The 143,547-nt window shown below is 39.5% G+C and overlaps 7 protein-coding genes and 2 long non-coding RNA genes across 19 annotated transcripts; 4 read left to right on the top strand and 5 right to left on the bottom strand.

The window, feature by feature from the left end:
- Positions 1 to 16,604: 16,604 nt before the first annotated feature.
- Positions 16,605 to 17,341, bottom strand: LOC117530630 (Na(+)/H(+) exchange regulatory cofactor NHE-RF1-like). Its single transcript, XM_034193512.1, has 2 exons — positions 16,796 to 17,341; positions 16,605 to 16,735 (listed from the first exon to the last, which is right to left on the bottom strand). The coding sequence occupies exons 1-2, from the start codon at positions 17,175 to 17,177 to the stop codon at positions 16,605 to 16,607; spliced, it is 513 nt and encodes a 170-aa protein (XP_034049403.1). The 5' UTR covers positions 17,178 to 17,341.
- Positions 17,342 to 37,320: 19,979 nt separating this feature from the next.
- LOC117531357 (ras-related protein Rab-37-like) lies at positions 37,321 to 52,217 on the bottom strand. The gene is made up of 9 exons (XM_034194435.1): positions 51,981 to 52,217; positions 42,647 to 42,757; positions 42,163 to 42,204; positions 41,981 to 42,047; positions 40,564 to 40,616; positions 40,319 to 40,384; positions 40,047 to 40,103; positions 39,875 to 39,951; positions 37,321 to 37,721 (listed from the first exon to the last, which is right to left on the bottom strand). Exons 1-9 carry the CDS (start codon positions 52,134 to 52,136, stop codon positions 37,619 to 37,621), a joined length of 732 nt encoding a protein of 243 aa, XP_034050326.1. The 5' UTR covers positions 52,137 to 52,217; the 3' UTR covers positions 37,321 to 37,618.
- A 912-nt stretch (positions 52,218 to 53,129) lies between these two features.
- On the top strand, positions 53,130 to 71,297 carry tdrkh (tudor and KH domain containing). Of its 3 annotated transcripts, none has more exons than XM_034193886.1 (14): positions 53,130 to 53,214; positions 55,556 to 55,716; positions 57,685 to 57,776; positions 58,036 to 58,237; positions 59,657 to 59,796; positions 61,087 to 61,399; positions 61,474 to 61,640; positions 63,050 to 63,225; positions 63,517 to 63,581; positions 68,354 to 68,505; positions 68,590 to 68,700; positions 70,021 to 70,075; positions 70,582 to 70,645; positions 70,810 to 71,297. In XM_034193886.1, the coding sequence occupies exons 2-13, from the start codon at positions 55,587 to 55,589 to the stop codon at positions 70,635 to 70,637; spliced, it is 1,659 nt and encodes a 552-aa protein (XP_034049777.1). In that variant the 5' UTR covers positions 53,130 to 53,214; positions 55,556 to 55,586; the 3' UTR covers positions 70,638 to 70,645; positions 70,810 to 71,297. The 3 variants fall into 3 exon arrangements, with proteins under 3 accessions (XP_034049777.1, XP_034049775.1, XP_034049776.1); XM_034193885.1 differs by lacking the exon at positions 53,130 to 53,214 and having other exon boundaries at positions 54,759 to 55,716; positions 61,087 to 61,307; positions 61,341 to 61,399; XM_034193884.1 differs by lacking the exon at positions 53,130 to 53,214 and having other exon boundaries at positions 54,757 to 55,716.
- Positions 64,341 to 67,837, top strand: LOC117531538 (cytoplasmic dynein 1 light intermediate chain 1-like; the record flags this gene model as incomplete). Its single annotated transcript, XM_034194657.1, has 2 exons — positions 64,341 to 65,011; positions 67,810 to 67,837. Coding segments are annotated over 2 exons (699 nt in total), but the record flags the coding sequence as incomplete, so codon positions are not given.
- A 3,072-nt stretch (positions 71,298 to 74,369) lies between the features above and the next one.
- On the top strand, positions 74,370 to 95,535 carry mbtd1 (mbt domain containing 1). 6 transcript variants are annotated; one of them, XM_034193654.1, is made up of 17 exons: positions 74,377 to 74,609; positions 76,029 to 76,233; positions 76,307 to 76,440; positions 76,530 to 76,641; positions 76,727 to 76,809; positions 78,776 to 78,893; positions 80,072 to 80,206; positions 80,292 to 80,380; positions 80,601 to 80,835; positions 80,973 to 81,028; positions 81,129 to 81,233; positions 82,003 to 82,150; positions 82,350 to 82,432; positions 84,173 to 84,407; positions 84,705 to 84,776; positions 88,715 to 88,852; positions 89,709 to 95,535. In XM_034193654.1, the coding sequence occupies exons 1-17, from the start codon at positions 74,589 to 74,591 to the stop codon at positions 89,825 to 89,827; spliced, it is 2,088 nt and encodes a 695-aa protein (XP_034049545.1). In that variant the 5' UTR covers positions 74,377 to 74,588; the 3' UTR covers positions 89,828 to 95,535. The 6 variants fall into 6 exon arrangements, 4 of the variants coding, with proteins under 4 accessions (XP_034049544.1, XP_034049543.1, XP_034049545.1 ...); XM_034193653.1 differs by lacking the exon at positions 89,709 to 95,535 and having other exon boundaries at positions 74,370 to 74,609; positions 76,536 to 76,641; positions 88,715 to 89,671; XM_034193652.1 differs by lacking the exon at positions 89,709 to 95,535 and having other exon boundaries at positions 74,372 to 74,609; positions 88,715 to 89,614.
- A 3,397-nt stretch (positions 95,536 to 98,932) lies between these two features.
- LOC117531306 (nucleoside diphosphate kinase-like) lies at positions 98,933 to 108,454 on the bottom strand. Its single transcript, XM_034194338.1, has 5 exons — positions 108,352 to 108,454; positions 102,770 to 102,902; positions 99,839 to 99,940; positions 99,541 to 99,653; positions 98,933 to 99,315 (listed from the first exon to the last, which is right to left on the bottom strand). Exons 2-5 carry the CDS (start codon positions 102,896 to 102,898, stop codon positions 99,201 to 99,203), a joined length of 459 nt encoding a protein of 152 aa, XP_034050229.1. The 5' UTR covers positions 102,899 to 102,902; positions 108,352 to 108,454; the 3' UTR covers positions 98,933 to 99,200.
- A 3,567-nt stretch (positions 108,455 to 112,021) lies between these two features.
- Positions 112,022 to 134,220, top strand: LOC117530725 (pleckstrin homology domain-containing family A member 1-like). Of its 4 annotated transcripts, none has more exons than XM_034193626.1 (13): positions 112,044 to 112,220; positions 115,429 to 115,614; positions 115,964 to 116,020; positions 119,580 to 119,625; positions 120,826 to 120,923; positions 121,353 to 121,478; positions 123,572 to 123,709; positions 125,156 to 125,224; positions 126,305 to 126,369; positions 126,462 to 126,525; positions 128,234 to 128,317; positions 130,902 to 130,963; positions 133,100 to 134,220. In XM_034193626.1, exons 2-13 carry the CDS (start codon positions 115,474 to 115,476, stop codon positions 133,356 to 133,358), a joined length of 1,209 nt encoding a protein of 402 aa, XP_034049517.1. In that variant the 5' UTR covers positions 112,044 to 112,220; positions 115,429 to 115,473; the 3' UTR covers positions 133,359 to 134,220. The 4 variants fall into 4 exon arrangements, 3 of the variants coding, with proteins under 3 accessions (XP_034049516.1, XP_034049517.1, XP_034049515.1); XR_004566436.1 differs by lacking the exon at positions 130,902 to 130,963 and adding an exon at positions 131,780 to 131,952 and having other exon boundaries at positions 112,045 to 112,220; positions 133,100 to 133,228; XM_034193625.1 differs by lacking the exon at positions 130,902 to 130,963 and having other exon boundaries at positions 112,022 to 112,157.
- Positions 113,101 to 137,062, bottom strand: LOC117530727. Its single transcript, XR_004566438.1, has 4 exons — positions 135,828 to 137,062; positions 125,544 to 125,550; positions 122,758 to 122,765; positions 113,101 to 113,111 (listed from the first exon to the last, which is right to left on the bottom strand). It is a non-coding gene; the product is annotated as an uncharacterized LOC117530727 (long non-coding RNA).
- LOC117530726 lies at positions 128,504 to 130,962 on the bottom strand. The gene is made up of 2 exons (XR_004566437.1): positions 129,761 to 130,962; positions 128,504 to 129,245 (listed from the first exon to the last, which is right to left on the bottom strand). It is a non-coding gene; the product is annotated as an uncharacterized LOC117530726 (long non-coding RNA).
- Positions 137,063 to 143,547: the final 6,485 nt, after the last annotated feature.

Genomic DNA, 143,547 nt, shown 5'->3' with positions numbered 1-143,547 from the left:
TACTTATTACTGATTACTCAATTGTAAAAGTAACTAAGTTACTTTACTGATTACTCAATTGTAAAAGTAACTAAGTTAGATTACTAGTTACTTTTTTAGTTACTTTCCCCAGCTGCCGACAACAACCCACCTCAACATGACAATACCTGTTTTGCCAAAACTTACTTTATAGTCACCCTTTCTTAACTTCAATGAAAATAAATACTTGTTTTATAAAAAGTAAAATAAAGACCTCTTTCTTGACCTCATATTAACTGTTGACAGCACTGTAACAGTAAACTTGCAATTTCGAACCTACATTGTTTATAAATGTAACTATTAAATTTATTCTAGCATTTTTCTAACATTTAAATTCTCTCTAAATATTTTACTTGTCGAAATTAATATTATTTTAAGTAGTATTAGTAGTTGTAGTAAAAAAAGGCTTCAAAACTGGACCTTTAATCCAGGGGTGTTGTGGGCAGGGGGGCAAATCCCACCCCCACGCCCCCATTCCATCTGGATTCGCCCCTGCTTTGGCGTTTGAGCACAAAGAATAGATAACATTTATTTATGCAGAAAACATGACCAGATTTACAGGTAAGAAAGTTTTATTGCGTTTTCACATCATGTGGTCCTCAGAAAGAGACTTTAGGTGCATTTGAGTGGAAAATAGTGTTAGTCGTTGACGCGTCGCGGAGGATCAGCTGTTTTAACGACCAGATTGTTGTGTGGGCCACTGAAGAGGAGGTACTGCTGGCCCACCACCACAAGATGGCGCCCTGCTTGAAGTGCGGGCTTCAAGCACGAGAGGGCGTCGGAGCGACCAGGAGTGACAGCTGTCACTCATCATCCGTACCAGCTGTCACTCATCCACTACTCATCACCACCACCATAAAGGCCGGACTGCAACTCCACCTCCCCGCCGAGAAATCAGCTACCATTCAGGTAACCTTCTCTGCTGACTTAACACTGACTAATAGTCTGAACTTCTTTGCAGCCGTTTTCCTGTGGGTGTTGCCTTATCTGTGGATTGGTGTTTTGTGTGATCAGCGACGGCTTCGCTTCACACCCCAAACCAGATAAGTGGTTAAACAGGAGCTGCACGAGTGTGTGATTGGAGGTGGAGGTGCTCCCTCCAACACTGACTGTGGGATTACCGAGTGTGCGAACTCACCTCATCAGGACTGTTTCTGTTCTCTGCCAGCAGTACCGGGTCTGACTGCTGAAGACAGCGGCCACCTGGGGCGCAGGGCTTGACGGCTCCGGTGTTCTTCAGCTCCGTTGGTGGTGGAAGCTGTGTGGGATCCGGCTCTTCTCTTGCCAGGCGTCTTCTATCGTCGAGCCTGCCCATACGTCACCTGGTGTATGATTGACAGTCACCATATTGTTATTGTCTGTACGTCGTTGTGCGATTCACAACATTAATTGTTACTTTTGGCTTATCCATTGTCCGTTCATTAACGCCCCCTGTTGTGGTCCGTGTCACAACACTTTCACAACACAGATGCGGAGCGGCTCAGCTCAGAATTCTAAATAAAGGAAGAAAAAAAGTATAAAAATGTCTTGTAAAGCTCAGTGCAGGTGTGTTGATCACCGCGCTTTAAGAGGTGAGGACGAGTCGAGCAGCTGCAAAAAAACCGTGATGAAAAGCTCACGCTCGCTTAAAGTGGGCAGTTCAGTTGAACCCCGACCTCCTGCCCACGGACCAAGTTTAATGCTGCTATCGACCCACAATGAAAAATAATAGTACCCGCACAGTGACATGGAGAAGTACTTTAATCTGATTACTGATTGGAAAGATTAACGCGTTAGATTACTCGTACTAAAAAAGTGGTCAGATTAGAGTAACGCGTTAAGTAACGCGGTTACCGGCATCACTGATAACTGGTACTCATGGTGCGCGTGTGCACTAAACATCATTGATGCAAAGCAGAGGGAAACCACTTTTCCTACAATCTGTCATTGCTTTCCTTGTGTTTTCTGCTGCACATCATTTATTTTTAGCACACACACGCACCATGAGTAGAGTTATGTGTGATGTTGTTATCTACTATCCATACAAAGTGTTCTGAGTTAAAAATGTGTTTATTTATTTTATTTGTTGCAGCAAAGTAATCAAAAACACATTTGGCAGTGGTGTGTACAATATATTCAGGCCACAATATGAATTCTTTATATTACAAACTATATCAAACCTGCAATTCTGAGTCAGTGCAATAAACGATCAATATGAAACAGTGAAAATGCTTATAAGTCATTGCATAAAGTTTCTTTATGTGACAGTTAAACCTGATTCTGGAGCTGCTGCACACACCATTATAAACTGGTGGTTGAATGACCACACAGGTTTACACCATATATATTAAATTTTCAAAGCTAAATTTAACCCTGAGCACTGAGTTTCAATTTCTTTAGATAGCCACTCCTGATGATGTTCACATGGATGTAAATATAAATACAGTTGATTTGTTTTGGTGGTGAATTTGCTGCATGCAGTCCAAAAAACATACAACCATTCTTGAAAAACACAGCTTATAGTTAGACCATGAAAGTCAAAGTAAAACAACCAATGCAATAAAATACAGTCAGGTTCTGACAAAACACACAGACTAAGCAAGAAATAAATAAAAATTTCTCTGGATCCCTTCAGCACATCATGATAAACATAAACATTTTCATTGGAAAATAATATGCATACAGAAACCACCCATCTACAACCCCTGGCAAAAATTATGGAATCACCGGCCTCGGAGGATGTTCATTCAGTTGTTTAATTTTGTAGAAAAAAAGCAGATCACAGACATGACACAAAACTAAAGTCATTTCAAATGGCAACTTTCTGGCTTTAAGAAACACTATAAGAAATCAAGAAAAAAGATTGTGTCAGTCAGTAACGGTTACTTTTTTAGACCAAGCAGAGGGAAAAAATATGGAATCACTCAATTCTGAGGAAAAAATTATGGAATCACCCTGTAAATTTTCATCCCCAAACTAACACCTGCATCAAATCACATCTGCTCGTTGATATTGACCCTATGTGTCTTTTTGCAAGGAATGTTTTCACAGTTTTTGCTCTATGGCAAGATGCATTATCATCTTGAAAAATGATTTCATCATCCCCAAACATCCTTTCAATTGATGGGATAAGAAAAGTGTCCAAATATCAATGTAGACTTGTGCATTATTGATGATGTAATGACAGCCATCTCCCCAGTGCCTTTACCTGACATGCAGCCCCATATTATCAATGACTGTGGAAATTTACATGTTTTCTTCAAGCAGTCATCTTTATAAATCTCATTGGAACGGCACCAAACAAAAGTTCCAGCATCATCACCTTGCCCAATGCAGATTTGAGATTCATCACTGAATATGACTTTCATCCAGTCATCCATAGTCCCACGATTGCTTTTCCTTAGCCCATTGTAACCTTGTTTTTTTCTGTTTAGGTGTTAATGATGGCTTTCATTTAGCTTTCTGTATGTAAATCCCATTTCCTTTAGGCAGTTTCTACAGTTCAGTGACAGACGTTGACTCCAGTTCCTCCCATTCGTTCCTCATTTGTTTTGTTGTGCATTTTTCGATTTTTGAGACATATTGCTTAAGTTTTCTGTCTTGACGCTTTGATGTCTTCTTTGGTCTACCAGTATGTTTGCCTTTTCCCATGTTGTTTGTATTTGGTCCAGAGTTTAGACACAGCTGACTGAACAACCAACATCTTTTGCAACATTGCGTGATGATTTACCCTCTTTTAAGAGTTTGATAATCCTCTCCTTTGTTTCAATTGACATCTCTCGTGTTGGAGCCATGATTCATGTCAGTCCACTTGGTGCAACAGCTCTCCAAGGTGTGATCACTCCTTTTTAGATGCAGACTAACGAGCAGATCTGATTTGATGCAGGTGTTAGTTTTGGGGATGAAAATTTACAGGGTGATTCCATAATTTTTTCCTCAGAATTTAGTGAGTCCATATTTTTTTCCCTCTGCTTGGTCTAAAAAAGTAACCGTTACTGACTGCCACAATTATTTTTCTTCATTTCTTACAGTGTTTCTTAAGCCAGAAAGTTGCCATTTGAAATTACTTTAGTTTTGTGTCATGTCTGTGATCTGCTTTTTTTTTCTACAAAATTAAACAACTGAATGAACATCCTCCGAGGCTGGTGATTCCATAATTTTTGCCAGGGGTTGTATCTATCTATCTATATCTATATATATATATATATATATATATAGATATATACTTCTGATTTCCAGTTGTAGTTATGCACCTGTCTAAATTAAGTTACTGAGTTCTGCAGCTTATAGTCCTGACTTTTTTTTTACACAGTCTATTAAACCTACAAATTAATTTGTTTATTATATAGTCACTGTTATTCACTTTACCTCATTTTGCCAAACCATACTATAATGATCAAAGTGTATGCATGTGGTGATCTCACACACACAACGCCCACACACATACACACACAACAACAACAACAACACTCACATAAACTCAATGCATACCCAAATATACACAGATCTTTAACAAGGCTTAAGGCCTTTGTCCTTTGTGACATCAGTGAGGGGTTGCAGTGCATCCAGAAAGTATTCACAGCACTTCACCTTTTCCACATTTTGTTATGTTGCAGCCTTATTCCAAAAATGGAGTAATGTTTTCCCCAAAAGTTTTTACTCACAACACCCCATAACAACAACATTTTCCTTTTTTGGGGGGGAATTTTTGCAAATTTGTTAAAAATATAAAAACAAAAGTCACACTCTTTGTTCAATACCTTGTTGATGCACCTTTGGCAGCAGTTACAGCCTCAAGTCTTCTTGAATATGATGCCACAAGCTTGGTGCACCTATCTTTGGGCAGTTTGGGTCCATTCCTCTTTGCAGCTCCATCAGGTTGGATGGGGAGCGTCAGTGCACAGACATTTCAGATCTCTCCAGAGATGTTCAATCAGATTCAGGTCTGGACTCAAGGACATTCACAGAGTTGTCCTGAAGCCACTCCTTGATATCTTGGCTGTATATTTAGGGTCATTGTCCTGCTGAAAGATGAACCGTCACCCCAGTCTGAGGTCAAGAGCACTCTGGAGCAGGTTTTAATCCACGATGTTTCTGTACATTGCTGCATGCATCTTTCCCTCAATCCTGACTAGTCTCCCAGTTCCTGCTGCTGAAAAACATCCCCACAGCATGATGCTGCCACCACCATGCTTCACTGTAGGGATGGTGCCTGGTTTCCTGCAAACATAACACCTGCCATCTTGTCCGGTCTGACAAGACAAAGGGTTCAATCTTTGTCTCTTCATGGCAAACACTGTGAATACTTATGTACATGTGATTTCTTACTTTTTAAAATTTTTAATACATTTGCAAAAATATAAAAACAAAAAACTTTCACATTGTCATTATGGGGTATTGTGTGTAGAATTTTGAGAGAGAGAAAAAAAAGAATTTCATCCATTTCAGAATAAGGCTGTAACATAACAAATGTGAAAAACGTGAAGCGCTGTGAATACTTAAATAATACCTAAATAATAATAAACTAGATGCCAATACTTTTCCAACAAGGTATTACTTGATAGAAGTTTTACTTTTGACCTGAGGCCAGCTTTGACCTTTGGTGCGAACCTTAAAGGTCAAGGTTGATCATATAATAAATGGCTCCTGCACCCTGAAGCTTCCTGCATATTTAGATGTTAGATATGTTCAGTTTCTTCACATGCAGCAGTCGTCCTCTATGTCCACATGTCATTTTGCTGACTTGGTTTGTTTACAGTTTTTTGTAAAGCCGTTTATTTATGTTCTGAGAGTTCAGAAACAGACTTTAGATTTGATATTTTATCTTTGCAGACTGATTCTCAGCTCAGCCTTTCTGTGGCTCAGGACCTTTTTTTGCAGAAATATCAGGGCTTTTGTGGCTTTTCTTAAATCGTGTCAGCACAGTTTGTTCTGGTTCTGTGGACTGAACGTTACATAAGGCTGCATGCAGCCTGTCACACTCATCTACATGATATACAACATCTGCCTTCAGGACGTTTCACAAAATGAGGAGCACTTCAACAGAACGTGTTCCCCTTCAGGCTGATGTCAGTCTGCATGTTGCAGCATCTCTTTTTAAAGCGGCTTACAATTCCATCCAGAGTGCATCATCAGAGATGATTCGATTAAATCTGAGGCTTTGGTAAAATCCAGAGAGCTGCAGGTGCAGGAAAGAACAAAGGATCAACTATGTCTAATTTATCCTGTTTGTGGTGATAAGTTTTTCTTATATGAGAATTAAATGGAATTAAGTCAGAACATTTGGATTTGATGCATTCTGGTTTTAAACAGCATATCACAACAACAAAAAAACCACATTTAGCCACCTGTAGCAAAAACATAAATGCCGTCTTTAAATACTTTTCAAATGACTTGTAATTACATATAATTTAAATAATTTATACTACTTGATATGAATGGGGTCAAATTGTGTGACATCATTTTATGGTTACATACGATTGATGCTTCATATGAAACATCTCCACAACAATTTTGTGTGTGTGTGCATGTGTGGTGCAGAAATAACACTGCTGCAAGTCATAGGCCGAAAAAGCTCATTTTAGACTTTTGTGACATGTTCATGACGTCCATATGTGAACATCTGCATGCTGTGGAGCTACGTACGCCCACTGAGATGATATGCATTGATGTTCACACCCAAAGGGCGCGTGGCAAGCAGCAGATCATTTCCATTTAAGCGGCAGGCACAGAAGACAGATATTTTGCAGATACCTGAATATAATTTTATATTTAGGAAAGTATCACCTCTTTGTCTACAGGATAAGTTTTGTTCTAAAGTTTAATATCTCTTCTTCTTCTTCTACTGGCTGTTCCCATTAGGGGTCGCACAGCAGATCAATCGTTTCCTTCTCACCCTGTCCTCTGTATCTTCCTCTGTCACAAAACCACCCCTGACATGTCCTCTCTCAGCACATCCATGGAAACCTCCTCTTTGGTCTCCCTCTTCTCCTCCTGCCTGGTGGCTCCATCCTCAGCATCCTTCTCCCTATATACCCTAGTCCTCCTCTGCACATGTCCAAACCATCTCAGTCTCACCTCTCTGACTTGTCTCCAAACCGTCCCACCTGAGCTGTCCCTCTGACATCTTCATTCCTAATCTTGTCCATTCTCATCACTCCCAAAGAGAATCTTGACATCTTCAGCTTTGCCACCTCCAGCTCTGTCTCCTGTCTTTTTTTTAGTGTCACTGTCTCTAAGCCGTACAACATAGTTGGTCTCACTACTGTCTTGAAAACTTTACACTTCCCTCTTGCAGATATTCTTCGGTCACAAATCACTCCTGTCACCTTTCTCCATCCACTCCACCCTGCCTGCACTGTCTTCTTCACCTCTTTACCACACTCTCCATTACTTTGAACAGTTAACCCCAAATATTTAAACTCATCTACTTTCACCACTTCTACTCCTTGTAACTGCACTATTCCACTGGGCTCCCTCTTATTCACACACATGTACTCACGGTCTTGTGCCTACTGACTTTCATGCCCCTTCTCTCCAGAGTTTATCTCCACATTACCAGGCTAGACCAAACTTGCTCTCTACTCTCACTACAGATCACACTGTCATCTGCAAATATCATAGTCCATGGAGACTCCTGTCTGATCTCATCCGTCAACCTGTCCATCACAACTGCAAACAAGAAAGGACTCAGAGGTGATCCTTGGTGTAATCCCACCTCCACCTTGAATGAGTCTGTCATTCCGACTGCGCATCTCATTACTGCCACACTGTCCATGTACATGTCCTGCACTATCCTGACATACTTCTCTGCCACTCCAGACTTCCTCATACAATACCACAACTCTTCTGTTGGCACCCTGTCATAAGCTTTCTCTCAATCCACAAACATGTAATGTAACTCCTTCTGTCTGTCTCTATACTTCTCCATCAGTATTCTTAGAGCAAACATTGCATCTGTAGTGCTCTTTCTCAGCATGAAAACATATTGCTGCTCACAGATGTTCACTGTTTTCTAATCCTAGCTTTTATTACTCTTTCCCATAACTTCATGCTGTGGCTGATCAACTTTATGCCTCTGTAGTTACTGCAGCTCTGCACATCACCCTTGTTCTTAAAAATAGGAACCAGCACACGTAGTCTCTACTCCTCTGTTTCAGTTTCAGTTTCCTCACTTGTCAGCACATTACCATCTGCAACTTTTACCACCCTAACTTGCTGCACATCCTTTCCAGCTCTGTCCCTTTGTCTGGCCAATTAGTACAAGTCCTTTTCTCCTTTGTTACTATTCAACTTCTTGTACAGCTCCCTAAATACCTTTTCCTTAGCTTTTGCCACTTCTCTTTTCACCTTACGCTGCATCTCCTTGTACTCCACTCTACTTTTTTCATCTCTCCAACTATGTCATGCAAATTTGGAAAGAACTTGTCCCAGTGTATCCAAAAATGCATAAATGAGCAAGGCTTATTCAGGACGCAGGCCCTGTCAGGATCTTTGGATTAAAGAAAAAAAAAAAATTTTCATTTTTGTCCCCTAAAAAAAAAAAAAAAAAAAAAAAAAAAAAAAAAAAAAAAAAAACTTCAGTGGCCTACTGAAACATGATATATCACCCATTTGAAAGTTACAGATTTCGGCTCTTAAGCGTTACTGACGTGCAATGGCAATAAATAATAACCTTATGGTGACGCAACAGTTTTTTGAAATGTAACTATTATGATAAATGAGTCATCTTTAGCATCTAATATCGAAATTCTCCAATTTCAGCTTCTTAAATGTACATAGTTTCTGGATTATTTTACTAGTTTCTTTAAGCCTTTCTGACAGTAAACTATCTTAAGTTGTGGACAAGACGAGACATCTGAAAATGTAATTTTGGACTCTGTAAAAAAAAAACAAATAAACAAAAAAAAAAAAACACTGATCAACATCTTTCCCCATTATTACATATTATGAATCTAAAACTAATTGAATGCTTAATAAATCATGAAAATAATTGTTAGTTAAAGACCTAGATGCAGACAGATAAAATGTATCCCTTGTGATATTTGCATTTACTAAGAAAACACATTTTATTCAATTAAAAATGAGACTTTACATTAAAACGCAGATGCATGAAAATGAAACTTGACTTACGCATACAACCAAAGGTTCACGTGAAGGACGTTTTTGTTTAAAGCATGACCAGTTTGAGCTCAGGTGATCATCATCAGCGATCAGAGTCTATCAAACTCTGCCAAGTCTCCCATCAAGAAAGAATGTCGCGGCTAATTCCCAACCTGAGCTTCTTAGTGAAGGTGAAGGGCCAGGAGCCAATCACGTGGAAAAACAGAGACATGGACAAAAAGAACGGGAAAAGTGAAAGTCCAGCAAACCGTCTACGTGCAGCAGAAACAACTTCCAAACAGTTCCACGTTGTATCCGTGGAACCTAGCAAATCAAACCAAAACAGTCATTTCCAAAAAAACAACCAAGATGATGTCACAGACTCCAACATCAAGTCCTTCCATTTACACAATAAGAACAAACCAGACTGAGCTCAAACCACCCGGGAAGAAATGCAGCCTGAAGACCGGTGATACATTAAGTTTGAGCCCACTTATGATTCTAACACCAAAAAGCATTCCGTGTGCACACAAACTGTCAGAAATGTTTTCCATCCAACAAGTTCCAGCTGCGTAAAGTTCAAATTAACACACACCCCAATTCTCAGAGTTTAGAAACGATTGGTGCCAACTTTGTAAAACCTGATCCATGCAGGGTTGGTGATCTCCGGGAGGAGGGTTGGTGACCCTCACCAAGATGAAACAGGCTATTTGGTCATTGTGTCATGGTCTAGTTTTAACCGTGGTGGGAACTGAGATGTTCAAAAATTGCAACCTTTGACATACTTTGGTAATACAACACTTTGGAAATCTCTTGTATTTTCATATTTTCTGGAATGTTGTCCAGCATGTCCTAACATCACCTGAAGGCTTTCTGGAAATACCCATGTCCAGGTTAATAACAGCCACATTCAAGAGATGAATATTTATTGATGTGTAATCAGCTGTTAATTGTGGAACAGTTTCGACAGGAGCCGTTTGACTGGTACATGCATAGCCCCGCCCAGTTAATCTGGAGAAGTCACCACTAGTTCCCAAACAACTACTTTGCAGACGACCCAGAATTTATCCAAATCTGACATTTATTCTGAAAATCCTAAACACAAACAAATTTGCATGCTGAGATTTGACCCACAGGAAGGTTATTTTTGCACTTGCTGTTACACAACATATAAACCTGGATCCAGATTTTGCACAAAAACCTACAAAACCTTGTTTGCAGGGATTATGAGTTCTTGACCCATAGTCTCAAGAAAGTGTTTCATAACCTACAACAAATGTCTCTTCAACAAGGTGCAGGAGCAAATCACAGAAAGCACAGTGCGTGAAAATATTTCACAGTTTAATAAGTTTGGAACGCATGTGCAGGTGTTTGGTGTATGAGTCAGGAACATTCACACCCAAACCAACTGCAAATAACCACTTTCATTCTTGATTATTCCGTCCAATTATTATTATTATTATTATTTTTTTTTTTACAATTACTCAGTTTAGTTGACAAAATGATAACAAAAAATACTAAAAATAAATAAACTCGATCCTAATCTTACCAGGTTCAAATTCAACATTGCCCAACAATAGTTCAAAGTTTCCTGGGCGTGTGCGAACAGAAAACTTTGATGTCTTATCAAATGTCTGACAATCATCGCAGGTGGGTTTTTCCATGTGATTCGTGGAACATTTTTTGGTCACTTTTCACGTTATTTTTTTGTGTACCTCCCACACATATGCATTTTTAAACACCTTTCCTGCATGCACGTGCCAGTTGACACAAGTTGTGACATGACAAACAAAAAATAAAGATAAATATTTAATTGGTCTTTTAATTACAGCGTGACTCGCGTTACACACAAAGGGAAGGGCGAAAAACTGATGAAAAAAAATAATTAAAGCAGTTGCAATATTGAAACGATTAAATTTTCGTGAACATGTAGGCCAGGGGTGGGCAACTTGTTCCAGAAAAGGCCAAGAGGGTGCAGGTTTTCTTTGCAGCCACTGATTCCACCAGGTGATTTCACTGATTAATATCACTTTGAGCAGATGGAATCAGTTAATCAGTGAAATCACCTGGTGGAATCAGTGGCTGCAAAGAAAACCTGCACCCTCTTGGCCCTTTCTGGAACATGTTGCCCAATACTGATGTAGGCTAACCACCAAAAGTATTTTCTTTCCTGAAAAACCAACTTTTTTAAAATCAAAAATACTGAAAATGCAAGAGAAACCCTGTAAGAAAAAGTCTTGCTTAATATTCCCCATTCAGCATGGAAATGCCCTGGTGAAGATAATAATTTAAAAAGTTCCATCTCACTGATATCCAAGTACAACAAAGTGACAAAGCTTCTGCTTGAACAAGACAAACCTGACTGGGAATACCAGACAAGAAAAACATGACAAAGGCTCCGTTCATGCGGAGCGCATTTCACCGTGCAGCATCTCCTCTCTGTAAAAGCTTTTAGCATCTCATCGCCCCCCCACACTTAAGCCCTTTCACACTGGTGCAAACATAGAGCTGCGTTTCATTTCATTTGTTTCCTTTAAGTATGATTTTGGATGTGTAAAGGAGCACGGTGTTGCACAGACTTGCATGCAGTAACGCCGTGTTGCGCAGACCTGCTAAAAACTGCGTATTTTCTGCGTCCAGTATCCTACGCTGAAAAAATTAAACATGTTTAATTTCTTCTGTCCTACGCACGTAACCCGTCAACATACTGCTGTGTAGGGAGTAAAACCTTGTGTAGAACTGCTTAAAGTGGGTGCAGAGCTGCTCAGCTCGGTGTAGACGGTAATACGCAGCTCTACGTCTGCGACAGTGTGAAAGGGGCTTTAAACTTTGCAAAGCACCAATACAACTGTCAACATAATCACACGAAATATGTCAAGTTACACTTTTATTCTGAAGAGCTGCCAACATTGTGGCTAAAGAAACTTCCTCATAGTTTAAGTGGGTGCAATTACAATCTCATATTCCTAAAAGTCAGTAATATGATATCCATTCATCAATTTAAATTCATCAATTTAAGATCAATTTTAGACCTAAAACTGATGATTTCCTAATTGATTTATTAAGTAACAGTTTACGACCTGTTTATTTTTGGTAAAATGTTTTTTGAAGACATCTCCTTAACTTTAAATATGTTTTAAAGAAATAAAACAGCTCTAAATTGTAGGTAACAGATTTAAACTTCTTGACTTCTACATTACTGTGATGACACGCGAAGCCTCCGCTCCTCTTTCCATGACAAAAACTCCTGTAACAGTGGAATGTGCCGTTCATTTCCAAACTGGACGCTGTGTTTTATCCGGGACGTCGTCTGACTAGCACAGGAATTGTGAAAAGACATGGACATCAGCACTTTTTCGGCACATTGAGACAGACGTGTGGAGGAATTCCACGCGTCGCGGCAGCGCCGCATTGCGCACAGCAACGCCGTGATGAAGCCTCACGGGACATGTTCTGGCATGTCCAGGCACATCCACAATTTCTCAGATAATCACTCGATGGAAAAACCACCGACAGCTGTCTGAACGCCATCTCAAAGCCGTCCTGTGAGACCAAAACGGAGGTGTTCCTTTGTCTCGCTCCATCAGCAAATCGGTCGTGACGCGCGAAACCTCCGCTCAGCTTTCCATGACAAAATCTCTTGTTAAAAGTGAAATCTGCCAGAAAATGGCTGATGTCCAGCTCTTGTGATAACCAGAGAAAGTGCACACAACGGTCTCGGATCCACAGAGCCATCCGTTTAGAAATGATCCGGTGGTTTGTTGCTCTCGATGGCGGCACGGAGCGTGGCGTGCCGAGCGTCCTTAAAGCCGTCCTTAAAGCTGTAGTAACACTCCTTATTCTCTGTGAAGCCCGTAAAATTTTCACCGAAAGCCAGATAAATTTTTCAAATGGTTTCCAGCTGCCAGTCTCTAACAGTTTCTGAAAAAATTCTGATGGAAAAAAGCCCAAATCATTCCGCCATTTCCTGACAATGAAAATCCGCCGAGGAGGTGGACCACTCCTCACTCAAAGCTTGGTCACAGGCGAATGACGCAACCAACAGGTGTGGAAAAACTCACGCATGCGCACGAGGGTTCAAGCTTGTCTGACACAATCACACGTGATTCAAATCCATATGGTTTTTGAAAAAATAATAAGGTCGGATACTTTTCTAATAGACCTTGTATTCATTAAATGGGGTTTTCAATGACAAATTTAAGTGGCCACAAAATCTGTAATCTGGATCAGATCTGGATCAAACTCAGTAGATAAAAGGATACCATCCTACATAATGCTTTCAATTATGAAAGAAAGTTGATCTTTTCTGACAGAGTTCTACATTTTTGAAAATTCATTCAATGTTAAAGACAGGGATTTTTCCATTATTCCAAGATTTTTCCTGACTTTGCCCTTTGACCTATGACCTTGACAACTGAACCAGTTCTTGCCTATCAGGATATGAATCTTTAGTAAAACTGTCATAACAATATATGAAAAATTGTGGGCTCCAGGCTGTTCACAATCAAACAAACAGAGGTGGAGGTAATAAAGCAGAGTCATCTGCAAACGTGTTGACACTGAAGTAATTTCTGCCTGATTGAAATTTTGGCTGATTTTTGTGGGTTTTTTTCCACAAAAAATCCTTCCTTTGAAAGGGAATTATGCAAATATGGGTCAGATTGGCTTAAAGCTCTTTTTGATCATGTCTGAAACAGAATTAAGCAGTTACCTGATTTTGGACCATTTGAAACAGCTCTTCAATAATTTTAAACTTAAAAATGCTTTAATGCTGTTAAATTAGAACTAATCAAGTATTTTGTCCGTTCTGTGTCAAAGAGACCAATTAAACTGTTTTAAACTATAGGCTTTTAAACTGGTCTTAAGCATGTCTCAAACAAAAACAAATTGGACTCAATCCATATATACTCGGCATACAATAAAACTTCACATCAGTAAAAGTTAGTGGCTGCTTTTATGTGACTACATGAACACGCTCTGGTTGTACCTGCACATCTCAATAATTCCAAACTTACAATTTTTTACTTGTCAAAAACTTTTGGTTAAAAAAAAGGATGAAATGATTGTTAGAGTTAATATTAAGTTTGATGAACTTGATTACTCGTGTATTTATAGAGAGAGGGCATTAAAGTGTTGAAATGACAATTCTGCAGATGCGCACACTCGCCCCGACGTCACGTAAAAAATAACCTGCACTGTTGACAGTCGAGTAAAAATAGTCACAGCCTTATTAATTACAACTTAATTCAACTGTAGGCTGCAAGTAAAACATGTTCTGTTGTAGCAGTGGTGGATCTTTGGGGGGGGGGGGGTGGGGGGTGGAGGGTTGCAACCCTGTCCCCAGGGTCGCAAACTAAATAAATAACAAAATATGGGAAAGGTTTTGCATAATGGACGCTGCTGCATGCAGAATTAGTTCCTGCAGTGCTCAGCTCATCTGACTGATGCCACTGTCCTAAAAAGATTTCCAGATTAAAATAATAATTGTGTATTTAAAACAATGACTAGCAAATCAGCATTGCCTTAGGATATAAAAAAAAGGCTGCAGGTTTTTAAAATTTTCTAGTTGTTGTTGTGGGTTTGGCTGCTCCTGTGTGTTCAGGGTCGCCACAGCGACTCCTGTACAGATCCATATTGGGATTTGGCGCAAGTTTTACGCTGGATTCCCTTCCTGGGAATCCCTCCAGTTTTATCAGGAGAAAGACGTGGAAGGCTCCCATCCAAATACTAACCAGGAGCCACTCTGCTTAGCGTCTGGGATCTGACAGGATCAGGATTACACAGAGCAGACTGGCTGCCCCCAGACTCCCCCCAACTGAAGCTAGATGCGCCCAGGTAATAAGCCATCTGCTACATTTTTATGTAAAAATAACAAATTAGTCTCATAAAATCCCATACAGAGATTTAATTGGGTGGAGGGGGTGTCGATTATAGAAATACAAGGGCGCAATTTAGAACTAGAAATTGGGGGGGACAAAGTGCGAGGCCCGCAGCCCACAGGCTGGGGGTCTGGGGGCCGCTTTAGGCCCCTAGAAGCCAACGGTTTCTAGATAAGCTCAGATACATTCTGAGCATCCAGAACAGTAATTTTAATGTTTGAGAAGACCATAAAGTGGACACCATTTGACTTATGCAATTTGAAACTGTGGATATAAGTACTTTATTCTGAGAATAGCCAGCATTGAGTTTATTAACATCCTGGTGTAAATAAGGTGTCACCACATGTGTAGAACTCAAAAAGAATGATAGGTTGAGTTCTCATTAAAAAAAACAACTGCAATGTGGTAAAATGTATTCATAAATATGAAAGAACAGGCTCTTAATAATTATTAACTATCACATACTGTATTTTTTTCTCAAGATTTGTTTTTGCATAAGTTTGAAAAAACAACAGATCATAAGTTTAGGATAAATTACTTATCATGAATTTAAGTTTCAAAGTGGCACTAATGACAACACTCATACTGAACATAATTTCACTCGCAAAGACTGATTTTGGAGATCAAGCAGTAATTGCAGAGGGGCTTTCTGAGGTCCCAGATAGCTTTTCTGATTTCCTTTTCTAACTTTCAGAATTTAGTAAATTAGCATATGGTCCATTGATACTTATGTGTAGACACTAGTCGCTAGAGGCAACTATTTTTGGTTTCAAATCTGGGCAAATGCAGTCCCAGAAAATTCCGAATGTAACAAACAAGAAACAGGTGTTGTTAACAAGTCAATGCTGCTAAAAATACAAACTTGCAGAAACAAAGATACTATTCTGACATGGTTTTGCAAATAAGACTGGCATAGCATGTTTCAAGTACCACACATATATGCAGTGGTAGGGCACAGATAACTAAAACATATATCTGATATTTTCACTTTATAAAACTTCAGACATGACAGTAATTTTAAATAACTTGTCCAAAATTAGTTTGGTAAAATTTGAACCATAATTTAAAAATGTATGCCTCTGGATGACTTAGGTGATATTGCCTGCATATCGGTATGGTGTTAAAGGAAATGGTTTTTTTTTTTTACCACTTCTCCTTTGTCTGCAGAGGATAGAGACGCTTTTCATAGAAACAGCTCTCTTCTGTTTGCAGAGGGTATAACTGTACATCTGTTATAAAACTTTTAACAGGTAGATGCTGAACTGATTTTAAATTTTAGAAATGCTTGTCGCTGTTAAGCTTTGTTTATCGGTCTAAAAGTTATTGGACAAAAGTTAATCGGAAGATAATTGGTCCGATAATGGTTTTTAATGTTATCTAAAAAGATAATCCGATAATGAAAACATTATCTTCGATAATTATCTGTTATTGGATTATCTGAACTGTGCCCACCACTGCATATATGTCAGAAGGTGGGGGGGGACATACCATATTCTGTACCCCTGGTTGAAAAGGTGGAGGGGGGGACATGTCTCCCCTATCCCCCACCAAATTGTGCCCATGTAAAATATAACATTTAATTTATTTTACCAACGAATTAATGGATGAAACCCATCACTGGTCTGTTTAAATGGCGTTTTTGTTTGTTTGTTTTACCTTGGAAGTGACGCTCAGCCTCTCGGATCTCACCGACGAAGCGTCTCCATTCTCGGCCGGGACCGGGCTGCCTCCCCTCGGGCTGCTCCCCCCCGGGCTGCTCCCCCCCGGGCTGCTCCTCCCCGGGCTGCTCCTCCCCGGGCTGCTCCCCCTCGGTGTGCCGCTGCCGCTGTGGGCCTCCCCGCGGTCTGAGTCACCGTCGCCGCCCGGCAGCGGGATTCCCTCCGTGACGAACTCTTTCCGGCACGGCAGGTCGTGTTTCTTCAGCAGCTCCGAAGTCTCCGGGTCCACAACAATCAGCTCCAGAGTCCCGCTGGTGGCCCGGATCCTGGCCACCACCTGCTGGTGACCTTCGCCCTCCACGCTCTGCCCGTTGACGAACGCCAGGCGGTCTCCGGCCAGCAGCCCGGCGGAAGCGGCCGGAGTGTCGGGCTCGACGAGCCGGATGAACTGGCCGCTTTTCCCCTTCTCCCCGTGCAGGTGGAACCCGTAACCGCCGGGTCCTTTCTCCAGCACGCACAGTCTGGGTCTGAACTTCGACATGGTCCTTCCGTCTGGTGAAAAACTTTTCAAACCCGCTGTCCAAACCTTTTCCACGACTTTTACAAACTTCTCCCCCGGCGGCGGTGACTCACGCGGACAGACAGACACCTGTAAAAGGCCGAGCGTTCAGGACGTAAGTGTCACAATCTTCTTCTTCACATCCTCGACCCGCAGCCACAGTTTACCAACAACTTACCGCAACAACTTCCGCCAACACACTTTCAAAATAAAGCCAAATATAAAACTTAGCCAAAGTTAGTGTGTAAAAAATACTTTACCCAAGTGAATATAATAGAGAGGAATATAAAAGCGAATATGAAAATGCAATATAAGGAATATATAAAATACAAAGTGAAACACATTCAATACTCAAATATATGAATTCAAAGCATTTTAATACATAATAGTTCAGATCAAAATACAAGAGATATAAAGATATGCTCCAGAATCCTATTAATATAAAATAGAAGCATTATAAAAATCGATATAAAACACAACATCTATAAACTACAACACAAGCTGTGTTAGCATTTACTGTACTGTACATCTGCATGCCTTTGCACAGCCCCATTACACTATGTTATATTTATTTGACAGTGAACACAGTTTTGTCAATTTGTCTATCCGACTCCCTAACGTTTCAATTCAATCAATCAATCAATTTTTTTTTTTATATAGCGCCAAATCACAACAAACAGTTGCCCCAAGGCGCTTTATATTGTAAGGCAAGGCCATACAATAATGATGTAAAACCCCAACAGTCAAAACGACCCCCTGTGAGCAAGCACTTGGCTACAGTGGGAAGGAAAAACTCCCTTTTAACAGGAAGAAACCTCCAGCAGAACCAGGCTCAGGGAGGGGCAGTCTTCTGCTGGGACTGGTTGGGGCTGAGGGAGAGAACCAGGAAAAAGACATGCTGTGGAGGGGAGCAGAGATCGATCACTAATGATTAAATGCAGAGTGGTGCATACAGAGCAAAAAGAGAAAGAAACAGTGCATCATGGGAACCCCCCAGCAGTCTACGTCTATAGCAGCATAACTAAGGGATGGTTCAGGGTCACCTGATCCAGCCCTAACTATAAGCTTTAGCAAAAAGGAAAGTTTTAAGCCTAATCTTAAAAGTAGAGAGGGTGTCTGTCTCCCTGATCTGAATTGGGAGCTGGTTCCACAGGAGAGGAGCCTGAAAGCTGAAGGCTCTGCCTCCCATTCTACTCTTACAAACCCTAGGAACTACAAGTAAGCCTGCAGTCTGAGAGCGAAGCGCTCTATTGGGGTGATATGGTACTACGAGGTCCCTAAGATAAGATGGGACCTGATTATTCAAAACCTTATAAGTAAGAAGAAGAATTTTAAATTCTATTCTAGAATTAACAGGAAGCCAATGAAGAGAGGCCAATATGGGTGAGATATGCTCTCTCCTTCTAGTCCCCGTCAGCACTCTAGCTGCAGCATTTTGAATTAACTGAAGGCTTTTTAGGGAACTTTTAGGACAACCTGATAATAATGAATTACAATAGTCCAGCCTAGAGGAAATAAATGCATGAATTAGTTTTTCAGCATCACTCTGAGACAAGACCTTTCTGATTTAGAGATATTGCGTAAATGCAAAAAAGCAGTCCTACATATTTGTTTAATATGCGCTTTGAATGACATATCCTGATCAAAATGACTCCAAGATTTCTCACAGTATTACTAGAGGTCAGGGTAATGCCATCCAGAGTAAGGATCTGGTTAGACACCATGTTCTAAGATTTGTGGGGCCAAGAACAATAACTTCAGTTTTATCTGAGTTTAAAAGCAGGAAATTAGAGGTCATCCATGTCTTTATGTCTGTAAGACAATCCTGCAGTTTAGCTAATTGGTGTGTGTCCTCTGGCTTCATGGATAGATAAAGCTGGGTATCATCTGCGTAACAATGAAAATTTAAGCAATACCGTCTAATAATACTGCCTAAGGGAAGCATATATAAAGTGAATAAAATTGGTCCTAGCACAGAACCTTGTGGAACTCCATAATTAACTTTAGTCTGTGAAGAAGATTCCCCATTTACATGAACAAATTGTAATCTATTAGACAAATATGATTCAAACCACCGCAGCGCGGTGCCTTTAATACCTATGGCATGCTCTAATCCCTGTAATAAAATTTTATGGTCAACAGTATCAAAAGCAGCACTGAGGTCTAACAGAACAAGCACAGAGATGAGTCCACTGTCCGAGGCCATAAGAAGATCATTTGTAACCTTCACTAATGCTGTTTCTGTACTATGATGAATTCTAAAACCTGACTGAAACTCTTCAAATAGACCATTCCTCTGCAGATGATCAGTTAGCTGTTTTACAACTACCCTTTCAAGAATTTTTGAGAGAAAAGGAAGGTTGGAGATTGGCCTATAATTAGCTAAGATAGCTGGGTCAAGTGATGGCTTTTTAAGTAAGGTTAATTACTGCCACCTTAAAAGCCTGTGGTACATAGCCAACTAACAAAGATAGATTGATCATATTTAAGATCGAAGCATTAAATAATGGTAGGGCTTCCTTGAGCAGCCTGGTAGGAATGGGGTCTAATAAACATGTTGATGGTTTGGATGAAGTAACTAATGAAAATAACTCAGACAGAACAATCGGAGAGAAAGAGTCTAACCAAATACCGGCATCACTGAAAGCAGCCAAAGATAACGATACGTCTTTGGGATGGTTATGAGTAATTTTTTCTCTAATAGTTAAAATTTTGTTAGCAAAGAAAGTCATGAACTCATTACTAGTTAAAGATAATGGAATACTCAGCTCAATAGAGCTCTGACTCTTTGTCAGCCTGGCTACAGTGCTGAAAAGAAACCTGGGGTTGTTCTTATTTTCTTCAATTAGTGATGAGTAGAAAGATGTCCTAGCTTTACGGAGGGCTTTTTTATAGAGCAACAGACTCTTTTTCCAGGCTAAGTGAAGATCTTCTAAATTAGTGAGACGCCATTTCCTCTCCAACTTACGGGTTATCTGCTTTAAGCTACGAGTTTGAGAGTTATACCATGGAGTCAGACACTTCTGATTTAAAGCTCTCTTTTTCAGAGGAGCTACAGCATCCAAAGTTGTCTTCAATGAGGATGTAAAACTATTGACGAGATACTCTATCTCCCTTACAGAGTTTAGGTAGCTACTCTGCACTGTGTTGTTATATGGCATTAGAGAACATAAAGAAGGAATCATATCCTTAAACCTAGTTACAGCGCTTTCTGAAAGACTTCTAGTGTAATGAAACTTATTCCCTACTGCTGGGTAGTCCATCAGAGTAAATGTAAATGTTATTAAAAAATGATCAGACAGAAGGGAGTTTTCAGGGATACTGTTAAGTCTTCTATTTCCATACCATAAGTCAGAACAAGATCTAAGATATGATTAAAGTGGTGGGTGGACTCATTTACTTTTTGAGCAAAGCCAATAGAGTCTAATAATAGATTAAATGCAGTGTTGAGGCTGTCATTCTCAGCATCTGTGTGGATGTTAAAATCGCCCACTATAATTATCTTATCTGAGCTAAGCACTAAGTCAGACAAAAGGTCTGAAAATTCACAGAGAAACTCACAGTAACGACCAGGTGGACGATAGATAATAACAAATAAAACTGGTTTTTGGGACTTCCAATTTGGATGGACAAGACTAAGAGACAAGCTTTCAAATGAATTAAAGCTCTGTCTGGGTTTTGATTAATTAATAAGCTGGAATGGAAGATTGCTGCTAATCCACCGCCCCGGCCCGTGCTACGAGCATTCTGACAGTTAGTGTGGACTCGGGGGTGTTGACTCATTTAAACTAACATATTCATCCTGCTGTAACCAGGTTTCTGTAAGGCAGAATAAATCAATATGTTGATCAATTATTATATCATTTACCAACAGGGACTTAGAAGAGAGAGACCTAATGTTTAATAGACCACATTTAACTGTTTTAGTCTGTGGTGCAGTAGAAGGTGCTATATTATTTTTTTCTTTTTGAATTTTTATGCTTAAATAGATTTTGCTGGTTATTGGTAGTCTGGGAGCAGGCACCGTCTCTACGGGGATGGGGTAATGAGGGGATGGCAGGGGGAGAGAAGCTGCAGAGAGGTGTGTAAGACTACAACTCTGCTTCCTGGTCCCAACCCTGGATAGTCACGGTTTGGAGGATTTAAGAAAATTAGCCAGATTTCTAGAAATGAGAGCTGCTCCATCCAAAGTGGGATGGATGCCGTCTCTCCTAACAAGACCAGGTTTTCCCCAGAAGCTTTGCCAATTATCTATGAAGCCCACCTCATTTTTTGGACACCACTCAGACAGCCAGCAATTCAAGGAGAACATGCGGCTACACATGTCACTCCGGTCTGAGTGACATGTTTAGCCGTTTGACACAAGCATTTTTTTTTTTCCTTTTCTTTTTATTGTTGTTTATGCACCAATTACTTCTTACAGAAGAATTTTTTTCCTTGTATTTTTGTTGTTACCAGATCAAATTCCTTGTATGTTACTTGGCAATAAAAAAATTTGATTTTAATTCCAATTCTGATTTTATCAAGAGCAGCAGAAGCAGTCAGAGAGAGGGTGCCCATTCTGCCAGGTTTGAAAATGGGGGACTAAAACACACTTCACTTATTATTTTCAGAAACTATTTGAATAGTGAACATCATGTGATCAAATGACATAACAGCATACATCTTAAAATATTATTCAAAGTATATGAATTAAGTCAACTAAAAAAAAAAAAAAATCAAATCAAATCAATGCATTTGAGGTTGAAAACATGTTCACAAAAACACAATTTACAAAAAAAAAAAAAAAAAAAAACATGTTTAACAATGACAAAATATTTCTCCCAGACTCCTCGTTTACTATCTCATCGCACTGGTAACATATAGTGGCACATCAGAGCACTTGATTAAACCCACCACCCGATAACATTTGCTAACACCGCCTATGCTTAAAATATGAGTTTGCTCTATAAAGATGGTAGAAATATAGGATGTATTAAAGTACATATAAATAAGATATAAAATATGTAAAATAAAATACAAAATACACAAATGATATAATATATAGCATGACTCACATAAACACAAAAATATACAAATATATTACAATATAAAATAAAGTTGTAAAATATTAGCTACGTAAATAAAATTAAGATTCAAGTGTTTTCAAGCACACACCTGAAAACATTTACTGCACATTAGAAAACTGTAAAACAACAATATAACATGGATGCATTCACATAAAGTCTATACAAACAAAAAAGGCATGCAAGTGGCCTCTTTGTGCATGCGTGTGTATGGCGTGGATCACAGTGAAACCGGGAGAGCTGACATTTGCCATTTGGTATGCTTATGTATTTTGGGACACGGATGAATGCTGCGAAAACAGAACGTTGATAGGACAAATATTTTTGGAAAAATTAGCACATTTAGCTAACCAGTAAACAATGGACATTGAGGTGCAATGCACCATGGGAATTCGGGTTTTGGGGTTTTAAATTTTGTTATTGTGGTTTATGTTAGTTTAACAGTGTTGCTAATGTTATTAATATATTGTGTTTTGTAGTTAAATGTGTTTAGTCAGTTTAGTTACGTGTTATGTTGTGTGTTACCATGAGTGACTTAAGTGTCATGCTCACGGTACCATAAGTGAAACGTAGTGCATTTAATGTCTTCTGCCACAATCTCTGTTTGTCAAATTAAAAGCACCTGCTTCCAGCAGAATCCAGAAAAGACAAAAGTGTGTGTGTGTGTGTGTGTGTGTGTGTGTGTGTGTGTGTGTGTGTGTGTGTGTGTGTGTGTGTGTGTGTGTGTGTGTGTGTGTGTGGTGTGTGTGTGTGTGTGTGGTGTGTGTGTGGGGGGGGGCACTTTTTAACACACACAAACTGGGGACAGCTGACATTTACGGGTGATTCTTAGACTACAGGCACTTATTACGTCCTTTGATCATATTGTATGAAAAACAGAAAAAAGGGGAAATTTCACACGTTTATAGTTATCTTTACAATGAAAGTGTGTTAAGAACTTTGTTCTAGTAGTCTATGATGACTTTTTCACCTTTTTTCAGCATCATTATATGCAAATATTGCCATTTTGTGCTTGTCCCACAGCCAGACTTTTGATCTTCAATGATAAAAATGAATGGTAAAGAAACGTTTTTTCTAATGTTTTAAAATATCTCTGAATAAAATATCAGTAAAATAATCAAAACATAATTGGGGTATTCAATGTCATACAACTGTTGTGATTTTTTTAAAACAAAATGTAGTTGTCCCACACTATTGCCGTAATTTCCACCACAACACATAATGTCCCTTTAAACAGTTTGTATGAAAGATTGTTTGGGTAGTTTCTATGGAGATAAACAGTGACATCAGAGCACATGTATATAGCGCCAAATCACAACAAACAGTTGCCCCAAGGCGCTTTATATTGTAAGGCAATGGTGTGGTGGAAATTACATTTACAAGGCCAATAGTGCCCATAGTTAAAGAATCACCCTTAAGTCTCCAAAACCAAATTTTGATAGGACTAATGGACATTGATAATTGGACAATGGATATTGATAAAAGTAAAAATAAAATAATCATAATAATACTCATCATAATAATAAAAGTATGTATATGATAACAAGAACCTAAACAATTTATAAATGCATTAAGACAGTAAATTAACATTAAAAAATACATAATTAACAAGAAATAAAAGGGTTGAGTTCTTCTTATCAGGTTTGACAGGCAAAGCAGGCTGGACACAAATGCAGGTCACAGAGCCACATCAATGTAGTTTTAAAGCATTTACACAGAAAGGCAGTCCAAGATGAGCAACAGTACAAAAAACATCAGGCTTGGGTGTGGTCGAGGCAAAACAGGCAGGTGGTCAAAAAAACACAATGAGGCAATGATAGCGAGGCAAAAAACACACGAACAGAGCTGGAAGGAAGGGACAAGACACATCGATCTGGCAAGAGACAACAGCAAACTTTGAAGCTTATAAAGCACCCAGGTGATATGCTGCAAATCAAGAACTGGTGTGCCAAGAAACCTCCAGAAACAGGGTGTGGCCAGACAGAGAGGAATGCCCATCACCAAGTACCAAGAGAGAGACAAGAAAGAGCAGGACAGAGAAAACCCAAGCAGAAAGACAGAACACATATGCAAGCAAAAAATAAAAATAAAACAACACACATACCACATAAAGTTCAAATCCTGACAATTCTAAAAACTGTTAATGTCTAAGATACAAGGTTCTAAAACATTCTGGACTGACACGCCATTCCAACTTATTATAGAAACTTATATAGAAGAATCAATCAATTCAATCAATTTTATTTATATAGCCCCAAATCACAACAAACAGTTGCCCCAAGGCGCTTTATATTGTAAGGCAAGGCCATACAATAATTACGGAAAAACCCCAACGGTCAAAACGACCCCCTGTGAGCAAGCACTTGGCTACAGTGGGAAGGAAAAACTCCCTTTTAACAGGAAGAAACCTCCAGCAGAACCAGGCTCAGGGAGGGGCAGTCTTCTGCTGGGAATGGTTGGGCCTGAGGGAGAGAACCAGGAAAAAGACATGCTGTGGAGGGGAGCAGAGATCAGTCACTAATGATTAAATGCAGAGTGGTGCATACAGAGCAAAAGAGAAAGAAACACTCAGTGCATCATGGGAACCCCCCAGCAGTCTACGTCTATAGCAGCATAACTAAGGGATGGTTCAGGGTCACCTGATCCAGCCCTAACTATAAGCTTTAGCAAAAAGGAAAGTTTTAAGCCTAATCTTAAAAGTAGAGAGGGTGTCTGTCTCCCTGATCTGAATTGGGAGCTGGTTCCACAGGAGAGGAGCCTGAAAGCTGAAGGCTCTGCCTCCCATTCTACTCTTACAAACCCTAGGAACTACAAGTAAGCCTGCAGTCTGAGAGCGAAGTGCTCTATTGGGGTGATATGGTACTATGAGGTCCCTAAGATAAGATGGGACCTGATTATTCAAAACCTTATAAGTAAGAAGAAGAATTTTAAATTCTATTCTAGAATTAACAGGAAGCCAATGAAGAGAGGCCAATATGGGTGAGATATGCTCTCTCCTTCTAGTCCCTGTCAGTACTCTAGCTGCAGCATTTTGATTGAACTGAAGGCTTTTCAGGGAACTTTTAGGACAACCTGATAATAATGAATTACAATAGTCCAGCCTAGAGGAAATAAATGCATTAATTAGTTTTTCAGCATCACTCTGAGACAAGACCTTTATGATTTTAGAGATATTGCGCAAATGCAAAAAAGCAGTCCTACATATTTGTTTAATATGCGCATTGAATGACATATCCTGATCAAACATGACTCCAAGATTTCTCACAGTATTACTAGAGGTCAGGGTAATGCCATCCAGAGTAAGGATCTGGTTAGACACCATATTTCTAAGATTTGTGGGGCCAAGTACAATAACTTCAGTTTTATCTGAGTTTAAAAGCAGGAAATTAGAGGTCATCCATGTCTTTATGTCTGTAAGACAATCCTGCAGTTTAGCTAATTGGTGTGTGTCCTCTGGCTTCATGGATCGATAAAGCTGGGTATCATCTGCGTAACAATGAAAATTTAAGCAATGCCGTCTAGTAATACTGCCTAAGGGAAGCATGTATAAAGTGAATAAAATTGGTCCTAGCACAGAACCTTGTGGAACTCCATAATTAACCTTAGTCTGTGAAGAAGATTCCCCATTTAGATGAACAAATTGTAATCTATTAGATAAATATGATTCAAACCACCGCAGCGCAGTGCCTTTAATACCTATGGCATGCTCTAATCTCTGTAATAAAATTTTATGGTCAACAGTATCAAAAGCAGCACTGAGGTCTAACAGAACAAGCACAGAGATGAGTCCACTGTCTGAGGCCATAAGAAGATCATTTGTAACCTTCACTAATGCCGTTTCTGTACTATGATGAATTCTAAAACCTGAATGAAACTCTTCAAATAGACCATTCCTCTGCAGATGATCAGTTAGCTGTTTTACAACTACCCTTTCAAGAATCTTTGAGAGAAAAGGAAGGCTGGAGATTGGACTATAATTAGCTAAGATAGCTGGGTCAAGTGATGGCTTTTTAAGTAATGGTTTAATTACTGCCACCTTAAAAGCCTGTGGTACATAGCCAACTAATAAGGATAGATTGATCATATTTAAGATCGAAGCATTAAATAATGGTAGGGCTTCCTTGAGCAGCCTGGTAGGAATGGGGTCTAATAGACATGTTGATGGTTTGGATGAAGTAACTAATGAAAATAACTCAGACAGAACAATCGGAGAGAAAGAGTCTAACCAAATACCGGCATCACTGAAAGCAGCCAAAGATAACGATACGTCTTTGGGATGGTTATGAGTAATTTTTTCTCTAATAGTTAAAATTTTGTTAGCAAAGAAAGTCATGAAGTCACAACTAGTTAAAGTTAAAGGAATACCTGGCTCAATAGAGCTCTGACTCTTTGTCAGCCTGGCTACAGTGCTGAAAAGAAACCTGGGGTTGTTCTTATTTTCTTCAATTAGTGATGAGTAGTAAGATGTCCTAGCTTTACGGAGGGCTTTTTTTTTTATAGAGCAACAGACTCTTTTTTCAGAGGAGCTACAGCATCCAAAGTTGTCTTCAATGAGGATGTAAAACTATTGACGAGATACTCTATCTCACTTACAGAGTTTAGGTAGCTACTCTGTACTGTGTTGGTATATGGCATTAGATAACATAAAAAAGGAATCATATCCTTAAACCTAGTTACAACGCTTTCTGAAAGACTTCTAGTGTAATGAAACTTATTCCCCACTGCTGGGTAGTCCATCAGAGTAAATGTAAATGTTATTAAGAAATGATCAGACAGAAGGGAGTTTTCAGGGAATACTGTTAAGTCTTCAATTTCCATACCATAAGTCAGAACAAGATCTAAGATATGACTAAAGTGGTGGGTGGACTCATTTACATTTTGAGCAAAGCCAATTGAGTCTAATAATAGATTAAATGCAGTGTTGAGGCTGTCATTCTCAGCATCTGTGTGGATGTTAAAATCGCCCACTATAATTATCTTATCTGAGCTAAGCACTAAGTCAGACAAAAGGTCTGAAAATTCACAGAGAAACTCACAGTAACGGCCAGGTGGACGATAGATAATAACAAATAAAACTGTTTTTTGGGACTTCCAATTTGGATGGACAAGACTAAGAGTCAAGCTTTCAAATGAATTAAAGCTCTGTCTGGGTTTTTGATTAATTAATAAGCTGGAGTGGAAGATTGCTGCTAATCCTCCGCCTCGGCCCGTGCTACGAGCATTCTGGCAGTTAGTGTGACTCGGGGGTGTTGACTCATTTAAACTAACATATTCATCCTGCTGTAACCAGGTTTCTGTAAGGCAGAATAAATCAATATGTTGATCAATTATTATATCATTTACTAACAGGGACTTAGAAGAGAGAGACCTAATGTTTAATAGACCACATTTAACTGTTTTAGTCTGTGGTGCAGTTGAAGGTGCTATATTATTTTTTCTTTTTGAATTTTTATGCTTAAATAGATTTTTGCTGGTTATTGGTGGTCTGAGAGCAGGCATCGTTTCTACGGGGATGGGGTAATGAGGGGATGGCAGGGGGAGAGAAGCTGCAGAGAGGTGTGTAAGACTACAACTCTGCTTCCTGGTCCCAACCCTGGATAGTCACAGTTTGGAGGATTTAAGAAAATTGGCCAGATTTCTAGAAATGAGAGCTGCTCCATCCAAAGTGGGATGGATGTCGTCTCTCCTAACAAGACCAGGTTTTCCCCGGAAGCTTTGCCAATTATCTATGAAGCCCATCTCATTTTTTGGACACCACTCAGACAGCCAGCAATTCAAGGAGAATATGCGGCTAAACATGTCACTCCCGGTCCGATTGGGGAGGGACCCAGAGAAAACTACAGAGTCCGACATTGTTTTTGCAAAGTTACACACCGATTCAATGTTAATTTTAGTGACCTCCGATTGGTGTAACCGGGTGTCATTACTGCCGACGTGAATTACAATCTTACCAGATTTACGCTTTGGTAAGAACAACAATTTAAGAAACAACATAATTTATTACAACCCTTGAAAAATGTCAGCTATCTATTTTATAAACACTACCCAATCTAGAGCACGTGGATCCCCACGGGCAACACGCTATTACAGTGTGTACGAGCCTACAGCTGAGAAAGGAAAAAGAAAATATTAAGAAGACAATTAAAGCTTTTTTCCAATTGATGTTAAATTTTTTTAATAAGTAGGAAGCCACAGAAGCTCAGTAATAATAATAATAATAATAATAATAATAATTATTATTATTATTATTATTATTATTATTATTATTATAATATCAGGGGTGCACATAACTGACAGTGTTGCCACAGTTACTTTGAAAAAGTAATCCAATTACTGATTACTGATTACTCCTTGAAAAAGTAACTTAGTTACTTTACTGATTACTCAATTGTAAAAGTAACTAAGTTAGATTACTAGTTACTTTTTTAGTTACTTTCCCCAGCTGCCGACAACAACCCACCTCAACATGACAATACCTGTTTTGCCAAAACTTACTTTATAGTCACCCTTTCTTAACTTCAATGAAAATAAATACTTGTTTTATAAAAAGTAAAATAAAGACCTCTTTCTTGACCTCATATTTAACTGTTGACAGCACTGTAACAGTAAAACTTGCAATTTCGAACCTACATTGTTTATAAATGTAACTATTAAATTTATTCTAGCATTTTTCTAACATTTAAATTCTCTCTAAATATTTTACTTGTCGAAATTAATATTATTTTAAGTAGTATTAGTAGTTGTAGTAAAAAAAGGCTTCAAAACTGGACCTTTAATCCAGGGGTGTTGTGGGCAGGGGGGCAAATCCCACCCCCACGCCCCCATTCCATCTGGATTCGCCCCTGCTTTGGCGTTTGAGCACAAAGAATAGATAACATTTATTTATGCAGAAAACATGACCAGATTTACAGGTAAGAAAGTTTTATTGCGTTTTCACATCATGTGGTCCTCAGAAAGAGACTTTAGGTGCATTTGAGTGGAAAATAGTGTTAGTCGTTGACGCGTCGCGGAGGATCAGCTGTTTTTAACGACCAGATTGTTGTGTGGGCCACTGAAGAGGAGGTACTGCTGGCCCACCACCACAAGATGGCGCCCTGCTTGAAGTGCGGGCTTCAAGCACGAGAGGGCGTCGGAGCGACCAGGAGTGACAGCTGTCACTCATCATCCGTACCAGCTGTCACTCATCCACTACTCATCACCACCACCATAAAGGCCGGACTGCAACTCCACCTCCCCGCCGAGAAATCAGCTACCATTCAGGTAACCTTCTCTGCTGACTTAACACTGACTAATAGTCTGAACTTCTTTGCAGCCGTTTTCCTGTGGGTGTTGCCTTATCTGTGGGATTGGTGTTTTGTGTGATCAGCGACGGCTTCGCTTCACACCCCAAACCAGATAAGTGGTTAAACAGGAGCTGCACGAGTGTGTGATTGGAGGTGGAGGTGCTCCCTCCAACACTGACTGTGGGATTACCGAGTGTGCGAACTCACACTCATCAGGACTGTTTCTGTTCTCTGCCAGCAGTACCGGGTCTGACTGCTGAAGACAGCGGCCACCTGGGGCGCAGGGCTTGACGGCTCCGGTGTTCTTCAGCTCCGTTGGTGGTGGAAGCTGTGTGGGATCCGGCTCTTCTCTTGCCAGGCGTCTTCTATCGTCGAGCCTGCCCATACGTCACCTGGTGTATGATTGACAGTCACCATATTGTTATTGTCTGTACGTCGTTGTGCGATTCACAACATTAAATTGTTACTTTTGGCTTATCCATTGTCCGTTCATTAACGCCCCCTGTTGTGGGTCCGTGTCACAACACTTTCACAACACAGATGCGGAGCGGCTCAGCTCAGAATTCTAAATAAAGGAAGAAAAAAAGTATAAAAATGTCTTTGTAAAGCTCAGTGCAGGTGTGTTGATCACCGCGCTTTAAGAGGTGAGGACGAGTCGAGCAGCTGCAAAAAACCGTGGATGAAAAGCTCACAGCTCGCTTAAAGTGGGCAGTTCAGTTGAACCCCGACCTCCTGCCCACGGACCAAGTTTAATGCTGCTATCGACCCACAATGAAAAATAATAGTAACGCACAGTGACATGGAGAAGTAACTTTAATCTGATTACTGATTTGGAAAGATTAACGCGTTAGATTACTCGTTACTAAAAAAAGTGGTCAGATTAGAGTAACGCGTTAAGTAACGCGTTACCGGCATCACTGATAACTGGTACTCATGGTGCGCGTGTGCACTAAACATCATTGATGCAAAGCAGAGGGAAACACTTTTCCTACAATCTGTCATTGCTTTCCTTGTGTTTTCTGCTGCACATCATTTATTTTTAGCACACACACGCACCATGAGTAGCAGTTATGTGTGATGTTGTTAATCTACTATCCATACAAAGTGTTCTGAGTTAAAAATGTGTTTATTTATTTTATTTGTTGCAGCAAAGTAATCAAAAACACATTTGGCAGTGGTGTTACAATATATTCAGGCCACAATATGAATTCTTTTATATTACAAACTATATCAAACCTGCAATTCTGAGTCAGTGCAATAAACGATCAATATGAAACAGTGAAAATGCTTATAAGTCATTGCATAAAGTTCTTTATGTGACAGTTAAACCTGATTCTGGAGCTGCTGCACACACCATTATAAACTGGTGGTTGAATGACCACACAGGTTTACACCATATATATTAAATTTTCAAAGCTAAATTTAACCCTGAGCACTGAGTTTCAATTTCTTTAGATAGCCACTCCTGATTGATGTTCACATGGATGTAAATATAAATACAGTTGATTTGTTTTGGTGGTGAATTTGCTGCATGCAGTCCAAAAAACATACAACCATTCTTGAAAAACACAGCTTATAGTTAGACCATGAAAGTCAAAGTAAAACAACCAATGCAATAAAATACAGTCAGGTTCTGACAAAACACACAGACTAAGCAAGAAATAAATAAAAATTTCTCTGGGATCCCTTCAGCACATCATGATAAACATAAACATTTTCATTGGAAAATAATATGCATACAGAAACCACCCATCTACAACCCCTGGCAAAAATTATGGAATCACCGGCCTCGGAGGATGTTCATTCAGTTGTTTAATTTTGTAGAAAAAAAGCAGATCACAGACATGACACAAAACTAAAGTCATTTCAAATGGCAACTTTCTGGCTTTAAGAAACACTATAAGAAATCAAGAAAAAAGATTGTGTCAGTCAGTAACGGTTACTTTTTTAGACCAAGCAGAGGGAAAAAATATGGAATCACTCAATTCTGAGGAAAAAATTATGGAATCACCCTGTAAATTTTCATCCCCAAACTAACACCTGCATCAAATCACATCTGCTCGTTGATATTGACCCTATGTGTCTTTTTGCAAGGAATGTTTTCACAGTTTTTGCTCTATGGCAAGATGCATTATCATCTTGAAAAATGATTTCATCATCCCCAAACATCCTTTCAATTGATGGGATAAGAAAAGTGTCCAAAATATCAATGTAGACTTGTGCATTTATTGATGATGTAATGACAGCCATCTCCCCAGTGCCTTTACCTGACATGCAGCCCCATATTATCAATGACTGTGGAAATTTACATGTTTTCTTCAAGCAGTCATCTTTATAAATCTCATTGGAACGGCACCAAACAAAAGTTCCAGCATCATCACCTTGCCCAATGCAGATTTGAGATTCATCACTGAATATGACTTTCATCCAGTCATCCATAGTCCACGATTGCTTTTCCTTAGCCCATTGTAACCTTGTTTTTTTCTGTTTAGGTGTTAATGATGGCTTTCATTTAGCTTTTCTGTATGTAAATCCCATTTCCTTTAGGCAGTTTCTTACAGTTCAGTGACAGACGTTGACTCCAGTTTCCTCCCATTCGTTCCTCATTTGTTTTGTTGTGCATTTTTCGATTTTTGAGACATATTGCTTTAAGTTTTCTGTCTTGACGCTTTGATGTCTTCTTTGGTCTACCAGTATGTTTGCCTTTTCCCATGTTGTTTGTATTTGGTCCAGAGTTTAGACACAGCTGACTGAACAACCAACATCTTTTGCAACATTGCGTGATGATTTACCCTCTTTTAAGAGTTTGATAATCCTCTCCTTTGTTTCAATTGACATCTCTCGTGTTGGAGCCATGATTCATGTCAGTCCACTTGGTGCAACAGCTCTCCAAGGTGTGATCACTCCTTTTTAGATGCAGACTAACGAGCAGATCTGATTTGATGCAGGTGTTAGTTTTGGGGATGAAAATTTACAGGGTGATTCCATAATTTTTTCCTCAGAATTTAGTGAGTCCATATTTTTTTTCCCTCTGCTTGGTCTAAAAAAGTAACCGTTACTGACTGCCACAATTATTTTTCTTCATTTCTTACAGTGTTTCTTAAAGCCAGAAAGTTGCCATTTGAAATTACTTTAGTTTTGTGTCATGTCTGTGATCTGCTTTTTTTTTCTACAAAATTAAACAACTGAATGAACATCCTCCGAGGCTGGTGATTCCATAATTTTTGCCAGGGGTTGTATCTATCTATCTATATCTATATATATATATATATATATATATAGATATATACTTCTGATTTCCAGTTGTAGTTATGCACCTGTCTAAATTAAGTTACTGAGTTCTGCAGCTTATAGTCCTGACTTTTTTTTTACACAGTCTATTAAACCTACAAATTAATTTGTTTATTATATAGTCACTGTTATTCACTTTACCTCATTTTGCCAAACCATACTATAATGATCAAAGTGTATGCATGTGGTGATCTCACACACACAACGCCCACACACATACACACACAACAACAACAACAACACTCACATAAACTCAATGCATACCCAAATATACACAGATCTTTAACAAGGCTTAAAGGCCTTTGTCCTTTGTGACATCAGTGAGGGGTTGCAGTGCATCCAGAAAGTATTCACAGCACTTCACCTTTTCCACATTTTGTTATGTTGCAGCCTTATTCCAAAAATGGAGTAATGTTTTCCCCAAAAGTTTTTACTCACAACACCCCATAACAACAACATTTTCCTTTTTTTGGGGGGGAATTTTTGCAAATTTGTTAAAAATATAAAACAAAAGTCACACTCTTTGTTCAATACCTTGTTGATGCACCTTTGGCAGCAGTTACAGCCTCAAGTCTTCTTGAATATGATGCCACAAGCTTGGTGCACCTATCTTTGGGCAGTTTGGTCCATTCCTCTTTGCAGCTCCATCAGGTTGGATGGGGAGCGTCAGTGCACAGACATTTTCAGATCTCTCCAGAGATGTTCAATCAGATTCAGGTCTGGACTCAAGGACATTCACAGAGTTGTCCTGAAGCCACTCCTTTGATATCTTGGCTGTATATTTAGGGTCATTGTCCTGCTGAAAGATGAACCGTCACCCCAGTCTGAGGTCAAGAGCACTCTGGAGCAGGTTTTAATCCACGATGTTTCTGTACATTGCTGCATGCATCTTTCCCTCAATCCTGACTAGTCTCCCAGTTCCTGCTGCTGAAAAACATCCCCACAGCATGATGCTGCCACCACCATGCTTCACTGTAGGGATGGTGCCTGGTTTCCTGCAAACATAACACCTGCCATCTTGTCCGGTCTGACAAGACAAAGGGTTCAATCTTTGTCTCTTCATGGCAAACACTGTGAATACTTATGTACATGTGATTTCTTACTTTTTAAAAATTTTAATACATTTGCAAAAATATAAAAACAAAAAACTTTCACATTGTCATTATGGGGTATTGTGTGTAGAATTTTGAGAGAGAGAAAAAAAAGAATTTCATCCATTTCAGAATAAGGCTGTAACATAACAAAATGTGAAAAACGTGAAGCGCTGTGAATACTTAAATAATACCTAAATAATAATAAACTAGATGCCAATACTTTTCCAACAAGGTATTACTTGATAGAAGTTTTACTTTTGACCTGAGGCCAGCTTTGACCTTTGGTGCGAACCTTAAAGGTCAAGGTTGATCATATAATAAATGGCTCCTGCACCCTGAAGCTTCCTGCATATTTAGATGTTAGATATGTTCAGTTTCTTCACATGCAGCAGTCGTCCTCTATGTCCACATGTCATTTTGCTGACTTGGTTTGTTTACAGTTTTTTGTAAAGCCGTTTATTTATGTTCTGAGAGTTCAGAAACAGACTTTAGATTTGAATATTTTATCTTTGCAGACTGATTCTCAGCTCAGCCTTTCTGTGGCTCAGGACCTTTTTTTGCAGAAAATATCAGGGCTTTTGTGGCTTTTCTTAAATCGTGTCAGCACAGTTTGTTCTGGTTCTGTGGACTGAACGTTACATAAGGCTGCATGCAGCCTGTCACACTCATCTACATGATATACAACATCTGCCTTCAGGACGTTTCACAAAATGAGGAGCACTTCAACAGAACGTGTTCCCCTTCAGGCTGATGTCAGTCTGCATGTTGCAGCATCTCTTTTTAAAGCGGCTTACAATTCCATCCAGAGTGCATCATCAGAGATGATTCGATTAAATCTGAGGCTTTGGTAAAATCCAGAGAGCTGCAGGTGCAGGAAAGAACAAAGGATCAACTATGTCTAATTTATCCTGTTTGTGGTGAATAAGTTTTTCTTATATGAGAATTAAATGGAATTAAGTCAGAACATTTGGATTTGATGCATTCTGGTTTTAAACAGCATATCACAACAACAAAAAAACCACATTTAGCCACCTGTAGCAAAAACATAAATGCCGTCTTTAAATACTTTTCAATGACTTGTAATTACATATAATTTAAATAATTTATACTACTTGATATGAATGGGGTCAAATTGTGTGACATCATTTTATGGTTACATACGATTGATGCTTCATATGAAACATCTCCACAACAATTTTGTGTGTGTGTGCATGTGTGTGCAGAAATAACACTGCTGCAAGTCATAGGCCGAAAAAGCTCATTTTAGACTTTTGTGACATGTTCATGAAGTCCATATGTGAACATCTGCATGCTGTGGAGCTACGTACGCCCACTGAGATGATATGCATTGATGTTCACCCCAAAGGGCGCGTGGCAAGCAGCAGATCATTTCCATTTAAAGCGGCAGGCACAGAGACAGATATTTTTGCAGATACCTGAATATAATTTTATATTTAGGAAATATCACCTCTTTGTCTACAGGATAAGTTTTGTTCTAAAGTTTAATATCTCTTCTTCTTCTTCTACTGGCTGTTCCCATTAGGGGTCGCCACAGCAGATCAATCGTTTCCTTCTCACCCTGTCCTCTGTATCTTCCTCTGTCACACCAACCACCTGCATGTCCTCTCTCAGCACATCCATGAACCTCCTCTTTGGTCTCCCTCTTCTCCTCCTGCCTGGTGGCTCCATCCTCAGCATCCTTCTCCCTATATACCCTAGGTCCCTCCTCTGCACATGTCCAAACCATCTCAGTCTCACCTCTCTGACTTGTCTCCAAACCGTCCCACCTGAGCTGTCCCTCTGACATCTTCATTCCTAATCTTGTCCATTCTCATCACTCCCAAAGAGAATCTTGACATCTTCAGCTTTGCCACCTCCAGCTCTGTCTCCTGTCTTTTTTTTAGTGTCACTGTCTCTAAGCCGTACAACATAGTTGGTCTCACTACTGTCTTGAAAACTTTACACTTCCCTCTTGCAGATATTCTTCGGTCACAAATCACTCCTGTCACCTTTCTCCATCCACTCCACCCTGCCTGCACTGTCTTCTTCACCTCTTTACCACACTCTCCATTACTTTGAACAGTTAACCCCAAATATTTAAACTCATCTACTTTCACCACTTCTACTCCTTGTAACTGCACTATTCCACTGGGCTCCCTCTTATTCACACACATGTACTCACGGTCTTGTGCCTACTGACTTTCATGCCCCTTCTCTCCAGAGTTTATCTCCACATTACCAGGCTAGACCAAACTTGCTCTCTACTCTCACTACAGATCACACTGTCATCTGCAAATATCATAGTCCATGGAGACTCCTGTCTGATCTCATCCGTCAACCTGTCCATCACAACTGCAAACAAGAAAGGACTCAGAGGTGATCCTTGGTGTAATCCCACCTCCACCTTGAATGAGTCTGTCATTCCGACTGCGCATCTCATTACTGCCACACTGTCCATGTACATGTCCTGCACTATCCTGACATACTTCTCTGCCACTCCAGACTTCCTCATACAATACCACAACTCTTCTGTTGGCACCCTGTCATAAGCTTTCTCTCAATCCACAAACATGTAATGTAACTCCTTCTGTCTGTCTCTATACTTCTCCATCAGTATTCTTAGAGCAAACATTGCATCTGTAGTGCTCTTTCTCAGCATGAAAACATATTGCTGCTCACAGATGTTCACCTGTTTTCTAATCCTAGCTTTTATTACTCTTTCCCATAACTTCATGCTGTGGCTGATCAACTTTATGCCTCTGTAGTTACTGCAGCTCTGCACATCACCCTTGTTCTTAAAAATAGGAACCAGCACACGTAGTCTCTACTCCTCTGTTTCAGTTTCAGTTTCCTCACTTGTCAGCACATTACCATCTGCAACTTTTACCACCCTAACTTGCTGCACATCCTTTCCAGCTCTGTCCCTTTGTCTGGCCAATTAGTACAAGTCCTTTTCTCCTTTGTTACTATTCAACTTCTTGTACAGCTCCCTAAATACCTTTTCCTTAGCTTTTGCCACTTCTCTTTTCACCTTACGCTGCATCTCCTTGTACTCCACTCTACTTTTTTCATCTCTCCAACTATGTCAACTCTTTTTTGCTAACTTCATCCTCCTTATGCTTTCTTGGACATCTTCCTTCAAGTCTCCTTGTCTTCTTTCTTCAGATGTCACACCCAGTACCTTCCTTGCTGTCTCCCTCACCACATCTGCAGTACTTTTCCAGTTGTCCAAAATTGCTTCCCCTCTGATCAGTGCCTCTCTCAAATGCTCACTGAATATCACACAACAGTCTTCGTCCTTCAGCTTCCACCATCTGATGCTTGGTTGAGCTCTCATTCTTTTCTTCTTCTTCAAAGTTTGTCTGTTGGTTATTTTTTTTTGTTGTTTGTTTTTTTGTACTATTTTTAAGACACCTGGTGATCAATACTGGCTTACTGAAAAAAGCATAATATGTATGGCCCCTTTAAAATATTAAGTGAGTTATAATTAACATTTTGCAAAGGAAAAAAATATATTTGAGAATTTGCATTGGTGATCTTCCTGCTTTTAATTTAGAATACATTTAAAAAAAAAATTGGCACTGCAGCTAGTTATTAAAACCTTCTCCCACTCAGTGTGTGTGGGTGAAAATATCTTCATCAGGAGCGATGGGACAAGGAGGAGGAGAAAGAGGAGGAAGAAGAGAGATTCAGAAGTAGCTGCAGCAGCTTGACTTCTTCTGAGATTCAATGTATTCGTGAATCTGGAACTTGGGTTCACTGGGGTGCTGGACGGCCCGATGTTTCAGTTCCCTGAGGGACATAAGGAGATGTGTCAGACTGCTGGACCCTGTAAACGATTCATTAACACATAGAAAGTACTGATGCAGAATCCAGAATAAAGTCTGAGCAGGAATCGCTCTCCTTCAACCATGTCACTGTATCGTGGTTGTAGCATAAATAAACTCTGTTAGAGTTAAACAACTTGATTTAACACTACAATAGCAATGATTTATCATTATAATAGCACTGATTCAAAACTATCATAGTGTTGTTTTAACAATATGATAGAGCTGATTTAAGACTACAAGACTAGTGTGGATTTAACACCATGATAGAGTTGATTTAACATTATAATAGTGTTGATTTAACACTGTGATAGAGCTGAATTAATATTACAAAAGTTTTAATTTAACACTATGATAGAATAGAATCAACATTATAAAAGTGTTAATTTGATGATTGCATTGATTTAATACTATGATGGTGATGATTTATCACTATTATAGCATTAACGCTATGACAAAGATTATTTTACACTAAATATCTGATTTTATCATGCTCCTGCCCATGATGGGTTCATGTCCTAGGTTTTGGGTTCTCCAGGTTCTGAATCTTCAGTGTTTTATTTATATTATGTCAGGTTGCCATGGTCATGCTTCAGTTGTGATTGGTTTTGTTTCTTTTAGTCTCTGTGTGTCTTTCCTTTGCCACATATTTAGTTTTGCTTTGTTTATTCTTTGCTTTCACTCTTGGTCCCTTATGTTGCTTTAGTCTCTGTTTATCACATTTATTATATTATGCTTTAGTCACAGGGTTTTATTATTATTTATCTTCAGTGTTGCTTATGTGATTATGTTCCATTTGTTATTCATTGCATTTTCTGTTTATCAGTAGTCACTGGGTTTGTTATTCTCTTTTATACCAGTAGTTTGTTTGTCATCATGTATTGTATTAATATTTATGTCTCAGTCAGTATCAGTTCCATCCTAGTTTGATTTTATATTAGCTTTCTTGTTTTTTCCCCTTTTCTAGACTAGTCACAGTATTTCTTAGTTTTGCCCCTTTAGTTTTGCTCATGTTAATTATTTGTTTGTCTTGAGCACTTCACATTTTTCAGTTAGTTTTTCTGTCACTTACTTCTCTTGCTTTGCACCACTTTGTTTTTGCCCTCTCGCACTCTCTTGCCTTTCTTCCCTCTTCTTTGATTGACACACACCTGCTTGTTGAACCCATTAAACCTCTTTTGAACTCTATCAGTCGTGTGAGTTTGCAGTTGTGTCCATACAGTTTGTGTCCTGCCTGATAGATTTAATAAATAAACACAACACTGATTTATTGTACTATGAGAGCATTAATTTAACACTGTTATAGTTTATTTAAAACCATAAGAGTGTTGATTTAACAATATGACAGAATTGATTTAAGACAAGTCTAGTGTTGATTTAATACTATGATAGAGTTGAATTACCATTATAATAGTTTCAATTTAACATTATGATGCAGTAGAATTAACATTATTAAAGTGCTGATTTACCACTATGATTGCACTGATTTATTATTATTATAGTGTTGATTTATTACTATCATAGCATTGATTTATCATTAGCATAGTCTTGATTCAAATTAACACTATGGAAGAGCTGATTTAATAAATAACCACAACACTGATTTACTGCAATATGATGCCATTAATTTATCATCATTACAGAGTTTATTTAAAACCAAGATAGTGTTGATTTAACAAAATGACAGAGTAGATTTTACACTGTTTGGAATGGGACCATGTGGTCTCACTGCACTCAGTTTAATTTTGTAAAATTTATTTTGCTTTTGTAAAATAAAGGTAACAATGTAAGTCTGTACTTTATTTTGAAATATTGTGGAGCAGAAGCATGAAGTCACTGAAATGGGAATCCATGAAGTACTCTCATGCAGAGTAAACCTGCTTAGGTGTGTGTGTGTGTGTGTGTGTGTGTGTGTGTGTGTGTGTGTGTGTGTGTGTGTGTGTGTGTGTGTGTGTGTGTGTGTGTGTGTGTGTGCATTTTACTTTCCTAATTGTGGAGATAAAAATGTGCACAGAGACTGAAGCATTTTTTATCTCAGCAAAAATCTGCCTTTTGCCCAGAAACTTTAAAACCCTTCTGAGTCTTTGCAAAAACATACAAAGTCCTACGGTTTCCTACTTGGCCACAGCAGTGAAGGCCAGCTCCACATTGACACCCGTCTTTGCACTTGTCTCCATGAAGGGAACAGAATACTCCTGAGTACACGAACAGAGATCAAAGGGCAGTGATAAAAAAAACTGAATCTGTTCTCAGGAAGAGCTCATCAGTAATATTTAAATAAAACTCTCACTTTGGCGAGTCGTTCTCCTTCATCTCTCCTGATCGCTCGCTCACTGCTCATGTCCCCCTGAGAGACAGTCAAAAAGAGGAGCGAGAGTTAAACTTGGACCTAAAAATGAGTGCTCCTTTTTAATCCTCTAGACCCCCCCCCCTCCATCACATTTTTTCTTTTTTTCACTGCACCTGCAAGTCCTGCACCTCTATGCAAGCATCAGAATCACGGCTAAAAGTCGGAAGAATTCAGTAACGTTTCGTCAACACATCAGTGATATTTCTCCTCACCTTGTTGCCCAGCAACATGATGACCACGTCGCTCTGCGCATACTCGTGGATCTCTGTGAGCCAGGCCTGAAACAACACAGACAGGTGAAGGGATCCATCTAATGCTTGGAACATGCTTTTATACAACAACAAAAACATTACAACTGTCGACTGATCAGCAAAGCCACAAGTATTTTTTAAAGTCTGTTTCATCTAAATGACTCAGGTCCACTTGTTTCTAGTTTAACGATGGAGCCCAGACTTACCCTAATGTTGTCGAAAGAGGATTTGCTGGTGATGTCATAGAGGAGAAGTAAAGCTTTGGAGAGAACCACAGAAAAAATGATGAGAGAACATAAGCCACAATTTAAAAAAAGGAAATAAAACACTGCTTTCCAATAGATAGATAGACAGATAGATAGACAGCCTGTACTCAAGGTTCTTGAAATGGAGCAATATCACCATCTAGTGAAAAGTTACCATTAATGCAGGTATAAAAGAAGAGCCAAGTGTGTGTGTGTGTGTGTGTGTGTGTGTGTGTGTGTGTGTGTGTGTGTGTGTGTGTGTGTGTGTGTGTGTACACAACGTTTGTTCTCTTCTCGTCCCAGGACGTTTGACTAATTTCCACAAACATTGATATGTAGATGAAGTTCAACCCCAGAATTGTCCTTAAAGGGTTTGTTCTAGTAAGGTCATTGGAGTCAAAGCTCAAAATACAGATTTTTTTTGTTGTTGTTGTTTTAACTCTGATAAGCACCAGACCTGGCACTCATACTTTCTGGACATCATTAGCTAGGTCAAATTTGCCAAAAGTCAATCACTGGAGTCAATATCATGTCTGTTTGTGTGTTTGTTGGTCTACTCCTGCTAGGTCCTTTGGCTGATTTCTACCAAACTTGGTATGCGGATGAAGGTCGATGCCAGAATTGCCCTTAAAGTGTTTATTTTGGCAACAGTCAAGGTCAATGGGATCAATGTCATGGAATGTGATTTTTAACCCTATTTGCACAAAATTTGGCTCACATACACTGGTGGATTATGGCAATGATGTTTGAAAAGGTCAGCAAAAGGTCAATCATTTGGACAAAGGTCAAGGTTATTGTGATCAAAGGTCAGATTTCTGTGAATGGTGTTTACCAGAAAATACTGATCGTAAAAAACAAGCTGACCATGTCCTTATTGATGTTATAGCCCTCCAAATTATCTGCCACAGCATTAGCATCTTCATCATTACCCATGGATACTATTTCCAAGTATTTGTAAACATAAGCTTTTTTATTCCATTTTAGTTATTATGCAATTTATTTTATTTATTTTTTCCGATTAATAATATGCAAAAGTAATTGGGGCTATTTTTCAAATCTACATTTCTTACGCTGTGTAAAGTAAGACCCTTTGGCTGCTCCCTTGTTTTCATTCCGGGCTGCTACAGCAGATACGATGTGGATTTGCGTGTTGAATTGGCCCAAGTTTTACATCGGATGCCCTTCCTGACACAACTCCACATTACATGGAGAAATGTGGCAGGGGTGGGGTTTGAACCGGGAGCCTTCCACGCTGAAACCAAGTCCACTAACCACTTGGCCACCACCCCTGGACTTTTTATGATGTGTGTGTCTGGTAAAAAGTTTTATTCTTGATTTTTGGTCCTGTCAGTCATTAAGATAGGTTATAATTATTCACCATGTGCGTCTCTGTAATACGCATGTGTCACACTCCTGAACCGTTCCTGTCCCGCCGTGTCCCAAATCTGAAATAGAGAAAAACACATAGCCTTCATTCATCCTCGCTCTGCTTTTGGAGGAAACTACGATGCTCCAAAAACAGGAAACGAGAAACAGAAATGAGCTTGTTTATTGACCGACCTGTAGTTTGACCTTCACGTCATCAACAGTTACAACTTTGTTCTGACACAAACAGAAAGAGAGATCACCAAGGGAAAAATGGTTATTTATACAACTTTCAGTCCAACTAAAATCACAAATGTACACATTTTTAAAAATCTGAGAAATTATTTGTGCATGTTTTCATCAGTGCTTAAGTTTCGTTAAAAGCTTTTAATATCAATATCACCCAAAATTTCTCATGTCATAAATGTATAAAATTGGTAACATCAAGGTTTTTTAGTCAAAGCTAATAGGGTTTGTGATCCAAAGTTTGTGTGTGTTGGTTGGAGGCTGCTGATTAGCTGTTAATCAGCAACATTAACCAATGGGAGGCCACTGATCATTAAAAGCTTCAAACAAAGAGATTTTGAAAATAAAATATTTCAGTCGACTTTATGAGAAGAAACTCTCAGACACACTAGCAATCTCATGAAGCGATCCACAGATGTGTTGGTGTACCGACCGTGAAGCCGACGCCCACTGTGGCGGAAAACGAGCCTGGGATGAACTTGCCCTGATCAAACTGCACCAGGAGAGATGTCTTCCCCACACCGCTGTCCCCGACAAGGATGGTCTGCCACAAAACACAACAGACCGTGTGTGTGTGTGTGTGTGTGTGTGCAGTACATGTTCATTTCAATTTAATTTGAATATAAATGATTCATTACAATAAACAGCAATCAATTTTAAGGGAAAAAAAAATCACAGAATCTCATCCAGGAGCTGGTTACTGAAGTTTTACATTTGAAAAAAAAAACATTTAGTTTTAGTCCATTATGCATCATGTGAAAATCCTTACAAGGTTATGAGGTTTATTTATTGTCATTGTACAACCCCTGGCAAAAATTATGGAATCACCGGCCTCGGAGGATGTTCATTCAGTTGTTTAATTTTGTGGGGAAAAAAAGCAGATCACAGACATGACATAAAACTAAAGTCATTTCAAATGGCAACTTTCTGGCTTTAAGAAACACAATAAGAAATCAGGAAAAAAAACTGTGGCAGTCAGTAACGGTTACTTTTTTAGACCAAACAGAGGGAAAAAAAAATATGGAATCACTCGATTCTGAGGAAAAAATTATGGAATCATGAAAAACAAAAGAACGCTCCAACACATCACTAGTATTTTGTTGCACCACCTCTGGCTTTTATAACAGCTTGCAGTCTCTGAGGCATGGACTTAATGAGTGACAAACAGTACTCTTCATCAATCTGGCTCCAACTTTCTCTGATTGCTGTTGCCAGATCAGCTTTGCAGGTATATAGACATGAATATAATGTCTTTTATTGACGGTAGAAAGAGGAAGAACAGAACAGAAATGACGCATATTTGTGTCATGACATTCTCCGTGCATCTGGACGTTGTCCATGCGTCGCTGTTTAGATGGGGATATTCCAAATGATACCAGTGACCATGTATACAGGAGTAACTGTCTGCTTAAGCATGTAAACGGGTTATTCCTAATGATACAGAAACCGGAATATTGACCTTAACCCGAATATTAACAGCATGTACGTACTCTTCATCAATCTGGCTCCAACTTTCTCTGATTGCTGTTTCCAGATCAGCTTTGCAGGTTGGAGCCTTGTCATGGACCATTTTCTTCAGCTTAAACCAAAGATTTTCAATTGGATTAACATCCAGACTATTTGCAGGCCATGACATTGACCCTATGTGTCTTTTTGCAAGGAATGTTTTCACAGTTTTTGCTCTATGGCAAGATGCATTATCATCTTGAAAAATTATTTCATCATCCCCAAACATCCTTTCAATTGATGCAATAAGAAAAGTGTCCAAAATATCAACGTAAACTTGTGCATTTATTGATGATGTAATGACAGCCATCTCCCCAGTGCCTTTACCTGACATGCAGCCCCATATCATCAATGACTGCGGAAATTTACATGTTCTCTTCAGGCAGTCATCTTTATAAATCTCATTGGAACGGCACCAAACAAAAGTTCCAGCATCATCACCTTGCCCAATGCAGATTCGAGATTCATCACTGAATATGACTTTCATCCAGTCATCCACAGTCCACAATTGCTTTTCCTTAGCCCATTGTAACCTTGTTTTTTTTCTGTTTAGGTGTTAATGATGGCTTTCGTTTAGCTTTTCTGTATGTAAATCCCATTTCCTTTAGGCGGTTTCTTACAGTTCGGTCACAGACGTTGACTCCAGTTTCCTCCCATTCGTTCCTCATTTGTTTTGTTGTGCATTTTCGATTTTTGAGACATATTGCTTTAAGTTTTCTGTCTTGACGCTTTGATGTCTTCCTTGGTCTACCAGTATGTTTGCCTTTAACAACCTTCCCATGTTGTTTGTATTTGGTCCAGAGTTTAGACACAGCTGACTGTGAACAACCAACATCTTTTGCAACATTGCGTGATGATTTACCCTCTTTTAAGAGTTTGATAATCCTCTCCTTTGTTTCAATTGACATCTCTCGTGTTGGAGCCATGATTCATGTCAGTCCACTTGGTGCAACAGCTCTCCAAGGTGTGATCACTCCTTTTTAGATGTAGACTAATGAGCAGATCTGATTTGATGCAGGTGTTAGTTTTGGGGATGAAAATTTACAGGGTGATTCCATAATTTTTTCCTCAGAATTGAGTGATTCCATATTTTTTTCCCTCTGCTTGGTCTAAAAAGTAACCGTTACTGACTGCCACAATTTTTTTTCTTGATTTCTTATAGTGTTTCTTAAAGCCAGAAAGTTGCCATTTGAAATGACTTTAGTTTTGTGTCATGTCTGTGATCTGCTTTTTTTCTACAAAATTAAACAACTGAATGAACATCCTCCGAGGCCGGTGATTCCATAATTTTTGCCAGGGGTTGTATGTGTATGCAATGAAAATGATATTACACTCAGTTAAAAAGAAATCAATCCTGAGGACAATAAAAAGAGACTAAAACATTACAGTAGCATTCATGCACCCAATAACACACTAAGACATGTGTTCTCTATACAAATAAAATAAATATAACAGTATACTGAGTATTGCACAGATATCAGTAACTTCCTAAGTTATTGCATGTAATGTACAGTTGTTAGTTGTGTGTTTTAATGTGGTGATGGCTTTTGAATAAATCCTGTTCAGCAGTCTGGTGGTGTGTGTTCTGATGACCCTGTAACATCTCCCTGAGTAAAGAAGTTGGAATAAATGATGGATAGGGTTAGATCAGTCCTTAAAGATCTTTGTTGTTTTTTTGTTTTGTTTTGTTTTTGTTTTGTTTTTTGCAAACAGCGAGAGGTGAAAATCTTTCAGGGCAGGTAGGTGTGAGTTGATAATTGTTTTTGTGTGGTGTCTATGATTTTCTGCAGAGCCTTCAAGTCAGATGTGGAGCAGTTTCAGAACCGTACCGGGATGCCATATGTCAGAATGCTCTCGATGGACTAATGGTAAAAGGACACCAGCGCTTGCTTTGATAGGGTGATCTTCCCGAGACTTCTCAGGAAGTGTAATCGCTGTTGTGCCTTCTTAATCAAACAGTTTGTGTTTTCCACCCATGAGAGGTCTTCGGAGATGTGTGTGTGTGCCCTGAACTCTCTCCACTATTTCACTGTTTATCTCCAGCGGCTAGTGATTGTTTCTTTTCCTCCTGACGTCAATGATCAATTATTTTGTTTTCCTGGTGTTTAGTGCCAAGATACTGACTGTACACCAGTCTGTTAGTCTCTGAACCTCTTCCCTGTAAGCTGTCTCATCTCCACCACTGATCAGCCCCAACACTGCTGTGTCACCCACAAATTTGATTATGACGTGGGTATTATGGGAGAATGTACAGACATATACACAGAATACAAGAAAGAGCTCAAAACACAGCCTTGGGGAGCTTAGAAAAAGCAACAAGGCTACGCTCCTTTATTTGAAGGCACCCCAAAATTCAATAATGCCCAAACTTTGTTTCAATCTGTTCTTTAACTTTTGAGTTAATGTGATAATAATCTAAAAACCAAATAGATGAGATTATAATGCAGTTAAGTCTAAATATATTTGGACAAAGGCAAAGGATTTTATTATTATTATTATTTTAGTTGTTGATCACATTATATTAGAGCTGAAAACAAATCATCAATGTGAGCTCATAGTGCCTTAATTTGAAGGTAATTAATTCATGCAAATAAGGTGGTGCATGAAAGACAACGCGTGTGTGCATTCTTAACAGATCAAAAATACTCAGACAACAGATTTCAGGGCTGTTTTGTGTGTCCAGGTGTCATTCCCTCATTATTTCATTGACAAGTCAGTAGATAAATGTGCAGATGTGATATAAACATATTTTTCTAGCATATTTATTTGAGTTTGATGATATCAAATATTCAGAAATATAAAGAATGTGATAAATCTGTCTAGAGCAGGCTGTTCTTAAAAAGTGAGCAAGCATGAATAAGGGGCACAAGTGAGGGAAGCCACCAAGACACCTATGATAACTCTGAAGGAGTTGCTAATTCAATAACTTTTATTTGAAAAACAAAAAAGAAATAATCAATCCAAATTTGCTACAATATGTTTGGCAAACTGGAGATCAATTATACCTCTTCCATCTGTATATGTATTTATGTATTTATTGCCCTTTTCCATGATGATTTGAGGTCATTTCCAATATGTTAGCTTTTATACTCATAATAAAAGGTTCTGTGTGGTGCACAGTGAACTTTACAGTGTTAAATTTACACTGTTGTGAGTGCATTTAGTCCCATTCTAATGTTCAATTTACTCTTAGTGTTACATTAACACTGTCTATAAAAGTGTTGATTCAAGTTAATTAAAACTGATTTCAGTTACTTTACAGAACAACAGAGTTGATTTAACACTGTTTTGTATGGGACCACATGCACTCACTGCAGTGTTAATTTATTGTGCAAACTTTACTGAGTGAAACAATAACTCTTTGGAGGACTTTGTGCTCTCTGAGCATCCTCCAGGTTTTCCCATCCTGTTGTGATTGTGTGTAAACTTTTTGGGTGTGCTGTAAAGGTTTTCTGCGGCTATAAAATCTGTGCACGGTGAATGCTGTGCACTTGTCCTTTATAGAAATAAACATTAAATAAATCTAACCACGGCAGACATTTTATAACTGTCAATCGTGACTCACAATCTGCGTCACTGTACATTTGTGTTTCCAAGCAGCACAAATAACATTATCTTTATTGAACAGCTCACAATCACACTATGACTCACAAGCTGGAGGAGATAACCTTCAAGACAGCAAAATAAATGGAAAGCTGCATTCAAAAGCGTCCAAGTTAGTCATCAAGACCAGCAGGCGACACTTCATCGTTAAAGGTCTGTGAGGTAGCATCTCCACCTCCATGCGGAGCGCTGCCTACTGCGACACACAGACAAAGCGTCGTCGCACGGTGGGCCCGAAGCCAACAGTTACAGTGTCTCTGTCCGTGCTTTAGAAAAACTGAACATGAGACAGAGTCTGTGATGGATTTGAGAGCTCGGAAAACTGAGCAGCTTCATAAATGCCCTTTGATCTCATCGCTTCCCACAAGCTTTATTTTACAGGAAAGTGTCACATCCCAGAAACGGATGAAATAAAGACAAAAACTGTTTCACTGAAGTCTGATTTGACAACGTAACTTCGGTTTTCACTTTAAAATGATCTCTGCTGATATGATTTTATTTCACGTTGTGTATCGTGGACAATTTAAATCACTTAGTTTGTCAAAAAGCAACTCAGAGTATGGATTTGTAAAAACAAACCCCTTTATTCAGACATGGAATTTTGGTCTGAGTCCAGAGTCTGAGATCCACCAATTCCCTTCCAGCTGGAGAACTATTGCTGTCACTCACTTCTGACCTCTCAACAAAGAGCAGAGCAAGAACCTCTCTTTGACCTTCAGTGAAATGTCAGGTTCTATTATAGAGCTGCAAAGCAGCATCAGCTTCATGTTCAAGCTAAAGGTCACTCAAGGTTTTTGTATTTTTAAATTATGTCCTCTGTTTCTTTTAATGCAATCAAATTTTATTTACACATACATGATGAATTTTACAAATTGTTTTACAGAAGGGGGGAAAGAAGCCCTTTAATGTTCTTAGAAAAGCCCTGTAATGGAGTTTAAATGATAATATTTATTTTAAAAGTTAATAAAAAACATTTCATATGTTCAGTAATGTCCACAGCAAGCTGCAGGAAGAAGAACATCTATTATCTGCACTTTTTTTTTTTTGTCCTATGCATGGGTTCCATTTTACAGGCTCGCCTGTGCAGCCAGAATGTGACAGCACCTGCAGGGATTTGCAGCCTTGAGCTCTGCAGGATTTTTACAGGTTTTCAGTCGTGCCACAAGTGAGCACACGTGAAGGAGAGTCAGTGATGTTGCACATTTTGCAGAAAGCAGTGAATGATCTGTGTGGATGAATTATGAGCGATGCAATAGTGATCATATTTATCTTACATTTGAGCTGCAGGTCGGCACTGACATCAGACAGAGTGAGAGCAACAGATGCTCTGCTTGTTGATCAGCAGTGTGACAAATGTGTGGAAATCAACTTCCTGATTCCCAGCAGGATATAGTACCTTTCAAAGAAGCAGCAATAAAAATGTAATTTTCTATATTCATCAAACTTTTTTAAATACATCTGCACACGTCTTGTTTCGGCATTCTGATGGCCAACTGGGCTATATCTAAAACTGCTGATGTATTGTTGTTTTGTAGACCTTCTTGGAGGTGAAGTGGTTGTTAATGTCTGTGCAAAAACTCACTGGGTTGAGTGTATAATAAACCACTGAGATAAATTAACCCCCCACCCCCACCTGACCTACTCCCACCTCGCCACAGCACTATCATTGTCTCTTCATCCTCCACGTCTAATTTTCAAACATCTGTGAGCTTCCACCTAATTGACTTCAGTGTCTTGTGGGATTTTATGAGACACACTCATTTCCCATCTAACCTCTGTTACCATGGTAACAGCATCCTACTCCCTTTCCCACACATCAGCATCATTGCGACGTCACATCTGAAAACATAAAACAACAGCTACGCAGCTGAAAAAGTGAAAGCTTGAACCAAACTTTAAAATATCACTATGAGCTTTTTCGTTCAAACCTGGAAATGCAGCAGTCAAACAAACAAACTAATAAACAAACAATAAACCGAGAGGGAAAAGTTAAAAAAAAATCTTCTGAGGCAAATTCAGATCACTGGCCAGATTTAATCAACTCTTCACAGTAAGAAGGGTTAGTGTTAAAATTAACTATAGCAGAGTTAATTCTGAAAGAGTTAAATATTTGACTCTATTAGAGTTCAGTTGCTTTCAACATTATAGACAGTACTTTATCAGTGTTTGGCTTTATATATCTTACATAGTTGGTTTCCACATCTCAACCCAACACTTTAACACTGTTCCCAGGACCATATGCTCATTATCAGTGTTATTTTAACACTGGTGATTTTGCTCTGTAGTCATTTGGACATTGGCACCAGAGACATCAAGTTGGGTTTCAACCCATACCCTTCTGGTTATGAGACAAACATGATGTCATAGCAACTCTACGAAAAGCTCACAACATGAATCACAAGAGGTCCTTTTGTATATTTGTATTTGTCATTTGACTTTATTGTCAGAGTTAAAATGACTCCACTTTAGAGTTAAATAACACTTGTAAAGTGTTGAATCAACACTGACACGATTAACTCTCTAAGACTTTGAAAGTCTTTGAAAGTCTCAATGACAAAAGTGTTCAAATAGCACTTAAGTTATTTTTAAACAAAACTGAGTTCAAATCAAATCAAATCAATTTTATTTATATAGCGCCAAATCACAACAATCAGTTGCCCCAAGGCGCTTCATATTGCAAGGCAAAGCCATACAATAATTACAGAAAAACCCCAACTGTCAAAACGACCCCCTGTGAGCAAGCACTTGGCGACAGTGGGAAGGAAAAACTCCCTTTTAACAGGAAGAAACCTCCAGCAGAACCAGGCTCAGGGAGGGGCAGTCTTCTGCTGGGACTGGTTGGGGCTGAGGGAGAGAACCAGGAAAAAGACATGCTGTGGAGGGGAGCAGAGATCAATCACTAATGATTAAATGCAGAGTGGTGCATACAGAGCAAAAAGAGAAAGAAACACTCAGTGTATCATGGGAACCCCCCAGCAGTCTAAGTCTATAGCAGCATAACTAATGGATGGTTCAGTGTCACCTGATCCAGCCCTAACTATAAGCTTTAGCAAAAAGGAATGTTTTAAGACTAATCTTAAAAGTAGAGAGGGTGTCTGTCTCCTGATCTGAATTGGGAGCTGGTTCCACAGGAGAGGAGCCTGAAAGCTGAAGGCTCTGCCTCCCATTCTACTCTTACAAACCCTAGGAACTACAAGTAAGCCTGCAGTCTGAGAGCGAAGCGCTCTATTGGGGTGATATGGTACTATGAGGTCCCTAAGATAAGATGGGACCTGATTATTCAAAACCTTATAAGTAAGAAGAAGAATTTTAAATTCTATTCTAGAATTAACAGGAAGCCAATGAAGAGAGGCCAATATGGGTGAGATATGCTTTCTCCTTCTAGTCCCTGTCAGTACTCTAGCTGCAGCATTTTGAATTAACTGAAGGCTTTTCAGGGAACTTTTAGGACAACCTGATAATAATGAATTACAATAGTCCAGCCTAGAGGAAATAAATGCGTGAATTAGTTTTTCAGCATCACTCTGAGACAAGACCTTTCTAATTTTAGAGATATTGCGCAAATGCAAAAAAGCAGTCCTACATATTTGTTTAATATGCACATTGAATGACATATCCTGATCAAACATGACTCCAAGATTTCTCACAGTATTACTAGAGGTCAGGGTAATGCCATCCAGAGTAAGGATCTGGTTAGACACCATGTGTCTAAGATTTGTGGGGCCAAGTACAATAACTTCAGTTTTATCTGAGTTTAAAAGCAGGAAATTAGAGGTCATCCATGTCTTTATGTCTGTAAGACAATCCTGCAGTTTAGCTAATTGGTGTGTGTCCTCTGGCTTCATGGATAGATAAAGCTGAGTATCATCTGCGTAACAATGAAAATTTAAGCAATGCTGTCTAATAATACTGCCTAAGGGAAGCATGTATAAAGTGAATAAAATTGGTCCTAGCACAGAACCTTGTGGAACTCCATAATTAACTTTAGTCTGTGAAGAAGATTCCCCATTTACATGAACAAATTGTAATCTATTAGACAAATATGATTCAAACCACCGCAGTGCAGTGCCTTTAATACCTATAGCATGCTCTAATCTCTGTAATAAAATTTTATGGTCAACAGTATCAAAAGCAGCACTGAGGTCTAACAGAACAAGCACAGAGATGAGTCCACTGTCTGAGGCCATAAGAAGATCATTTGTAACCTTCACTAATGCTGTTTCTGTACTATGATGAATTCTAAACCCTGACTGAAACTCTTCAAATAGACCATTCCTCTGCAGAAGATCAATCAAATCAACTCTGAAAAGGATGAGATCCAGTTGTTGTTCCTTGACCCAAACAAACAACACAGAACAGCCACAAAAATGGCTAAAATCTTCAAGTGATCCTAAAGATTGGCAAAATAATCATAACAACAATAATAATAATGTACTATTAAAGTGCACCAATATGGGTGAGTTTTGGGACGATTTTGACCCACAACAATCGTGGAAACGAACCACCACAGCTGCATGAGGATCAGGACCACGGAGAGCGCCGGGTCTGTCAGTGACGTCAGAATGCGCTTTGAAATCAATTAACATTTATATATACGGTCTATGTTACACTCATGTATCAGATGACACTGTCGGTGTGTGCGCGCGCGTGTGCGATACCTTATGCACTAAGTCCTCGTCGTACGCGGGTACGGGAGGAGTCTTTGGCTGGCTGTCGGTGGTCTCCGTGGATGCGTACGCGCTGTCGGGCTGGATCTCCGGGTACGCCGTGGTGTAGCACGCCGAGATGGGCTCCATGGACTCCATGCGCTCCATCCTGTCGTGTTTACCCGAGCACACACACTGACGAACCGCGCACAGAACCCGTCAGTTATCCCAAGCTCCGCCTCTGGACTGACGGTGACACGACGAGGAGGATGCAGAAACGATGCGGGCGAGAAAAAGAGGCTGAGGCTGACTGCTTTCTTAACTTGCCGTTCTGTATTGCTGTAAATTTTAAATGTTTTGAAAATGTAAATACTGCAGCCATTCTAAAATTTGCAAAGAACAATCAAAACACACTTTATTTTTATTATCTGTCAGAATTTTATTCAATTAAATGCTTGATCTAGTTTCAGGGTGATAAATAGGGGAGGTGATGGTCTAGTGGTTAAGGTGTTGGGCTTGAGTCCAGAAGATCATGGGTTCAAATCCCCGCCTGACTGGAAAATCACTAAGGGCCCTTGGGCAAGGCCTTTAATGCCCTATTGCTCCCGGTGTGTAGTGAACACCTTGTATGGCAGGTGACATCGGGGTGAATGTGAGGCATAATTGTAAAGCGGTTTGAGCGTCTGATGCAGATGGAAAACCTATATAAATGCAGTCCATTTACCATTTTAAATAAAAAGCGCCTAAAATGTACAGTTGAAAGCCGAAAAAAATGAATCAAACTGTATTTGCGCTCCTTGTCATTGGCAATTTGTTCATTGTGCAAATATTTTTTATTCATTTTACTTTTATTGTAGTTTTATCTTTCCAGTTATTTTTTTAAGCATATTTTAAATGTACCGTGGATAACTGTTTTGAAATAAATAAAATCAATAACTCAATAACCAAGTCTAGAGTTTCTAAAAACATTTTTTTAATGTTGCCAGGATGACATGTCAAATATTTTTAAAAATTAATGTGCTATGTCATTTACAGCAAACTAAAACTAAAATTTGATTGTATTTAATTGATTGTATTTCATTTTTCCACATAATTGTGTGCAAAATTTCGTTATGCCTGCATAATGACAATAAAGATCTTGATTGATTGATTGATTGATTGATTGAAGTCATATCCGGTTTCTCCGCAGCTTTTTCGGCTAGCTTGACAGTTTGTGAAGCCGGAGTCGGTTTGAAAACAAGCGGAGGTTTGTGTTACGTTCTAATTTTTACTCTTTGTGTTTCATTAATGAATTTGATATCAATGATAACGTAAATAATTTAATATTTATTGGCTTCAGTGAGCACTTTGTTGACCTTTTCTACCAGCAGCTACCTACCTTAGCGTTAGCTTTGGAGGAGGAAGCACGTTTGCGGTCATTTGACATCACGAAGAGAAAATGAGATGTTCTGTTTTAAGTTGACACCTGCTCAACACTTTGTTTTGAAAACATAATTTTTGTCGGAAAAGTAATTGTCAACAGTTAGTGTTTCCGATAGTAGAAAAAGTCCGGGTTAACTAGCCACTGCCGCATGTTTAGCGTGGCTCGACGTCACACTAAACTTAATTTAAAATACTTAAATATTTAAAGTTTTTTCTTTCTCTGCGCATTTTGCTCCTTGCTATAAAATTAGAATAACTACAGGTTAATTCCATACGAGCCACTTGTCAATTCGGGTTTCTTATATTTCACGAATTGTGCAGCTGTTGCATATAATTTCATAGTTCACGGCGTGGACTAGCATAAGGTGAATCATGCAGCCTGACCCAGTTAATTGATCATCAGTTTTCATGGTTTTAATGACAACGTGCTTTTCGAGGCCCATTTATACGCCGAATGAATTTAAATTGCTCATAGATTCCAAACTTGTCTTATGTGTGATGTGCCGTTAACTTTAGCGTTTTCCCAAAAGATACAAAATAAAATTGCTGATTTGTTAAAGGGAGATTCGTTTCAGACAACTTGCGGTTTGTGTGTTGACTCAATGAGATGGGATTTATAAAAACGCTTAAAAACTGCAGTAATGTCTGTGTATTAGTGCTTTATGCAATGTAATATCCAAAATTATGCATATTTTAAATAACTTTCATATTAATGTCTGGAGAATGGTCTTTTCTGTCAAAATATTCCTGAAATTTGCATTGAATTTCGACCTGAATAGCATGAAACAAAGTTGTGCATGTTTCTAATGAACCCGTTTATCTTTTACTTCGGGTACAGGGTTCGCCTTACCGATCCACAAGAGGGCGCTGTGGCCTGCTGTTAACTGTGGCCGCCCTGTTCATTACCTTCACTCTGTTACTGCTACTTGGCGCCCTCTAATCTATGTTGTCTTGAGATCCATCAACCAGTTTTTTGATGGTCTAATCGAGAAGTCAGTGAGTAATTTTCTGCAACAAAAGGGTTTGACAGTAAGCTCCCATTGGCTAGCGCACAACACAGCAACTAACCGGAGTCTGTTTTATTCACACAGCTTGTGAACAGTGAGCGTTAGTCTTGCTTTGTTAAATAAGATCAGTGCTGACACAGCAATAACAGCTAGCATCTGTTATCAATCACTTTCATGGTCACTGCTGCTTAAAAGAAATCTTAAAAACATATTTTCCTCTCCTTTGTTTCAAATATGTGCGTTTCTGGTGGATGGCGTATATGATATACCCTTCTTACCAGCCAATCAGATGGCAATTTCTACATAAACTTCCTTCTTCCCCTGCTAGCTTGGACTAAAGATCTGCTTTTGAAGAAATTTTAAATACTTTTTTTCATGTATTATTAATAATGAGAATAGAGGTATTTTTAAAAACTAAAACATTGTTCATTCAGTGTTAATCTGAGTGTAGTTTTACTACTGTAATTCTGCACGAAGTCAAGTTTGTGATAAATATATTTTAAAAAATCTGTTTACTCAATTTTTTTAAAATAACTAACTGCTTTTTCATGCCAAAATTGCACCAGAGAGCCCCAAATTTGCTTCAATATTTAAAATTTTTCTGGAAGAGCATGCCCCCAGACCCCTGTAGGAGGCATCTTGTCTTCGCTGGCTATGTGTTTCGGACCTCGCTCCGCACTGTTATATGACATCCTTTTCCTAAATAACAACATGACTTTTACTGAAAGAAATCACCCTCTGAGAGTCTTTTTAATTTCACCTTAATTTGACGTCGTTTTAATTTCACCATAAGTCTTTCAAGCAAAGCCCATGGTTTTATGGTATGTTATTTTTAGTCTTGTCATTTTTATGCTGTTATGTTCTACCTATATTATTATATTGACATGTTTTAGTTTACCTTTGTGTAATTAAAGCTATATAGATTACTGTTATGATTTATGCACCAGTTAGCATTATGCTATAGCAATAAAGTTTTATTCTTTTGTCCAAGTTCTTTTTCCTGATCTTGAAGATGTTTATAATTTCACACATCAACAGCAACTTTTCATTTCCAGTTAATCAGTTTGTTACATTGATGACTGTTTTAATTGACCAAATCTCAGCTCAGTGTTTAATATTTTCACTGTGAGAATTTTAGTGCATGGTTTCGGTGTTTAGGTGCAGTATTCCACTGTGTGCACGCTGTGCCATGGATTTACTGAAGCAGAGCTACAGGAGCAGCACCAACTCAGCCAAAATGGTGGCTCTGGCTGCTGGGCTGTCTGTCGGCGCCACCGTCGGTTACATCGTCTACCGTCACATCAGCAGTGCCAACAACAGTTAGTCTCTGACACTGTGGAGTACATTTTGACAGTTTTTACTCTGGATATATGCATTTAAATGATAACTTTTTAAAATAATCTGCACATGTATACACAGATACATCCACAAATATTTGAACATCCACTTTTTAAAATGTTTTATTTTAGCTGTTTCAGTTGAAGTCCTAGAATAACTATGAGCTTGAACATTGACTGACTGAGTTTTCAAGTGAGACTAATTACATCCAAATCATCTGAACTGAGAAATTATAGCAAGTAAATAAGCATTTGTCTGTGGAGTTGTTGCATGACCTGGGCTTGTTTTCATAGAGCAATCTAATCTCGTTTAGTTGACTAAACTAAAGAGTCGATTAATCTTTTGAAGTTAGCCATTGCACAGAGCGCTTAGTCGGCTAACGTTTCACATTACCCGACTAATGTTTTTAGCCTGCTACAGAGGAGGCTAATCTTATTTTAGTCAACAAAATGTCAGCAGGTTATTGGCAACACCATCCACATCTCCAAGTCGACCTTGTGCCGAATTGTGAGGGATTTTAGTTTGGCACTTATGAGCGGACAACAACAGGTGCACATACAGAGACAGACACAGCTGCAGCGAGAGTTACTGTAGCAACACTGCGTACCCATATATGGCACACATATGAAACCATTTTTAAACTAAATGAAAACAACAAAATATGAGCTATTTCTGATCAGTGCATAAAAAGACATATAGACCAGGGAAATAAAACAACCCCATGAATCTCTTTATTAATACCCTAAATGATGTGTTTTTTCTGCGGGAGGGGAGAACACACAAAATCATTGCTTCTCTATTATTGTGTGGGCATAAATTCTCAGTGTTTTGCTGGAGCGGGTGGGAGTCTAACACACGTTGCAGTTGCAACCAACCTGGAAGTAAACAGAACTCTAGCACATTGGAGGCATTTCTTGGCAACGGCACTCAGAAGGCTGCTATGCCCGTAAAAAAACATCAACCTTTGTAAGACGGCTAATGTTGGGCGACTAAACATAGTCGACTAAGTAAGTTTAGTAGACTAAAAGATTAGACCGCTTTATGAAACCGGGCCCTGGCGGGTGATATTCCTTCATTCAATTTATTTCATTGATATAGCACCAAATCAAAACAAGGCGCTTCACACAAGTTGTTCATGATTTGATTAAGTCAGTAGATCAAAAGGTCTGGAAATGATTTAGGGAATAACCCTGTCATGCAAATTATTGGTTGAACTAAAAGGATTAAAAAATGGAAGAGTTTTGATTGTGTTGAGTGCTTGGTCTCCAAAGTAATGGTCAAACAAGTTCGACGTCCATTGGATTTTATGACGTGACATATGTTACCCCATAACATGATAACTAAGCATGACGGTGCAAACTATTGCTTTTTAAAATGCTATTAACTCAACCAATAATTTGCCTCTTTTTTTTTTTACAAAAGTTGGAGCCACTTTAAGTTTTGACCCCTGTACAAACTGAAACTGACCTTTGTCACCATTTTTGCTGTTTTTACCTCATAACTCCAGAACATTCAGTCATAGATAGTCCAAACTATACCTTTTTGGAATTGTTATGATCAGACAAATAATGTGGTGTAGTTTTCAACATGATTGGAGCATTTTAAAATTTTGACCTTTGTGTCATTTTTTTATTGACCCTTGTAGCTCATTAGAGGTCAGCTTCAGGATGGCTCCATATCTGAAAACAAACAGTTAATTTAGAATATGTGTGCCAAATTTGATGCTTTTATCTAAGAATGCACAATTGTTTTGCTATGCAGCCCCGCTAAATCAGATTTGCGGAAAAAAAATGTAATTGGATTAGAATTCAGGTTGCATATCCCCAAATATTCCAGTCTGGATGTCCTTCTAACCCCGCTATTCATTGAACAATGACCAATTTAGATGCCTTGTTAACTTTTTGCTCCTATACATCTTTCAATACACATTAATATTTTCTCTCTAACAGGTCAAGCTCCAGACATTGAGGTTTCCAAGATGAACGTACCTGTGGAAGCTTATAGGAATGTATCCAGGAACCAGCCCATGTTTTTGGAGTTGGTGAGTAGGTCATTGACTACTCTGCATCTGCTCGGAGATGTTAAAGTGCATGCTAGATCAGGTTTGGAAGCATGTGCTGGAGGTGACTTGGATTAGAAGTCTTGTATGACTGAAAAATAGTAAGGGTTAAAGGTCATGTTTATAAGACCAGCAATGATACATGGGCAGTGAAGGGACTGCAGGAGTTGGAAGTTAGGTGTGTCTAACAGTTATTTGTTCACCGAGGCTGTATATCCATGGTTTTCCTCATTGTTTGCAGGTGTCAAAGAAGTCTGGAGCTCAGGTTCGGGTCTCGTCAGAACCAGGGGAGCCAGCAGAGAAGACTGCTGTCTGTTTCACACTGCAAGGTACTAAAGAACAGGTTCTTTTGGCAGGCTGTGTCCTGCAGAACCTGCTCACAGACTGTGAACCCATCACTGAGGTTCTGGAGGTTCCACAAACTGCATTTGGACGTATCATAGGTAGGTGCCCCATCAGCACCAATGCAGAACCTATTATATTTATTTCACAGTAGAAAATTATGCTGAATTCTGCAGACACAACAGAAAAATTGGTTTCCATTTAAAGTCAAGAGTTTTTCTCAATTTAGTTCTGAATTTTGCAGTCTTGGTAATTGCATTTAATCATTCTGTAATTCTTCCTGTTTAATTGTTTTCATGTTTAGCGATGCTTTTTAAGTCAACTTTTTGTTGTCACAGAAGTGGAATATTGGACACAATATTGAGCTAACAGAATTAATTAAAATTCTATATTTTCCTTAAAATTTTGTCTCATCTGTTAAAACAAGTAAGTTCCACATAATAGCAAAGGACACAACTGTAACATGATTTTTGCTGTCAGCACATCATACTTTCACCAAAAGTTAACTTCCCAAATTAATAAATTGTTGAGACCTTGCCACACATTTGAGCAACTTTTGTCACCACCTAGTGAGTGATTGAGCATTTCAGGGCTTCCGGTATATTTCCAACTTGAAAAAGATAAAGGCATTTATAAATGTCAAAATTGCATGATTTTTTTTTTTTTTTTTTGCATGAAAATCTTTAACCTTCTAGTATTGGTGTATAAAAGTTTAGGCTTTGGGAGTTTTACGGTTCTTGAGCTTGCCAAAAGGGTGGAATTTCTCCTGACAAGCACAACTTACAGTTGTGGAAAAGATTAACATTGGAATCATTGAGGTGAGTTCAATACTTCCATTAACAACCAGGAACTTAAAGGACAGGTTCCCTTTGTTCTGACCTTGGTTATATTAAAACTGTGTACTCGCCTCGTTTTTGGTGATTATGTTGAGAGAAATGTCTTTTTCCACAAATTGCGAAGAAGGAAATGCATGAATATTAAAATAGGGCACTGGTAGTAGACCTCCAAATGACCTCAAACTGTTTCTTAAAAATTAAAAAATTGCCATGTTAATGCATTTACAACATATATTAATGGAAATGTTATTACATTTCTGAAGGAACACTAGCATTTGCTGGGTACGCATTAAGGAACTGACCCGAATTATCTTCCAAGACCCACGTAGTCTTAATATAAACTGGTATATTGGGGAGAAAAATAAATACACTGACCCGTCCAAATTTTTTCAGACTTTGTCATCCCATGAACATGACTATTACAAAATAGGTCACCAGTGTTATTTTGTTGCTATTTTGAATGTACGCTTGGTTTTTGTCGTTCCTGGGATGGTTGCCCCAAAAACTCTTATTCATTTGTCCATAAACTAAAATTTCTCCAACCGATCGTAAGAGTTATAAAATGTGAATTTACTCTTTAAGGATTCCAGTGTCAGACGGCTGCTTTGTATTCATCAGAGCAGAGACTTGGATTCTCATTTTATTGTCCTCATAGTGTGGTTTTTGTGTGCCTGTGTGTTACAGGACGTGGAGGAGAGAATTTGAAACAGATCAGCAGAACCACAGGGGCCAAAGTTGTTTGTCCCAAACACAGGCAACAAGATCTGGAGGCAAAGGGTCCTGTGACAATCACAGGAACTCGACACGGAGTGAGACAAGCAAAGGTGAGACAGTCTGCTTTCTCAGATTAATGGCTTGATCTCATGTATGTATTTGGCAAAGGTTTGAGGAAAATCTGTTTCTGAATAGGAACCATGTCAGAACATGTGACTTTTCTACCTGTAATGCCTAAATCTGACATAATACTAGACAACCTGACGGGATAGGGCACGGCATTGTGTCCCGTTGGTGAGCGTGTTAAGTGGTCATGGTATCGCGCTAATGTCTGACTTGAGAGGAGTGATGATCCAGTTTTTAACTGCAAGAAATGGCAGACACCAAGAACATAGTGGAGATACTGCAGGTGGTCTTCTTTCGCTTTGTACGGTCTCAGTCATAACTTTTGTGGTTCACCAAAGGAGTAAATTGTGACACCAACAAAGAAAAGCTGAAACTGGGTGGAACCATGGATTTGTAGACCTCCAGACTAAGGACATTTATGAGTGATGGTCAGGTAGGAAAAGGAGATTATTCCAAACTAAAAGAACATCAAAAAAGTGTATCAGGACATCTTATGTTTCCTTTTGAAACATGGTTATCCTAGTCAACTTGACAAACATTCCCAAAACTCCTTATCAAAATTGAACCCCTTTGGGAAAACTTGTCTTCTTCCCACACAAACCGAACAGTACTTTCCCGAGTGAATTTCCTATGAGCTCAGTCAGTTTGCTTGGACCAAAAGCAAGTTGCCCTTAATGGACTAAAAAATGACGATTTGAAGTTTTTGGATGCCACTCTTTAGATCCTTACTGCTGGCTCAGATTGGGCCGGAATTTATACACGCGGACACCACGCAAGCACATGCACATGTGTGGCGTCCGTGTGTCTAAATTCCAGGCCAGTCTGAACCGGCAGCGTTGCATCCAAAAACTTTGAATCATCAGTAATCTTCCACATTGACAAAGCTCTCATCGCTGACAAGGGGGAAAAAAGATTCCAAACCCACTCCAAATGAAGAAATGATCATCCAAGATCTTCCGCACTGACAAACCCTTCATGGCCGACCTGCAGCAGCCTGAGGAGGAAGAAAAAGAACCCAAACCCACTCTGGATGAAGAAATTATCACCATCCAGGAAGGAATCATGCTTGAAATGGTCGAAATTATTATAATATGGCAAAGTAGGCTGATTTTAAGTAGTTTTTTTTTTTTTTTTGGTCAACTTAATTAACTTACGGTATCAGATAATTCGCAGTCTGGTTTTGTGGACCCCAAGTCGCGTAAGTTAACGGGGCTCACCTGTATCGACTCTTTAATACTGAGCTGTTTTAAACGCACTGAGTTTTATGTTTACAGGAACAAATTCTCCAAACGGTCAAAGAGGACATGATGGTGAGGACAAAACTCTTGCAGTCATCTGTGTTACGTCAGAAACGACGCGGCTACAACCCCGAGAACCAGAATCTGGACAGCGTGGAGACCCAGTCCTTCTTGGGGTTAAACAACAACTTTCCCCAAGCTGCAAAAATGGAGCTAATCAACGCAAACGGGATCACGGGACAACCGGAAAAATGCTTCAGCACAGAGCTGAAAATCAGTCACTCAGAGAATAAAGAGGATGACGAGAGTGTGTCTACAGACTCACTGTCTGAAGTGTCCAAGTTTGAAAGTAAGTTCACATCCTCTCTAAACGTTTGCCATTCCTCGTTCGTGTTTGTCTCATCTTCTTTGTGTGTTGGCCAGTTCCCAGCCCAGATCTGAGCTTCCAGCCCGATGAACATCTTGAGGTTTATGTTTCTGCATCGGCGAACCCGAACCACTTCTGGATTCAGATCCTGGGCGTTCGCTCCCTCCAACTGGACAAGCTAACTGAGGAGATGACTCGCTTTTACAACAATGGAAACCTCACTGTGAGACGCTGCGCAGCGTGATTTCTTATAGTGCAGCAGCTAAGAGCATATTTAGAGCAAAATCATTCAAATGGTGATACAAGCACAAAAGTTGGCACAAATACTCCTTAGACATCACTCTTTTGAACAAACTGACTGACCATTTGAATTTTCAATAGGCGGCCAGGTAGGGGTCGATTGAAGAATTACACAGCGGTCAAAATTAAAAATGCTCCAGTCATTTTGAAAACTACACCACATTATTTGTCTGATCGTAAAAAATGGTGACAAAGGTCAGTTTCAGTTTGTACAGGGGTCAAAAGTTAAAGTTGCTCCAATTTTGGTAAAACATGATGCAAATTATTAGTTGAGTTAACAGGGTTTTCAAAAGGAATAGTTTGGACCATGTATCACGCTTAGTTATCATGTTACGGGGTAACATATGTCACATGTCATAGAACGTTGAACTTGTTTGACCTTTACTTTGGAGACCAAACATTCAGCACAATCAGAAGTATTCCATTTATTAATCCTGTTAGCTCAACCAATAATTTGCATCACTTTTTACCAAAATTGAAGGAACTTTAACTTTTGACCCCTGTACAAACTGAAACCACCTTTGTCACCATTTTTGCTGTTTTTACCCCATAACTCCTGATCATTCAGTCATAGATAGTCCAAACTATACCTTTTTGGAATCTTTACGATCAGACAAACAATGTGGTGTAGTTTTCAAAATGATTTGAGCATTTTTAATCTTGACCCCTGTGTAATTCTTCAATTGACCCCTACCTGGCTGCCTATTGAAAATTCAAATGGCCAGTCGGTTTGTTCAAAAGAGTAATATCTAAGGAGTATTTGTGCCAACTTTGGTGCTTGTATCACCATTTACATGATTGTTTATCTGCTGCACTATTATCAGGGTTCCCGCAGATTCTTAAAATGTCTTAAAAGGCATTGAATTAATAACAAAATAAGGCCTTAATTGGTATTAAAATGTCAAATCAGTCTGTCAAAGATCTTAAAAATGCCAAAACATGAGAAATAAGATTTTATTCGTTTTCATCTAACATTACAATTAACTTGGTCTTAAATTTCATTCCAAGTGGCATTAAAAAAAGAAAATTTTTAATAACTCTTGAATCTATTTTGCGTTAAGTCCACACCTATAATACACCAAGCAGGACCTTGCTTATTCTGCACCAAAACGTCTCTAAGCATTAATATTTAATATTATATGAAAGTTTAATAAAGTACAGCTCAGGCTAATTAAATGGGTCATATCACACAAAGCCTGTTCCAGTCTACCCTGGAGTGGTAAATATGATTTGGATTTCAGTTAAACAAAAACACAGTATGCCACATCATGATCAAATGTCTGCATGCTGTCTTTCCTTTCCCTTAAATTTTGGAACCTTTGTGGACTTCAGGAGCACAGGGTGGAGGCGATCGTGGTCGGGGACATAGTGGCTGCTCCGTACCAAAATCATGGCACATGGAACCGAGCCAGGGTACTTGGAGTCCTGGGTTCTGGGCTTGTGGACCTTTACTATGTGGACTTTGGGGACAATGCAGAGCTGCCCAGGGACGGCCTCTGCCATATGAGGTAAGCAGCCTGATCCTTATGCTGTTAGAATCTGCTGCATCCTCTTCTTTTGTTAAAACGCTCATTAGGTAATAAACACAAACACGGTTCACACGGTGAACCTGAGACAACCTGAAAGTCTTGACAGGAGTTATACTCGCTGTCAAGTAACTCAGATTAGTGCGTGACATGAGCAGACTTCATGGTTCCACCTAGTTCATGAGTAGGGTCTAAACTTGGTGTTCTGCATCTACTCATTGCACTCTAAATGATGTGGATACGGTCTTAACTGTTACTGCTTTTCTCTTTCAGGAGTGATTTTCTCAGTTTGCCTTTCCAAGCAATTGAATGCAACTTGGCAGGAGTGAGACCAAAAGGTAAAAAACAAAAAATATGGTGTGAATGTTTGACTTTAAATTATTTATTTATATTTTTGGGGGCTGGGGTTTGCTGGTTTTGATACTAACTCTTGTCTTATCTTGGAGAAGTACAAAAGCTGTTCAGACCATTTTTTTTTAGTTGAAAGTAGACAAATTATTTTCTTGGTCTCGATAACCTCGAGCTCGGCCGTAGAAACAATGCTATTGTTATGTTATCACCCCTGTTTGTTTGATTGTGAACAGCCTGTAGCCTGTTTTTTTTTTTTTTTTTTTTATGAAGATTCATATCCTGATGGGCAAGAACAGATTAAATTTTCAATGTCAAAGTCAGGAAAAATCTTGGAAAATTGGAATAGTCCCTATCCTTTAACACTGAACGAATTTTCATAAATTCATAACTGTCAAAAAGATTGAATTTCTTTCATATTTGAGAGCATTATGTAGGATGGTATCCTTTATCGGCTGAAAAAAGTAAGTTTAATGTATATTTTACATTATATCTTAATCAAATGTGCCCAAATCACTCTCATATTTGAAAGTGAGGTGCAGACTGACACTCACTATCACCTGACAAAGTTTGAAAGGGATCTGATCTGGATTGTGTATTTTGTGGACATTTGAGCTTGTTATTGAAAAGCCCATTTGATGTACATTTTGCATTATATCTCAATCAAAAGTGCCTCAGTCACTCTCATTAGTGACTATATATATATATATATATATATATATATATATATATATATATATATATATAGACGTTTCTGCCTGCAGTATGGAGCTTCTTTGGTTTACACATCGGTGAAGGAGATGAAGAATCTGGATGTACTTTATAAATATCTGGTCCACAGACTTTATGGTTTCCCTTTCCACTTCCCTGCACAAGTTGTGGAAAGAGACGCTGTCTTCATTCCATCAGGTTGGGACAATGAGAAGAAAATCGGCATCCTTCACGAGAACTTCCAGACAATTAAAGCAGAAGACGGCTTTGAGGATGTAATAGTTAAACCGCCAGTCAGAAAGATTGTACATGAAAAAGAGATTCAGGCTGAAGATGATCAAATATTTCTGGTCAAACTGCAGTCGTTGCTCGCCAAACAGCCCGCTGTGACAACGGGCCGGCCAGTGGACACCACCACCAGAGACCCAAGCAATTCTCCCAGAACGAGTAATTGCTCCGCCGCGGCCAATGTAGCCAATTCAGTGCCACAGTCTGGTCAGACCAGTGAGGGGGTGTTGGCCAATTTCTTTAACAGTCTGCTGACGAAGAAGGCAGGGACGGGAGGACCTGGAATGCCAGGTGGAGGTAACAACACTCCAGGAACCGTACGCAAGTCAGGGTCGAAACTGGGCCTGAGCGATGTGCAGGCAGAACTGGACCGCATATCCAGCCGGGAGACTGACTCAGACTTGTCCAACTCAGACGCGCGGTGGAGCAGCTTCTCTTTCCATGACAAAAACTCCTGTAACAGTGAAATGTGCCGTTCATTTTTAAACTGGACGCTGTCTTGATCCGGTATGTCATCTGACTAGCACAGGAATTGTGAAAAGACGTGGACATCAGCACTTTTCCAGCACATTAAGACAGACGTGCGGAGGAGTTCCGCGCGTCGCGGTGCAGCCGCTCGGTGCAAAGCAATGCCGTGATGAAGCCTCACGGGACATGTTCTGGCATGTCTAGCTCATGCACAATCACAATCGGATATTCACACAACTGGAAAGCCTGTCGATGGGGGCTGGGAGCTCGCTGCGCTCTCAGCAGTTGTGGGCCGTCCTTAAAGCGGCAGTAACACCCCATAATCTGTTTAATCACCATAAAATCGTCCCTGAAAGCCATATTAATTTGTCGAACGGTGTCCACCTGGAGGTCTCTCACAGTTTGTGGAAAAAAAATTGATGCAGCAAAGCTCCAAATCGTTCAGACATTTATTCACAATAAAAAATAGACGAGAGGGGTGGACCACACCTCACTCAAAGCCTGCTCACAGGAGAATGACGCAACCGACAGGCATGAAAAAACTCACGCATGCGCACGAGGGTTCAAGCTTCTCTGACGCAATCACACATGATTCAAATCCTTATGGTTTTTTAAAAAATATAAGGTTGGATACTTTTCTAACAGACTTCGTGTGTGTGTGTTTGTGTATATGTATGTGTGTATATATGTGTGTATATATATTTTTTTTTTTCAACACAGAGGTGTTTTTCCTGTCGCGGCGCAGACGGATTTGCGTCGTCGTCATGGAACCAACTCGGCGAATTTGCCCGCACGTTCTTTCATTATAAAATCTCCTTTAACAGTGGAATGTCCGCATAAACTCCTCATGCCGACTTCTCTGACGACGTCCTGGGTGAACAGAGCCTTAAATTAGGAAGTTTTCAGCTCGAAACAGCCAGACGGACGCCACCTCCGACCGCGCCGCGCCGATCCGCTTTGTGAGCTGTCCTTAAAGCGAAAGAAACTCCTCAACCTCTCATCAGCTGTTAAATTTTTCAACGAAAACCAGCAGAATTTCTCGAATAGTGTCCACTTGGATATCTCTCACAGGCCCTGAAAAGATTTTGATGAAGCAACGCGCGCCGTCTCCAGCAGCGTCTCAAAGGATTTCAGCCGAGAGGGCTGGACCAGTGCTCACTCAAAGTCTGCCCACAGGCGAATGACGTCACCGACGTGTGAAAAAACTCACGCATGCGCACGAGGGTTCAAGCATGTCTGGTGTAATCGCACGTGATTCAAATCCATATAGTTTTTTTTTTTTTGGTTTTTTTTTATTATAAAACTGTCGGTTTCTTTTCTAATAGACCTCGTGTGTGTATGTATGTGTATATGTGTGTGTATGTATGTGTATATGTGTGTGTATGTATGTGTATATGTATGTATGTGTATATGTATATATATAAAAGCCCTTTTCAAAGTACTCACTATCGGCCAAAATTTTGCCGATGGAACGCTGAGAATTTCTCATAAACAGAACAGTTACTGAAATAATGTTTGTTTTGGCAATGTAAAATGTCCTTGCACCATTTGTCCAGTAGATGGAGCTCTGACTCCATTCAACTTAGAGCTGCTTACACCCCTGCTTAAATGTGTTCATCCCCGGCCCCCGTAATTCGCTGTCACACTGCACTGATCGGCTGACAAAAGCATACAAGTAAGTTTATAAGGATGTTGTTTGTAATAACTTTGCGATTATATTCACCCCACATTTCTCCCGTTTCAGTTCAACTCAGTTTGATTAACTCAGTTTATGTAGTAATGTGTCAGATGTGCTTCATTGCGTCGGTCAGGCTTTTTATTACGCCCACGTTGTGTAGATCTTATTTGTAGCATGAAAAACTTTCGTTTACTGCTAAGAGGTTGAAACATTCAGATTCACTGGTCGTCCGGAAGGGTTCTGGGAATTACTGCTGTTGGCCATTAAACCCTCTGGGGCTGACGACGGCTGGGACCAAGCTTTACTACATTGTAAATAACGTTTTAATGACATGAGATAGAAACTTACACTTTTTTTTTTTTTTTTTTTGCTGAAACGTTACTTGCGCAGACTTTCACACCACCGTCGGCCATCTTGGTACTCCTCATAGAAGATGTGTGATGACGTGCGCAATGTGAGTGTCCAATCGGAATTGGTTCTCCATCACATGGTTTTCCAAAATACAATCATAGGGCAGATTTACCTCACGTGATATGGCAAAGATCGTTTTCAGGAGTGATATCTTACTAGTCGACCTGTTTGAATAGCCACTTAACTGCTCCAATTCAGTTTTTGAACTTGAAAATTCTTCTCTGTTATAAAGTTAATCAATATGAGGACAAAGCTTAAGCTTTTAGCTCATACCTTTTTTGTTAAGGGACCAAAAAAGAACATTTTATTCATTTAAAAAAAAATATATATATATCGGCTGATTTATCAGCTATCAGTAAATCGGCCGATTTATCGAATATCTGCATTTTTTTTTTTTATCCAAATATCATTACCGGCCTCAAAAAATCCATATCGGTCGGGCTTTGTTGCAGATATGTATTGCGGATTTAGCAGTTATGATATTAACATTGTATATTTTGTATTATAATTTAGCTTATGAAAAGCAACTTCTAACAGGACTTTTTGAAAAAGTTGTAGAATTGGAAACGTGTTGGCGGAGGTTTGCACTCTGAGCACGGTGCTCTAGTACTTATCATGTTTACATGTTAACACAATACCAGTTTGTGTTCCACTTTCTTCAGGATGTTCCTCCAGCAGAAAAAAGGATGATGAAGTGTGCGCTCAGAACATGGAATTTAGCAGAGTATTTCAAATTAACAAAATAATAATAAAAATAATAAATAATAATAATAAATTTTAAAAAATGCAATGAAGAACAGAGTAGTGACACTTCGTGAAGACTCGTTTACTGTAACAGCTCTTAGGAACTACTGACACCTACTGGTCAAATTATGTATAGCACATGTACTATGATAGTACAGGTTGGATGCCACATAGCAAAATCCCTATGGACGTGCACTAGTCATAATTTGGATTGATAAAGAGACCTCCTACGTTTTGTCCATATGAATTAAGAATTTGATTATTTTAAATAAAATTTAATTAAGGAAAATGTAAAATGTTATGTGGAAAATCCCACTCTAGGTCAAGTCCCACCCTCCATCCCACCCTACCCTACAGAACAAGTAAAAATTCAGTCAAAGTGCTTGATGTCAAAGCCTGTTTGGTTTTAAATGTGAAGTTTTATCATTATTTGGATTTGAACATGTCGCTCGCTCTCTATAGGAGAGGTGTGGACTGAGGCAGCCCTGGACGATTTTGAACGCCTGGTCCACTGTGCGTCCTGGAGACCCCTGCAGGCCAAATTATGCAGCTATTCTCACTCTGAGAACTCCTCATGGCCTAATGTCAAACTCTACGACCACAGCGAGGGCAAGGTCAGCCAGAGGTCATTTCATCACTTATCACTGCAGTCTTCCTTAGTGTTCCTCAAGCTGCTGTATGTTCAAACTGTGTTTTAGACAGTGGATGTGGGCGAGGAGCTCATCAGACTCGGTCATGCAGTGACTTTCCATGAAGTGCTGAATGGAAAGACTGAGGGGGACAATCTTGGAGGTCTGCAGAAGATGCTGGTGAGTGACTGAGCAACTTTTAATTTAATAAATTCCCTTGGCAAAGTCTTTGAGATAAAAAAAAAAAAAAAAAACACCATTTTATTGAAACAGATGATACAAGTATGAACCATCTGTTCCTCTGTAGATGACCCATGGTCACAGACGTACAGTCATAAAATGACATGAATGAAGCAATGTGCTCTCACTATGTCTTATGTCCATCAAGCTGTATAAATAATGAATACAATCACTGGACACTGATAGATGAGATATTGGTGTATACGAGGTCTGTTAGAAAACTAACCGACCGTTTTATTTTTTGCAAAAACTATATGGATTTGAATCATGTGCGCTTGCATCAGCCAAGCTTGAACCTTCGTGCGCATGCGTGAGTTTTTTCACGCCTGTCGGTTGCGTCATTCGCCTGTGAGCACGCTTTGAGTGAGCAGTGGTCCACCCCCCTCGTCGGATTTTTATTGTGAGGAAACTCTGAACGATTTGGAGCTTTGCTGCATCAAAGTTTTACAGAAACGGTGAGAGACAGCCAGGTGGAAACCATTCGGAAGATTCAGACGGCTTTCAGGGACGATTCTATGGGGATCACACAGATTAAGGAGTGTTAAAACCGGTTTAAAGACGGCGCACAATGGCGGAGGGCGCACCGCGCTCCGAGCGGCGATCGACAGGCTGAAATGACCAGATCATTTCCAAACTGAATGCTGTGTTGATCCGGAACGTCGTCTGACTACTACAGAAATGGCTGAAGAGGTGGACGTACCACTTTTTCGGCACATTGCACTGTTACAGGAGTTTTTGTCATGAAAAGACGTGCGGAGGAATTTGCGCGTCGGGATGGAGCCGCTAATGGCGCGGGACAAAAGGAACGCCATGATGAAGCCTCACAGGACGTTGTGGCATGTCCAGCTCGTCCACAATTTCTCGGATAGTCACACGACTGAAAAGCCACCGAAAGCCGTCTGAATCTTCCGAATGGTGCAAGAGCTGGGCATGTTACATGTCCTGTGAGACCAACACAGAGGTGTTTTTGTCCCGCGCCATTAGCGGCTCCGTGGCGAATTCCTCTGCTCCTCTTTCCGTGTATGTGTGTGTGTGTGTAAATGCTAAAGTTTTTCAACCTTATTCTAAACTTAAATTTCCTGAGAACTGATTCTGTCACTTCTGTTTGTCTGTCTGTAGCAGGATTACCGAAAATGTCCATCAAACTTCGTGTTAGGGTCCGTGTTATTGCGGTGGTTCAGAAATAAAACCGTTCTCTTCCTCTTATCCTGTTCTGTGTCATGAGAGAAATTCTAATTTCTTCTTTTGTGTCCATTGCAGGACAGTGTGATTGGTGCCTCGTCTGAGCTCAGTATGTCCTGTATCAGCTTATCAGGTGAGTTTAATGACATGGTGAAAATTAACATCATTTGATACCCCTAAAAACTCTGATTTTTGAATTTCTAATGGATCAAGGACTTCAGCTGTGGATTTTGCAGGATTTATTATCTCTGATTAGTCTTAAGGATGACTGTTGTGACTGTGCTGCTGTGTCTCACTGGTGGTGGTGCATGTCAAAAGTGTGGGTTTTTGCAAAAATGTTTGCGTCAACATTTTTTGCATTGTGACATCATAAAGGTCTGATGACCTCTGCTGGTCAGCACACAAAATAGCGGCGGTTGTCTCTGGGTGTCTTCCACTTTGTATCTTCATGTCATTTATTTTTAAAAACTATGAATTTGCATCAACCTTGGGAAAGAGAAGGGAACGTTATCCCCTGTTTTTCTGCCTTATTCCATTTAAAAATTGTATTATAATAATGTGAGCTCTGCAGTTCTGTGTGAGTTGTTTAACATGCAGCATTTTCTTCTAAACACTAACTGACTTTTTTCTCTTGAGCAGAAGTTGCTTCGATCTCAGGAAGCGTTGATGACATCATCGATGATGAGCTGCTCTGAGACCAAAAGTACGAGACAATATTTGTCACAAGATACAGTACTGAAAACTTTTAAAATCATAAAGTGCTGCCATACCCATGAATAAGTAAAAATGTATAGGCTTTAAAAAAGTTCTATTGTAAAATTTTGTAGTTTTAGGTGGTAAATAAGCCTGTTGTTGTTTTTTTTCTAGCATCCACTCCTCTGTTTTGGTGAGAAAGCAGTGAAGCCTTGGCACCTTTGCCGTCTCTTCCTCCAGATGCATCCTTTTACTGTTCGTTACAGGATCAATTCTTTCTGCACTTCCGTTGTAACCGATGCAGCTTTTTGAACGAACATGTTGTTTCCATGTTACACGTTTCAAAACATAACGCAGGATTCCTCCTGATAAACACTGTGCTGTGGGTCTCTGAGACCAGAACCCTGCTGGTTTGTGACCCATCAGGTCCTCATCACATTTGCTTTTTATAATTATGTTTTCTTGTGTGTGTATGTATATATATATATTAAGCTTTAAAAGCCTCAGCATCACCTTTCAGTTGTTAAGTTTTGGAATTTAAAACTGTTTACATATATATATTAAAATGTATGGACAGAAGGAAGTGTTGGACAGATGTAACAGATTGCACTAAACTAAAGTTTATTCCATCTTTCTATATATTAAAAGCCACGTGGCCTGTGTGTGTATGTTTGGTTGTGTGACTTCGATCACAGAGAAACTGGGAGAGCTGACATTTGCCGTTTGTATGCTTATTTATTTTGGGTTAAGGATGAACGCTGTCAAAACGGAAAGCTGATAGGGCTAATATTATTGGAGAAACTAGGGATATCAGGTGACAACAGTGAACAATGGATGTTGATATCACCACTAATCAGTCCCCAGTAACCAGATAAGCTCTGAACAAAGGAAATATATCAACCTTGCCAGTTGTAAAACATGACATTAACTAAATGTGCCAAATAATAAATACAATTATTCACAAAACTTTCTCATTTTAATTTCCAGCACTTTCAGTTAAAATCATTAAAGAAACTTTACATAATTTGCTATCACCCTTGAAAAATGTCAGCTACCTGTGGATCCCCACGGGCAATGTGCTAGTAAGCTTTTATATTCCACTCAACTCTTTGATGTACAGTTGTATTTTTTTTTTTAAATCATGTTTTAATTGAACTCTTTGTTTGAATGGTTGTATGAATTTTTTTAAATGTATTTTATTCTTTAAAACAATTTACAGGAAATTCTTACCTGTTGTAGAGAGAAAAAAGTGGGTCTGAAGAATTTAAATGTTTTAGATGTGTGTGTGAGAGAGAGAGGGAGATTTGTTCCTTCCATCACTGTGTTGTAATCCGTTTCATCCCGTGTCCATCAAGGATCTTACAGGACAATGGAAAGGTTTGATTTAGGTTTTTTCCAACTTCCCATCACAAAATCAGTTTGTCCACATCTTTGTTTCCTTCATTCTTGACTGTTTCTGCAATTGTTGGATTTGACCAAACTGGAAGAACAAGGCCGAAGAGGATGTTTTATTAAAACATTCTGAATCTTGCATAAAATGGAGGATGTTGACTGGGAAGAAGAAATTCACAAAATGTCATTAATTAAGCAACATGCCTTTAAATTTTACAAGCAAATCTACAGGCAAGGAATCAGCAGTGTGGGAAGAGGATTTGGGTTTGGGCTGCTGTTACTGGGTTGTATTGCTAAGCCAACACCACCACATACAAAAATGGTACACAGACTATTTAAAAATCACCAAATTTATGTTTTATTTAAACCCCCTCCCGTGTGACGGGCACAGGTATCAGCATCAATAGATGCTATAAAAAAGGTAATTGTTGCAACTGACGCCAGATTCTGTTATAGAAATATTTGCTGCTTATTCTCAAAAAATTCAAACATAAAATTTTTGTGTAAACAGCATCAGGAAAACATTTTAAAATGTCTTAATGCATTTATTTTATTTTATTAGTAATTGTGTCATCTGGCGCAGCTCCCCTCTGCTTTCATAGGCATAACTTTGCCATAAAAGAGGGTCTTGCTCCAAGCATGTTTGTTGATTGTGCAGCGGTCAGGGCGTCACATGTCACATAACTCTAAAATGTGACATTTTAAGTTTACTTCCTACAAGCACAATCATCCTGCAAAAGTAACATACAACCAGATGTTTGTACAATATGACCCAGTATGTAACTAGTTATGTCACCTGTCTAGTCTGGCTCAGAAACACTCCTTTCATCATTAACTTGCGTTTCTTTCCATTATCTCTCTTTGACAATCTTATTTTATGACGTCTCAAAGCTCAATGCCATCCCCTTGGTGGGCAGAGTGCTCATCTAGTTTCTAAATATGCTGAACAAATAAACTGATTACAGTAATCCAGCGAACAATGAAAAAACATTAATCATGAATGAAAAATCATTTGTAGGTCTGTTGCAGATGGTTAATTTATATGTACATTCTGAAATGTGAGACAAAAGTTTGTAGTATTTTCTTGTGTTGCAGTGTATGCAACAGTCAGTGTGTTGATGTGTTGCAGTGATTTGTTGTACTGCAGTGCAGGTAGTGTTTTATTGTGTTGCAGTATATGCAACAGTCAGTGTTATGTTGATGTGTTGCAGTGTGTGCAGTCTGTACAGTGTTTTGTTGTGTTGCAGTGATTTGTTGTACTGCAGTGCAGGTAGTGTTTTATTGTGTTGCAGTGTATGCAACAGTCAGTGTTATGTTGATGTGTTGTAGTGTGTGCAGTCTGTACAGTGTTGTGTTGCAGTGATTTGTTGTACTGCAGTGCAGGTAGTGTTTTATTGTGTTGCAGTGTATGCAACAGTCTGTTATGTTGATGTGTTGCAGTGTGCAGTCTGTACAGTGTTTTGTTTTGCAGTGATTTGTTGTACTGCAGTGCAGGTAGTGTTTTATTGTGTTGCAGTGTATGCAACAGTCTGTTATGTTGATGTGTTGCAGTGTGTGCAGTCTGTACAGTGTTTTGTTTTGCAGTGATTTGTTGTACTGCAGTGCAGGTAGTGTTTTATTGTGTTGCAGTGTATGCAACAGTCTGTTATGTTGATGTGTTGCAGTGTGTGCAGTCTGTACAGTGTTTTGTTGGTTTGCAGTGATTTGTTGTACTGCAGTGCAGGTAGTGTTTTATTGTGTTGCAGTGTATGCAACAGTCTGTTATGTTGATGTGTTGCAGTGTGTGCAGTCTGTACAGTGTTTTGTTGTTTTGCAGTGATTTGTTGTACTGCAGTGCAGGTAGTGTTTTATTGTGTTGCAGTGTATGCAACAGTCTGTTATGTTGATGTGTTGCAGTGTGTGAAGTCTGTACAGTGTTTTGTTTTGCAGTGATTTGTTGTACTGCAGTGCAGGTAGTGTTTTATTGTGTTGCAGTGTATGCAACAGTCTGTTATGTTGATGTGTTGCAGTCTGTGCAGTCTGTACAGTGTTTTGTTTTGCAGTGATTTGTTGTACTGCAGTGCAGGTAGTGTTTTATTGTGTTGCAGTGTATGCAACAGTCTGTTATGTTGATGTGTTGCAGTGTGTGCAGTCTGTAAAGTGTTTTGTTGTATTGCACTGCCTGTAATGTTTGTTGTGTTGCCGTGTTTGGTTATTGCAGTGATTTGTTGTGTTGGTGTTTTGTTGTACTGCAGTGTATGGCTTGTGGTACAGTGTGCGCAGAGGTTTGTTCGTGTTGTGCAGTGTGTGATTGTGTTGCTGTGTGCTTTTGTGCCGTTGTGTTGTAGTTTTCTGCAGTGTTTTGTTTCTGCAGCGGTCGACGACCTCCCCTCCTCACTGACCAATCACATCAAAGTAGGTTACGCTCGCGCATGCGCACACAGTAGGGTAATTTGTTGATATCTTGCCTGGTTGTGTTCATTTTCTCACTTTGGTTGTATTTCAAGCCAAAAACGGCCCGCGCAGGGCTTTGCGTCGCACCGGGTTAGAGAGTTTACAAAAAGAATCTATATGAAGGGCTGATGGAAGACACACGGGACCTGGTGAGTGAATTTGGAACGTTTATACAGGATTAGCTCTGGCTAGCGTTCCTCCTTTGTTGTTATCTCTTTAGCTAGCTATTGCTAACGCTACTTAGCCTCAATAAATAACTCGAAATATCTCTGTAAAACACACAGAGGTTGTACTCATTTTAACTACATTCATCTGGCTTCATTTTACTTCCAAACTGTAAGTTTGGTTTTGTGTATCTAAACTGGATAAACAGGTTTCCGCTAGCTAATCCTGCTAACGCTAGGAAGCACTGGTATGTATTATAGTAATAATGACACCCTCCTGTTTTCCAGCTTTTTACTTTTTGGAATCATAAATGTGTCTTTTTCTGTCATTTATGACACGTTGTTTTAGCTTTCCAGATTTATGGATGCAATTATACGTGATAAAATAAATCCAGCAGTTACCAAAACAAGTTGTTTACTAGAAGCTCACAGGAGGAAGTGACAACTACTGTTGCAATTTCGTTATTCTCATTGAAATACTATATAATCATTATTATCATTGCAGTAGTATATCATCGTTATGTTATTAATGTTGATATTTTATTACTATTTCGCAATTATTGGTTTATTTTATAAAAGTATATGTGGCGTTCATTATTTTTGATTTAATAACAATAATAACTTTATTTATATAGCACTTTCAGGATAAATGCATTTCATAGTATTTTACAATACCAATTTGACATAAAACACCACAGTTTAAAAAACATTACACAATAAAAATTAAAATGATAAAACAACTAACTCAAAGCCAAATATGCAAACAATTTAAACAGAAAATATCCAAATAAAATGACTTTTTTATATATAAAAAGTTTTGTTGGCTTTAATACAGCCAAAAAATACAATATAAAAGATGTAAATAATATTGCTGAGGATAATACAAAAAAAAAATAATACATGAAATCTGTTTCAGTTGTGGTCCTCAGGGGGGAAAACAGAAAAGAATTAATAATAATAAATTAATAGGACGACAAGCAAAATAAGACTACTTTTCTACAGATTTTTGGGCTGGTTTTGATGTTTGGAATCAGTTAATTGTTTTGAGTCTTTTTTTATTTCAAGTTTCTGAAATGTATTTTCTGGTTTATTTTACTTGCTGCTTTACTCCTATGTGGTAGTAAGCTGAATATTTTGGCTGTAGACATTTGAAGGCCTCATTGTGGGCTCTGGATGACATTGACTGACTTTTCACTCATTTTTATTTATTTATTTATGTATTTTATTTTATTTTGATATTCTGTCAACCTAACAACTAGTCAACTAATCGAGAAAATAAGCGATTATGAAAATAGTCATTGATTGCAGCATGAAAAAAAGACCATAACTGTTGGTTGGACAGGGATTTAAAATTTCAGCCATGCAGATCATATTATGTTTCATGTAATGTTCTTACTGTTGAAGGCTGAACGGACCTCGCGTTCAGAACGTAAGCGAAGAGACTCGTTCGGGATGTTTGATGGCTATGACAGCTGCAGCGAGGAGTCGACCAGCAGCTCCAGCTCAGAGGACAGTGAGGATGAGGTGGTGCCCTCCATCCCCGCCAGCCTTCCAATCATCAAAAACAATGGCCAAGTGTACACTTACCCGGATGGCAAGGCTGGGATGGGTCAGTAGAACGTTACTGTTCACAATTTATTCTTCGTGAGGCTCTTAAACTGAACATGTTGTCTATGTCACAGCCACCTGCGAGATGTGTGGGATGGTCGGAGTACGAGATGCTTTTTACTCCAAAACCAAACGCTTCTGCAGTGTGTCCTGTTCCAGGAGTTATTCCTCAAATTCCAAAAAAGCTAGCATCTTGGCCAGACTCCAGGTAATTTCTTCAATGGCCCAGAGGTATTTAAAAATGTTGTCTGCTGTGATTAATAAAGCAAATAATAAATGATTATTTATTATTTTGAGGGCAAGCCACCAACAAAAAAGGCAAAAGTCCTGCAGAAGCAGCCTCTAGTGGCAAAGTTGGCAGCTTATGCCCAGTACCAAGCAAGTCAGCAGAACCAGAAATCTAAAGCCGGTATGTTTCCAAGAAGCAATAGTGATATTTGATGAAGTGATATCAGTGTTGTGTGGATGGAAAAAGTAATTTCTGTTTATTTCAGTTGTCCCTGCTGAGAGCTTTGACTGGGGTCAGTATATCTGTAGCAATAACACGGTTGGAGCGCCGGTCAGCTGCTTCAGACACGTAAGTATTTTTGGTGATTTGGATCAGTACTGCATCATGATGCAGATCAGAGGTTCCCAGCAGTTTTACTGTCAAATCTGTCCCATTAGGAAACCACAACTTCAGAAGTTTCAAACAAATGATGTAGTTTTTTCACTCACCACAATTTTCCCGCATCTTCTTGAAGTCTTGCACATGAATCATAAATCGGACATGTAGATTATACATTCTGTTGTTTCTTTTCATATGTGAAAACCTCAGATTTTGGGCAACAAATTTAGGTGTTAAATTCTTTTTAACTTCTCCATGAACAGTACTTTTTTTTTCGTGTTTATTATTTTACAATATGTATTCAAAATCAAGCTTTATAAAAGTATCTTTTAAAAAATGGGCCAATTTTTTTCTTTCTTTCTTTTTTTTTTTTTTTTTTTTTTAAATATGCTCTTTGATGTTAAATATAAATCAAATTAAAATGTTTTGAATGTAAACCCAACACACACACAAACAAAATAATGGCTAATAAATACACACCTTCTTTAATCCTCTTCCACAAACTTCATGTCTTGACAGTAGCAAGGCTCCCATTTTGACTTAAATGGGAATTTGTCAGTAATTCATGCAGTTACAGTTTGTCCACAGTAGGTTCTGTGATGAATGATATGTGCACAAGTTAATCGTCGGTCTTATCAGATGTTTTCACCGTGCAGCAAAGTACAGAAGAGTTGGGAGGGAGAGGATTATCTGGTAATACTTAAACATCACTTTTACAGGTAGTTGTCTTTATATAACTATTAAAATGGAAGTCAGCTGTGTTAAGGTGCTTTAATTGATTTGAGTATAAATACAGCTGTTTCTACTTGTGTTACATCATCATTGTGGCAAAGCCTACACCTGTCATGAACTTGGGCACAAAAAGGCAGGACACCAGTGCAGGACTCACACAGAGGCGTGGTATGAGAAAAGGGGTTTACTTCGAAAACAGGCAGAGGTCAGTACACAGAAAGACAGGCAAAAATCAGCAGCAGTATCCAAACAATAGACAAAACTCGAGGTTGAAAACGGGTAAAAAACACGGCGTGGCAATAACTGCAAGCGAGGACTATGAGAAGGCAGCGACGACACTAAAGCACGATGAACTGGCAAAGAGAAGACGGAAAACACAGGGCTTAAATAGCAGGTGATGATGAGGGGAAAATGAAAAACAGGTGTGTGACAACATTCAAGCGTAGGGCATGTCAGGCAGAAGAAAACATACCCAGACCCAAACCCCAGAGACAAGACAAGAGAATGCAGTAACCAGAACACAAAGCAACACAAAACCCAAACCTGAACAGGTCAGCCCGAATTAACCACTCTGTAAGTCTGATGAGGAAATTTGGCAAACTTTCATAGCCCTTTTTTCCTCAAATATCAGAGACAGATTTTTTTTTTTTCCCCCAGATATCCCCCACCCCAAAAAAAATCTTCTGACCAGCCCCTAATGAAAAACGTTTAATATATATAATGGGGATGTGTTGGGACGTCATCCGTTTCCACGCATCAGACTTACTGTGTGGCTAATTATGGCCGACCATCTAAACACAAAGCAGTAAAAAAGAACTAAAACCTGAACACAAAGCAATAAAACAAAACTCAAACCTGAACATAAAGCAATGAAAAAAACTCAAACCTGAACACAAAGCAATAAAAAATCCAATCATGAACATAGTCGCACATGACAACACAATAAAAAAAACAAACAAAAACACACTAAGCAACTTTGTGAAAATGTGATTGAAAAGCACAAGTAAGAGGATTGACACAAGAAAATTTGTAACACTGAATAATATACTTTTGGAGTTAAATGGGAAGCATTTGGCTCAGATGTTTTCCCTGGACAGGAAGCATTGCAGTGGAATATGTCAGCTGATCCTGTTTCTTTCTTTGTTATTTTTTTAATTTTTTTAAGATAAGTTTGCTCCTGTCTGTCGATGTTTGTGTGTTTCAGGTTCCTATGGGGACATGTTGGGGCGACATACAAGAAGGAGTGAGAATAGAAGTGCTCAATTCAGATACTAATCTCTCCACTAAGGTCTACTGGATAGCAGAAGTCATTAAGTTAGCAGGTAAGTTTATTTGTGTATGTACAGTAGTTAAGGGAAATAAACACCCCAAACTCTATTAAAAAAAACCCTACATATCTCACTATATCCATTTCTTTATTGGTTTAGTTTTCTTTTTTCTTTGAATAAATGTTTGTCAACTCAGGAAGCATTTGCCATGTTAATTTAGAACCATAAGGTAATTACAACTAGTTCTAAACTAGAATTTGGTTCCTGTTCAGAGCAGGATTACGCTTGGAACAGCAACAGTGTCATGAATAGGTGTGTAATGTTTATACCTCTAAGGCCCATCTAACACAGATGGCGTGTTTGTGACATTTAGAGGAGCGTGCAGCACTTGACACTCAACTTCACGTGTTGCACGGTCGCTCCTTAGACATCACACACACGGCGTCTTTGTGAGAGGCTGGAAAGCACCAGATTGTTCAGGAGAGGGAACAGAGACAAAGTTGATAAAACACTGGCTGGGGAGCAATAGAAAACACCCAGCTTTTACACACTACGTTAACCACCACTGAACGCCACACACACACACACACATATATACACAGTGGTCACACGCCAACAGCCACCTGTATTGGTGATGAGTGCTATCAAGTATAGCACTTCAGTGGGTACCACATACACACCTTCTGTGTGAGAAGGACTTAACATTTCCATGACAAATTGATGCAAAAGGAGTCTTATTTATTAGAAGGCACCTTAATTTCTTGAATACTAAGTGGAACCACTTGGAAAACCAAATTTTTGGCGAATAAGAAATGTGTTAGTCCATAGAGAGTTAAGGCAAGCTAGATTAGTTACTGTAATTTTTTTTAAAATGTGCAGCTTTGTGAAAAGTTTGTTAGTATGGCCAAAGCAGATAGTCTGGTCTCCTTGAGATTTCTTCCTAAAATGAAAATCAGTCACCAATATTCTTGATCATGAGGTGGGTTAAGTTTAAACTTTGTGGACCTTGTTGTGACTTTTGATTTAGTGCTGTATTTAAAAAATGGAAAGTTGAATTGAAAAGTTATAGTGGTGTGGCTGAGACATTTTGACAGTTTTTTTATTTATTTATTTATTTATTTTGCAGGACAGATGTTTTAGCCCTCAACTTTATCTCTTGTGATTAACTGTCACCTCCACCTGACACCACTCGTATTTAAACTGTTTCTGACTGTAGTTCTGTTGTTCTGCAGGGTTCAAAGCTCTCCTGCGGTACGAGGGCTTTGACAGCGACAGCAGCAAAGACTTCTGGTGTAATCTCTGCATTCCTGAGGTGCACCCAGTGGGATGGTGTGCTTCTAGCGGAAAGCCCCTCGTACCTCCAAAAAGTAAGCCAAGCTGTCTCCATTCACTGTTCTGCTGTTAGACGTTTAAAGGCGAATTCCTGTTTTTGTTTTTGTACTGTGCTTACAGGCATTCAGTATAAGTATTCAAACTGGAAAGCTTTCCTCGTGAAGCGACTCACTGGAGCTAAAACGCTGCCATTTGACTTTAACACCAAGGTGAGACACACGGACATTAATCTCAGTGTGGCTGCTCTTCAGCTCTTCATGGCTAATATTTTTGGTACTTTGTGCAGAATTCATCTTATGCTTCCGTTTATTTTGTGTTCTGTCAAGCACCATAAAATATTAATTTGGCTCTGGTGTCAACAATAAAACTTTTTATTTTGTGCATTGCACTTCATTTTCCTGTTATTCCATGAAACATTTTCCACATTAGGTACAGCAGAATATGCAGTTTCCCTTTAAGAAGCTGATGCGGGTGGAGGTGGTGGATAAGAACTACCTGTGCCGGACACGGGTGGCGCTGGTGGAGCAGGTGATTGGCGGCCGCCTCAGATTGGTCTATGAGGAGAGCCTCGACGGGTCAGATGACTTTTGGTGTCACATGTACAGCCCGCTTATCCATAACATCGGCTGGTCGCGCAGCATCGGACATCGCTTCAAGCGATCAGGTGCATTTTAGAAAATGAACGCTGCTTTCACTGTAATTTATCTTGACAGATTGAGTCTTGCGTTCAGTTGCTAAAGCTTCTTCACCGACGTGATGAGAATTTTTATGGATCCAATTTTTTCTTGTCTTTTCTCTCAGATGTCGCAAAAAAAATTGATGGACAAGTTGATGCTCCTGCACAGCTCTTCCAGAAGGTGAGCCACTGCACATGGCTAGGTGACAACCAGCATCGTGAACATGTCAGACAGGTGAGATTGTGCGCTAACCACTGGTTTTTGTTTTTGTGGATTTCAGGTGAAAGATGTGGAACAGAGCGGGGAATGGTTCAAAGACGGAATGAAGCTAGAAGCCATTGACCCCCTCAACCTCTCAGCAATCTGTGTAGCCACTGTAAGAAAGGTAGGTAATGTTGTACACTTTTATGTCACATAATGGTTGTGTTTTCTTGATAACCCATCAAGCACTGGGGGCAAAGCTGGTTTTGTGAATTAAGTCTGTCAATAGATTGTACATATAGGTTTGCATCACCTCATGTTGGCAGCCTTGTTGGCATCAAATCGAGCTTGAGGCTGAATGATTTTTGCTTTTTTACAACACCTGTAGCATTCACACGGAGGTGGCCGTGTTTAGTTTTTCGTGTATGAAATTTCAGCTGGTAGAGTCACCACTATGCTGTTCTCAGGATTGCATCTTTACTTCCTATATGTGCAGATGAGGTTTTACTACTAGTTACAACTTGAAGGTGTGACTTTCTGCTGTAGAAAAATCTTAGCATGTGATAGTTTTCTCATATTTTGCTGACATTTAACCATCAAATAAGTAATGGCTGTTGAACAGTCATTAGTTGCAGCTATGTTTTTAGACATGTGGGTATTTGAAAAGGCTGGAGGTCACTGAAGTCAGCAGACTTTCTCCTTTGGATAATTTCTTTGTAATCTGTAAATATTTTGCATTTCTGTAGCACTTTTCTGTCTGCACATGCTCAATGCGCTTTACAATGATGCCTCACTCACTCAGCGTGTTGCCATGTAAAGTGCTCAGCTGCACTCTGGGAGCAACTTTAGGATCAAGGGCGCCTTATTGATTTTACTCTCTGAAGCGGAATTCTGGGCCTGATTTTGAAATGTCTTTTTGCACAGAGTAATTTCAGCCTTTAACTCTTGCTTAGGTGTTGGCAGATGGGTACCTCATGATCGGGATTGACGGGTCAGAGGCTGTGGATGGATCAGACTGGTTCTGCTACCATGGCTCCTCCCCCTCCATCTTCCCTGTTGGCTTCTGTGAAATCAATGACATTGAACTCACGCCCCCTAGAGGTACACTCGGGTCTTTGGCCCTCTGATAGGCATGATCTGGGATTTTGTCATCAGAAGTCTGAATTTAAATGGCCACAGTCTTTTAGTCTCTCGCCGTCTCTTTGAAATGTCATATTTTGTAAAGACTGCTTATCTGTACTTTAGTCTCTTACAATTTGGCTCCTGACATTCTGCTCTGACCGCTGATTCTTTTCTTCAGGGTACGCTAAACTGCCATTTAAATGGTTTGACTACCTCAGAGAAATGGGTTCAGTAGCTGCTCCTGTGAAGCTCTTTAACAGGGTAGGTTTTATTAACATTTCTTCTGTTGTATTTCTGTGTATTGTGATTTCATATTTCCCTGTGGTATCATGGCTTAGTGCTTTTTTTGTTAATTTTTTAATTTTATTTTTCAGTTTATCTGATGAGGTGCAAAATAAATAAACAGAAAAATAAATTCAGCTAAAAAATACTTGAGACCTGCAGTTAAAATAACACATTTTTAGGATCATATTTGTGTCTTAATAATGAAGCAAAACTTATTAAAGCTAAAATAAAAACTCACTGAAGCAAAAAGAAAAAGCTTTCTTTTTAAAAAAAAAAAAAAACCTTGTGACTTGCAAACAGTGTATTTGTATAGTCAAACTTTTAGTCTTTTACCTTTTTGTTTGTTTTCCGTTCCCTATACTTCCTTCTTATTGATTGGGTTTATGGTTTCACTTGTTTTGCAATTCCTGTTTTTTGTTTTTCTTGGAATTCTGATACAAACCTCTCTGATTGGTAGGACTTTTCAGTAGTGTATCTCCAATGGAGTTTTTGTATACCAGCTTAGTGGATGCTGTGCCTCCCACATCCTCAGGGTGTTGCCATGTAAAATGTTGATAATTGCTATGTATGAATTTTATTAGGTTTTTTAATCTTGTTGCCATCAATCATGGATACTGTACCATTAAAGTTTGGGGTCGGGTGACATGGAGTGTTAAAGATGTGCTTTTAGTGAGCAACATTATTATTATTGTTGTTGTTGTTGTTATTATTATTACCTCCGCCAACAAAGTGTGTGGAGGTTATGGTCCCTGTTTGTCTGTTTGTTTGTCTGTTTGTGAACAGCCTGGAGCCCACAATTTTTCATATATCGTGAACTTTTTACTAAACATTCATATCCTGATAGGCAAGAACTGATTCAATTTTCAAGGTCAATAAGCAAAGTCAAGAAAAATTGGAAAAATCCCTATTTTTAATATTGAATGAATTTTCAAAAAAAATCATACTTCTGTCAGAAAAGATCAAATTTCTTTCATATTTGAGTTCATTATGTGGGATTTTATTCTTTATCGACTGACAAAGTTTGATCTGGATCTGATCCAGATTATAGATTTTGTGGCCATTTAAATTTAACATTGAAAACTCCATTTAATGTATATTTTACATTATATCTTTATCAAACATGCCCCAATCACTCTCATATTTGAAAGTGAGGTGCAGACTCACACTCAGTATCACCTGACAAAGTTTTATCCGGATTGTACATTTTCTGGACATTCAAATTTAATATCGAAAAGCACATTTGATGTATATTTTGCATTATATCTTAATCAAAAGTGCCTTTGTGACAATGAGTTGCAAACTGGCACTCTTGATGAATAGACTAAGTTTGAGCCGTATTGCGGATTTAGCAGATATTTGATTTGTTTTAACATTGAAAAGCCCTTTTGATATATATTTTGTATTATATTATATTTTAGCTTATGAAAAGCCACTTCTAACAGGACTTTGACCTTGAAATCTTTTTTCCAAGGTAGAAATTTGTGAGATTGGAAGCTAGTGTTGGCGGAGGTTTGCCCTCTTTGAGTGTGGTGGTCTAGTTGTTGTTATTAAGCTAGATGCATGCATTTCTGATGGCCTGTTTATCTATTTATTTATTTATTGGTTCTGTGTGACTGACTGTTTTCAGGCTTTATCAGTACTTCCTAACTGTTGGAAAATCACACCCACATTTGGCTCAGATTCTCTGTCCTTTCTCTGCTATCTTAAATCTTTTAGGAAGTTCCCAATCATGGTTTCCGGCAAGGCATGAAGCTGGAGGCGGTCGACCTGATGGAGCCACGGTTGGTGTGTGTTGCCACGGTGACGAGAATTGTGCACCGGCTACTGAGGATCCACTTTGACGGCTGGGAGGACGAGTATGACCAGTGGGTGGACTGCGAGTCACCTGACCTCTACCCTGTGGGCTGGTGTCAGCTGACGGGATACCAGCTCCAGCCGCCGGCATCACAGAGTAAGACTAATCAGTCGGGAGGATTTTCAGATCAATAACTCCACCCATCAGGTATCTACATCTCTAACTGGAGTGTGATGGAGCGCTCGCTTCCTTTAAGGCACAAACGTTCTTGTATTTCACGGCATAACGTAATACAAAAATGAGTGCGTCAGGAGTGTCACTCTTTATTTATTTTTCTGCCAGCATTACATGATTAGACCTAAAGGAAATCAGTACGTTAATCAATAATGAAATGAGAATTCAGTTACAGCCCTGCTGTTTGTAAAGGTTTTGTTGGTGGTGTTTTAATTTCAGGTAACAGAGAGATGCCTCCATCCGTGCCCAAGCAGAAGAAAAAGGCCCAACAGTATAAAGGCCAAAAGAAAAGTGAGTCACCTCTCTGTCATCTGTTTGCACTCCTTCCTTCATTTGCTCCTTCTATGATTACTGCTCTCTGACTGGTCACCTTACAAATTTGGTGTGTCTGGAAGGTTTCCATTGGAGCTTTTGTGTCATCTGGCAGAATTTTTTTTTTTTTTTGGCATTGTCAAAGCACTTCTGCACAGTTGGAGAGAAATGGGGCAAAGTTTCAGACTTCAGTGGAGCGGAGATTTTTGAGCATTGGCTTTAATAGTTTGATGGGTGATATGGTTAGAAGAATAAAGTCATAATTTTGGTGATGGTCACAGTTTCGTGTAACTTGATTAAGCAATCAAGTTGTCCTGGATTTTTTTTTCTTACTTAAAATGACAAACATGTCACCATAGTTAAATCTCAAAGTTTGGATTGTTGCCCTTGAAACATGTGCCCCCTCCCAACTCTCAAAATATTGTGACTTCATTCTCTTTGGTGGTGTTTCTAATGGTCAGTATTCACACTTTGTACTGAGTATCTTCCAAGAGGGTTGGTACATGTGCTCACTTGGTTCTGGCAGTCTGAGAACGGGGTACCAGGGGCTTATTCAGATGAACAAGTCCAACTGAAGCCACTAAACACACCCCTTTTTTTTTTTTTTTTTGTAATTCACTTTTTATTGCTTTATGAACTTTAAAACAGTAAAACCAACACAACCAACACACACACACAGTGGGACAAGAACAAACCCACTACAGCTACAGTAAATTAACAACAAGAAAAAGGGGAGAAAAAAAAAGGGGGGGGGGGCTTGATTTCCAGTGTCTAAGGATGATCCTACAACCTGTCACAAGGGCCAATTTACACCATAGGTTCTGCTGACCGGATAACCTCATTTCACTTGTTATCAAACCTAAAATACACAAGGCGGGGCCCTGAGGCATATCTATCTCCAGAACTTTGTTGATAACTAATATCTTTTTCCAAAGGTTCCGTGTCATTTCACACTCATACAAACACACCCCTTTTTATAATGAGATGTCAATATAGGTTAAAAATAAAATTTTATAATGTACATGATGGAAAAGTTGGTGTTTGTGAGATCAAACTGAAATGCTCTATTCGTGACTGTCAATAGCTAGCTACTGATGTTTGCTAGCATTAGGTTTACATTAAACTGCATCCAGTGTTTTAGATTTCATAGAGAAGAACATCACATTAAAGAAATAGTCTGATTTATATTTTTTTGTAAAGTACCCTTTAAGTCATAAAAGGACTTTTTGTGTGTGGAGGGGTACCACTATAGTTTTGTTCCTCAATAATCTTTTATTACCTCCGCCAAGGAGGTTATGTTTTCGGTCACGTTTGTTTGTTTGTCTGTCTGTCTGTCAGCAGGATAACTCAAAAAGTTTTGAATGGATTTTGATGAAATTTTGTGGAGTGGTTGGAAATGACAAGAGGAACAAGTGATTAAATTTTAGTGGTGATCCGAATCATTATCCAGATCCCGATGCTAACGCGTTAGCATGTCTATGGCATTTTCAATGTTAAAAATTAGCATTAAGCAGTTGCAGCTGTCATCATGTTTGGGTGCATTTGTTTTCAAATTGTAATATTTCTTAAATTTATTTTTGTTTATATATTAATAATCTAATGATTATTATATACAATTTTAGAGGAAGAAACAAAAAGAAATAGATCACTGTGCCAAGGAGGGAATCTCTTTAGGGTCAGTGACCCTATGGCTTTGTTTAGAGAAGTGTTTCATAAATGTTAAAAAATTCATATATTTGCAGTTTAGTTGAATAATAAATTGAATTTTGCCTCTTATTTGTTTTTGTCTATAAGCACATGCAACATCAATATCAGTGCTCAGATGACAGTAGCTTCTGGGAAAGGTGCAAGTTGCAAGAAACTGTGATGCCAAGCGCTAAGGATACATGCTATCCAGTCACGGCAGATGAAACTTTTTTTTACTACTGAGCAAACATCATTGTTAGACTTTTTTAGGTTCAGTGATTCCACGGCGTGTAGATGTTATGGCGTCAGTGACCCCATGGCTTTGGCGGAGGTTTGCACTCTCTGAGTGCTTCTAGTATTTCAAATATGATCAAAATTTGCCTTCAAGTATCAAGTAGACTTTATTAGCCCCCCAGGGGCAATTTGTTGTGCAGCCAGCAGTAGAACACATTCGGACATACATAAACATAACATGATCTTAAATATGGCATAAAAACTCACCATGAAAACTCACCACACAGTAAACATAATAACTCAGTGATAGGAAAACCTACTTAAAACCACTCATGTGATAGTGTTTAAAAATCTAATAACAGTGGGAATAAAAGAGTTCTTGTACCTACTGGTCTTACACTTCTTAGACATAAATCTATGACCAGATGGAAGCATTGTGAACTCACGGTAGGTCGTTTAAGAAAACGCCAGCAATCATGTTGCACTCATTTACAATACGATCCAAACAGTTTTTGTTTTTCAAATTTAAAAACCCATACCAGCAGATAAAAGAAAAACTAAGAACAAATTCAATAAAACAGGAATAAAACATCTTCATAAAAGTACTGTCCACATTAAAATGCCTTTTCTGGAAATAATTTAGAATTTTGACCTGCATGGGTTAAAATACACAGAGAAGATGTCATGACACACTCAGTCTGGCAATGCTGTCAATGATGATGTTAGTGGTGGGGATGTTTACAACCCTTAAATGGCATGCTGGGAAATTATGCTGTTTGGTCGTCGGAAACACCCCACCAATGCCGACTGGTCCTGCTCTACTGCGTATGCTAATATTAACATCATGGAGCTGAAGAAATGATGGAGATTATGACCAAAACTGCCAAAACCTATGTAGAATTGAAGCAGAAACAAAGTGATGGGCACTTCTAGTAACACAGACGATAACATCTGGACAATTTATCAACAGATGTTTTGCTGGATATCTGGAAGACGTTCAGAGGTTTGCTGAAGTATTTGTCATTGCCATTGTTAGTTACAATGACAAAAGACAAAAACTTTTTTCAGAACTTTTCTAGATATATATTTGGTAGTTGTACGATGCATCCGGAAAGTATTCACAGCACTTCACTTTTATCACAATTTATTATGTTACAGCCTTATTCCAAAATGGATGAAATTCTTTTTTTTTTTTTTTGTCCCAAAAAATTCAACACACAATACCCCATAATGACCATGCGAAAAAGTTTGGTTTATTTTTGAGTGCACTTTAAGTCAGAAATTCAGAGTTCCCCATTTCTGTTGAATGCAACATGAACTTTATACATCAAACACATGCTTCTTCCTTCATGTCATCGTGGAGCAAACTCACAATATAAGTACTTTACTGGCATTAAAATTAATTGTAATTTTGTGATATACCACAAAAATATTAAAGTAAGTTTTGTCAGTTTTATGGAAAATTGACTGGGACTACATGTTTTAAATGCTTTTATTGTGAAACAGATGAAATGGTAAGGAAAAATGAGCAGCAACATTAGTTATTATGAATGTTGAAAATATGTAACAAAATAATTTTTTGCACACCCTGATTTTATTTTTCTTGCAAAATTAAAAGGGTTTATAATCCAGGCCAAATTTCTCTCATGATAATCAGATCATGAATTTTTTTTTTTTTTTTTTTATATATAATTCCATTAACAAACAAACAAACAGATGAAAACATCCCAATAATTTGATGAGCTGAAATAAAATTTTATACATATCTACGTGCAAATAACAAACGCTATTTTAACTGGAAACACTGTCAAGTAACCAGTTTCTGTCTCATTAATTTCCATCTTGCAAAAGAAAATAACTTCAGTTGGACTTTAAACTTCACTTTACACTCTCACCTTTTGAACTTTTACTTCCTAATTTTAAAAACATTGAGAGCGCGTGCGAGTTGTGTTGTAGTAAGCCCCTGGTAGCTCACCCGAGTCTGACTTGGTGTTTAGAGAGGAAGATTCCAGTTGGTCGACGGCACTTCAGTCAGACAGGCAGGAGGAGGAGCTTCTCAGGGGATGAAGAGCAGAGTCCGCCCCCTTTCCCTGCCCAGGGGCCTGCTCGGCCCCGGCCCCGAACCCACAACCCAGGTAAACGGCACACTAATGCTAAAAGCAGCACGGCACTGAGCCCTCTGTGGCTCGGCAGCGTTAACAGAAGCAGTCACAGGAGGTCGCTGTGGAGCTGCAGCATGTTGAGCTGTGTTTGCTGTACCCGATTCACCCTCACTCTCATTGGTTACTTTGTTTCGTGTCCTAGCAGGTCTGGAATGATTCTGTTCATCTATTCAACAAGATTTATGGTTCATGAGGCATGTTTGTTTCCATTTGATCTATTTTTGTGGTTGATGCTTGTTAAGCATGTGGATTTTGATTAACCGCTGGAAATGCAGATACTAAAGGCTCTTTCACACACGGACTTTGTCACATCCATATGCTGCCACGTTTATACTAATGTCGGAAATAGCGTATCGCTCGCTGCAGCAGGGGGGTGCACTCACACGAGTAGTCGAACCAGGTAGAAAAGCTTTGATACCTTGACTCGTGAAGTCTCATTTATGGCTCAATGAATCTTAACGAGCAAATCTTTGACATAAGTGCATCTAAAAAAAAAATTGACTATCAGGGGAAGAGTTAAATATCTTTTGTTAGTTATTTCAGAAAGTGATAATTGTATATGTTCATCTCTCATTACATATAAAACTAAAATATCTCATGACAAATACAATCAAAAATAAAAGAAAAATCTGACTTCTTTACACAAATTTTTAAGAAGGCTTTGACTTCAAAGTGAGAATTTCAAAATATAAAACACAAAAATAACGGCTTAAGTGAGAAGAGGTCTACAGAATATGTGCACAGATTCCGTGTGTGAAGCGGCGAGCATGTGAACACTGATGGCTCATCACCGCTGCCGTTCTTTATCCGTGTCTGTCATCATCTTTAGAGTCTCTGCTGCAGCTGAAGGAGGAGGCGGCCGAGGTGGACGAGTTCACCTTCTCACAGGGCATCTCTGACCAGGAGAGCAACGGCTCAGGCAGCTACTACATCAAACAGGAGCCCTGAGGTCTCCAGGTCGCACGCAGCGGGAGTTGAACCAGCCTTGAAGAACACTCGCAGAACAGCGCCACCGGCAGGAGCTGGTATCAGCTTCTGACACAGTCCCGAGGGTAGAATGCCTCTGCAGCCAAACGTGACTCAAAGGTTAGATTTTGGGCATTTTATCCAATGAATCCACATCAGCGTGCTCTCCTTGCCTGTCTGACGTGGGGGTGGGGCAGAAAAGGAAAAAAAGAAAAAAATCCACCCAAATATGAGGTGTTGAGTTTCGGTTGGATTTGTCTGCCCTCGTACGTGGACGTGGGTCCACCCTGCCTGTGCTGAGGTTCTGGGCCGAGCACAGAGACCTGCACAAACTGTGACACGTTTTTATTGAGCCGGGTCCTTTATGGGCTCGTTTCCACCACCGACAGCCCCACAGTGGATAGAGGCTGTGTACAGTTAATTTTTTTGCCAGGTGGACTTTTACTTTGTTTATAGTACTTGAAGTTTTTTGTTTGTTTTGTACCTGTTTCAGAGGTGTTTGGTCTTAATATTGTGCTTATTTTGCCTTGTTTTTTGGTGGCTGTGTGGGGAACATTTTGTGCGTTGTTTCATCAAAGTGATTCTATTCATATATAGTATGTGCAAAACTATACAGAGTGACAGAATATAGATATTTAGGATTTGAAATGAGGGATCTTTTAGTGCAGTGCTGCTCAGCGTTTTCTTTCGCTATTTTTAGTTTTTTTTTTTTTTCTTTCATCAGACTTCTTCATGCTGTTCAATTCATTGAGACAGTACCTGGTGAGAGGGTGAGAATCTGACGTTTGATGGCAGCTGTTGGTACTAAGAGTTTTTGATATTTGTTTCGGACTCAAATGGTTGTTGCTCTGTTGCTTCGCTGACCAGGTTCGGAGAAAGCAGTTGATCAGGTTTCAAGTGTCGTCAGCGAGCACGTAGTCAGCTAAATGGCACTTTATTAGTTACTTCCACTGCCATTATTTTGTATAATTAATCTATTAATGTATTTTCTAAAATATTAGCAATGGTACAGAATATTTGTTAGAATTCCCCAAAACCCAAATTATCTTAAGATAAGCTGTTTTGTGTGACAAAAAGGATTTGTTGCCACACAAAGTAAAACACTGAGGCTTGATTTTGGCGGGGGGGGAACTGAGCTCATCCTTTACATTTAAAAAGATGCCAATAACTTTGTAAACTTGTGCCCCTCCAAAGTAAAAATTGGTCCACAAATGGCTCATTTTCAGTCAGTCGTAAGACAAGACTGCAGTGTTTTAATTTTGATCTGGGCTGCCGAGCTAGCCTCACCCTGTCACACCCATGACTTCGAAGAGGCTAGTTAGCATGTAGCATGCTCGCAGATGTGCTCCACGCAATCACGCAATCCTTAAGTGTAGTCCAAAGTTCTGTCAGTCTCTTTCGCGATCCGTGAGCTTATTAAATAATTTAACCCTGAATTTGCGATGGTAGGTGTTTGTGTTCGCTTACTGATGACACAGAAGCTGCATCACTCATATTGGGAGGGGGGGCATGTGTTGTCAATTGGCATAAAGCGACATGAGAGCATGCCCTCTAGTGGGTTTTATGTGAACAGCGTTTAACAGCTCATTTTTAAACCACAGCTAAGTGACAAAGCAACACACCCCAAAGCTCTTGGAGTCTCATGTAAAATTTTTTGTTTGAGTGAAAACATGAAACAGATTCTTTAAAGATCAGCAGCAAAAAAAAAAAAAAAAAAAAAAAAAATCTTTGAAACAGCGTCACATGTTTCTTTCTTAGGATGATGATGATATGCAAAGCTTTTTTTTGTTGTTTTTTTGTCAGAGCCATATGTATGCAAGCTAGTCCACAATTCAGCTGAGCCACAGAATAATAACGAAACATAAACAATGCACTGCTTTTTGCCAGCGGCCTGTTGAAGGCAGCATCCACACAGACAGCGGCACAAATCCGATTCTCCAGAACGTCGTCATGATGATGATTATGAGAAACTCTCTGTCTTCTACCTCCTGATGCTAGCCATGTTTAGCCAGTGTCGAGCGTTGCCGTCCGCAAGGGTGCGATAGTGTATGCAAAAGAAAACCGTGACCCGAAAACGATCCGCTTGAAGACTTCAGACGCCAAACACGGCAGGCACGCCACGAGGTCGTCTCCTAATCGGAACGATATGCAATAACACAGATCCCAGATTATGATTATTTAATGTTAAATGGAGCACCTGCAAGTCTTGCTAAGATCACTACAATCATATAGAAGATAATTTTACTAAATGTTAGTGTGTATCTGATGTGTGTTTGTGTGCGTGTGTGTATTTATATGCATCAGTGGTTCTCAAACTGGGCTTGAGACCCCCTACTTTATTTTTTCTTGCTTGTTTTTATGCCTGCAAATTAAGTAAGTTGTAAAGTAAAAGATTTTTTTTTTTTCAATAAGGCTGGATGTTGTTGGTGTTGTATTGTCACGATCCAACAGTTTTTGCAGGTGGTTTCACAAAATCCTTTACCTGCTGAGGAGAGCGGTCTCACTGTTGACTCTTTGTCTTTGGTTTGGATCATCTAATTAAGGGTTCAGTTTTGTTTTTTTCCCCCCACATTAACATTGAGATAAAGGGCTCTATCTTCTACCTGTTGCAAAGCAGCGCACAAGGCAAATATTACTGCTAATTTCTAACTGATGCAGTTGCGATTTCCATGCACAGGACTCACATTCTTGACATAGCAAATGTCTGTGTGCTCGCGGGTGCGTTGATCTCAAAATGAGTCCAGCGCGCCCACGAAGCAAAGTGTTGGTTCATCAGAAAGCTGCTGCATCACAAACAACCAAAAACCTGATGGATAGTTTTTCCTGCTGTTTCTGCAGTGCGATATTCAGATATGCTGTACAACAGCGGGTTCATGATTTGCACAGGGGGGTGCATGAGCAGACTAAACTGCATCTAAACGGAATTAAAATTAAAAGGAAGAATGTTTTGGGATTTAAGAAAAACAAAACACAAACTTAGAATATCTCTGGCTTGTGTTGTTTTTTTTACACCATTTGCTTCCTCCCCGGTTTCTCAGGCTCCAGTTACTGATGTGCTTTGGCTTTCCTCACAAGAAAACGTCTCATAGTGTAGTTGTACATGCTAATGCGCCATGTGCTTTAGATCGTGAAAATGGGGCACAGTGAGTTTCAGGCCGTGGCAGCACTGCGTAAATCTTAAGGCCTCTGAAATAGAATGAAATTAAACAAAATCCTATTTTTTGTTGGTGTTTGATTTTTTTTTTTTTTTTTATGTTTTATTTTTGTTTTTTGGGGGTCTGAAGGTCAAACATTTGGGAACCACTGAGTCACGCTGGCAGCATCACTGTACAGAAGCAGCTTTTAAATGCAGAGCAAATTTAAAGTTAGCAAAGGTTTATGTTCCATGTACCATTGAGGTTCAAGAGTCAACTCTCAGGACATTTGTGTTGATTTTTCAGTCTAAACCAGCTCAAAAAGCATCTTTCAAAGAAAAAGTCTCGCTTCAAGCTTTTTCTTTCTTTTTTTTTTTTCCCTTAATCCTTTTCTGATGTCATGTTAACGTCTCTCCGTATTTGGTAAAGTGCAACACTTTGAACTTCTGTTTCCTGGTGGCAGGATATTTTCGAGTGAAGTTATAGAGCAAAATTAAATTTAAACTCTGAGGGAGAAAAAGTAAAATGACTACAAGAACAAAAGGTCCCAATATTACAAGAATAAAATCATTGCTGCTTCACACGGCTGAGGTTCTCTGCTCCTCGAACACCGAGAAACTCAGTGATGGTGAAATCGCAACAGCCTTTAACCAAATTTATAACATTAACCTTTCCTCCCTCAAAATATGACAATATAATTTTCGTTATGACAATTGTAAATTTGTCAGAATTATATACTGAGAATTCTAATTATAGTCGCCCCCCCCTTCAAAAAAACAGTTTGAGCTTCTTTCGTGTTACTTCAAAAATACTGATTTACTGAAATACTGATTTTTGTCCTCAGAATTTAACTTGGGAGATTTCAGTGATGATACATTTAAATTGCAAAAGATATTATTTTTCTTCACGTATTACTGCTTCCCCTTCATAAAACCAATTTAGTTGATCAAAACTAATTTCCTCAAACGTTCTATTCTCATACCAATTTTTTTTTTTCTTCATTTTTTCGCAGCACTGACCCTGACACTTTGTGGTTTTAATGTGATGGAACACAAAGTTAAAAAAAAAAAAAGAAAAAAATGAATGAGCAATAAACTGAGTTGCAAAGGTTTGAGATTAGGATTAAGTTCTCATGAGATTATTTTCTTCTGAATGAAGCATTAATTAAAAACATCATGACCAAACTGCATTATCTTCGTACTAAAAATGAAAGACTGTTCTCTGGATTAACTCTGGTCTACATCAGTGGTTCCCAACCTGGGGGGTCAGGACCTGTGAGTGGATCGTAAAAACCAGATGTAAGAGAGAATTTTTAAAAAAAGAAAATTTTGTTTAATTTTGGACTTCTTCCAACTCTCATTCTCAGAGGTTTCACATCTGCCTCTATCCTGATCTACTCCATAATTTATCTTTATGTATGTTTTCCCTCCAGGGTTTGTGAAAAATGTAAAAACTAAAAAAAAAAAAAAAACTTTACAAATAATCTGGCTCTCCCCATTTTTACAGATGTTTTGGACTCTTTTGTTGTAAGTGTGAGATTCTGTGAAATCCAGTTCTTTAGTAATCCTGCTGACAGACCTAACGGGGCACACGTTTGAGCACATACCTGTGCCAAAGCCCAAACAATTCCCAGCAAATCCCCTGAAAGCAGGTTTATTTCTTTTTGAATAACCATGTTAACAGCACGGGTGAACGTGATGAATGATTAAGGACTTGTACACAAAAGCCGTTGGGAACCTCTGGTCCAGGTTAACCCTACATATTCAGACGTACAATCACTGTTTCTAAAAAGAAAAGAAGAAAAAAAAATAAAAAACCTTGTAAGTTGTAGATATTGGTGTTTAAGCTCTAAATCTGTCTGGCGGCGTGTTTTTGTGTGGCGTAGCCGGAGGATTTGGTGCACCGATGACCTGGACACATGCGGGACACGTTGTGTCGATGTCGTGATGAGGTTTCAGTCTTCGTGTTTGCAGCGCCCCCTCGAGTAGCTGCTTTTTGCTTTGGTTTTTTCCTTTGGATACTAACACGGGTCTTTTGTATGTGATCACCCCTGATTATATTAAACCATTATATTGTGGTGCTATATATATATACATACATCTATATACATATATATTTGATAAAAATGACTTAATGTATTGGGATTATTATTGTCTGAAAAATAATTGTGTTCAGAGGGTTATGGTGCAAAATTTATTTTGGATACAAATTTAAAAAAAAAAAATCTGTGAATAGTTCTAAATCTATTGATATTAACACTGAGCATTGAGGTACATTATTAGACTGCAGTTTAAAGTTTGTACATCTTTTTGATAGTGTAATCATTTTCCTTTCATATGGTCAATTTGTGCTGTGATCAGGCTTTCATAGACTTTGTACATAAAGGATCATCGTATCGGTTGTAACGAACAGCTTCTTTGTTCACAAGCATCACAAACTGTTTCCGCATGGCTGTGAAATTTATCTGGTGATTTTTGTTTTTAGTTTTTTTTTTTTTTTTTTTTTTGTAACATCTGACTTTTACACTGAATAAAAAAGATGACTTCAAACCTCTTACAGCGTTTTAGGTCTTTTACAGTGCTTTAATTTGCAAAGAATGACCGTTTCAGTTTGTACAGGGGGCAAAGGTTACTCTGTTTGCACCATCTGTTATCACTTTAAAGTGTCAAGGAATCCAATGGATGTCAACCTTGTTGGACAGTTATTTTCAAGACCAAACATTCTTTATTAATTGGATTAACTCCACCAATAATTTTCATTACTTTTTACCAAAATTGGAACAACTTATCTTTTGACCCCAGTACAACCTGAAGTTGACTTTTGTCACCATTTTTGCCCCGTAACTCTAAAACATTCAGTGGTCAGCATCCTTCACTCTCGACAGACGATGGAACTGTAGCTCGGGATTTAGGCCTTCTCCTTGTTCTTTCAGTGAGCGTTTTTCTGGCACAAACTGGTTGTTTTTCTCGTCTTTGGGGACTCCTTCTCACTGCTGGTCTCCAGTTTTGTTTTGTTTTTTGTATAATCCTTCCATTTATGAATGTCAGTTTTCAAAAGCTTCCATGCCATGTTTGACAACATGGTTGAAGCCAAGGTGGAGAGATCCACGTGCTCTCGTGCCAGAGGTCAATTTACCATACAGCAGGTCTTTCAGAATTCTTCCACCTGCATGTGATGGACACAGCGAAGCCAGTGGAGGCAGCACTGCTGCAGCCACGTGTACAGACTTGGGCACGACAGAGAACATCAATGTTGGTGATGCGGTCGTTATTCCACCTGTTGAGGATTCACCTCAGGCTGTGCATGTGGAAGGTAGAGTCTCCTCTTATGGCTGAAGTATAGGGGCCTACCTGAACTCAACTGTGATAGACAACCTCACCATGGATGATGAGATGAACATCTGGATAGGACACGCAGTTTGAGACAATCAGCTCACACGAAGATCACACATGTAGGACCTGCGTCCTCAGTACTTTTTCATGGCAGTCAGTTGTGGCCTCTATATTCCATTCAGTAAACTACATCTCCAATAATGTGGCATACTTTCCAATATGATTGGAGCATTTTTAAATGATCACTCATGTTTAATCTTTCTGACCCCTACCTGTTTACAGCTGCCATACAATTTTGTGTAAACCAGGATTTCCTGAGGTTGGATTGTAAGGGTTGTTAGTACAAATTTGGCTTCAGACTCATGGAAAGGTTATTCCAGGGTCAACAAGGGCAAGGCAAACAATTTCAAGAAGGTACAGTAGTGTTAAGAATAATAGTAGTGCTATGTGACTAAAAAGATTAATCCAGGTTTTGAGTATATTTCTTGTTACATGGGAAGCAAGGTACCAGTAGATTCTCACAAATCCAAGACCAAGCATTAGTCATATGCACACTCTTAAGGCTGTGAAATTGGGCTATTATTAAAAAAAAAAGTAGAAAAGGGGGTGTTCACAATAATAGTAGTGTGGCATTCAGTCAGTTTGTCAATTTTGTGGAACAAACAGGTGTGAATCAGGTGTCACCTATTTAAGAATTAATGAATTTATGAAGCCAGCACCTGTTGAACATGCTTTTCTCTTTGAAAGCCTGAGGAAAATGGGACATTCAAGACATTGTTCAGAAGAACAGCATAGTTTGATTAAAAAGTTGGAGAGGGGAAAACTTATACGCAGGTGCAAAAAATTATAGGCTGTTCATCTACAATGATATCCAATGCTTTAAAATTAACAAAAAAAAAAAAAACATGGAAGAAAACGGAAAACCATCAAAATGGATAGAAGAATAAATAACCAGAATGGCAAAGGCTCACCCATTGATCAGCTCCAGGATGATCAAAGACAGTCTGGAGTTACCTGTAAGTGCTGTGACAGTTAGAAGATGCCTGTGTGAAGCTAATTTATTTGCAAGAATCCCTCGCAAAGTCCCTGTTTTTCAAACTTATGCAAACTGATATTATTCCCCTTCTCCAAGGTCTAACTTAACTAAATATACCAGTTACTTTGATCTTGGCTATGCCTGCCTCAAGAGCCATGCAGTTTTTTCAAAAACGCTGCAAAATTTGGGATATTATGTCCTTGTTTTCTTTGTAGCTTCCCAGAGGTTAATGCTATAGCATTGAAAGTGGTACCAAATGAAAGCTAATAAAATTGTCTTGCATATGGTGTCAAACACATGAACACCTGTGTAAATTTTAATGCACAAACATACATATTTGATGCATGGAAAGGATGACATATGATACACAACTATCTCAAAAATGTTACGCTATAGTCTATACTATAGTCAACATCTGTGACCGAACTGTAAGAAACCACCTAAAGGAAATGGGATTTACATACAGAAAAGCTAAACAAAAGCCATTATCACCTAAACAGAAAAAAACAAGGTTACAATGGGCTAAGGAAAAGCAATCGTGGATTGTGGATGACTGGATGAAAGTCATTCAGTGATGAATCTCGAATCTGCATTGGGCAAGGTGATGATGCTGGAACTTTTGTTTGGTGCCGTTCCAATGAGATTTATAAAGATGACTGCCTGAAGAAAACAAATTTCCACAGTCATTGATGATATGGGGCTGCATGTCAGGTAAAGGCACTGGGGAGATGGCTGTCATTACATCATCAATAAATGCACAAGTTTACGTTGATATTTTGGACACTTTTCTTATCCCATCAATTGAAAGGATGTTTAGGGATGATGAAATCATTTTTCCAAGATGATAATGCATCTTACCATAGAGCAAAAACTGAAAACATTCCTTGCAAAAAGACATAGGGTCAATGTCATGGCCTGCAAACAGTCCGGATCTTAAGCCAATTGAAAATCTTTGGTGGAAGTTGAAGAAAATGGTCCATGACAAGGCTCCAACCTGCAAAGCTGATCTGGCAACAGCAATCAGAGAAAGTTGGAGCCAGATTGATGTAGAGTACTGTTTGTCACTCATTAAGTCCATGCCTCAGAGACTGCAAGCTGTTATAAAAGCCAGAGGTGGTGCAACAAAATACTAGTGATGTGTTGGAGCGTTTAGTTTTTCATGTTTCCATAATTTTTTCCCTCAATTGAGTGATTCCATATTTTTTTTCCTCTGCTTGGTCTAAAAAAAAGTAACAGTTACTGACTGCCACAATTTTTTTTCCTGATTTCTTAGTGTTTCTTAAAGCCAGAAAGTTGCCATTTCAAATGACTTTAGTTTTGTGTCATGTCTGTGATCTGCTTTTTTTCTACAAAATTAAACTGAATGAACATCCTCCGAGGCCGGTGATTCCATAGTTTTTGCAAGGGGTTGTATATAAAGAGGGGGTGTGGCCCTTCAACCAGTCACAGCATAAATCACAGGCTCATCTCAGATTATGGCTCCACTCCCAATAATCCACCTTGCGAGCGGCTGTTAAACGCATCATTAAACTAATACCCTGGTCTGCTGATGGAGGTCAGAGGTCACAAAAGAACACGCAGATTTGCATCGTGTGCGTTTTATTGGAAAGCAGGTCACTAAACAAAACTGGTTCAGTCGCTGAACACTCAGCGATGATGGAATGTTTATGGAATGAAGTGCAGGAATGACACCATGAAAAACCAGATATGGACCTCAGAGAGTGATCCGGGTAAGGATGAAGATCCAGGATCACGGCTCGCCAAGGATCCACTTCACCGTAGGTTCAAAAGGCTCAAAGCATGCGAGCTGAACTGGTCTCAGACCAGTTTGAGAGTTGCTACTGCTGCTAGACTCAGTAGATCCACTTGATGGCACAGCTGGTGTACTGGACCAGCTCGTCAGGCGTGAACCACAGACTGATCTCTTTTTGGGCGCTTTCCACGGAGTCGCTGCCGTGGATGATGTTCCTGTGAAGGATAATCCAAGTGTAATAGTCAATCCATTAAACATTACGGGTTTTGTTGGTTGGAATGTTTCATAAATTAAATATAAAAATAAAAAAGCAAATGGGCTGCATTCTGTTCATTTCCATGGCAACAGCTAGGCTGCAGCACTCAAGATTGCAGACCTCTGCTGACTAGCAAACCTCAGTTCTGAGCTGGACTTTAGTGGAACACTGAAACAGCACTAACTTGCTGACGTCGATGCACAAGTCTCCTCTGATGGTTCCAGGTTTGGAGTCAGCCGGGTTGGTCTCGCCCAGCATCACCCTGCCCGTCTTCACCACACCCTTACCCTCCCACACCTGTAATCATGATGGAAATGGCTCATACAAAAGGGTAAAAAGTATTAAACAATTTAGCACACATACTACTGCCATGTCCTGGCCTGGAGGACTATGACACCTTATGATGAGGGAAACCTATAACTATCCACAGTGGAATTTTTGGCTGTTTAACAAATGTGTGGTGGGTGTGTGACATTTCTTACCATGGCAACCACCGGACCAGAGCTCATATACTTGATGAGGTCTGGAAAGAAAGACCTGCTCGCCAGATCGATGTAGTGCTTCATCAGAAGTTCTTGTGAGGGCTGAAATGAGACACAGACGGCAGTCAGCTGGACAGTGTGATGTGCAGTTTGTGCAAATATGACTTATAATAATCAGTGGTGGGCACAGCTAACCAAGAAGTTAGCTTCGATAACCGTTAATCCACCAACTGAAAAGTTAACTTTTATAAAGCTGAACCGATAAACTCCTAAAAAAAAAAAAAAATTGCAGAAGTTACAGATAAAGAAGAAAAGAGGAAGGAATAAAGATTATGCACAGGCAGACAGTTTTGACTTGTGGTTAAAATTTTAAACAAACTAATTCCAGACAAGTTATTGAAATTAACGTCATGTCTGTCATTTTACAGAGTGAAATGATCAGCTATACGTTTTAGTTTTGAAGTAATGCACTAATGTTTTAGGTTTTATCATTTAGACACACATGCCGCAATGCATTATGGGTAAATTAGTTTCCTGACATGGTTGGTTGGTCGGTATAACAAGTTACTGAAACGTGGTGGGTTTTACAAATAAATCTGTATTTGTAAATGTCATTTTTTTGTATTTGTCAAAAAAAAAAAAAATTGAAAACTGAAAATTCTGTTTAAGTGGATTCAGCACTTTTAGCGAATGTGTGGCACTTGTATTCACACTGCTATCAGTAGATGGCAGTGTTCATGCTGCCATGATTTTTATTTACAAATACAGATTTCTTTGTGAAACCCACCACATGTTTCAGTAAGTTGTGTTATACCGACCAACCAACCACTCATGTCAGGAAACTAATTTACCCATAATGCATTGCGGCATGTGTGTCTAAATGCTAAAACCTTCAAAATTAGCACATTACTGCTGTTATTTTCACTTTGTAAAACAATAGACGTGACTTTAATTTCAATAACTTGTCCAGAATGAGTTTGCTTAATTTTTAACCATAAGTCAAAGCTGTCTGCCTGTGCATGACTTGTGTGATATGCCGGCAAGTCTGTATGGTGTGAAAAGAAATTCTTCCCCCCCCCTCCCTCTTCCTTTCTCTCTGGTAGTCTGCTCTCCTCTGCTTGCAGAGGATGGAGCTGTACCACTCATAGCTGTCTGTCTACTACAAAACATGCAACAGGCAGGCACTAAAATATTTGCTTTAAGATTTCACAAATGTTTAACTGTTAAGCTTTATTCACTATGCCTGCAAAATATGTTAGCGGTCTAAAAATTATCAGAACTAACTTCATCGGAAGGTAATTGGTCCGCTGATGTTTTTTTAAAGTTATCTGAAAAGCTAATCTGCTAACAAAAACGTTAGCGCTGATAATTAGCAGTCAACGGAACTGTGCCCACCACTGCTTATAATACAAGTTTCTGCCATCTATGCTCCCCCTGGGGAAATGTGAACTACTGAGGCAAATTTGGGGGGTGGGCCACAAGTGCAATCTTGGCATGAAAAAGAAGTTTGTTAAAAATTTAATACATTTATTTTAAATATGACTCATCAATTCCACTTAGTAATACTGACTGAATGATACAGATATACACTCAACAAAAATATAAACGCAACACTTTTGGTTTTGCTCCCATTTTGTATGAGATGAACTCAAAGATCTAAAACTTTTTCCACATACACAATATCACCATTTCTCTCAAATATTGTTCACAACCCAGTCTAAATCTGTGATAGTGAGCACTTCTCCTTTGCTGAGATAATCCATCCCACCTCACAGGTGTGCCATACCAAGATGCTGATTAGACACCATGATTAGTGCACAGGTGTGCCTTAGACTGCCCACAATAAAAGGCCACTCTGAAAGGTGCAGTTTTATCACACAGCACAATGCCACAGATGTTGCAAGATTTGAGGGAGCGTGCAATTGGCATGCTGACAGCAGGAATGTCAACCAGAGCTGTTGCTCGTGTATTGAATGCTCATGTCTCTACCATAAGCCGTCTCCAAAGTCGTTTCAGAGAATTTGGCAGTACATCCAACCAGCCTCACAACCGCAGACCACGTGTAACCACACCAGCCCAGGACCTCCACATCCAGCATGTTCACCTCCAAGATCGTCTGAGACCAGCCACTCGGACAGCTGCTGGAACAATCGGTTTGCATAACCAAAGAATTTCTGCACAAACTGTCAGAAACCATCTCAGGGAAGCTCATCTGCATGCTCGTCATCCTCATCGGGGTCTTGACCTGACTTCGGTTCGTCGTCGTAACCGACTTGAGTGGGCAAATGCTCACATTCGCTGGCGTTTGGCACGTTGGAGAGGTGTTCTCTTCACGGATGATGCAAAGGAGATGTGTTGCACTGCATGAGGCAAATGGTGGTCACACCAGATACTGACTGGTATCCCCCCAATAAAACAAAACTGCACCTTTCAGAGTGGCTTTTTATTGTGGGCAGTCTAAGGCACACCTGTGCACTAATCATGGTGTCTAATCAGCATCTTGATATGGCACACCTGTGAGGTGGGATGGATTATCTCAGCAAAGGAGAAGTGCTCACTATCACAGATTTAGACTGGTTTGTGAACAATATTTGAGGGAAATGGTGATATTGTGTATGTGGAAAAGGTTTTAGATCTTTGAGTTCATCTCATACAAAATGGGAGCAAAACCAAAAGTGTTGCGTTTATATTTTTGTTGAGTATATTATCACCATATTAAAGTGTCAAGATCCCACCTGTTCCCAGATTAGCCATCAGGATAAGGAAACGTCCACTAGACACTTGTGCTAGCCAGGAATAGACTGAGCCAATTAACTCCCTGCAAGTCTGAGCGTTTGCTCTACAGACAGACGGCAGCCAACACGACTATTATAGAAACAGCTAAACGCATTCGGTGCTCCCGTAGGTCAGAGGTTAATTACAGTCACTTACATGGAGCATTTTCATGCCAACAAGCTTGAAGCCCTTCATCTCGAACCTCTTGATGATCTCTCCAATAATTCCCCTCTGCACGCCGTCGGGCTTCACGGCAATGAACGTGCGCTCGTCAAGATCAGCCATGATTCTGAAAAATAAAGGAGCTTATCTTAAAGATTGGATATAGCTGTAATGTCCTTTTCTCATTTTTGAGTGTTTATATAAATACATGAAACATATTCCATATCTTTGATTCATAAGTCTTGGGTTAAAGCAATAAATTTTCATCTGACTGAATTTTTTTCCTGGCAAAAATCAATGCCAGCAATTCCCTAAAATGTGGTGTAGTGGGGGCACACACTGTTTTTCCCTCAATAAATACAACAAACACATTATACAGTATACAAATCTATTGTAAATAGCCTCTAAGGAGAGAGACAAAGCATAAAAAGAATGCAAAAACTGAACATAAAAGGTACATAAAAGGGGGGGGGGGGTCTTGATTCTGGGGGGTCTGGGGGATCCCACCAGAAATTTTTTAAAAGAGTACGTCAAATTTTGTGTAATCTGGTGAATTTTAATGGCTATGAAGCCCTCTGAAACAAAACTCACTTCAAACTGTAAAGTTACAAACACAGTATTGATTATGGGGGGTCTGGGGGATGTCCCCCAGAATTTGTTTTAAGAGTGTAAGTCAAATTTTGTGTATTCTGGCGAATTTTAATGGTATGAAACCGTCTGAAACCTAAAAGTCACTCAAACTGTCAAGTTAAAAACACAGTATTTATGCTGGGGGTGCTCTTTAAAAGAGCAAGTCAAATTTTGCATGCGCACTGAGAAACTTGAAACTGGCTTATTCACATTTAAACGGTAAAAGGCTCTCACTCGTAAAACAAACGTAGCGCACCGCAAATTAAACTTCATCAAAGTCATTTAAAGATATCAATCGTGGCTCACCTTTTTTGTCGATTAAATTCACTAATCAGGACTTTGGTGTGATCAATAAACGAGGCTCGTCCGCTGTGTCCCACCGGAGTTTTTATTCGTTCCTCATTAACGTGGCTTTTCTGAGGGGCAGCCAACCCTCAGACCCAGACTGGATCATTAATATCTGACACTTCAACTGAAGTTAAATAATGTCTCCCTTATGTGAAACGTGACTCATTCCTTCAAATGCGCGCTGTGTTACCGGCGTCATGTGGGCTCACCGACAAGCTGAAGTTACGGCCCCTCGTGTAAGAAAGGAAAGAAAAAATATATCCTTCGTGTGTGGTTTTTGTGGAACTTCAGTGATTAAGCGCTTTTCTTCCAAGTGACTCGTTCTCTGCTGCTACCACCATCTGTTAGCAGCTGGGAGTCGGTCCTCCGGGCCGCAGGTCCGACTGATAAAAATCCCCCCCGGACAGGGAGGAGAAGGACCGTGGCTTATAACAAGCAGTAAACAGAGCGGAGAGGAGCGAAAATTCACACAGTCCCTTCCTCCACAGTCCACGCTGACATTGCTGCTGCTTTGATTAGCGCAGAATGAGATGTTGCTTTGACAGTGAGACTATCATATTTTAGCCCTAAAACACATATGACGTGTGCGCGCGTACGTATGGTTAACTTTTCCAAATGACGGAAATCTGTCGTGGTGACGGAGAACTTTAACCCATGTCATAAGTGCATCTCTGAACCTCTGCAATATTTATCGTTATAAAAAGCTGTTATCAAACCGCTACCAGGCTACTATACAAATACTATATACCGTCTGGAAGAGTACTTCATTGGGATTTCCAAAATAAAAACATCTGTCTTCACAAATTATAGATGGGGAAAATGGAGAGAAAAATGGCGTGCAAAAACATCTAACTATGCCAAAAGGTCATGACCTTGGCCTTTTTACAGCAATGCATGCCAATGTCATAATTGAATTTGCCATACTCAATGATAACTTGTAACAACTACTCTTCTCAGATGGCCTTCACGTATCATTGAAAAGATGAGATTCCAGGCTTTCAGAAAAAGTATTTTAGCCTTTGCCACTTTTTCGGTAACAACCAAACCCTCTGGGTGATAATCTAAGGAAGAAGTTTAAAAACAGGACCAAAAAAAAAAAAATTCAACCAAATCATTGTGTGTGGAACGATACATCGTTTATCGCGATATAATCATACTGTGAGACCTTTATCAAATTGCATCCTAACAGCATGAAAAGCCAACTACTCTTACAGAAAAGGACTGCAATGTACACCTCAGAATAAGCTTTTAAACTTACATTCATCACAGATTACTTACAAATAATGTGAACAGAGATTAATTATCAATCAATCAATTTTATTTATATAGCGCCAAATCACAACAAACAGTTGCCCCAAGGCGCCTTATATTGTAAGTCAAGGCCATACAATAATTACGGAAAAACCCCAACGGTCAAAACGACCCCCTGTGAGCAAGCACTTGGCAACAGTGGGAAGGAAAAACTCCCTTTTAACAGGAAGAAACCGCCAGCAGAACCAGGCTCAGGGAGGGGCAGTCTTCTGCTGGGACTGGTTCGGGCTGAGGGAGAGAACCAGGAAAAAAACATGCTGTGGAGGGGAGCAGAGATCAATCACTAATGGTTAAATGCAGAGTGGTGCGTACAGAGCAAAAAGAGAAAGAAACACTCAGTGCATCATGGGAACCCCCCAGCAGTCTAAGTCTATAGCAGCATAACTAAGGGATGGTTCAGGGTCACCTGATCCAGCCCTAACTATAAGCTTTAGCAAAAAGGAAAGTTTTAAGCCTAATCTTAAAAGTAGAGAGGGTGTGTGTCTCCCTGATCTGAATTGGGAGCTGGTTCCACAGGAGAGGAGCCTGAAAGCTGAAGGCTCTGCCTCCCATTCTACAATTTGGATGGACAAGACTAAGAGTCAAGCTTTCAAATGAATTAAAGCTCTGTCTGGGTTTTTGATTAATTAATAAGCTGGAATGGAAGATTGCTGCTAATCCTCCGCCTCGGCCCGTGCTACGAGCATTCTGGCAGTTAGTGTGACTCAGGAGTGTTGACTCATTTAAACTAACATATTCATCCTGCTGTAACCAGGTTTCTGTAAGGCAGAATAAATCAATATGTTGATCAATTATTATATCATTTACTAACAGGGACTTAGAAGAGAGAGACCTAATGTTTAATAGACCACATTTAACTGTTTTAGTCTGTGGTGCAGTTGAAGGTGCTATATTATTTTTTCTTTTTGAATTTTTATGCTTAAATAGATTTTTGCTGGTTATTGGTGGTCTGGGAGCAGGCACCGTCTCTACGGGGATGGGGTAATGAGGGGATGGCAGGGGGAGAGAAGCTGCAGAGAGGTGTGTAAGACTACAACTCTGCTTCCTGGTCCCAACCCTGGATAGTCATGGTTTGGAGGATTTAAGAAAATTGGCCAGATTTCTAGAAATGAGAGCTGCTCCATCCAAAGTGGGATGGATGCCGTCTCTCCTAACAAGACCAGGTTTTCCCCAGAAGCTTTGCCAATTATCTATGAAGCCCATCTCATTTTTTGGACACCACTCAGACAGCCAGCAATTCAAGGAGAACCTGCGGCTAAACATGTCACTCCCGGTCCGATTGGGGAGGGGCCCAGAGAAAACTACAGAGTCCGACATTGTTTTTGCAAAGTTACACACCAATTCAATGTTAATTTTAGTGACCTCCGATTGGCGTAACCGGGTGTCATTACTGCCGACGTGAATTACAATCTTACCAAATTTACGCTTAGCCTTAGCCAGCAGTTTCAAATTTCCTTTAATGTCGCCTGCTCTGACCCCCGGAAGACAATTGACTATGGTTGCTGGTGTCGCTAACTTCACATTTCTCAAAACAGAGTCGCCAATAACCAGAGTTTTGTTCCTCGGCGGGTGTGTCGTCGAGTGGGGAAAAACGGTTAGAAATGTGAACGGGTTGGCGTGTACACGGGGCTTCTGTTTAGGGCTACGCTTCCTCCACACAGTCACCCAGTCGGCCTGCTTTCCCGGCTGCTCGGGATCTGCCAGAGGGAAACTAACGGCGGCTAAGCTACCTTGGTCCGCACCGACTACAGGGGCCTGGCTAGCTGTAGAATTATGCACCACAATACATGTCATGCCATGAAGGTCATGTATCGTTCCAACTCAACCAAGTCAGTTTCCTTATACTCACAGGATGAACACCATCGCTGCTGTGAGGGATAATCATATAGCTTAATTGCATTTTTGCCAATATTAAAAACTCTGTACCTACTATTCGATGCATTTTGGCTGTTATTAGTCATCTCATTACATAGATTACATAATGCTGTCAAGCATGGCTAGGACCCCCCATCATCCTTGGGTCACATTTGCTGCACGAGACCGAGGCAAAGCGCCTAGCTGCCATTTATTTTCAAACACAGTGGCTGTTTCACAGCGATAAGCGGTCACTACACCACTGTCTAGGCAAGGCCACAACAGATGAGAAGTCCATTTTATGCAAATGCTGAGCAATGTGATGCGGCGGCTGCAAATGTGGACAGTGGGTTGTTTTGTTACATTTATAATAAAGTTCACTTTTATAATGCGAAACAAACCTCAGTAACATTTCAGTGTCGTAAGGGCGTGATAACAAAATGTTAGGAGTTAAGAATAAGATCAACTTTATTTATCCCAAAGGAAATTATTTTTCCAGAGTACTGAAACAGTGACAGTAAAACATTTTTTAAAGACATCTGCACAAAATTTTTGACAATACTGCACAAAACTGAGTAAATGAATAACTCAGTTATTCACAGTTTGACTGCCACATGTAGGAAAGACCTCCTGTAGCATTTTGTGGTGCAACTCGGTAGTCTCAGTCTGTGGCTGAAGGTGCTGTCCAGATCACAGAGTAGTTTCCTCAACATCCTCCTCCACACTCTGGCTCAATCTCCAGGACAGATATTCCCATAATTTATGTCCATACCGGCAGATATATAGGTATTATAAAAAAAATTTAACTCCCTAAGATCTGTATCATATCAGCACCAGTAAAAAGATTAAATAGAACTTTATTGATCCCTTGGGAAGAGTAATTAGCAATAAACTAGCTTAGAGACTAATGCAGTTTTTGCGATGAACACTAGATGGCGCACGGCGAAATATTAAACCGCACACAGCGGAAGCACCGCAACGTCTTCCGCACCGGAGAGTGACATCGGCAGCTGACAGTCTCTGCTGACGAGAAAAGAATAACCGGACAATTTCCACGTTCTCCACAAAAACTGGAAGTTGAGAGGAGGTTTATTTATAAATAAAATTTAAAAAACAACACTAACAGAACGCGGAGTTCCGCCATCGAGGCCTTCAAAACCACATGGTCTTTGTTCACAAGGAAAGTTTTAATAATAATGTATAATAATAACGTATTATCAGGGCGGAAAATAGGACTTCGGAAACATTAATAAGAAAACCAGGGATTTACTACTTGCTAGATTTACTTTAAGGCTGGCACAGCTACATACCTAGAACAAAATACAGACCTTAAAATATTTGACGAAACCTAAAATCAATGTTGCGCAAAAAAATAGAACGAAAGGAAGATGAATTTAATCTAGTTAATATGTTTTAAAAAGGTTAGTTTTTACCTCGACAGACCGGTTTAACGGCAGCAGCTCCGAAGATCAAAAGCAGAGACTGACTGCGACTGCGCACGCGCCTTTTATGACAGGAGGTGGAGCCTGAAAGACGACGGCAGCTCACTCAGACCAAAAATAATCTTAAACCCTGGAAAATTATTTTATTATTGATATATAAGACAAATTAATAAATCATTAATAAAATTTAATAACAACATTGTGAAATAGAAGATAACGATTAAATGTATAGATAACATAAAAGCTGCATAAAATAAAAAATAAAACACTTGCTCAATGTTAGAAATTGGGCATAAAGTACAATTAGAATATTAGTGAAAGATAACAGCGAGTTGTAAAAAATAACAAGACTGTTTTGAGCACACTAGGTGTCAAATAAAAGATGAGATTTAATGTGAGATTATCAACATCTACATGAATATCTTTGTCTAAACCATGTAATATCTGTATCTATACACCTTGTGCAGTTTCTTTGTTATGTAATAGCTATGTAATAGCGAAATACTTTATAGAAGGAAAAAGATAAAATATCAGAAACAAGAAAGACAAGAAAAGCATGTTGACCAACTACATTTACCATGAGTCTTTGCAAAAAAACGAACAAGAGCGGGGAAAAAGTAGAACGCTGGCAGTGGATTGGTTGGAAATTTGTAGTGTCAAGCTGCCAGCAACGGCTATAGGAGGGAATGTGCAACTTTCAAAATTAAAGCATTAATCAATTTTAGTCAAGTATGGGATCATGTGGAGCCACAGCCACCACACCTTGTAACTGTGTGGCAGCCACCCTGGCAGACAACCAGTCCATCCTCTTCTCTGTAAAGTAACCATCTACTTGCTGCAGTCAGGTGAAATGTGGGCACCTCATTGGTCGTTTCCAGTTGCTGGGGTCCTCAACACATGAGGCACCTGGATGCTGGATCATGAGCATCTGATTCCAGCTAAAGATGATTCTCCACTTTTATTACCCAATTAAAAAAAAATGTGACTTTTTCCTGTGACCTGGTTCTACTGATCCTGATGTAAGAGTCAAAGCAACTGGGATCTAAATTATGAAATAAGAATTAACACTCAAAGATCAAAGACATAATCTGCCCTTTGATCCTGATTCCTTTGATTCTTACAGTCGGGATCACACAGACAGAGAAGAGGTGACAAAATGTAACCTCCTTTGTGAGATTCAAATATCAAAGGTGAGTGATCAGGATAAGTGATTTTTCAGGATCAAAGACTGGTGATCTGGATCAAAGGTTACCAGTCAGGATCAAAGATGACTGACAGGGAACAGGTGTTAGTATCAACGTTCAGCAATAAGTATCTGACAGTGAAGATAAAAACATCAAAGTAATAATCCCTTCACAATAAAAAAGAAAGATAAAAACGTCAACAAAGGGGTAAAGAGAAGTCTTGGACCTTGGCAGCAATATGTATTCTCATACTGTCCTTTTAGTAATATACTTTATTATAATTCATTCCTATGTATGTGTCATATAATCAGAATCAGAATCAGAAGACGTTTATTGCCATTGCCAGTGAACAGGATTCACAGACTAGGAATTTGCTTCGGTACAATGGTGCAATGTTTCTGTGTAGGCTCTCAGTTGTCCAGGTGGTTTCCATAGCAGAGAAACTTGAATCTTCGACTGGACTGGGTTGCTTGACGTGAGGACGTTTCGCTTCAAATCACAGAAGCTTCCTCAGCTAAAATTCTTGCTCAGGTAGTCTTACTTCTGTCTTGACTCTTGTAGAGAAGAATAAACCAGAAGCCAACAAAAGCTGGAGTTTTTAACCTAACCAGACCCCTCCTACCGAGAGGCCGACTGCTATAGGCTAGTGACTAAACAATAGCTCTAATTAGCACCTATTGTGCTCTAGTTAGCACTCTCCTAATGATGGGATGGAAGCCTCCCCTGATGGCTCCCTTGATGACTCTCCTGATGACGTGAATAACTCATTACCATGAACAAAGGACTGAAACTGCTTTGACCTGAATACCCCATTGTAAACAGGGGACAAAGCGTGTCTGACACCCGCCCCCCGGTTAAGGCTTGGTTTCAACTGTTTTACAAAGAATGCTTCCTTGACACCTCTCTCAAACCATTTCTTCTCTCTGGCTAAGATTTTAACTTCCTTGTCCTCAAACGTGTGGTTAGTGTCTTTCAGGTGGAGATGAACTGCAGACTGAGGTCCACTGGCGCCCTCTCTGCGGTGCTGGTAGCCTCTTGTTTAAAGGTTGCTTAGTCTCACCTATGTAGTGTTCATTACAGTTTTCCTGACATCTGATATAATACACTACATTGCTCTGTTTGTAACTAGGGATCCTGTCCTTAGGATGAACTAATTTCTGTCTCAAGGTGTTAACCGGTTTAAAGTAAACTGGGATTTTGTGCTGTCTGAAGATCCTCTGTAGTTTTTCCCCTACTCCTGCTAAATAAGGGAGACAAGAAGGGAGACAAGAAGAAGAGGAGTGTCTCTCCCTCCCTTCCCTGCCGAGGAAGCGGTGACAGACCACAGTGGTGATGGGGCTGTTGGTGAGGGCAAGGGAGGGCGGGGGAGCTGTGGCTTTCCTGAAGTCCACGATCATCTCCACTGTTTTCTGGGCGTTGAGCTCCAAGTTGTTGCTGCTGCACCAGGTCACCAGCCGGTCCACCTCCCTCCTGTAGGCAGACTCATCCCCATCCGAAATGTGTCCGATGAGGGTGGTGTCGTCTGCAAACTTGATGAGTAGATGAATATCGCTATAAAAAGTCTACAAATATTTATATACCAAAAATATCTACTGTATATTTGTTTTATTTATTAAAAACCAGAAATATAAGTTTCAAAGTAAAATACAGTATCGCTAAAGGAACTGAGGTATTTTATTTTGATAGTCCACACGGCGAATGATGCTGCCGTGGGAAAAGACTTTAAACATTCGAAAGCGGAAGTTATAATTCATGCCTATGTATGTCTCATATGTTGAGGAGATGAATATCGCTATAAAAAGTCTACAAATATGTATATACCAAAAATATCTACTGTATATTTGTTTTATTTATTAAAAAACAGAAATATAAGTTTCAAAGTAAAATACAGTATCGCTAAAGGAACTAAGGTATTTTATTTTGATAGTCCACACGGCGAATGACGCTGCCGTGGGCAAAGACTTTAAACATTCGAAAGCGGAAGTTATAATTCATTCCTATGTATGTCTCATATGTTGAGCAGATGAATATCGCTATAAAAAGTCTACAAATATGTATATACCAAAAATATCTACTGTATATATTGTTTTATTTATTAAAAACCAGAAATATAAGTTTCAATGTAAAATACAGTATCGCTAAAGGAACTAAGGTATTTTATTTTGATAGTCCACACGGCGAATGACGCTGCCGTGGGCAAAGACTTTAAACATTCGAAAGCGGAAGTTATAATTCATGCCTATGTATGTCTCATATGTTGAGCAGATGAATATCGCTATAAAAAGTCTACAAATATTTATATACCAAAAATATCTACCGTACTGTTTCATTTATTAAAAACAGAAATACAACTTTCAAAGTAAAATACAGTATCGCTAAAGGAACTAAGGTATTTTATTTTGAAAGTCCACACGGCGAATGACACTGCCGTGGGCAAATACTTTAAACATTTGAAAGCGGAAGTTGTGTGTGTGTGTGTGTGTGTGTGTGTGTGTGTGTGTGTGTGTGTGTGTGTGTGTGTGTGTGTGTGTGTGTGTGTGTTTTGTGGGTCTAGCTTGACTACGGTGCCGGACAGGCTGCCACACTGGACTGGGACGGAGCCGAACTGTGGAAGTGAGTCCGCGATCCGGCTGCGCGCGCACCACGTTCACGCGCCCAAGAACAGACGGAGCGAAGGTAAAACTGAACGCGGATTCGTGCACGTTGCGCCCGGGCGGTTCGCGGAGGCGGCGGCCGATTTTTAGGCCCGTCAGACGGTTTGATCGGAACCGTTTGAAACGATCGTGCTTAAAAAAACAAACAAAAACAAACAAACATTGGAAACACGCGAGTTAAACCGAACAGTTTTGCTCATGTGACTCTTAGGAACTGATTTAAGTAAATCAGATTATTTCCTTTTTGCTTTGTTTATTTGCCAAATTCACACAGAAAAGTCAAACTGCAGCTGATCGTCATTTAAGATTAATATTTTATAATCTGTAATTATCGATTATATATTATGATGAATTAATCTGTCACCTAATCCATATTTTGTCAGTAAAATGAAAATAGTTTCAAAGGCGTCTGGTTTTGCGTAAGATAGAATCTATCTTACAGATAATATCTGTAAATATTTGGTCTAAAATTAAAGTCACATAAACCAATTTAATTATACATTTTTTTAATTATACATTTTTTCTGCCATTGTTAAAACCCTCTGAAAATAATACCTACTTTAAAGTACTTTAAAACACATTTGAATAATTTAAAATGACAACAAAAAAAAAATAATTATGGCTGAATTATACCTGTGCAGAGCCATTTTAAACCGGTTTAAAACCAGTAGTGCAGCAGATAAGTGAAACAATCATGCAAATGGTGATAAAAGCATCAGATTCAGCAGAAATACTCCTTAGACACTCCTCTTTTGATAAAACCGATTGGCCACTTGACTTTTCAATCGGTGGTCAGGTAGGGGTCAATTGAAGAATTACACAGAGGTCAAAATTAAAAGATGCTCCAATCATATTGAAAAATATTCCATATTATTTGCCTGATCATAAAGAGTCCAAAAAGGTATAGTTTGGACTATCTGTGACTGAATTCTATGGAGTTACGAGATAAAAACAGCAAGAATGGTGACAAAGGTCAGTGTCATTTTGTACAGGGGTCAAAAGTTAAAGTTGCTCCAATTTTGGTAAAAAGTGATGCAAATTATTGGGTGAGCTAATAGAATTAATAAATAAATGGAATAGTGTTGACAGTGTTGAATGCTTGGTCTCCAAAGTAAAGGTCAAACAAGGTCTACGTCTATTGGATTCTATGACATGTCAGAATCAGAATCAGAAGAATCAGAAGAAGTTTATTGCCATTACCAATGAACAGGATTCACAGACTAGGAATTTGCTTCAATATAATGGTGCAACATTAAACAGAGAGCAATATAAAATGCTAAGATAGAATATACAATATGTGCCAAAATAAGACAAAATATAAGATAAAAAATGACATATGAAATATGAAAGGCTGTGTGCAACAGAAAAACAGAAAGAAAGAGGAACAGAAAAAAAACTGCAGTGGGAGGAGTGCAATTAAAACCAAAGTACATTGTCTAAAGTGACCCGTGATAAAATTATAAAGTGACAGATTTAAGGTTAAGGTGACTGAGTTATGAAGTGTTCATGAGTCTAACGGCAGAGGGGAAGAAACTGTTCTTATGGTGGGAGGTTCTAGTCCGGATGGACCGTAGCCTCCTGCCCGATGGGAGTGGTTTGAATAGACCGTGTGCAGGGTGAGAAGGGTCAGCTGTGATCCGACCTGCTCGGCCCAGAGTCCTGGAGACGTGCAGGTCGTGGAGAGATGGAAGGCTACAGCCGATCACCTTCTCAGCAGAGGCCACAATGCGCTGCAGTCTGTGTCTGTCCCTGACTGTGGCCCCGGCGTACCACACCGTGATGGAGGAGCAGAGGATGGACTCGATGATGGCCGTGTAGAACTGCACCATCAGCTGGACAGGCAGCTTGGCCTTCTTCAGCTGCCGCAGGAAGTACATCCTCTGCTGGGCCTTCTTGATGAGGGAGCTGATGGTTGACTCCCACTTGAGGTCCTGGGTGATGGTGGTGCCAAGGAAGCGGTGACAGACCACAGTGGTGATGGGGCTGTTGGTGAGGGCGAGGGAGGGCGGAGGGGGCTGTGGCTTTCCTGAAGTCCACGATCATCTCCACTGTTTTCTGGGCGTTGAGCTCCAAGTTGTTGCTGCTACACCAGGTCACCAGCTGGTCCACCTCCCTCCTGTAGGCAGACTCCTCCCCATCCGAAATGAGTCCAATGAGGGTGGTGTCGTCCGCAAACTTGATGAGCTTTACGGAGTCGTGGCTGGAGGTGCAGCAGTTAGTGTACAGGAGAGGAGCAGAGGGGAAAGGACACAGCCCTGTGGAGATCCTGTGCTGAGAGCCCGAGTGTTCGAGACATTCGAGACATTCTTCATTCGAGACATATGTTACCCTGTAACATGATAAGTAAGGATGATGCATGGTCCAAACTATTCCTTTTTAAAACCGTGTTAACTCAACTAGTAATTTGCATCATGTTTTTACCAAAACTGGAGCAACTTTAACTTTTGACCCCTGTACAAAATGACACTCACCTTTGTCACCATTCTTGCTGTTTTTATCCCGTAACTCCATAGAATTCAGTCACAGATAGTCCAAACTATACCTTTTTGGAATCTGTATGATCAGGAAAGTAATGTGGAATATTTTTCAATATGACTGGAGCATCTTTTAATTTTGACCTCTGTGTAATTCTTCAATTGACCTCTACCAGACCACCGATTGAAAATTCAAGTGGCCAATTGTTTTTTCAAGAGGATTGTCTGAGGAGTATTTCTGCCGAATTTGATGCTTTTATCACCATTTGCAGGATTCCCCTCTAAATATTCTCTTATCCGCTGCACTCCAGATCAGCTCTAGTTTTAGCGAAAAAGACACTTTTAATCATATAAACCTACCATATAATTGATTTAGGAATATTTAAAAACCATATGAAATGAGATCTCTTGTTTCAAATGTTTAAAATTAGCTACAAACCAGATCATCTCCAGTTTAGTCAAAAACCATTTAAGGAATTTTATCACATAAACATAGCATATAATTGGTTAATTAGCAACATTTACAGCCATTTAAAATGAGGTCTCTTGTTTCAACAATGTTTGTTATGGTTTAAAAACAGAAAAGACCAGTTTCTGCTAGCGTAAAACCATTTAAAACCAGTTCTAAACAAGATAATCTCCTATTTCGCCAAATTTAAAAACCTTTCAAGACATTTTATCACATAATGCTCCCATAGAATTTGTTTGAAATTATTTTTAAAAACCATCAAAATGATGCCTCGTGTGTATTGGCAGCGTTCCTGTGATGCCCGAGGGCGGGCCCAGCTGGTCGGGGTTGCGATGCCTTACGTGGACAGACACAATCACATCTGCGGCTTCCTGGACATCGAGGAGCAGGAGAACAGCGGGCGCTTCCTGCGGCGCTACTTCATCCTGGACACCGAGGATGGCCGCCTGCTGTGGTACATGGACAACCCGCAGGTCAGAGCCGAACCCTAACCCACAGGTCACCCATCTGGTGATCCAAGTGTTGAAAAACTCCCCGTCTCTATAAAAGGATCCAGAATCTACATCCAGATCCTGATCAATAGCACAGCTTGTAGATTATTTTCTTTATTTCCTTTTGATAAGAGCAGTTAGTTGATAGAATTTCATCAAGATCATGTGACATCAGCTAGCAAATAATTGCGTGACCACCTTTCACGTAAAAATGACATCAGAATCCCCGCTTGTTTTCAGGCTGTGTTTGGTTTTGGTATTAAGGTGGAAATTCGGAAACCATAAGGATGATACATTTTTTTGTCTGTATTTTATGTCTCGTTTTGTTCAGAATCTGCCAAAAGGAGCTGAGAATGTTGGATTTCTCAGCCTCGTCTACATCTCCAAGGTGAGTCCTTTTGGTCAGTGATGTAAAGCGTCACCGGGTCAGGTGTTGGTGCCACTTGAGCAGCAGCAGAATTCAGATACAGTTTAGGTCCAATTCTTAAAAAAAACTGATGCAAAATCAAATATAATTTACAATCACTGGCAAGTAATTTCCTTATTGTAAGCATTAGCATATACCCAAGTGGTTTGCAGTAGCAAGTTAGCATGGTTGCTAGGTAGCCTAGCCTAGTCATTTTAGCTTGCAAAGCTAGTTAGTTGGTCTAGTTAGCATGTAACTTAGGGTTGGGCAATGAAATGATCTCAAACTGGGTTGCGATCAAATTTATGTCTATTTACGTGGTAAGCCTTAGACAGTTTCGCAGTATTTAATGTAGATCTAACAGCCTGTTGCATAGCAGAAGGGCTTTGTGTTCACATACCTTTTATTCTGAGTGCCACCATCTTTTTCCAACTGCTATAAATGAGATGGACTATGTACATCTGCCCAGAAAAAAAAAAAAGCTGCACCCCAGTGTCTTTTTCCCAGAGCACTTTGCCACTGTGCAGCTTCTCTGAGTGCTTTAAGGGTGTACTCACACTCTGCACTCTGGGCCGCGCCTGAGCACATTCGAGCCCCAGAGTCCAGTTTGTTTGACTAGTGCGCGCGCGCTGGGCTGTGGCTGGAGCCGGTTCGCTGATGTATGTTTGGCCCATCTTATAGAGGCAGTGTGGGTCATGGTTCAGCTGGGCTCAGCTGTGACTCCAAACAACACTGGGGCACAGACTACGTTTACAACCCCTGGCAATAATTATGGAATCACCGGCCTCGTAGGATGTTCATTCAGTTGTTTAATTTTGTAGAAAAAAAAGCAGATCACAGACATGACACAAAACTAAAGTCATTTCAAATGGCAACTTTCTGGCTTTAAGAAACACTATAAGAAATCAAGAAAAAAAATTGTGGCAGTCAGTAACGGTTACTTTTTTAGACCAAGCAGAGGGAAAAAAAATATGGACTCACTCAATTCTGAGGAAAAGATTATGGAATCATCCTGTAAATTTTCATCCCCAAAACTAACACCTGCATCAAATCAGATCTGCTCGTTAGTCTGCATCTAAAAAGGAGTGATCACACCTTGGAGAGCTGTTGCACCAAGTGGACTGACATGAATCATGGCTCCAACACGAGAGATGTCAGTTGAAACAAAGGAGAGGATTATCAAACTCTTAAAAGAGGGTAAATCATCACGCAATGTTGCAAAAGATGTTGGTTGTTCACAGTCAGCTGTGTCTAATCTCTGGACTAAATACAAACAACATGGGAAGGTTGTTAAAGGCAAACATACTGGTAGACCAAGGAAGACATCAAAGCGTCAAGACAGAAAACTTAAAGCAATATGTCTCAAAAATCGAAAATGCACAACAAAACAAATGAGGAACGAATGGGAGGAAACTGGAGTCAACGTCTGTGACCGAACTGTAAGAAACCACCTAAAGGAAATGGGATTTACATACAGAAAAGCTAAACGAAAGCCATCATTAACACCTAAACAGAAGAAAACAAGGTTACAATGGGCTAAGGAAAAGCAATCGTGGACTGTGGATGACTGGATGAAAGTCATATTCAGTGATGAATCTCGAATCTGCATTGGGCAAGGTGATGATGCTGGAACTTTTGTTTGGTACCGTTCCAATGAGATTTATAAAGATGACTGCCTGAAGAGAACATGTAAATTTCCGCAGTCATTGATGATATGGGGCTGCATGTCAGGTAAAGGCACTGGGGAGATGGCTGTCATTACATCATCAATAAATGCACAAGTTTACATTGATATTTTGGACACTTTTCTTATCCCATCAATTGAAAAGATGTTTGGGGATGATGAAATCATTTTTCAAGATGATAATGCATCTTGCCATAGAGCAAAAACTGTGAAAACATTCCTTGCAAAAAGACACATAGGGTCAATGTCATGGCCTGCAAATAGTCCGGATCTTAATCCAATTGAAAATCTTTGGTGGAAGTTGAAGAAAATGGTCCATGACAAGGCTCCAACCTGCAAAGCTGATCTGGAAACAGCAATCAGAGAAAGTTGGAGCCAGATTGATGAAGAGTACGTACATGCTGTTAATATTCGGGTTAAGGTCAATATTCCGGTTTCTGTATCATTAGGAATAACCCGTTTACATGCTTAAGCAGACAGTTACTCCTGTATACATGGTCACTGGTATCATTTGGAATATCCCCATCTAAACAGCGACGCATGGACAACGTCCAGATGCACGGAGAATGTCATGACACAAATATGCGTCATTTCTGTTCTGTTCTTCCTCTTTCTACCGTCAATAAAAGACATTATATTCATGTCTTTCATGATACTAATGAAGTATTCAGTTTCCTCCTCACTCCAAAAGTGTGGTGCTGTGTTGCCGCGTCTGGATTTTGCCATCCTTGTTTACCTCTGCTTCTGTGGTGTCCGGTGGGTTGCGTGCGCCGCATACAAGTAGTTGCTGTACTCAAAAGACCAAGATTCCTTGCGGATAGGACATGCGCAGAACACAAAATAATGTTCCTTTCTATGGGGATATCCCGATGCGCATTTACCTGATGTTCGGTTTAGAAAAGGAGTAACCCAGGGGTCATATTCAGGTTTTTAAAAACCGGAATATGAGCATATTTGGGTTTTTGCGGGTGTTTACATGGCTGTGCGCAACCGGGTTATTGCTAATATTCTGGTTATGAAAGGGTTATTGGCTGCATGTAAACGTAGTCACAGATGTCACATCACTGACACAACTGTTCAGTTTAACTATTACTGTTAATATTATTATTACTACTTGGATAATACAGTCTTCAATTCATTCAGCAACATTTGGGTTGAAAGCAGGTCTGATTTCTCAACTTATTGACAAATGTGAATGAATCGTGGTCAGTGAGCAAAGCTGAAAAATATTTCCTCATCTCCATAAAAAATCTTGTCATGCATGCAAGTATAATTGATTAAGAAATGCCTTATTGCATAATTTATTCTGAGGTTTTACAGGAGGCAGGGTGAAATCATTCTTACCAGAAATTCTTCACATCTAACTGTGGACTGCATGCATCTACGCTCATATTTCAGTGCTTTTTACCTTCTGCAAAACAATCCATAAAAAATGACCTCAGGTTCTATTAATCCTGTGTGAACTTGCGCGTCTATCAAAAATCAGTTTTCCGCTGTTTATCTCGATGGTGTTTGGTAACTGTGCTGTGCATCTTTGGGTCGCTTGCATTGTTGCTCTAAATGAAATAATTTGTGATTGTAGTCACAGATTTTGTGGCCAAGTGGTTAGTGTACTTTGTGTCAGTGTGGAAGGTTCCCGGCTCAAGCCCCACCCCCTCCACATTTCTCCATGTAATGTGGAGATGCGTCAGAAAGGGCATCTGGTGTCAAACTTGTGCCAATTCAACATGCAGATCCACCTCAGATTTGCTGTGGCAACTCTGAGTGTAAACAAAGGAGAACCTAAAGGAACTTACTATCACACATTCCTCACAATCACATACATGTCTGAATTAGCTTCCCTTGTCTGTGGTTCAGGTCAGCGATGCCGCCAAACTCAGACCAAAGGCGGAGTTCTGCTTCGGTAAGTTCCTTCTTTTTTACAATTTTTGTGTCCTTTCCTTCCTTGTTTCCTTTGTCTGTCCCCTCAGGCATACATAACTTATCCACCTGGTTCAAAAGCCACATGGGGCGGAGCCTGCTGTAGTACTCAGTAGTCTCTATAGTGACCCAATGTCATATCTATCTATCTATCTATCTATCTATCTATCTATCTATCTATCTATCTATCTATCTATCTATCTATCTATCTATCTATCTATCTATCTATCTGTCTGTCTGTCTGTCTGTCTGTCTGTCTGTCTGTCTGTCTGTCTGTCTGTCTGTCTGTCTGTCTGTCTATCTATCTATCTATCTGTCTGTCTGTCTGTCTGTCTGTCTGTCTGTCTGTCTGTCTGTCTGTCTGTCTGTCTGTCTGTCTGTCTGTCTGTCTGTCTGTCTGTCTGTCTGTCTGTCTGTCTGTCTGTCTGTCTGTCTGTCTATCTATCTATCTATCTATCTATCTATCTATCTATCTATCTATCTATCTATCTATCTATCTTATTCTTATTCACTGATTTCTTATTCACTGATTTCTTATTCTCTGTTTCTCCTTCTTCTGCACCATTTTTTAAGTCTCTCCTTCGCTCTTCTTCCTTCTTTCCTTCCCTTTCCCTCCACCCTCTGTTCTTTATTTCCTCCCTGTCAGCTTTATTTCCTCTCTTTTGTCTTTTAGTGCTTGTTGTTTTTCCTGTAACTCAGTGGGAGGAAACTGTTCACTGACTCTGGACCAAGTGTTTGTGTGTGTGCATTTTATTTATTTTGTTCATTTTTTTTTTAATATGCAAGACTTCGAGAAACCTCAAACCAGCTGATCGTTTTGTATCATCCTTTACGTATTTATGAATCTCACGTTTCGCAGTTGAGTGTACAACTAGAAGAACACGCACACTTTCAAAAACACAGTTTTCGTGACACAAATGATTGGAATTGCAAAATTTTGTAATGCTGCGTCCTGAAGGGGGCGTGGCCCGAGGCTTCAGCACTCAGCTGGGAGCCAATCATCACATAGAAGCATTGAATGTCACGAACAAAGGGTTAAACTATCTGACATCTGAGGTCAGATGGTTTGACGTCAGGGACTCTGACGTCAGACAGTCTAAGGTCAGAGGTCTGGGGCTCTAAGGTCAGATGGTCTGAGGTCAAGAGGTCAAATGCTGATGGGTTTCTCTGTGTCTGTGTGCAGTTATAAATGCGGGGATGCGGAAGTTCTACCTGCAGGCCAATGACCAGCAGGATTTAGTGGAATGGATCAACGTTCTCAACAGTGCCACCAAAATTACTGTGAGCCACACACACACACACACACACACTCACGTACATCCACACATACACACACTGTTATTGATTAATCAGTTGACTATTGTTACAATTAAGTGATTATTCTATAAATTGTTAAACGTAAAGCCAGATGATAATTTCTCAGATCTTAAAGATCAGTAATCAGTGATGATGATTTGCTGTCACAGATGGTCGATGAAGGACAGTGAGGCGGCTCTGTGTTTGTATCTGCAAATCATCACTTCTTTTTATCATGTTACAGAGCAAAATGTAATATTTTATTTAACAACAATTAATATTGTGCAAAACCCGTTTGATAAAATGCATCTTTACATTTTTAGTGCGTCTGCTGCTTCACTTGGCAGTGATTCTTTTTTCTCCCAGTGACCTGTGAACGCAGCATAGAGAACACACTTGCTTTTGCTGTTTTAGGTGCCGAAGTTTGACGGGAGCGGGGCGGTCCACTCGGAAACCCCCCAGGAAATACTCGGAGCCATGAAACAGGTCTCCTACAAGACTGAGATCATAGGAGGCGTTCCCATCATCACGACAACGCAGGTAACAGACGCCACATGATGCGTTTGCAGCTCGGCAGGTCCGAGCTTGACTGTGCTGGTATGCAGCCTCTGGCGCAGGAATCCAAAGTAATCAACATTCCAACCAGAGTTTGTTTGAATTTTAACCAACAGACCTGAACGCCTGGTGTGTGAAATTAATAAACATAATCAGACATTATTTAATGAGTTTGACTCTTAACTTTATGTGCCACTATGTTACAAAAAAAGCTAAATCAGAGTAAACGGAAACATAAATAATTCAGCAGTAAAGGCAAGTGGAATGAAAAGTGATGCGACTCGGACTTTGACACATTTAACAGTAGCTTTTTAACAGTAGCTTTTTCAAAATAGAATTCAATTTTCTCAATATTAAAATTTCTAAAATTGTGCCCTTTGAACTCACAGTGAAAACAAGGCTCTACAAAATGACGTGAATAAAAATATCAAAGACAAAATAAGAGCAGTCTGAGATTTCTGACATCCGCCAACGGTTTACAAGGATTCAAAATAACAGACGTGATTCACATTGTGACTCGGACTTTACCTGGATCTGGATTCCACAACACAATGCAATAACTGCATTGTGATCCAGAATGGACTGATCGAGATGTTGCAGTCTGATATTTCATTCACAAGCTGAAACAAAATCGTGTCTTCCTGATCTTGGTTTGATATCATATCCGTGAAGTAGTTTTGACCTAATCCTTAAAAGTCTACAAAGTGAAATCCTGATCCAGAATCCAGATCTGGGTCACCTCCAAAATTCAGTGGCATCTTCCGTGGCCTAATATCTCTGTGGTGCAAATTTGGTGAGAATTTGTGAAGTAGTTTTGACATACTCGTAATCCTTCAAAGCTGATATAAAATGAAATCTTGATCCAGAATCTTGATCTGGATCACCTTCAAAATTTAATGGAGTCTTCTATGGCCTAACATCTATATGTGGGGAAAATTTCATCAAAATCCATGCAGTAATTTTGCCGTAATCCTGCTAACAGGCAAACAGACAGACAAATAAATAAACACCAGTGATTTTATTACATTCTTGGTGGACGTAATAATGTAATGTGTAACTTTGGCCAGCTTTTCATGTCACAAATAAATCATCACTTTTACAGCCAGTTTACTTTTGATAAGTCAAGGGATGGACACATGAACATTCTGTTTGATTTCATTTCTATCAGTTAGAAATACAAACTGTATGGTAAATATGTCTGGAGGAGGCAGTTCGCAAAAACCGTGTCCAAGAAGGAGGGTAGTGAGGGAAGCCACCAAGACACAGAAACAGCTCTGAAGATGTTCTGAAGCGTGCGTGGTTGTGTTTATACAAACGTGTTACCTTCTATTTATCAATTTTCAGCTGGGTGCCATCCAGCTCCCAACTCAATGTTTAGGGGTCAGTCAGAAATTCAAGGAGCCTCTACGTGACTTAAAAAAAAATGGTGCCTTCAATTGAAGTATAAGTTAACAAGAAAAGTGTAAAGATTAATTCTGTTCCTTTATCGGTTTAATTTGTATTTTTGGCAAAGATATATGTCTTTCACTGCACTCCAGGTGGACAGGGCCTATGCATTCACAAATGGACTTTAAAGTCAGTTTCACGTGAAGAATGCAATAAATTTCATGAAAACTGCCATAAAACTTATTTTTTTAAAATTGTGAAGTGCAAAAATGGAAAAGAAACCCGATATCAGATTGTGATTAATTCATTTTCTACTCACTCCATGTCACTCAGGGTGGATGTGCACCAACTTTTTTTTTTTAATAGTTGGTAGTTTTGTAGTTTATTTATTTTGTTATATTTTATTTTATTGGTACAGATTTGCGTCACAGGTTTAAGAACCTCACTTTTGGTTTCTGTAGGGAAGTTGTTCTCGGACCACTTGATTTTTAAACACATTTCTGGATTCTCTTGCTGTTTTTTGGCCTGATTACAGCACATTAGGATGCTGCCATCTGGTGGTTGGTGGTCTGCATGTAATCTTGTATCACATGGCCTTTGGCCCCTGTGACACATCAGCCTGTCCAATTTGCTGCCAAAAACAAAATTCTTCAGGATACTGAGCATGCCGGGTGTGTGTCTGTGTGTTTTAGGAGCAGGGGGAGGGGCAGAATGGGGCAGAGCGTGGCGGTCTGAGGCGGGCTCAGAACCAGCTGCCCTACTTCCTGTCCAGGGGTGCTCAGGACCAGAGCGTTATCAAAGTGGGATACTGTGTCAAACAGGGAGCCCTGGTGAGTCTCAGCCTTCATGCTGCGATTTGAACCATTTGCAGAAAATTTGAGATTTGAACACAATGTTGTCATGGAAACTGGCCCTCACAAAGATAGATGAACAAGTGCAGCTGTCAGTCACCCCAAAATACAAAATATATATATATATATATATATATATATATATATATATATATGTATATATATATATAAAATAAAATAACAGGAACCACATCACCTGGGCCTTCAGGGAGTCAGTTGATGTGGTTTCTGTATCTGTTGGGTTGCTTCTTTAATTTGAATCTTGCTTTCACACCCTCGTCGGTCCACAGTTTCGATGCATTTTCTGTTCTCTCTTCTGGTTTAGAGAGCAGTTGGTGTTTTGCGTTATACTGTTTGATGCTCGGTTTTAGTTCACGTTCCAGCCATCAGGCATCAGAATGAAGGCTGAATAAAGCAACATCACAGAGCCTGCAATTTTAAAACGCCTTCACGGCTCTTGAAACACATGTTCTAAACAAACCCAAATGTTTCCAGAGTGGTTTTCTTGTATTTGGTGCATCACCTACTGGAAGATGTTTGTCACTGCAGAAGCAGTTATCAGTGAAGAAGAAGCATAAGTGAGTTTTTTAGAGGCCCGGGAGCCTGTTGGTGCCGCTGTTTATCCCCATAGTGTGAAGTGGATTAGAGTCTATGACTCCCCCTGGAGGGGAAGCTGTTCCATCACAAATTACATTCCCGGCCAAGGCCGGTACCTGTTTATAGCTGGGTGGACTGGGATGATATAGGTGAAGTGTCTTGTCCAAGGACACTAGTGGGTACCCTGACAGTCAGTGTTGGAGGTCTGAAGGCCAATTTTTGTTTTTGTTTTGGATGCCTTGGCCTCAGCCTCTGCATCATCTGGCATCTAACTTCTCACATATGCCTGTAATTCTTGAATGCGTTGTCTTCTAGTCACCACAGCGCACACATGAACACATGCTACGCTATGCTACATCTACATGTGCTAATGTGTAAAAATCTTCCAAAACAGCCTTGTCACTACCCAAGCATTATTATATTCCTTTGCCCAGATAACGTATTGATGTCTGTGATCCCAACACACTGCATCACGAAAGTACGCTAAAAATTATATGAGGTCACGTCCGGGCTTGAAATTACATGTGAGTCTATGGGAACGGGCCGCGGAAACTGCGATAGATTTAGTATCATATTCAGCCTCAGGCTTGGCCTTGAGTTGTTGTGACTTGGTATTGGCCTTGGCTTCGGAGACGCAGGACTCGGACTTGGGCTCTGATCTACAGACTCTTCTTCAGTTTTGAAATTCCAATCTCTACAAAGCCGCTAGCTGTTTGGTATTTTGGGGTGCAATAAACATCGCGGCCAGTAGGGGACACTATTAGGGCTTTGGCTGGAGCTAGCATTCAGACGTATACCAAAGCTCACGATTCTTCCCGCCTTCCTCAGATGAAGAACTGGAAGAGGAGGTACTTCATCCTGGATGAAAACACTCTGAACTACTACAAATCTGACCGGGTGAGTGTCTCACATGAATATAGGTCATCCAGTGGACAATAATTAGTTATCAATAAAATTAATGGAATACTTGTTTCTTTATTTCTGCTGAGGCAAAATCAGTGTGGCGCTAATCATCAAAAAAAAAAAAAAAAAAAAAAAAAAAAAAAATTAAGACTTTGTGACGGCGAGGTTCAATGTTTTTGTATGATTTTAGTTTAGATTTCTCAAAAAGTACTGAACTGATTTTCTTGAAACTTGGTGAAAGTGTAGGATATGGGTCAAGGAAGAGACCCTTAACTTTTGGAGCAGATCTGATTAAGGGGGTGTACTCTGGAACCTTTAATCTCTTTCCTAAAGATTTACAAAGGAAATTTACATCGCAAGATCTGGAATTTTTCAACATTTCCATGAAGAGATAATGCACAGATATGTATGAAAGAAATCAGGCGTAAGTAGAGTGCTAATAACTACAATATCTCCTGAGAAATTCACAAAAATGTTAAAGGATGTGCTGTCGCAATGTTAAAGAAAGTTTGGGAATCTAGATCCACACTCTTAATTGGATCCGTTTCAAAAGTTAGCAGTTTCTTCCTTGGCTCATACCCCACCTTTCCACCAAGTTTCAAGATTATTGGTTTAACATTTTTTTTTTTTGTGTAATCTTACTAAGAAACAAACAGCACTGAGAACATTACTGGCACCTCCATGGTGGAGCTAACAATAGCAGAGCAGATATGTGTAAAATGTCACTGCAGATGCTCGTTTTATGGTAAAAGCACCAAATTTTGCACTGACGTTTGATATATAATTTTAAAAAATTAAATGTGTACTCTCAGTTTTCCTCCTGAAGATAATAAATAGCAGTACATGTCATACACACAATTAAAGCATGTTTTTTACATGCTGAATCTATTCCAACCACAAGTTCATAGACTTTTTTTAAAAAAGGAAGAAAAAAAAAAATAAAATTAACTTGGCATAGCTTTTGTTTTTTGTATATCAAACCATGTACAAAATTTGGTGCTTTTATGAAAAACTGCACTATCGTTTGACATCACTGCCCTGCTATAACTTATAACGTTATTTTGTTCCCTCCAGGACCGTGAGCCATTAAAAGTCATCCCGCTGAAGGAGATTTACACCGTTCAGGAGTGTAAGCAGAGGTGCGTCAGGTTGGATGTAGCAGGTGATTGTGAGCAGAACATGTGCGGCTGATTCACTTCACTGTAAAACTGTGTACCGTCTATTCCTGCAGAGAAAACATGCTGAGGGACAACCTGTTTGAGATGGTCACCAGCTCCAGAATCTTCTACATACAGGTGGCATAAATAAACACAGCAAACTGTTTTCAGCCTTCCAGCTACCATGCGTCTGGAAAGTATTCACAGCGCTTCTCTTTTTCCACATTTTATGTTACAGCTTTCTTCCAAAATGGATATAATTAATTTTCCCCCAGAATTCTACACACAATACCCATAATGACAATGTGAAAAAAGGTTGTTTTTTTTTGGGGGGGGGGGGAGAGATTTTTGCAAATTTATTAAAAATAAAGAGAATTAAGAAATCACATGTACAGAAGTATTCACAGCCTTTGCAATGAAGCTCAAAATTGAGCTCAGGTGCCTCCTGTTTCCGCTGATCATCCTTGAGATGTTTCTACAGCTTAATTAGAGACTGCCTGGGGTAAATTCAGTTGATTGGACGTGATTTGGAAAGGCACACACCTGTCTACGTATAAGGCCCCACAGTTGACAGTCAGAGCACAAACCAAGCATGAAGTCAAAGGAATTGTCTGTAGACCTCTGAGACAGGATTGTCTCGAAGCACAAATCTGGGGAAGGGTACAGAAAATTTTCTGCTGTTTTGATGGTCCCAATGAGCACAGTGGCCTCCATCATCCATAAATGGAAGAAGTTCAGATCCACCAGGACTCTTCCTAGAGCTGGCTGCCCATCTAAACTGAGCGATGGAGGGGAGAAGGACCTTAGTCAGGGAGGTGACCAAGAACCCAATGATCACTCTGTTAAAGATATAGCATTCCTCTGCGAACCTTCCAGAAGGACAACCATCTCTGCAGCAATCCACCAGTAAGGCCTGTATGGTAGAGTGGCTAGACGGAAGCCATTCCTTAGTAAAAGGCACATGACAGCCCACCTAGAGTTTAACAAAAGGCACCTGAAGGACTCTCAGACCATGAGAAACAAAATTCTCTGGTCTAATGAGACAAAGATTAAATTTCTTTGGTGTAGATGCCAGGTGTCATGTTTGGAGGAAATCAGACACCATCCCTACAGTGAAGCATGGTGGTGGCAGCATCATGCTGTGGGGATGTTTTTCAGCAGCAGGAACTGGGAGACTAGTCAGGATTGAGGGAAAGATGAATGTAGCAATGTACAGAGACATCCTGGATGAAAACCTGCTCCAGAGCGCTCTTGACCTCAGACTAGGGCGACGGTTCATCTTTCAGCAGGACAACGACCCTCAGCACACAGCCAAGATATCAAAGGAGTGGCTTCAGGACAACTCTGTGAATGTCCTTGAGTGGCCCAGACCTGAATCCGATTGAACATCTCTGGAGAAATCTGAAAATGTCTGTGCACCGATGCTCCCCATCCAATTTGATGGAGCTTGAGAGGTGCTGCAAAGAGGAATGGACAAAACTGCCCAAAGATAGGTGCACCAAGCTTGTGACATCGTATTCAAGAAGACTTGAGACTGTAATTGCTGCCAAAGATGCCTCAACAAAGTATTGAACGAAGGGTGTGAATACTTGTGTACATGTGATTTCTTAGTTTATTATTTTTAACAAATTTGCAAAAATAAAAAAAATCATGTTGTCATTATGGGGTGTTGTGAGTAGAATTTTAAGGGAAAAAAATTAATTTACTCCATTTTGGAATAAGGCTGTAACATAATAAAATGTGGAAAAAGTGAAGCACTATGAACACTTTCCGGAAGATCAAAGCCCTCTTAGCGTGTCTTCTGCTGATGGCTCAGAGTTTACTCTCTTGTCTCGCTTTTTTTCAGGCGGACAGTCCTGAAGCTATGCACAGCTGGATTAAGGCCATCTCAGGGGCCATCGTGGCTCAGCGTGGTACTGGGCGATCAACTGTAGGTACCTCACCAGACTTTTAGCAGTGTTGAAAATTCAAACCAATGACACAGACTTGTTTCAGAAGAGTTAAAGCAGAGTTTTTATCCCCCAAAGGGGAATTACGTATGTCATGGCGATTTCCGTCAGTCTGTCTGTCCCAAAAACGGTATAAGCTTTCTGAAATCAACTCCTCTCACACTTGAAGGAGGAATTTTGTGAAACTTGGTACAAGTCCTTGTTATAAGTTGGTAATACGCATATTATCATATCTTTTGAGTTGGACCCATTTTTACCAGAGTTATAGCACTTGATTTACAACTCTAGACTCCGTCAGTTTCATGAGTTGGTGCCTGCATTCTGAAATCAACTCCTCTCACATTTTTAGCTGGAATTTCATGTAACTTGGTAAAAATCCTTGTTATAGGTTGATCATACGCATGTTGTAATATTGTACAAGAATTTGTCCGAATTTGCAGGAGGAAGCAAATTTGTCCATTATGAACTGGATGTTCTCATGTAGATGTGAGACAGTCATCAGCGAGGACTCCCGTAGGAGTGCCTCAGTCACCTTGGATCTAGCCTGGAGGTGTCTTCCGTTGAAGAGCTTGCCGTATGTGTGAAATTGGATGTAGGCATTCCGTCACAGTCCTTGAAGGCATCAATTTACAGAGCAGCAAAGAAGACTGAAAACAGGGTAGGGCCCAGGACGCAGCCTTGGTTTTCACCGTTTTTCACCAGAAATGGATCTGAGATGTCAGCATCTTCCTGTACTCTGACCTGCATGACGTCATAAAATGATGCAGTGAGCTGAGTGAGGCTCTCTGGGCAGCTGAATTTATGGAGAACTTTCCACAGACCGTTCCTGTTTACAGCATCAACTGCTTTGGTCGGATCTATGAAGACCAGGTGGAGCGCTTTGTTCTGCTCCCGACATTTCTCTTGTAACTGACGAACAGCAAACATCATATCACAGTAGATCTAGTGAAACCACATGTACCATACCTTTAGCTATCTCCATGTTCCCAAAATGCAGCTCTATCTTGCATGAAAAAGAAGTCAGCAGGCCAGAAGACCTATCGTTATCGTGCTGTCTTTCCCTGGAATAACCTGCCTGCTGAGATAAGATCGATAGATTTTGTTGTCACTTTATATTTAGACTAAAATCACGTCTGCACTCTTGTGTGTCGGCTGCTGTGGCTGATGATATCTTGCGGGAACAAAACCTAGTGCTGACTTGCACTAAAATCAAACCTTTGTTTGCTGGAGTGAAACTTGGGTTTTGAGTTATTATATTTTTATGCACTTTTCTAAGCTATTTACATTTATTTTGTATATATTTGTATTAAGTCCTAAGCTTTATGTTAAATGGTATAATCTGAATTATTTTATTTCCCCTGCTTTGTATTAACCATCATGTTTAGATTTGTCTATTTTTGTTGTTGCTGCTTGTGAAATCAAACGTATCTTTGTGTAAGATTATTGTTTGACTTATTTTAATCAAATCTGTGTCTCGTGTACATTCAATACTTTATGTCACTGTTATGTGTTCAGGTGCCTCAGAGCCTGATTATGATGGTGATCATTGATTGATTAATTGATTTTAGAAATTTTCCAATCTCATTTTTCTGTTTGCCCTTCCAATCCAACACACACTACACAAAGCACAACTTCTGATATTTGTCAAAACTTTTTCTTAATTTTCTGCTTTTATTGTCTGTGATCTTTTCTTTCCTCACTTCCTGCCTTTTGCTTCTTCTTTGTGTTTAAAGGGTTTACATTTATATATATAAAAAAAATCACACATTCATCCACCACACGGGGAGAAAAGATAATTTAAAATGAACCTAAATTCTGTGAAATACACTCAACCAAATTCCAACCATATTCTGGATCTAGCTTAGTTTTTATCCCATTTGTTTTAGAAATATATCCATGGAACATGCAAACAAATATTAGTGATATTTGTTGTAAAATGTTAGCAAGCACAATGACAAATTCATTGACAAAATGTTTACTGTATTAAGTAACACTTTTTTATTTTAAAGGTGGAACTTTAACTTTTCGAACCAAAACAATATTCAGAGAATGCATATATATATATATATATATATATATATATATATATATATATATATATACACACACACACACCTGTACTCAAGGTTCTTGAAATGGAGCGATATCTCCATCTGGTGGACACTGACCTTTAATGCAGGTACAATACTTGGCATGGCATTTTGGATGTGCAGATTCTTAAGAATTTAAAAACAAAAATGCAGATTAAAAACTCTTCACATCTTATAATGGCATAGCAAATGTTTTCTATATGAATATTATACATGAGCTCCTTCATGTCTTCCTTTGCGTAATATCGACAGCTTTGTCTTTCTTCCGTTCATGCAAACTATTTGTAAGATAATATGAGATGATTAGAGATTTGTCTACTTATTATTATTATTATTTTTATCTTTTAGGCATTTTTAGGCATTTTAGGTGCACATTTGTACTAATGACCATCTGTGGATGAATGTGGGATGTTTTTGGAAAATTGCTCTTCGTGTTCCTGTTACTGAGGTTTGCTGTGAACTATGTTGTTTTCAGATCCGTCAGGCCAGACGCCTGTCCAGCCCGTGTATACAGATGTACACGTCGCTCTTCAGCACGTATGTGACCCTGCCGTCCGCTTCCAAAAGTCCTGCTCAATCAAACCCAACAACCTGCCTCTGCTAACCGCACATTTAAACTATGCTCACAGCCAGAGGTTCAGCCACCAGAGCCCAAGCCCAACACAGTTGGACTCAGCTAACATTCAGAGCCAAAGAACCTCGAGAAGAACTTCTTTTTTAGATGTTATCAGATGGCTAGAAGGAAGATGTGATAGCCATCACCACTTCGGTCACTGCCGTCCTATCAAAATGTACCTTGTGATTGGCTTTGATTTGGCATTTTCATTTTCGGTAAAAATTCACAGCCAAAATTGTTGTGTGACTGGATCTTAACTCTCGCTTTCTACAAAAATGACAAAGCTCGCTTTTCACCACCTCATTTCACATTTTTGTGCTTTACATTTTGTTCTCTACGCTGCAGGAACAATACCAAACGTGGAAATGTTGATTTCATTGACATAAAAATGGTTCTCGGTTGTCCTGCATTTTGGGAACCAGCCTCTTGTTTTTAACATTTGTGCAGCAAAATTAAACCCTCATCCATTCATTTTGTCTATGTGCCTGTTGGTCTCACCATATTTTCTTCTCTCACAAAAACTGTCATCTTGTTGTCGTAACTTAAGTTATAAAATTTTTTCCATCTTCTGTCACATGTTCCTTTACTTATTTTTTCATGTTGTAACATCATTCATGTCTTCATAACTTGCAGCCATCTAGCGAGGCTTTGCTAAATGCTAACTCATTACAAGCTAATCTTTCTTTTCTACTAACCTGCTCTCTTTGTGTGTTTGTTTGCTGTGTGTGCTTTTTCAGCGAGTCAGGCATGATAGTGATGCACTAACCTTCCCAAAATGATCCCTGATGACTACTTCCTGCCCCTCCCACTGCTGCTCACTGTCCAATCGCCAGGCCTCACTGGCTCACTGCTTCCTTAGCAACTGCCGTTGGCCTCTTCCCCTGCTCGGCAACCAGAACATCACTTGTTTGTACGTGTTACTTATAACAGCATGTGTTGCGTTCACAACATAACAACATATAGTTTTGCAAATCCACAATTTAGTCAAAGTAACTAAATTTCTTTTATAAACGGACAAATATGAGTCAGTTTTAGCTAGCTTATCAAGCTAACCATCTTTGCCCTGATCCATCTTTGTGAATATTGGCTAATGAATGCATGTATTTTAATATTCAGAGACCCGTTGGTCACTTTAGCCACCAGGATCTTGTGTCTCACGTGCATTGCTAATCACGTGCCTACTGCTGCTAATTGCTTGATGTCATCATTTGCGATGTCTTTAAAATGCATTTAAACTCATCTGACAACATCTCAAGATCTCTAGCATCAACACATCATGGGAGTTATGTGGCGCTATTCTTGCTAAGCAGTGTTAGCAGTGGCAGTCATTTTCAGGTGCCACCTGCTATAAGTCAGTAATGACATAAACAAATGTGAAAGCTGCCATTAAGTAGCTAATCAGCAACTGTTTTCTTAACATTTCAACATGATTAAGTTGAGTGACAAAGCTTTTGTAGCAACACAGCTCAATAAGGACATTTGACGTCAGTGGAGATGACTTTATTGGTGTAGCCATCCAGATGGTTTGCTAGCTCGCTAAATGAACTGGAGATGGAGTTAATTTTTCTGATGTTTTCAGCATCTCAGAAAGTTGCACATATATTTTAACAAACAACTATGTATGTTAGCCAAAAGTAGCAAAGTGCTGCTGTATTATTGTTGCTTTTTAAAACAATTTCATGCTGGATTTAGCATCATACCGGTGTGGTGCTATCACCAAGTAGCAACACTGGTGTCATTATGCAACTACAAACAAGTTCTCAGGGAAAAAAATAAAAGACCTCTGAGGGGATCAGTGTAAAAGGGCGGAGCCATGACATTTTTTAAGGAAACGTATTGTAATTTGTGAAATAGGGTGTGCTGATGGTCAGTGTTTGGTGAAAATGTTGGGGATATGAGTTTAGTGGTGAACCTTCACCTTCAGTCATCTTCATCTCTAAGATATTTACCTTTTTCGCTCTCTCTGCCTTCATCACATACTCATCCATCCATCACACATCACTGTTCTCCATCCATCCATCCATCACTCATAACCGTCTCTCTTCTTTTCTCTGCAGGAGCACAGTGACCACTCCTCTTCCTTACCCACAGCCACCTCCACATTCTACTACCCGATCACAGGGGAACTACAATACCCACAATCCTCCTTCCCAGCTGCCACAGCGGGTGCTGAGCGTGGCATCGGACAGACAGCATCAGGACAACTTCCTGAGCCTGCTTCCATGGAGACTGAGTGGCGTTCAGTCCAAAATGATGTCCCTCCCCCCAGCACGGTCACGCCTTTCGTTGCAGGAGACAATGCAGCCGTCAAAATGACGGGGGACAACGAGGACGAGTCACCGTGGAAACGTCACATCAGAATTGACAGCAGTGCTAGCGAGGATGAGTTGGAGCGTTCCCAGTCTCAGGAATCTGACCTGCAGATGACCCTGATTTGATGACAATGAACACGATCATGGTGATCGACAATCCCTAAATGTGTGCACACACACACTCACAGCTGTTTTCTTTTTTCCCATGTGACTCAGAATGATCCGACTGAAAAACCTTCGGGGACCTTTTTTTTTGTGTTGATCCATGTCGCAGTTTTTCTTTTTTGTCTTTTTTTACATCTCATAAATTTACAGAACATTGCTGCTGTCGGAGTTTAAAAAAAAAGAAATTTTAGCGTTAACATTGAAAGTTAAATATTTTGTGAAATATGATGATTTACTCAAAGAGAGTTGACAATTCCAGCTTCTCCGTCACTACGTGAATGCGAGCGCCGTAAACATAATTGATTGTCTGTACAATTAAAGGGTTAATCCTCTAGGGGGCAGATTTTAGCTGAATCACTGATACTGACCAGATTTTAAATTGTGTTGTTTTAATAATCCTGTGCTTCTGTTGCAGGGGATGTTTTTTTTTCTGTCAAACTGAATTTTTTGTTTTTGGTGTGTTTCAGAACACCGAATAAGAAATTTACTGCTGTATTCACATAATTTTGTTTTATTACTATTATTTTGCACAAAAACTGTTTGTTTTCTTCTGACCATCATACTTATTTTTTTTTTTTTTTACTTCTGAAGCAATTTCTTGAAACAGGATTTTCGTAAGCTATAAAGGATAAGTTCACTTTCCTTTTTTTAGCAACCTTTGTGATTTTAAAACATTACATATTAAACCTGTGAGTGTTTTACTCACCTTTGGTGATTCCTTCAGTTGACAGAAAAATTATTTAAAGAAACACCAGGGTCACCATCCCAGGAGGTAAAAATCCAATAAAAAAAAATCTACTCAAAATAGCAACAAAAGAATGTTAAAAACCAACTTTGTAATTATTAATATTTTAAACATTGAAATGTTGGTTGTACAAGTTGAAGAAATCTGGGCAGCTTGGTGTATTTTTTCCTAATATCCCGGTTTATATCAACCCAGCTGTTGTGCGTCTGTTTTACAAGTTAGTTGTCATCAGTTTGTCGCGGTTGTAGCACACAATAAACAGTCCAAATATTAATTTAATCATTTAACCAGTATTCACACTTGAAGTAGTCAAGTCAGACTCAAGTCCTGATTTTCAGGACTCATGTCTAGACTTGGAATTGAGCATTGATAACTTTGACTTGAACACAGGACTCAAGGATCTACTTTCATCAGACTCAGATTCTTTTTCTAATATGCCGTAATAATTCGGCCTAATTTTCAGAATTGTCAGTGAAATTCACGCCCAAGTTGCACGTGCTCTAGTTGGTGTTGAAAGCAGTGGCAACTGGTCCATTTGTGTCAGATTGCCTCAACTTAGAGGACTCAGACTCAGGTAGTAGGGACTTGACTCAGACTCAATTCAGGCAAATCTTTACTGACTTGACTGCTGTGGTCTCAAGACTCAACTCAGGTATTGGGGACTTAAATCAGACATGACTCAGACATGTTTGTAATGACTTAGCCACTGGAACTCAACTCTTGACTCAGACTCAACCTTGACAACTCTTATGTATTGGAGACTTGGCTCTGACTCGACGTAGAGTTGTTTTGAGTGACTTAACTACCGGGGACTCAAGACTCAACTCAGTCTCAGCCTTGAAGACTCAAACCCAGGTATTGGGAACTCAAACCCGGGTATTGGGAACTTAAATCAGACTTGACTCAAACTTGCTTGTAGTGACTCAGCCACTGGGACTCAACTCTTGACTCGGACTCAACCTTGAGGACTCTTACATATTGGGGGCTTCACTCTGACCTGACGTAGAGTCATCTTGAGTGACTTAACTAATGGGGACTCAAGACTCGACTCAGTCTCAGCCTTGAAGACTCAAACCCGGCTACTGGGAACTTAAATCAGACTTGACTCAGACACATTTGTAGTGACTCAGCCACTGGGACTCAGCTCTTGACTCAGACTCAACTTTGAGGACTCTTATGTATTGGGGGCTTGACTCTGACTTGACATAGAGTTGTCCTGAGTGACTTAACTACTGGGGACTCACAACTCAACTCAGTCTCAGGCTTGAAGACTCAAACCCAGGTATTGGGAACTTAAATCAGACTTGACTCAAAGTCGTTTGTAGTGACTCAACAACTGGGGTCTCGACTCAGACTCAACCTTGAGGACTCTTAAATATTGGGGGCTTCACTCTGACTTGAGGTAGAGTTGTCTTGAGTGACATAGCTAGTGGGGAGTTAAGACTCGATTTAGAATCAAACTTGAGGACTCAAACCCAGGTATTGTGGACTTAACTCAGGCTCGTGCTTAGTGACTCAGCTACTAGGGATTCCAGACTCGACTTGGAATCAACCTTTGGGGACTCATTTAGAGTTTGACTTCTGCTGTGCTGTTCTCCCCTCCAGTAATTTCTGGAAAAAGGGTATTTCACTTCTCAGAGGTGAGTAGAGTATGATCTTTGTGTGATCTTTGTGTGAAACTGCAGTGAATGTGGTCTTAAAGCACCATTTAGGAATTTTTTTATTTTTATTTTTTTTATTCCTGCTGAATATAGAAACCTCCCAAAACTTACCACTGGAACTTCCCCTTTAAATCTTTTCTCTCGACCCTTTACGTTTGGTTCGTTGAGTTACATTATTGAAATCAGCTTGTTGATACTTGAAACCTGCTTGAGGTTTAATCCTTTTTATGGCAAACCAGCATCAGTGGTGGACTTGGTGTTCACCAGGCTATAAATGTTTTTAAAAAATTGCAAGGGGTGGATTATTTATCAAGCTTTTCATTCACTTTATATTTTAGAGAGTACATGCCTTGGCTTTTGCCACAGCCTACAAACTATGTGTGTATTAGTTTTTTCCTGTCAACTTTTTTTTTAGTGATTCAAAGTTTGATGGTGATGCATTCAAATGCTGCAATGAAGAACTGGCAGCAGCAGAGTTGCACATTGAACAGAGAAGATCATGAACGCACCATCAAGTGAGCTAAAATAACATCCCTCAGGAAAAATATAATAATAGATGAATTGTTTAATGACCCAAGATGGTCTCAAGCATCAATAAATTGATTTTAAGTGGGTACTAAAATAAACATGATTTAAAAGAAAAGAGAAAAAAATGTAACATTTTAAAATTCACTGTTCCAGTTGTATATTTTGGAAAATGTCAGTAAGATAACAGGCATGTGGTGATACTTTAAAATAAAATTAAAAAAAAAATGCAGAGAGAAACACATTTAAAATAATCAAAACGGACTTTTTACTCACACGTGGGTTCACTCACTCTGCTTATCATTGAGTTTTATGTCCTCCAGATGTTGGTTTTGTTTTGTTTTAAATTTGACCAAAGTCACATTTTTCTGCAGTGAATCTGTAGATGTTTTGTAGTTTTCAGTTTCTTCGTGGCGAAGCTGAAAGAAATTCAGCTGTTTTTCATATTTTTTTTTTCCTTATGTGTTTTTACTTTTGATGATTTTATTGTTTAGAATTTGAAAATAAAAACCCACATCTGGTGTTTATTGAGTACGATAAGCGCACTCGTGTGCACTGTTGTTCCCTGGTTCAAGTGCCTGCATTGTTCTTTGATACACAAAAAATTATCATCTGTTTGGTCCAAAACTCTATTTATTAAAAAATATTTTACATAAATTTGAACTGGGTTCATCTCTCACTTTCTTTCTGAACATTCAGTCGGGTTTACCTCAAATAATTTTTCATTATTAAAAAAAAAATCCCTTCATTTTGTTTTCTTAGAGCCCAATTTGTTTTGTTCAACCAACAAAAATACAAAGAAATTCAGATTTTTCATTTCAGCAATTTCAAACCAATTTATGACCAGTTTAGAGTGGATTAAAATAGTTTGTGGGTTTTAAACAAGTTCAAATGATACTTTGTTTTATGTGGGATCATTTATAATTAAATCCATAATTTAACTGCATTAAAACCAGCAAAGAAATTTTATAATTTATTATTTTATTTTTATTATTTTTATTAAAAGAACATGCTTGAATGGACTTAAAACAGTTTTAGGTTGTCTGTCTGAGTGTTAAAATTACTTTGACACAAAGTGAAGCGAAAATAAGTAAATTCACAAATTCTAATTTGGAACAATTAAAAAAACAGCTTTTTTCTGGATCAGTGAAAAAAAAAAATCTGATTGTGTGATTTTTGTTTCTGCTGCCCTCTCGTGGTCTTTTAACAGTATTCACCTGTTTGTCCACTGGGTGTCACTGTTTCCAAACGTGTGGAAACCCTCACGTCAGCTTCAAAGGTTCCTCAGAAAACCCGTGGGTGACGTCACAGGGTTCGTCCTTATGGTCCTTATAGGCACAGTTTGAGTCTCTCCCAATAAACTTCTCATTACATCATTTTTTTTATCCCAACGAGCTAAAGCCACACCCCTAACTCGGGGACAATGAAAGATGAAAACATTTCTGCTCTGTTATTGTTCCTCTGTCCATGACGTTTACATCCAAATGCTTCAGTTCGTTACGTAACTTGTTCCTCTATAATAAACTATTCAGACGTAATGGTGGTTTCAGATGGAGCTGTTTTTAAAGTCCCCTGAAAGGGACCCTCAAGTATTTGTTCCTGTGGATAACCAACAATCAACATGTGAACAAAAAATGATGCCAAATCCACTTTTGTAAAAATAAAATAACATAATTAGTTATGGAAAAAACACACATAATTTATAAACGTGTTTCAGATATTTTTAGGCTTTTATTCTGTTCTGTCTCACAGACTCAGCTCATCATTTTCACCTTTAATACAAACCCACTCATCTCTGGAGTTGTGGCCTTGAAGGGAGGTGTGACTGGAGGGGGGCGGGGCCAGGCCTTCAATTGTTTATTTACTCATTAAATTGTGAATGTAACAAAGTTCAGCCTGGCTAAAAGTGAAATCATCTGAAACCAGCTCTAAATCCTAAATGTGTTAAGACAGACTTTTTCAGAGGTTCTAGTTCAGTTTGCCAAGTTACAACTGGAAACCAGTTTTGCAAAAATGTTATGTCTTAGACATTAAAGAAAGTATGAAGTCTGTTTGGTTTCTATTGTTTTTGCTGTTGATTTAGTTTTAAACCGGATGCTCTTCCTGATGAAATGGGGAACAAAGCAATGCACTCTGTCAGACACACTTTCTTGTGCCCATGATAACTTCTACAAAATTTATTGGATTTTCACCAAATTTGAACTGGAAATCTAAAATGACTGTAGGTCAAACCATTTCCAATCAGAGCATGGTCGGGTTTCACCAAAACTGAGGACTGATTATTGCAATTTATTATCCCCTTTTTTGTTAGTATCAACTGACTTTTTTTTTTTTTTTGTGCTCCTACCTGAACCCACAAAGTCCACACCAGTTTTTGGTCTACATGAATTGTAAACCTTCCAGCTTTACATTTTAAAAGCATAACTGCCAGTATTGTGCTTCGACAGATCCCAGTGTGGTAGCGTGGTTTGGTCAGCAACACATTTGGTTATTTTTAATTTGCAAATACAGTATCAGGACACAAACTACATGTTTCAATGAATATCTCCTAATTTATCTACGACAATGAGGAAACTCTAAGATAACTGTCATGGAACAAATGTTACAGCACATATTACCGGCTCGATGCACAAGAGTGGATTTTTGTTTGTGCAGTAATAGTTATATGTGATAGCCTCAGCCAAGGGCCAGGGGGCATCCTCAGCAGATACCCGAATCACCTCAGCTGGCTCCTTTCGATGTGAAGAAGCAGCGGCTCTACTCAGAATCCACATACCAGTTATCTTACTGACATTTTCCAAACATACAAATGGAACAGTGAATTTCAAAATGGTACATTTTTTTCTCTTTTCTTTTAAATCATGCTTATTTTAGTACCCACTTAAAATCAGTTTATTGATGCTTGGCTCACGGAATAAATGTCAAGGCACAAATTACCGGCTCGATGCACAAGAGTGCATTTTTGTTTGTGCAATAATAGTTATATGTGATATCTTCAGCCAAGTCCTGTAACTCTTCTCGGCTGATCCTGAGGTTTTCCCAAGCCAGCTTGGAAATATAATCCTTCTAATGTGTCCTGGGGCTTCCTTCCAGTTGGATGTGCCTGGAAGACCTTCCTAGGGAGATGACCAGGGGGCATCCTCATCAGGTGCCCGAACCACCTCAGCTGGCTCCTTTCGATGCGAAGAAGAAGCGGCTCTACTCAGAATCCTTCCCAGATAGTTGAACTTCTCACCCTGTCCAGGAGTGTAAGCTCAAAAACCTGGCGGAGGAATCTCATTTCATGACCTTGTTCTTTTGGGCCTTACCCAAAGTTCATGACCATGGGCGAGGATGGGAGCGTAAATCAACGGGTAAATTGAGAGTCTCATCTTCCGGCTCAGCTCCTTCTTCACCACGACAGTCCGGTACAACGTCTCTAAAACATCAGACGCCGCCCCAATCCATCTATCAATCTCCCGTTCCACCTCCCACCCCACCCCCCCCACCCCCCCAACACCACCCCCCCAACACACACACACACACACACACACACACACACACACACACACACACACACACACACACACACACTTGTGAACAAGACCCCGAGACACTTAATGTACTAATGCAGAGAACTCAAATAATTTATGACTGGATTAAATACAGGTGACTCATATTTTATTAACGTATCACTCAAACCTGTACTGAGATATTTTACGTGTTCTGTACACTTCAAACAGAGCTGCTGTTTTCTTCTGACGTTAGCGGCTGTCTCCACCCTGCGATTTCCATTCAGCAGCTTTATCGCAGAACCTAAGAGGACACATGGGACGGAGGGAGGAGCATAATGTGACCTTATACTTTAAATGGGTGCTTCAGACAAACGGACGGAAACCAGGCAGGCCTGCTGCCAGTTGAACAAAGAGCGGCATGCTGCCAGTGACAACATTCTACCTATGAGGCTCTACAAGCTTTTGAAGGCCAGCTAGTTTGCAAATAAATGCAAAAACATAGTTGTAAAAGTAAATTGTTAAAACCATTTATGATTTACTAGACAGTCACATAAAGTCTGATTTAAGCCTTAAAATATGAAATTCAAACTGTGCGGTCTTAGTTCATTCAACTTGTGTTTCAGTTCCTTTCAACTCTAAGTCAGTTGGAATGTCTTGAAGCATTTGTTTGGTGACAGAATGGGGGCACATTTAGCACTGCTAGTGATGTCTTGCTCAGGAGGAATGTTTGAAACAGGTTTTGAAGTATTCCGGAGCAGCATTTTAAGTTATCTGTCACTAATTTGTAGTACAGATGAAAATTTTTGGTACCATCCCCAGCCACACATTCTATCTATTTTTTAATTCAGGTTTTAGTTTTCCATTCCATTGGGTATTTTGTCTTGGATTTGCTAATGTAATGGGTATTATTGAAAATGAAGCAGACACGGAAGTGTAGTACCTTGACTGGCCACTTGAGGCTAGTTCCAAAACAGTGCACTTTCCTATAATATTCTGTGCTAAAATGCCCAACTTTAGAGCAGAAATAAACATCTTTACAGCCTGATACACAAACAATTTTGTTCTCTTTCTACAGTTTCCTCCTCCAACTGTATGGGGGTAGGGTGTGAATTTTTTCTAATGTATTGGTTTAGGATGTTTTAAGCCTATTTCTGTATAATTGAGGGTGTGGTCGCTTTGAGTGACAGCGGGAAGCTGCTGAGTGCAGCGTCTTGTCTTTAGCACAGTGTCTGTTCAATGCGGCTGGTCATGGAGACTCGCGTTTGGAGTATTTTATTATAACACCCTGGGAAAAACCCCCCGTTTCTTCCCACTTCATCCCGAATAGCAAATCAGGGCTCGTTTAGAAACATCATTTGTCAATCTTGCACAAACGTGGTATACGCAGTAGTGACGGCCATCATCTGCACCATTTTTGAAGTCAGGGTGAAATTTTTGAGCTGTTCAAAAATTTCATCCCAATTCGCCAAATTGCTGTCACACGGTCACTTACGGGTTACGGATGTTCATAGTCTTAACAGCTTCAATCATGTTCAAACATCTTTAAACGGGATAGTCCTAGTGAGTACAGCTTGAAATTTGTTTGATTGTGTTGCAGTCTGGGTAAAAATTTGAAGAAAAAGCCTTTCTTACAGTTCTGAGAAAGCAGATGGGTGCAGCTTTACTTTCGTTTTTGTGCGGATTGCCAGGCAGGCACTTTATAAGCCAGCCTCATGCTGGAGTAAGCCATGTCCTCCGGTTTTTGCCCGTTTTCTGGATCGAGGGGGTTCGTAATAAAACGGCGCCCTGCAGAATAGGGGTGTAATGGGTCAGACATCGCTGTTGCAATATGGGTTGCGGCGGACTTTACCCAAGCGCCCTCTGGTGGTCGTTTGTGGCCAATGAAAACATCACTGAGCTCAATACAAATACATGCAATTTGGTCACTTTTCAAAGGGGTCAAACGTCGTCAATAAAGTCAATTTAATGTACAATGGTTCATTTCAGGTCATCTTGGTGTATAAATCTCATGTTCCAGGCAGTGAGAGCTGTCAGCTGGCTGTTAGAAGCAAATTAGAGAGAAAACAAAACCACCTGATTTCAACAGACAATCAATGCAGCCCGAGCGAGTTTTCATCGGGCAGCCAGTCGCGGAAGTACGAATTCTCGCCTTCGGATTCGCCACTTCGCCGGAAGTGACATGGCTCTGCGGCAACCCATTCACCCTGAGTGAAACTCTCGTTAGATTTAATGTTGTATGCTAATGCTGTTAGCACTTTTAGCGGCTGTCGGTAGCTTCATCCGTTAGATACACTTAATGTACGATTACTGAGAAAATCCATGGTTCATAACTCTTAATGGCCAAAAAAAGTAGGAGGACCACTGTGCAGTCCCCAAAAATATGATTTAATAAACACCCAAACAGAGATTATGTGGCTCAGACCGAGTTGACAGAGTTTGTTGTTTGGCTCCTGTGAACATGGTGCCATATAGCCATGGTGCCGACTGGTGGTTGGCTCTCACTGCGGTATTGTATCACTTCCTGTTCTGGAGCACAGCGGTGTTTTGCTGTATCTGTTAGCTGTTTAATCTGTGCAGTTAGATTGATCTAGATAACTAGATAACGATTTGTTTCACAGTGTAATCTTCACGTGCCTTAACTAAAGCACTCCCTCTTCTGAATCACCTCTAAATTATTTACACATTATTCACTTTGTGTGTTTTTAGGAATCCGCTAGCTTAGCGCAGCTACTAGCTCTTAGCCGGTTTAGCATGGCGGCTTCTCATGTCTCTCCCACACTTTTCTGCTCTGGGTGTGAAATGTTTAGTTATTCCTCGGCCTCCTTTAGCAGTAATGGTACTTGTAATAAGTGTAGCTTATTCGTAGCTTTGGAGGCCAGGCTGGGCGAATTGGAGACTCGGCTCCGCACCGTGGAAAATTCTACAGCTAGCCAGGCTCCTGTAGTCGGTGTGGACCAAGGTAGATTAACCGCCATTAGTTCCCTTCCAGCAGATCCCGAGCAGCCGGGAAAGCAGGCCGACTGGGTGACTGTGAGGAGGAAACGTAGCCCTAAACAGAAGCCCCGTGTACACCACCAACCCGTTCACATTTCTAACCGTTTTTCCCCACTCGGCGACACACCCGCCGAGGATCAAACTCTGATTATTGGCGACTCTGTTTTGAGAAATGTGAAGTTAGCGACACCAGCAACCATAGTCAATTGTCTTCCGGGGGCCAGAGCAGGCGACATTGAAGGAAATTTGAAACTGCTGGCTAAGGCTAAGCGTAAATTTCGTAAGATTGTAATTCACGTCGGCAGTAATGACACCCGGTTACGCCAATCGGAGGTCACTAAAATTAACATTGAATCGGTGTGTAACTTTGCAAAAACAATGTCGGACTCTGTAGTTTTCTCTGGGCCCCTCCCCAATCAGACCGGGAGTGACATGTTTAGCCGCATGTTCTCCTTGAATTGCTGGCTGTCTGAGTGGTGTCCAAAAAATGAGGTGGGCTTCATAGATAATTGGCAAAGCTTCTGGGGAAAACCTGGTCTTGTTAGGAGAGACGGCATCCGTCCCACTTTGGATGGAGCAGCTCTCATTTCTAGAAATCTGGCCAATTTT

Source organism: Thalassophryne amazonica, chromosome 18, assembly GCF_902500255.1.
Source record: "Thalassophryne amazonica chromosome 18, fThaAma1.1, whole genome shotgun sequence".
Classification (NCBI taxonomy): Eukaryota; Metazoa; Chordata; class Actinopteri; order Batrachoidiformes; family Batrachoididae; genus Thalassophryne; species Thalassophryne amazonica.
This window is presented reverse-complemented; position numbering and strand designations above follow the sequence as displayed.

Bases quoted from the DNA above. Each gene is read 5' to 3' on its own strand.
- LOC117531306 (XM_034194338.1), bottom strand. From the start codon at position 102,898: ATGGCTGATCTTGACGAGCGCACGTTCATTGCCGTGAAGCCCGACGGC. The intron at 99,654-99,838 runs GTAAGAAATGTC...TCATGATTACAG, and splicing joins CTGGTCCGGTGGTTGCCATG to GTGTGGGAGGGTAAGGGTGT. The intron at 99,316-99,540 runs GTTAGTGCTGTT...TATCCTTCACAG, and splicing joins TTGTGCATCGACGTCAGCAA to GAACATCATCCACGGCAGCG.
- LOC117531357 (XM_034194435.1), bottom strand. From the start codon at position 52,136: ATGGAGCGCATGGAGTCCATGGAGCCCATCTCGGCGTGCTACACCACG. The intron at 42,205-42,646 runs GTCGGTACACCA...TGTTTGTGTCAG, and splicing joins CAGTGGGCGTCGGCTTCACG to AACAAAGTTGTAACTGTTGA. The intron at 40,385-40,563 runs GTAAGTCTGGGC...GTGTTGTTTCAG, and splicing joins CCTCTTTCGACAACATTAGG to GCCTGGCTCACAGAGATCCA.
- LOC117530630 (XM_034193512.1), bottom strand. From the start codon at position 17,177: ATGTCGAAGTTCAGACCCAGACTGTGCGTGCTGGAGAAAGGACCCGGC. The intron at 16,736-16,795 runs GCACACCGAGGG...GCCCGGGGGGGA, and splicing joins GGAGGCCCACAGCGGCAGCG to GCAGCCCGGGGGGGAGCAGC.
- tdrkh (XM_034193884.1), top strand. From the start codon at position 55,539: ATGGTTTCGGTGTTTAGGTGCAGTATTCCACTGTGTGCACGCTGTGCC. The intron at 61,400-61,473 runs GTAAGTTCACAT...TGTGTTGGCCAG, and splicing joins TGAAGTGTCCAAGTTTGAAA to TTCCCAGCCCAGATCTGAGC. The intron at 68,701-70,020 runs GTGAGTGACTGA...TGTCCATTGCAG, and splicing joins GAGGTCTGCAGAAGATGCTG to GACAGTGTGATTGGTGCCTC.
- LOC117530725 (XM_034193625.1), top strand. From the start codon at position 115,474: ATGCCTTACGTGGACAGACACAATCACATCTGCGGCTTCCTGGACATC. The intron at 119,626-120,825 runs GTAAGTTCCTTC...GTCTGTGTGCAG, and splicing joins AAAGGCGGAGTTCTGCTTCG to TTATAAATGCGGGGATGCGG. The intron at 126,526-128,233 runs GTGGCATAAATA...GCTTTTTTTCAG, and splicing joins CCAGAATCTTCTACATACAG to GCGGACAGTCCTGAAGCTAT.
- mbtd1 (XM_034193652.1), top strand. From the start codon at position 74,589: ATGGAAGACACACGGGACCTG. The intron at 74,610-76,028 runs GTGAGTGAATTT...TTACTGTTGAAG, and splicing joins TGGAAGACACACGGGACCTG to GCTGAACGGACCTCGCGTTC. The intron at 82,151-82,349 runs GTACACTCGGGT...TCTTTTCTTCAG, and splicing joins TGAACTCACGCCCCCTAGAG to GGTACGCTAAACTGCCATTT.